General features: G+C 51.9%; 7 protein-coding genes across 12 annotated transcripts; 3 read left to right on the forward strand and 4 right to left on the reverse strand.

Moving 5' to 3' along the window:
• Positions 1-30,546: 30,546 nt before the first annotated feature.
• Positions 30,547-32,640, reverse strand: LOC122890960 (methyltransferase-like protein 7A). The gene is made up of 2 exons (XM_044226384.1): positions 32,583-32,640; positions 30,547-31,100 (listed from the first exon to the last, which is right to left on the reverse strand). The coding sequence occupies exons 1-2, from the start codon at positions 32,638-32,640 to the stop codon at positions 30,547-30,549; spliced, it is 612 nt and encodes a 203-aa protein (XP_044082319.1).
• Positions 32,641-36,581: 3,941 nt separating this feature from the next.
• KRT7 (keratin 7) lies at positions 36,582-52,275 on the forward strand. 5 transcript variants are annotated; one of them, XM_044228627.1, is made up of 11 exons: positions 36,582-36,663; positions 37,291-37,460; positions 38,550-38,618; positions 40,108-40,319; positions 42,418-42,478; positions 43,667-43,762; positions 44,483-44,647; positions 45,601-45,726; positions 48,713-48,933; positions 51,543-51,577; positions 51,952-52,275. In XM_044228627.1, the coding sequence occupies exons 2-11, from the start codon at positions 37,440-37,442 to the stop codon at positions 52,104-52,106; spliced, it is 1,161 nt and encodes a 386-aa protein (XP_044084562.1). In that variant the 5' UTR covers positions 36,582-36,663; positions 37,291-37,439; the 3' UTR covers positions 52,107-52,275. The 5 variants fall into 5 exon arrangements, with proteins under 5 accessions (XP_044084562.1, XP_044084563.1, XP_044084560.1 ...); XM_044228628.1 differs by having other exon boundaries at positions 38,553-38,618; XM_044228625.1 differs by having other exon boundaries at positions 37,291-37,449.
• Positions 52,276-54,118: 1,843 nt separating this feature from the next.
• LOC122892320 (keratin, type II cuticular Hb1-like) lies at positions 54,119-60,927 on the reverse strand. The gene is made up of 9 exons (XM_044228623.1): positions 60,544-60,927; positions 58,148-58,356; positions 57,460-57,520; positions 56,429-56,524; positions 56,039-56,203; positions 55,733-55,858; positions 55,292-55,512; positions 55,076-55,107; positions 54,119-54,548 (listed from the first exon to the last, which is right to left on the reverse strand). The coding sequence occupies exons 1-9, from the start codon at positions 60,925-60,927 to the stop codon at positions 54,373-54,375; spliced, it is 1,470 nt and encodes a 489-aa protein (XP_044084558.1). The 3' UTR covers positions 54,119-54,372.
• On the forward strand, positions 60,926-79,065 carry LOC122890961 (putative keratin-87 protein). Its single transcript, XM_044226385.1, is given in 9 exon segments — positions 60,926-61,049; positions 64,348-64,424; positions 64,802-64,900; positions 65,109-65,273; positions 65,550-65,675; positions 65,920-66,081; positions 77,326-77,384; positions 78,363-78,394; positions 78,875-79,065. Coding segments are annotated over 9 exon segments (1,035 nt in total).
• Positions 79,066-84,565: 5,500 nt separating this feature from the next.
• Positions 84,566-89,687, reverse strand: LOC122891500 (keratin, type II cuticular Hb1). Of its 2 annotated transcripts, XM_044227208.1 has the most exons (10): positions 89,319-89,687; positions 88,389-88,597; positions 87,701-87,761; positions 86,667-86,762; positions 86,292-86,456; positions 85,905-86,030; positions 85,434-85,654; positions 85,136-85,167; positions 84,711-84,846; positions 84,566-84,605 (listed from the first exon to the last, which is right to left on the reverse strand). In XM_044227208.1, exons 1-10 carry the CDS (start codon positions 89,685-89,687, stop codon positions 84,566-84,568), a joined length of 1,455 nt encoding a protein of 484 aa, XP_044083143.1. The 2 variants fall into 2 exon arrangements, with proteins under 2 accessions (XP_044083143.1, XP_044083142.1); XM_044227207.1 differs by having other exon boundaries at positions 84,566-84,846.
• Positions 89,688-99,764: 10,077 nt separating this feature from the next.
• LOC122891502 (keratin, type II cuticular Hb6) lies at positions 99,765-106,150 on the forward strand. Its single transcript, XM_044227210.1, has 9 exons — positions 99,765-100,133; positions 100,855-101,063; positions 101,852-101,912; positions 102,674-102,769; positions 102,973-103,137; positions 103,377-103,502; positions 103,741-103,961; positions 105,808-105,839; positions 105,972-106,150. Exons 1-9 carry the CDS (start codon positions 99,765-99,767, stop codon positions 106,148-106,150), a joined length of 1,458 nt encoding a protein of 485 aa, XP_044083145.1.
• A 9,388-nt stretch (positions 106,151-115,538) lies between these two features.
• On the reverse strand, positions 115,539-122,015 carry LOC122891501 (keratin, type II microfibrillar, component 7C). Its single transcript, XM_044227209.1, has 9 exons — positions 121,632-122,015; positions 119,801-120,009; positions 118,689-118,749; positions 118,463-118,558; positions 117,716-117,880; positions 117,388-117,513; positions 116,926-117,146; positions 116,200-116,231; positions 115,539-115,726 (listed from the first exon to the last, which is right to left on the reverse strand). The coding sequence occupies exons 1-9, from the start codon at positions 122,013-122,015 to the stop codon at positions 115,539-115,541; spliced, it is 1,482 nt and encodes a 493-aa protein (XP_044083144.1).
• Positions 122,016-135,220: the final 13,205 nt, after the last annotated feature.

Below are 135,220 nucleotides of genomic sequence, written 5' to 3' on the forward strand. Positions count from 1 at the left end.
GGGCTGGGTGGGGGTGCGGTGGTGGCCGAGGAAGGGCAGACGGGAGGAGGAAGGAGAGAGAGGCGCAGAGAGCACCTCTCACCACAGACCTCACTGCATACCTGAGGGCTGACGTAGCTGGGCTTACATACTTCTGGAAAAGATGAGGCAAGCGCGGGGCCGTGCTCTCCCGGAGTGCAGGGCAGCCATCCCGGGCAGCATGCCATCCTGGCACTAGGAAACAACACCTTTTTATTTATCTTCTAGCTGCCTGAGAGTCTCCCAGGCTTATCTTCTCTTCCTTCCTCTCTCCCTCTCTCCCTCCTTCCTTCCTTTGACCTAGGGTTTATTCAGCACATACTAGCACATCCCACTGTCTTAGAAGCTGGAGAGGAAAATGATGGCTAAGTCCAAGAGCCCTTGGCTTTGGACAGGTGAGACTTGAGCTCCAGACTCAGCCTGGCCGTTCGCTGCCGGTGTGACCTCAGGCAGGTTAGCTGATTTCTGTGTCAAGGACGGCAATGCCCACCGCCCTTGCCAGGGGAGCCAGTGTAGCACAGAACTTAGTGGAGGGCAGGGCACGAAGCCCTCAGTAAATGGTGGCTAAGACCTGGGGCCTGCCTGTGGGGAGATGGTGGGCTCAAGGGCAGCTCTTCCTCAAGGGCTATGGGAATGTGTCCCTGGCCCCCACCTTTCCCCTCCTCGCCTTTCCTCTCTCCTCTGTTTCATCTTAAGAATGAAGTATCACAGAAAAGATGCCACGTGGTTCCCACAGAGCCTCAGGTGGGGCGGCAGAAGGTTCTATGAGCGCATAGGCCCTCTCCATCACCGCTTCCCGCTCCCTTCTCTCACTTCTGCTGTCGCGGACTCTCTGGGCCTGCTCTTCCTTCCTCCTGACCTGTTGTCCCTGGATACTCCCTGGCTGGCTGGCTTTATGTGCCCTACCTGGGTCTGATGTGCCACTCTGGAGTGGTGGGGCCACAGTGGGGAGAGGGCTTGTCTGGGAGAGCCTCAGGTGGTTAGGGTTGGAAGGGACAGGCTGGAGACGGGAGCCACTGTCCTGATCACATGGCCCATTCCAGGCCTCCCGCGTCCCGCCTCCCAGGCTGGCCTTCTTTCCCACATAGTGGGCCCTTCTGGCTCCCTAGGGTACAGCAAGCTGTCCCAAGGCCACCACTGTGTCCTGAGGCTGAGTACCCGGGATTAGGTACTTTTGATGTGTGACCTGATCACTGTGATGGTGTCTGCATCCCCACTTCTCACACACGGTGCCCCATTCCCCACTCAGCACCCATTGCCTGGCCCACCCCAGCCTCCCTGACCTGGTATCTGGATGGCATGTGGTTCACCTCAGCGGCTTTACCTCCCCCACCGTGGTCACCCCTGCGTGCTCTGTGGGGACAGGGGAGGCGGGCAATGGCCTCCGGGCTCTGTTGGAGCCAAAACAACAGCTAACATGTCAGGTATGTCCCAGATGCTTTACCTGGATTAGCTCCCTTAGTCCTCATGGCACTTGAGGTAGACAAGTTTGTTCTCACTAGCCCCAGTTTACAGAGGAGGAAACTGAGGCTCAGAGAGGGTTAAGTGACTGCCTCAGGTCACAGAGATCTGAAGGCACACTGTCGGATTATGAGCCCCCCTTATCTTAGCCTTTAAGCCTGGGGACCTCCGGAAAGGGCAGGGGGGATACAAGAACTGTCTTCTCACTGTCCGGGGCTCGGTTCCACCGCCTTATTTTCTGTGAGCAGAATGCCCCAATTCTCGAATGTGCCTCCGCGTCGCTGAAGCCTGCCACTTCTTGCTGACTTGTGCTGACGTCTGTCAGCCTCTGAGTTGTAACAAGTCACAGTTAATGGCCAAGTCCCTGGCTTGGCGGCTGGCATGGCAGGACTGGCCTTCCTTGGGGTGGCTGGGCCTCTCGGAGGCATGGAGGGCATGCTGGCCTGGGGCTCTGGCTGGGGTGGGGCATAGGTCCTGCTGTCTTCCCTTTGGCCCCGCAGTGTCTCTTGGGTGCTGTCCTAGAGGTGTCTTTAGCTGTCACAGCTCTGGCTGCCAAACAGGAAGGGCAGCGACAAAGCTGCAAACAAACAAAACTGCTTGAAGCACCCATTCCCTCCTCTTTCCCTGCCCCTCCCCCTTCCTTGCTAAGCTCCACCCACACCAGACTCTAGCCCCACATGGCGGTGAGGGGCAGCGGAGGGTCAAGTGTACAGGCCCCCGCCTCTCCAGCCTCACTGAGGACCGGACATGACTCTCTCCTGGCCTTGGTTCAGAGCTGAACCACCTAGGGTTTCTGGCCTCCTGGGGATCAGGAAGCCCTGCAGGGAGGGATGGGGAGAGAGGAAATGGAAGGTGGGCAGCATTTTCAGTCTCTGTGGGGATGTTTAAGTACCTGGGCAGTCTCCACACCCCTCCTAGATGTACTCACAAACAAACCTGTTTTGGGTTTCAGGTGGGGCAAAAGCTTGGGTGACCCCAGCTGGAGACGGCATCTGGACATCCTGGGCCCCTCTGGGGTTCTGGAAGCCTGTCCCGGTTGGTCCTTACATGGTCCAGTAACAGAAATCTCAGTCCCCCTCCCTCTGCCTTGAGCCTTCCTCCTGTTCCCCTGGTCTCCCGGAACTGGGGACAGGATGTAATTCTGATCCTCCATGAGGCAAAGGGCTGGCGGGAGTTAGGGCATGGGGGTGGCTAGGGCCAGGCTGTCCCACAGGCCCCTGCAATGGGTCCTCAAAGAAGCAAAGGTTTTTTTTGGTTTTGTTTTTGTTTTCCCTCATGTCCTCTGCTTCTTCCTTTCTTCCATTTCTCCATGGCACTTCCTCCCAACTTTGGAGCTGTCCCTGTCTTTGTCATCCGCCTCTTCTCTCTTGCCTCCCTGCCCACTCAGAGTCCAGGGGCAGGGATTCCCCTCCTCTCAGCCCTGGGGAGGAGAGGTGTCCGACTTGGCCCACACAGTCTGGCTAGGTGGCCTTATGGGAATGGCATCCTTGTGTCACAGTTTCAGTTTCTGCTCTGTGCTCTGCTCCCTATTTGGCCCGAGGCCTGGCCCTTGGAGCCAGCAGGCCTTGGATAACTCAGAGCAGCAACACATGGTTGCTGGATGAATGTTCCAGTGAACACATCTCAGCTCAGCTGGGGCTCTGGGGCGGGACGTGGCTCTTGGGGTGACAGGGACTCTGTGCAGGGAAGACTCTTCCTCTCATTCCAGGGCCTGATGGAAAGGTGAGGCTACTCCTCCAGGAAGACTTCCCAGATGAGCCTGCTCAGTTTCCTGTAGGCGTTTCTTCCTCTCTCCCAAAGGCATATCCACATTTGGGCTCACTGAGTCAGGGCCCTCTTGCCTGGCGAGGCTAAAAACTTCGACCTCCTTTCTCTGGACTGTCCTTTTGAGCAGGTCTGTTCTGAGGCTGCTGGAGGGAGGCCCGGCCCAGGGGCCAAGTTTTGGGAATGGGATGACCTTGTCTATGCACAAAGAATTTCTGAGGGCTCCAGAGCTGGGAGATGGGGAGCTGCGAGTAGATTTGGGAGGGCCAAGGGCCAAGAAGGGGGAAGTAATAGCAAAGATGGGGAGATTCAAACAATGCCTGTTATGCCTTCTCCACATGCCAGGCAGTCCATGTGGAGACCTGGGAGAGGTCCTGACCCGTGTGAGGGTATCTGGGATACCTTGTTGGGGTGGGGGGCAGTGAAAGCTTGAAGGGAGGGGGAAGAGCTGTCCAGGAGAGGAGAAGGCTGTTCCAGGTTGAGACAGCAGCAAGGGCTGTGGGGGTGAGGGGTGGCGGCCATGAAAAATAGCCACTATTCAGAATTCCAGAGGTGCCACGAAGCTCAGAGGAGCAGTGTTCCCCTTGGGGGCCCAGGGAGGCTGCCTTTATGGCATTTCATTACTTTGCATGAAGTCTATCAGTGGATGATGGGATTAAAGTCTAGAAGATTCTTTGGGACGTCAGACAGGATCCTTTACCCCTATTGCCCTTCTTTGTGTCTCATCTTGCTACCTTCCTTCTCCCCACGGCCCCTGCCAAGCTCCACCCCCACCGCACTGGCCCCATATCCCCGAAACCTTTGGAGTGATGTCATGAGTCTGCTGGAGAGCGCAGGTGTGGAATGTTTGCATTCTCACACAGGACTCCACTGGACGGCGCTGCCCTGCGGAGCAGGCACCCGAACGGGCCAGGAATCTAGAGATGCCTTCAGGCTGTGAAGGGGTTCAAGGGACGCTGGCAGGGCTGCATGGTGGTGGCAGAGCCATGGACCTGGCCATGGGAGACCTGGTTTCTGGCCTGGGCTCCACCACCCACCAGCTGTGTGGTTTGGAGTCACATGTTTGGGCCTCTGTGGCTCTCAAATTCGGTTGTATAAGCTACGGGAATGATTGCTGTTTTTTTTAATTATTTTTCCCTCCTGTTTGGTTCAACATGTTCCTCAGACTGTTGAGGACTCCTTTGCTATGCCCAGTGAACTGAGGTTCTTGGCCTGGAAGTATGTTGGGGAGGGCAGGCGGAGTTGTGGGTATCCTATAATGAGGGCAGGCCTCGGGGGCCAGAGAGAGGTGAGCAAAGGCTAATTACACTTTCCTGTCTTCACAGCACTTAACCCAATTTGTAATTATTTGTTGTTGGTTGTTTATTTGTGCCTGCCTCCCCTGCCAAGTTCTGTGAGCACAGGAAGTGTGTGGTGGTTTTGTCCCCACGGTGCCCGGTACAGAGTGGGTGCTGAGTGACCATTTCCAGAATGAGTAAAAGGCCACCCTTCTGTACAGGGCACTTGTTATCCTGTGTGGCCACACAGGAGACGGCAGAAAGAGCTTTAGCTGGTGTACAGTGACAAACGCCAGATGGGTTGTGGAGGACAGTCAAGATGGGGAGAGAGTCCCATTTCTGGAAGCTGGCTCTGGAGCCCCTGCCTTTCAGGACCTGGGTGCCTCCTTGCCAGGCTGAGCTGGGTTGACTGGGATGGGCCCACGGATTCATGGGTTCATGTTGGATTCTCTGCCTGGGGTGTCCCACATCTCACTGTAGGTTGACTCCCAGAGGCCTGGCTTCCACTCAGCATGGGGTAGGAATTCTGATGCCCTCCTGCTCTGGCCAAATGCCTTAGGGAGGCAAGAAGATCGACGGGTCTCTCTGCAAAAGAAAGAGGCAGAAAGAAGGCTGCCGAAACTGGCAGAAGCCCTGTTATGTCTCGGGTTGGGTCAGGCATGGGCTTGGGGCAGAGTAGGGACCAAACCATAAGCTCCCCAGTCCTTCCCTCGCTGTCGGACCCGAGGGTGGGTCACTTGGTGGGAGGTTCCCCCATTCCTGAGGTAGGGGAGGCCCGGCCTGCCTGGGGAACCCCAGCCCATGTCTGCCTGTGTGGGTGCTGGGTTCATGCCAGTGGCATTTCTGCATGGTTGCCAGGCCTGCTTCTGGGTGGAGAGGAGCAGGAAGGAGAATTGCACAAAGGGAAGCTGGTGGGAGGGCCCTGCTGCTTCCGTGGCTCCCTGCCTTCCAGGGAGGGCCAAGGGGCCCCTCGGTTCCCTGGGAGGAACCACACCCTGTTACCTGCCGTCTGCTGTCCGCTGTCCCCAGCAACAGGGGTCGTGGTGGCCTCCCCTCACTCCTCATGCCACCCGGTGTGCCTGGGCCCTTCCACCCCTGAGGACAGTTCCTTCCAACAGCCCTCTGTCTGCTCCCTCCCCATGGGAAGTCTTCCCAAATAGCCCCCTCACTTGCACTCTGAGCCGGAGACCTCTCAAAAGCAGGCTTTGTTCTGTTTGCTGCTCTGGCATCAGTGGCACGTAGAGGTGTGCAGGAAATAGCTCTTAAACGCAGAGGGTACCCTCTATTATTTCCTTGTTTTGCTGGCTCACTTCAGCAAAGGTTTCTTCCCTCCCCCACTAGACAAGGTCTGGGGCCCTAGTTCCTCTCCTTTGAGTGCCCCCCACCCCCACTGCCACCCCAGTCCTGGTCACCCCATCTGCCCCTGCCACTCACTGGCCTTCACTTTCTCATCCTGTGTCTCTCCTGCCTGTCACCTGTCCCTGTGCTGAGCCGTGGGGCCAATACAAAGACAAATGAAGCAAGGTGGTGACTTGGCTGTTCTCCCCTGATCAGGGCTGCTGCTCACCCCCCCCCCACCCCTGGCCAGTGCTTGGTGAACTCTGGAATCTTCCCGTTTAGCCCCTGCCTCCAGGCCTGCCGCCCAGCTGGTTCCAGCCTCCTCGGCCTGCCATTCCTGGCACCCCGCACACAGCTATTTAAGGGATGTCCCCCTCCCTGGGGCTGCTTTCAGAGAGGAGCAAAGAGGGATGGGAAGGCTTGGGTGGCTGACAAAGGCAGGATGGGGGAGTGGTAGGACATCTGTAGATGCTCCTTTGTAAGCCCAGACTGCTCCCCAAGCGTCAGCGGCTGCCTTTATCTGCTCTGATAATAGACCGAAACCATATTCTGCTCTCTGTCGAGCTATCAGTGCCTGGCCTCTGTGAGCCTGCCAGGACAGTTGTGGCCTGCTGTGGCGCTGGGCACTGCGCCAGCTGCCTGAGGCCTGCCAGCCTCGGGCAGCTGTGGCTGGGTGGCTAGCCACCTGCCTGCACACCGCCCCGCAACAGGGATGTCCTGTCATCCAGGGGTCCTCAGGGCCGCGGGGCTCTCGGGATGGTTCTTGAGAACTGAGGCTTGAGCTGCTTCAGTGGTTCTGCCATCCATTCTTGTATTGTCTGCACCGAGCACGGTGCCTGGCATCCAGTGGGAGCTTCACGGGTGCCCTTTATGCACTCAGCACCCATTTATCAGGACCTACCATGAGCCCGCAGCTGTGTGCTCTCCCTCCCCATCCTTCTGCATCTGTCTCTGGCACTACTTGGGGATCGTCTGATGCAGGTAGATGTGGGGAGTCTCCAAAGCAACCGTCCGTGGAAAGCTGATCTGGGGCCAGCCCTGGCTGCTGTGTCTCGGGAGAAAAGGAGGACAAAATCCTTTGAGACGTCCCCGTAACTCCAACAGTATGCTGGCTTACGGAACGCACTCACACAGGTGACCCGATTTTGTCCCCCTGATGCTACTCAGCGGGCTGGCGGTCCCTGAACTGCCGGTGTGCCGGGCTGTGGGATTTGCCTGCAGATCTTCTGCCTCTGAATGCAGCCCCCAGCCCAGGCTTCCTCCCACCGATGGGAGTCTTTGGGTGAAACCCAGAGGTTGTGGCGGGGAGCTGGGAGGGGCCGGAGGCTGGGAGGGTAGGAGAAGAGCTGGGGTCCTGTGTGGTTTGAGAGGGGAGGGGAGGGTGGGTGGATGAGCCAAGGGAGCAGTGTGCAGGGCTGAGCCGGCGAGGTGCCCGTGGTGCTGGGGGAGTGGGGTTGGGGCAGTTGGAGGTGGGGTAATCCTGGACAGGACCCCCAGCCTGGGCCTCTGGTTGGAGAGTGGCGGCCAGTGGGAATCCGAGGACCTTAGCTCCTCTCTGAGATGCCATTGTTGCCTCCCTCCCAAGCGGGCCAACAGCACTGGGCAAATCTGGGGACTAATGAGTGTTTTCCAGTGGGCAATTCCTCTATGTGGGGTGTATCTTCCTGGGTCATCGTTCTGTTGTCTGCACTTAACAGGGTAATAGCAGCCTGGGCTGGGGCTCCTGCCCACCCGCTGGCCTGGGGGCCCTGCAAACAGATGGCAGCAGATGAGGGACAGGAAGGCAGCAACAAGCAGGTGCAGCAGGCCCAGCCCCGCCCTGTTTCCCTAGTTGAGGTCACTGCTGGAGCGTGTGCCCCCAGCCTCATGGGGTAGCTCCCCTCATGGTGGGGCCCCACGGCCTCCCAGATCCGGGGACCCTCACAGACCCCTGCAGCCCCTGTTCCAGTTTTCAGCCCCTGCCTAAGCCCACAGACACCCCCACTCACTGGCCTCTGCGGCCCCTTGACCACCTTTCTCCTTTGTCCTCAGGAAGCCAAAAAGCAAAAAAGGGAGAAGGTGGTATTGTCAATCTTGCCCTCTCTGTCCCCTCCTTCCACAGTGAGGCACAGTGTTTCCTGGTTGTGTGCCCTTCTAAGTCCCCACAACCACCCATGTGGTAGGAGTGATTTCCAGATTGCTGTTGAAGATGCTGGGGCTCTGGGAGGTTAAATGGCTTGTCCAAGACCCACCAGTGTAGTAGGCAGCATAGTGCACACTCCCAAAGGTCATTGTCCTAATCCCTAAGCTTGTAAGGACTTGGCTGATGTGATTAAGTTAAGGATCTTGAGGTGGGGAGATGATCCAGAATTATCTCGGTGGGCCACGTGTCCTCACAAGAGTCCTTTAAATGTGAAGGAGGGAGCAGAAAAGCGACACTATGAGACAGCCTTGTCTGGCTACTGCTTTTGAAATAGAGGGCCAAGGAAGCGGGTGGCCTGGAAAGACTGGGAAAAAATGAGGAAATGACTCTTTGTTTAATACCTTCCAAAGGGGCACCACCCTTGATTTTAGGCCCATTGAGACCCATTTTGGAATTCTGATCTTTGAACTGTAAATTGAAATTCTGTTGGTTGGAACCATTAAGTTCATGGCTGTCAGTTACGGTGGTGATGGGAAACCCACAAGCCCAGCTAGGGGGCAGAGCTAGGATTTGAACCCAGGATTCAGCCTCCCCTTGGCCCCCTTCCACCGTCCACATCTGATGAGTAAGCTCTGCCCTATTCTAGGCTGTCTTTCTTTCCCTCCCATCGTGCCCTCAGGTTCTGAGCGGGAAGCTGGGCCCATGGCTTGCACACGAAAATCTACTGATGAGGAGGGTGGGAGGGAAGAGTCGAAATGGGGACAGAGGTCTCTTCTGGAGGTTCTCCTAGGGGCACTCGGCTCTTCCTCGGATCCCAGGCTCCCATTCCTGCGTCTCCCCCACCACGGGGTGCGGGAGCTCTTAGAAACATGCCTAAGGTAGCCCCTTTCCTGGAGGGTTCAAGTAAGGCAGGGCATTGCCAGCCATTAGGGCTGAGGTGTGGGGGGCTACAGTGTTAAAACAATCCCGGCCCCTCCCTTAGGGCACACGTAGCCTCTCTGCTTGTGTGCTTTGCGCGGTTTCTCCATCCTGGGTGCTGGTCTTTTGAAGTGGGGGGTGGGGGGATTGGAGGGGTGTCTGAGAGTCTCTTCTGGGGTCCCTGATGGTCTGTGTGTCTCTCTCAAGGCAGTGGGGAGATATCTGGGGGTCTGAGTACCTGACGGTGGTAGGATCTAGGGCTGTGGGGGGGGGCATCGGGTGTGTGGGGGAACATCTCTGATCCTGTGGGCCCCTCTGGGCTGTGTGCCTGTTCAGCCTGTGTGTGTGTGAACATTTGAGGGTGCAAATGTGTGAATGTGTGTCCACGCATACCCCTGTGTGTGTGAGTGTGCCTGCTCATGTCCCTATGGGTGTGCTCATCTCACACCTCATGTGTATGAATGATTGTGTGGCTCTGTAGGTGTGTGAACATGTGTTCCTTGTGCCCCCATCCCATGTGAGTGTAAAAACGTGTGAGTGTATCACATCTATGTGAGTGTGTGAACATGTGTAAGTAAGTGCCTACTCACACCTTGGTGTGAGTATGTGAGTGTGCAAGTGTGTCTGCTCATGTTCCCACGTGTGAGTGTGAACATGTGAGAGTGTGTGTCTGTTTGCACCCCCACATAAACAAGGGAGAATGTAAGTGTGCAGTTGTACCAATTGTCCCCATGTGAACACATAGGTGTGCAAGCACATGGCAGTGTGTGATCATGCCAATGTACCTATGTGTGCCCCTCCGTGGGTGTGTAAATGTTTGAGTGTGTGACTATGCAGGTGTGTGCATGTGTGTCCACTCACATCTCCTCATTCTTCTGTTTGTGAGTGTATGTCTCCCCTCTCCTCTGTGTGTGAACATGTGCGTGTGCAAGCGCGTGCTCCCCCAGCCCAGCTCCCTGTGCCCTGCCAATGTTGCCTTAGCCCTGTGACACAGCCGCTAATGACTGTTTGCCATTGTCTGTGTGGCGGTGGCATCACCCGTGCTAATGACAGTCTCCGCCGTCTAATGACCTGGCTTCTGCCCCATCATTTAGGAGTCACGGGAGCCCTCAGCCTGTGGCCAGAGAGATGTTGACGAGCTCAACACATTTCCCACTGGGTGTTGATGGGGGTGGGGAGGAGCCCAGATCCCACCCTCCCCCGCAGCCCTAGGGGTGCCCGGTGTGGGCCGGGAATGGTGGCTGGTGGATGGCATTCTTGGGCGGGCAGCTCCAGCTCTGGGCCCTGCCCTCTGTCTCCGTCTCCGGCGGGGCAGGGCGCCGCCCTGCTGCCCCTCCCCGCAAAGTGTCCTGGAACCCAGAAGCCTGACCTGCGCCAGCTCCCATAGACAAGCGCCTGCTCTTCCCCTGCAGACCCCCTGCCCCTCCTCTCTTCTGAGGGTGGCCCCTCCGAGCAGCCTCGCTGTGCCCAGGAGGCTCTGGTCTGGGGTCTCCCCTGGAGATTGAGGGCATCTGGGTGACCCAGGAGTTCACAGGGTACAGGGCAAACCACGCCGTGTGGTGTCCCACCCCTGAAGCCTCATTTGCTGACCCTACTGATCCTTCTCTTAGGATGGAAACGAAGCTCAGTAGCCTTCCTGACTGGATGGGGGAGCTGGGGAGGGGCCGCTGGGGGCTTTCTGTGAGCCTGCAGCCTTTCTTCACCCTCTCACTCAGCTCTGAGCCTGCTCCATTCTCTCCGTGGTTCCCACCAGGTCTGTCTCCTCCTGCTGTCAGTTTATCGAGATCAGCAGATGAGCTTCGCACCCTGCTGGGCTCAGTGGGGACTCACTGAAGGTTTTCCCGGTTAATGAATACACCCCCTCCACTGGGTATGTGACCTTGAGGTGACTCACACTGTCCTCTGCAAAATGGGCATCTGACAGTGCCTGCTTCAGGCAGCTTTACGAATATCAGCTCTGGTCTCTACTACCCTTTTCAAGTGTTCTTACTGGGGCGCGTGTGTGGCTCAGTCAGTTAAGCGTCTGCCTTCGGCTCAGGCCATGATCCCAGAGTCCTGGGATGGAGCCCCACATCGGGGTCCCTACTCAGTGGGCAGCCTGCTTCTTCCTCTGCCTGCTGCTGACCCCCTGCTTCTCTCTCTCTGTCAAATAAATAATCTTAAGTGTTCTTACTACTGTGCCCATTTAATAGCTAGGGGAACCACTTAAATGATGCCTGGCTCCAGAAGTCAGGAAGAGGGAGCTCTGAAGGGTTTGCAGCACTCCAGAGGGACAAGCTTCCCTTGAGGAAAAGCTGACCTCTGCCAGGTACTCCCCAGAGATTCCCACCCCATTCCACCTTATCTGGGGCCTCTCTGGCAATCAAGGCAAGAACTGGGACGAGGGGAGAAGCTGCTTATTTTGGGAAATTTCGTTGAAGAGAATGCTTGATTATCGAGAGAAAAAAAAATTGTAGGAAGAAGGATGGGACTTAGATTCCAGAGTCTTCCTTGGTAGTTTTAAGGGCTGAGACTCATGTCCCAGCAAAATGGGAATTAATTAACAGAGAGAAGGACTCGCAGCTAGCGATGACCACGGAATATGAAGCTTTATGAGAACATTTGCAAAGCAACACGTAAACCAAAGGCAACTGAATACAGGGAAAATTGTGGACCTAAGTGGCAAGGGGACGCGGAATAAGCGGTGGTAAGAGCTGGGTGGGGTTGGCTGGGGAAAGCTTCCCAGAGTGGGGTGGGGGTGTGTGTGGACCAGGCTGGGGAGGGACAAGGCTTTCCTTGGGCTGCAGGCAGGCACAGGGAGTAGCATGCACCTTGCACCCCAGCATCATCGTCATTCCAGAACTGGCCAGTCCCTGGGAGCCATGCCCCAGAGCCCTGGCTCATGACCTGCCCGCCTGGGAATCTGCCCTGACTCCTGGGTGGGGATTGCCCAGCCACACACCTGCCCGGCCCACTTGGTGCCACTTGGAAATGACATGGGAAGACGGGGTGGCCTCGAGCCAGGTCCTCTCTCCAGGAGTTTGGCCCAGTTTGACCTGCAGTCTGTCCAGATGTCTTCTCTTGGGGATGTCTGGGGAGAGAGATGAGGGAGGAGTGTGGAGCCTCTGGGGAGGCTGAGGGGGATTCTGAGAAGTACAGGAACTGCGAATCAGGCCTGTTGCCTCTTTCTCAAGGGGACAGGGGGGCTAATGGGAAGACCGCAGACCCATGGTCAGTCTGACTCCGTACTTGGCTGCTTCAGAGCTGGGCATGGGCTGGGAGCAGTGGAGAGAAGCCCCAGGTTCACAGAGCTCCTGAGTGGGAAGGGCCTCAGTCTCCTCACTTCCTTTATAGAGAAGGACCTGGAGGACAGGGGTGGGGAGGGGAGGATGGGCTATGTGTGGGTGTGGGGGATAGGGACAGAACCAGCATTGGAGGAAGAGCACTGCTGTGGTTTCAGGGGTTCCCTGGAGGGTGACAGGCACATCCCAGGCCTTGGTCCAGGGCAGGAGCAGCAGATACACCTTGGCACTGGTGCTGGGGCAGTGGGTGGGGGAGATGCAGATCCTGGGTGTCTCCCTGTAACGGGGCTGGGCAGGGAAGAAGGGCTGAGCTGCTTGAAGGTGGAGGGGCTGGGGAGGAGCTCCCTGGTGGGGAGAGGGAGGATTTGTAGGGACCCGGGCTGAGACCAAAGTGAGGTAGGGAGCGGAAACAGCACCATGAGGGACAGAGCTCTGCGCCCAGGCTGAGGGCTTCACTTTTGAATCGAGAGTCAAAGGGAGCGCCTGAAGGTCCAGGCCCCTGAGGGTCACCCCTGGGAGCAGGGAGGCCGAGGCCTGGGCTCAACACCAGGTCTCCCCTTGCTACATTCTTCGAGCTGCAGCCTAGTCCACCAGGGCTGGGTGGAGGGGTCTCTTGACCCCAGCTGTGGACTTTGTGGCTCTCGTGCCGGGTGGAGGGGTGCTCTGGGGAGACACATTCGGGGTAGGCTCAGAAAAGAGTGGTGGAGGATAAGACGCGAGAGAACATGGGGACTGAAGTTGACTCTTGCTCTGTCCTCACCCCCAGGGATGCCCCGAAACTGGGACAGAGGCATCTCTTTGGGGCTGCGTGGTCACTTTATAAAGTGGCATTTAGATGCGTGCCTGCAGCAGCCTCAGGAATGACAGGATTCGGCCATCTGTCTCCCGCCCAACAAACTCCACGCTTTAAAACAGTGGCATCCTGCCTGAGGGCGGCAGTTTGGAGCAGAGAGGATCTGGAAGAGATGCCAAGAAGAGACTGACCCTTGGGGAGAAAGAGGGAGCCTCTCCTCTTATCCATTGTCCCTGGGGATCGGGCAGTGGGAGGGGCCCTGGGAAGAGGAGCCTGGAAGGTCACTGGCCAAACGCAGCACAGGGAGGCCAGAGGGACCTTGTATCCGAGCCCTTTGGGGACAAGCTCTGTTGTTGGCCCAAGCAGACTTCCCGCCTTCTTGTCCTTGGGCTCCGTGCCCGGGCCCTGCCATCAGCACCTGCTTTCTGAGCCAGCCCCTGGCAAGCACAGCCATGAGATCATGGGGTGGGGTAAGTTGGCAGGTTTCTCATCTTCACTGGAGCCGTGGCAGGTGCATGGCGGAGCCCGGCGCCCCTGTAATCTCCCTCCTGGCCCCATCTCCTTTCAGGGAGGTGGCTTCTCCAAGTGGCTAGTGTTGTCTGGTCTGCCTCAGTCTTCAGGTTCTAACAACAGTGGAACCCTGGCTCGAGATTAGACTTCAAGAGATCGGCCAGTGAGACAAAGGGAGGAAGAGATCCAGTGGAGGACATATATCAGTAACAAGCGCAGCACTCCTCCTCGAAGGCTTATTCTGGGTGTACTTGGGGCTCTGTGCTCAGCACTGTGCAGGCGGCTACGTAGTCTTCACCTTGACGCTGGAGAACACAGAAACTCAGACGAAGCTTTCGAAGCCGGTCCATGGCGGAGCTGGTACTTGCTCCCGAGTCTCCAGTTTTTGATCCATCATGAGGATCCGGTGACTTGGTCTCCCAAATGTTCACTCATTCCTTCACTGAGTCTTCAGTGGTGAATAAGACCGGGTTCTTGAGGGCAAGAGTTGGAGGTCAAAGAGGCAGGAAAGATAAGAGGCGAGTTCACATTCCAGACAGCCGGAGTCAGAAATGCAGAGGCGGGTGGGCCTGTTTCTGTTGGGTACCTCCTGAGTCAGAAAGGAAGCCGCTGCATCAGACCTGCAACAAGGGGGAGCAAGGTAGGGGGCAAGACCTTCCGACTTCAAGGGCCATGTCGCTTGTACACGGAGGGCATGTCCTCCGAAGAGCAAGAGAGGTCCGACGCGCTCAGTTCGGAGGTGGGGGTCTAAGTGCTGTGCTTTGTGCCCCGGCTGGCTCTGAGCCCTCTAGCGGCATCTGTGTTGTACTGCAGGCTCTCAAGGGAGAGTGGTCTGGAATGTAGTCTCTATTTGGGTGCTGTGCTGTCTTCATTGGGGACCATTCTTGTTCCCCAAACATCCTCCAACTTGACAGCCACTTATTCAGGTCCTGACATCCCCACCCTGACTCCCAGAAAGTTTTCTCTGGTCCTTCTCCAAGTACCCCCACTTACTTCCCCTTCCCCAGGGATGAATTGGGGCTAGGCTTGGAGCTCCAGAGGGCATAGCCCATTCCTTCCCCATGAGCCCACGATTCCGCCTTGACTCATTCACCACTCTGTTTCAGGACTGGACCCACTGTGGTGAACCCAAACATGCTTCTAGCATGGATGTGTGGAGAAGAGGGATACCAACCCTCAGCTGTTCCTATCAGGGGCCATGTTGGTGGCTTATGCCTGCCTGCTCTTGGAATCCAAGTCTGTGCCCCACGTTAGTGAGCCTGGGGTTAGACCTTGGGTTTTAAGGTCCAGTAGCAACATGCACAGTCAGAATTCTAGGATGCTAGGGCCTGGTAGGACTCTAGAGAACACCAGGGCTCATCGGTCCTTCATTTATAAAGAGGGCATGCCCCAGAGAGGGAAGGGTCTCATCCGACATCACATAGTAATCTGCAGGACACACTGGGTCTCCAGGCCTCCATGTCACAGTGTCTTCCCCCATGCCACACTGCCTCCCTAATTTTTTAAAAGATTTTATTGATTTATTTGTCAGAGAGAGCGCAAGCGAGCTGTAGGGAGAAAGGGAGAAGCAGGCTTCCCGCTGAGCAGGGAGCCCAATGAGGGACTAGATCCCAGGACCCTGGGATCATGACTTGAACCGAGGGTAGATGCTTAACTGACCCAGCCACCCAGGCAACTGCCTCCTTAATTTTGACACTCCTTCCTCTCCCTCTCTTTTTCCTCTCATGTCTGTACTTTTCTTACACTTTTCTCTCTCAAGTGAGCCCATCTGAACCCTGCCATTCTTCAAGGTTTAGCCAGGTGCCCTCCACTCTGGAATTTGCCCTTCACTCTGGAATCCACTGAATCTTTCTCCTCTATTTCTTTGGCACCATGAGCAGCATATTCTGCTACTTCCAATTCCCTGATTGTCTGTGACACAAATTAATCCTTTATTACTTGATGCCCTAATGGCCTGGGTTCTAACCACTTGTGTGACCTTGGGCTAGGTACTTCACCTTCTTAATCCTCTGTTTTCTAATCTGTAAAATGGGGCAGGCATTTGAGGCTGAGTGAATAGCAGAAGCAAGCTCAGAGGGCCTGATCTGGAGAATGTCAAGATTGAAATCTGAGCTGTGGTGGGTGTGGGCGGGGGTGATGGTGGGAAGGCAAGCAGGGGCCGGGTTGGGTGGCACCTCAGCTGGGACACGTTCTGTTATTGACAGTGAGGAGTCCTTGAGGCTTTTTTGGAAACCTCCCACCTACGGGTTTGGGGTGGCCATGAAATGGGGCAAGAAGGGCACCTATTTTGAGTTGGCAGATGTGGATTTGAACTTCGGCTCTCCCACTCTGTGATGCCTCACAGATTCCTAGATCTCTCCGAGCTTCCTTTTCCAGTCTACAAAATAAGGATTATGCCTACACCATAGACTTGTGGGAAGGCTTGAATGTGAAAACATCTATAAATTGCTCAGCTTGGAGTCTTGTACTTAGTAAGTACTTAACGAGGAGTAGCCATTAGAACTGTGGGCTGTTGTCATCCAACAGCACATGTCTGCCTGCCTCTTGGCCTAGTGCTGTCCCTGGGTCTGTCTGGGGTTGACAGGCTCATTCCTCACTTAGCAGTTTGGAAACTTCCCAAGGGCAGGACCCACATACATGCCTCATCTCTGGGCTCCAACTGCTCCAGGAAGTAAACGAGGGGAGAGCTCTTAAGAAGAAGGAGATGTTATCCTTTGGGGCCCCTAGGGGGCTCTGCAGAGGCCCAGAGACCTGCTGGCAGGTGGTGGGAGCGGAGTCTCAGGCCCCCTTGGCCACCCATTGTAGTGTCCCAGGGGATCAAAGTGCACAGGGAGCTTGGTGTTGACAAGGCACGCTATGGGCTGTCGGTCCAGGTCTCCTGGGTGTGGTGCTTGGGAGGTCAGGAGCTGTAGTGGACCTGTGCCATTTGCGAAGCCTGTGAGGAGGGGCAGACTCAGTGCCCAGAGAGCGAGCACGGGGTGGGGTGCTGAAGGGAGACTGGCTGCCAGCTACCCTACCCTACCACCCCACAACAGCATCTTCTTGGCCTACCCTGGTGGAGGGGGGTGGGCAGACACAGCATCACTGGAATAAGAGTCTAACCCTTATTACACAGTTTTTATAAAACACCTATTAGGTGCTGAGCGGTGTGCCACATGCTGAGGATAGTCATTTGGCAAAGATTGAGTAGTTCCACCTGCGTAAAGGGGTATTCAAACAAGCATTTGGAGAGGGAAGCACCATGGGCTCTAGGATCTCTGAGGGCTGCTCTCGAACTGCCCAGAATGGTGGTGAGGAGTGAGGCCTAGTCGAGCCCTGTAGACTGAGCCAGGGACCCGAGAGCAGCTGTGTGGCTGGAGGGCACTGGGGGTGTTGGGCAGGGAGTGGGTACAGATAAGCCCAGAAAATCATGCAGGTTATTATGTAAAATACACATGCTGGGGAGTATGCGCTATGTCTCAAGGGGAGGTGGGAGCCACTGAAGGCTTCCTAGGGAGGGAGGATATGTGGTCAGACACAGGGACTGCTGTGCTCTGGGAATGGGTAGTCTGGGATGGTCTGACTTCATGGTCTGGTTTCATGGAGGAAGGAGTGATGAGGGGGCCGGGTGCTCCGAGGGAGGGGTAGAGGATGGGATGATTGTGGAGTGAGTAAGAATCTGGTGTGGGGAGCTGAAGTGGGTCTGCACAGGTGGGGACATGGGTAGGGTAGGACTCCCCTGGAAGGGGGTTGGAGCCCAGGGGGATTTGTGGGTGGGAGAGGGGCAGGGGCTGAGGCAGGCTTTGCTGGAGGGGGAGGGCTGAGGTAGGGGGCCAGAACTGGAGGAAGAGCTGGCCAGCATCCTGACTATGGCCTTGTCTATACCACCTCTTCCCTGTAGGCCTCAAAGGCTAGTCTGCTCCACTAGGACTTAGATAAGACATGCTCCTCCTCAGAATGTCACTGTTCTCATCTGAGAGATGGAGAATGCAACACCTTTCTCCCTGCCACTTGGAATATCCAAGTAAGAACACTGTTTCTGTACCTGGGCCTTGTTCCATGGTACAGGAACAGGGAGGGGCAGAGCTCATGGCCATACAGGTCCTCATTAGCCACAAAATGGCTCGAGGTGGGCTCTGAGCATGATGACCGAGTTCTTGGAGGGCTTTGGGAGTGGTTGCAGGACAGGGGTCTAGGGGTGTGTCTAGGGTTAAGAGCAGTGAACATGGTCCTGGCTAAGACCTCTTTCTCTCCTCTGTGACCTGAGCTGCTTTCTTACTACCCAGGCCCCTAGGGCTTGGAGGGGAAGCCTCCAAGGGGAGGTGGGATGATGGTTTAGGTATAAAAGGGTGAGGAGCTTGGACAAGCCTAGCTCTGAAAGTCTCCAAATCTTTGCATTTTACCGCTTGTCTTCTGACTCTACAAAGCCAGGAATGGGAGAAGAAATGCTCACTTATAGTGGGACGGGGGCCGGGGGTTGTTCAGGCAATAAGAAGAACTTCCAGCTCCATCTCAGGGGTCCCAGCTTTCTCTGTACCCCAGAGGAACCACTGAGTGAGTGGAGTCAAGTGATGCTCTGGCTGAGGAAAGGGAGGCCCCCATGAGGAGTTCCTGGCTCGAGTCATCCCTGTGAATCCTTGTTCTACCTTTTTTCTTCATCCTCCTCTTCTCTCCCACTCTCCTCCCCTACTTCTCTCTCTATGGTTTCCTTCCTTCCTTCCTCCCTTTTAAAGATTTTATTTTTTTATCTGACAGGGAGATAGAGAGAGAGCACAAGCAGGCAGAGCAGCAGGCAGAGGGAGAAGGAGAAGCAGACTCTCCGAGGAGCAGGGAGCCTGATGTGGGGCTTGATCCCAGGACCCTGGGATCATGACCTGAGACGAAGGTGGGCGATTAACCAACTGAGCCACCCAGGTGCGCCTTTGGTTTCCTTTCTAGCTCTCTTCTCCTCCTTGTTCCCTCAGGTTCTCATCCACTCACTTGCCCCGACTCTGAATTCTCCCCTTCCGGAGTTCAAGCTGCCTATTATCACCTCTTGGAGCCCATCTTGGCAGGATGTCAGCCAACGTAAGACAGGGAATCTGGCTGTCTCCTCTCCAGAATGTCCCTGTCCTCCTGAAGCCCAGCCAGCCACCTGCAGCCCCACTGTGCCAACTGCTGCCTGAGGCCAGCTGTCACTCTTTGGAGCCCAGGGCTAGGGCTGCTGCCATACGCTCCACAGCCCCTGGGGCCAGGCTGGGGATGGTGGCTTGCTGCCAGCTTTGGCTCCCTCCCCACTCCTGTTCTCACCCCAGGCATCCCCAAGGCCACATGTGTGTGGATGCATGTGTGTGTGCGTGCGATTGGTGTGCAGTCACTTACGTATGCATGTGTGGGTCCGGTGGGGTAGTGGGATCGAATGTGTACATCCTGCCTGCTGTCTGTGTGTGCGCGAGTAGAGAGTGCACACAGGAATGTGGGAGTGGAATGTGGGCTCTGTTGAGTTTTGCCTGTAAGCCCCTTGTGTACTTACGAGCGTGTACACGAGAGGTCATGTTAAGTAGTGGAAGGGCACATGTGTCTGGGGTACTTGGAGAAGCTTGAGGGCAATGTCAGGTGGGAGCTCATTGATGCCTGGGGGGCACTAGTGAGCAAAGGAGCAGCGTGAAGACACATGACTGTATGCATGAGGGAGGGAGAACACAGTTCATCGCAAGCACCTCTGTGTCACACGGGCCTGCCTGTAGAGTTTAGGCTGATGTGGGTCTGTTTTCACCATGGGGTGGGGGCCAGGAGGCCCTCCAGGAGGGTGTCCGTTTGGTTCTGTGAGCCCACATGTGAGCATCCTGGAGGGCCTGGAGGAAGCTGTCTTTGTGTACGTGAAGATGAGTCTTCCCAGGCCAGGGATAGGCTGGGCTAAAAGGGGAAGTAGTGATTTATAGGCTTTTAAAGAAATGCCTCAGCCTCCAACTGGTCCCCAGATTCAGTGAGTCCCACGCCTGACATCACTCATGAACCTGAAACCACAGGAACAAGAGGAGGCCGCCTCCCCCACCTGCCCACCCCCTGCAAGCTGAGGCCAAGGCCAGGGGAAAGCTAGCACATCTTCAGCCCTGGAGCTCCTGCTGGGTGTAGCCCTGCCCAGCTGAGGCTCCAGTCCCAACCAGAGACCCCCTCCCCCAGCGCTGGAGCAGCGGCCCAGCAAGGAGTGCAACACTGGTCTCTGTCTTGGTGCCCCCTTCACCAGCCAAGCCTGGCTCCTCTAGAGCTAGGTGGGCCTTCTCCAGGCTGCCTTCAGGGACTCAGAGGGAGGAAGCCCTAGATAGATGCTGGCTATGGAAGGAAGAGCAAATGGCAGTGCCCAGGGGTGTCATCCCAGGGAGTCCCATCCCCTGAGACTAAGTGGGTGGCTGTGCTTAGTGCTGGGAGATTGTCCTTTGAATTCACTTCTGCATGATCTTTTCTGAAACTCACTTTCTTCTTGTCAAAAAAAGTGCAGAAATCCCCCCTGATCAGTATGCCCATGAAATGAGGCAGTGTGGCACATGGCATGTGCTCAGGGAATGACAGGTGTCTTCTCCCTGAGCCCCTTCCACAGTTACCCCTGGACCAGCTATGAGTCATCTCCTGCTGGGCAGCAGGAATCCCCGGGTTCCCATTCTGGAAGCATGAGTCAGGACCAGATTGGGGAGGAGAAGGGTCACACTGGGGTCAGATTCTGGACCCAGGCAGGAAGAGACACGTGCCTGGCTGCCACCTTATCACGATCGGATGTGATGTCCGCTGCCAGTAACTGGTTCTCAAGGGCTGGAAAGGCAAGGCCCTGGGGCTGAACGGAGCACCCCTCAGCTCTGTGGGCTGAAGGTGTTGTTGATTCGGGCTCTGTGATATGAAGATGCATTGCAGATAGAACAGTCTGAATAGGGCCTGGGCAAGCCCTAGAAGGCATTGTGTTCATGGCTGATGCTTTTGCAGCTGCTGCTATAGGACCTCTAGCCCTGGGGCTGAGCCCAGCCTGAGGACTCCCTCACCTACCTTAGAGCTTCCAAATCCATCTTGCTAGATCTGGAGCCCTATCCTGGTTCCCTGACAACCTCTCTTCTTTATCTAGATTCTAGCAGTTTCCAATCAGGGCCCAGATGAGCTTTCTCCAGGCTTTGGCAAGTATCTAAGATGGGGAAACCATACTGTCAGCTCTCACTCCTATACTCCTGACTCTGAGGAGGGGATCGCTCCTTCTTTGTTGCTGCAAACTTACCATTCAGCACAACGGACAGCGCCCCATGTGGGTGGGCCACAGTGGGGAGGAGGGTCTCCATGCCTTGCAGTAATCAATATTTTAGCCACACTATTTGTATACCCCGCCACACTATTTGTATCCCACAATGCTTGGCTTCTTATCTCTGACAGCCAGAACTTAGGGCTCTTAGGTTTCTTAGGGCAGCTAACTATGGCTTATCCATGTTTCAGTAACTAAACACACCATGCTAGGCATTCACATAGGTGATGGGATTTAAGATGAGGTACCTCAGACAACCTTTACAGGTGGAAGAAAGGAGGGAAGTGGTATAGTGACGTGCCACCCTGACATGAAGAAAGTCAACTGAAACATAGGCAGAAAAAGAATCATTCACCAAGCACCTGCTGTGGACCAGTCCTTGCTGGGGACTGGGAGGGAGTGGAAAAAGTGCAGAGAGGTTGTCTTTCCATTAGCTCTGGGCTTAAAGCGGCTCACATGTGCACTGAGGAGGCATTGACAAAGGTTTATTTCTTTCCTGTTTATGAAATTTGCAGAACTATTTTGGGGAAGATACCAAACCTGTTAAAATATGCAAAAAAAAATGAAGCAGCAATTTTGCTGGGTGGACATAAACAAACCTCGTAAACCCTCAGTGACTAGCAGCTAGACTACCTGCTTTCATCAGCCCTCTCCTGGCTCCTCGGGCTACTGCCCCAGCAGGGCCCCTGCCTGCTCCTGCTGGGGACACAGTCCAGGAAACTGGCGTGGAAGTCCAAGGAAAACAGAATTTGATGACTTTATGGATTAAATACATACCGATGTGTCACGGTGTGACAATACCAGAAGTCAAAGGTTATATTCTCTCCTCTCTCTCCCTCACCCTCTCTCCTTCTCTTCCCTGGGCCTTTGGGGCCCATTAGGATGAGCTTGGTCCTAGTGGGGTGTGGGAAGGAATCTGGCTTGCTTCTCCTCCTATCCCAAGCCCTAGAGACCATAGCTTCTAATATCCTCCCGAATGCTTGGTGCTGAGGCTCCTTGTGCAAACCATGGCTCAAGCTGCCATTCCAGCCCTCCCCCACCCAGCCTCCAGTCTGATCCTCTGGACAGAGAACTGTTTGCCCAGCCCACGCCTGGCAGCCTGTTCCAGACCATCAGGATGAACGGGTTTGGCCGACCAAACTGGCTACAGTCTTTGTTTTTAGTGAGATAAAGAAAGAGTCATAGCTTTTAGCCACAGCTGAAATAAACTTTTTGGATTTACTTTCTTTTGAATCATCTCTAATGTATGGAAAAGTGATAAGAACAGTACCAAGAATTTATCTTTTCTGACCATTTGAGAGTTAGTTGCTGACCTGATGATTCCTTACCCCCAAATACGTTCATGTGTATCTTCTACAAACAAGGGCAGTCCCTCTCTCTTTTAGCCATAAGATATCCATCAAAATCAGGAGATTACAATGGATACATTATTGCCATCTAACTCTGAGACCCCATCCAAGTTTTACCAGTTGCCCAATAATGTCCTTTATAGCAAAAGGACCCCATTCAGAATCATGAGCTAGTTGTCAATCTTCCCCTTCAGCCTGGAACAGCTCCTCAGTTTTGATTTTCATGACCTTGGCACTTCTGAGGATGATAAGCCAGTGATTTTGTAGAATGTCCCTCAGTTCTGGCTTGTCTGCTGTCTTGTCGTGTTTAGACTTGGGTTCTGCATTTTTGGCAGGAATATCACAGAAATGACCGCATCCCATCACGTGCTGTGAGATCGCAACTTATCCCATTTCTGGTGCCGTTCACTTGATGACTGGGTTCAGATGGTATCTTCCAGCTTCCTCCACTATAAATTATTTTTCCCCCTTTGTAATTAAAATGGCATTGTGGAGAGATACTTTGAGACTGTGTACATGTCCCGAGCCTCATCAGATCTCCTGCTCGTTCTAGCATCGTTGATGTTTCTGGCTTAGTTATGACTATGATGTCTGCCAAATCCATGATTGCTTCTACATCTGTCGCTTAGGATCTCCTGTATGGAAAAAAAATTGTTTCTCTTCTTCACATTTATTTATTCATTTATTTATATTTATTAGTATAGATTCAGGGATTTCTATTTTGTTCATTTATTTTGATGCTCGGATAATCCTGATTTTGTCAGTGGTTGCTTCTTCAAGCCGGCTTTGTGTTCTTTTGATATATCTCCTCTGTTCTTGAGGGGAACTTTCTGGAACAAATGATCTGGACTCATCTTGTGATATCCTTGCCAGACAGCATTGGAATTAGCCATTTCTCCAAGGAACTTTAGTTCCTTTTGGGAGGAATGGTATTTGGAAACCATATCTGGGCTAATAGCTTTTGAAATCTTGCCAGTGATTTTTAAACCCTTAAGATAGGAAAGAGGGTTGCCTTCAAGCTCCAACACTCTAGACCAACATTCCAGACCAGTGATTTTAAAGCCTGTTCAGGTAGTGGACAATGTCGAAGAAAGAGACTTTTAATGGAAATATATATCAAGTAAATGTAATATTTTAAAGAATCTCAAACATCATCAGTGGAGAGAGTTAGGGAATATATGTACATATATGTATGTGTATATGTATATACACAGACATGGTTTAAATCTGTGTATTTTCGGGGCACCTGGGTGGCTCAGTGGGTTAAAGCCTCTGCCTTTGGCTCAGGTCATGATCCCAGGGTCCCAGGATTGAGCTCTGCATTGGACTCTCTGCTTAGCAGGGAGCCTGCTTCCCTTCCTCTCTCTCTGCCTGCCTCTCTGCCTACTTGTGATCTCTGTCTGTCAAATAAATAAAATCTTTAAAAAATTAAATCTGTGTATTTTCATCTATTTATCTTGAAGGCCACAGGTCCACACTTGCGCTTTTAATCTCAATATCAGTACTGCATTGTTCATTCTAGTTTCCTCTGTGTGTACAACTGATCTCGCTTTGTGGCCACTGTTACCAGATGCCATCTTCTGTTCTGGGACAGGAAAACCCCCCAACATACCCTGGTCTGCTTTCCCTATCTAATAGCACCGGGACTGAACTGTACAGGAAGAAAGGCAGGTAGGTAGGCAGGCAGCATGTTGAACTTTTTTTACTGGCCAGTAAATTATGGCTTTTTTCTGATCTTTGGAAGGTTTTGTTCAAAAGCTGTTTTTATTTTTATTTTTTTAAGATTTATTTATTTATTTGACACAGAGAGATCACAAGTAGGCAGAGAGGCAGGTAGAGAGAGAGAGGCAGGGAGCCTGCCGTGGGGCTGGATCCCAGGACCCTGAGATCATGACCTGAGACGAAGGCAGAGCCTTTAACTCACTGAACCACCCAGGCGCCCTCAAAACCTGTCTTTAAAAAATGATAAATATTTTGCCATTTTTTAAAGTGCCAAACTGTGTGATTGATACTTAGGAAACAGAAAGAGAAACTTCCTCTATAATTTTACCACTTGGATAGAACCATTGTTTAGGACTTTAGCACATTTCTTTTCAGTTTTTCTCCAGTGCATCAGTTTTCTTTTAAATATAATTAGAACTGAAATTCTACACCTTCCCTTCCTGCATGTTTACTGAAGGCAAGAAGAAAAACATTGGCTACTTATGAAATACCAGTGTGTGCCAGGCTCTGCACACATTGTTTTCTCTGTCTCATTTAATCCTTAATGTGATCTTGCAAAGTAGCTCTTCTTCTGATATTAGAGATAAAGAAATCAAGGCTCAGGGAAACAGCGCAAAAATGATTCTTCTAGGACTGGAACCCATGTGTCTCTCTTTCCACTCTCTCTGAAAGTCAAATATTTTTGTCTGTATTACAACACTCTTTGCATAACTCTTATTTTAAATGAAGGCATTTTATACTCAGGAGGGACTGTTGCATAACTTATTCAACTACTCCCCTATTGTAGAATCTGTGGGCTGCTTCCTTCCCTCTTTCCCTCTCTCAGGCTATATAAACAATATATAAACAGCAATGAACATCTTCGTAGATACGGTTTTTCACTAATTGTTTTCTTTTTTTTTTTTAAGATTTATTTATTTTAGAGAGAGAGAGCACATGAGCAGTGGGAGGGGCAGAGGGAGGGAGAGAAGCAGACCCCACACTGAACGTGGAGTCAGATGCCTGGCTCAGGTCCATCCTAGAAACCCAAGATCATGATCTGAGCTGAAACCAAGGCAGACGTTTAACTGACTGAGCCACCCAGGCATCCCCGCTAATTCTTTTCTAAGGGGTTGACTTCATCTGAATTCCATACTCAAACAACATTGGCATATTATTATTTCAAAAGATAGCCGATACTTTAATAGGCAGAAAAGCATCTTGATTTGATTAGCCTACATGTGAATACATTTGGTTTTAGTCAAGAAACATTTCAGGGGTACCTGCTGTATATCAGGGATGATGGCAGGAACGGAAGATACCGAGACATTTTTATTGTACAACTCAGCCAGAAATCCAACACCAAGGTATCTCAGTTAAGTCAGCCCATGACTACAGCTGATGGTTTCAGGGGCTGTGTCAGTGAGGCTCTCACTGAAAGGCTGAGGGGTGATGTGGGAGGAAAATAACAAAATAATGGGCTGGTTTCTTCAGCTCAGGAGAAATGATGTGGGGTGGATGGGATTCCCAGCTGACCGCTGTGAAAGACTTCCTTACTGGGTCTTAGCGCCCAACCATCACACCTAATACTCGCCTTTGTGCTTTGGGGTTGGGACCGGCTTTGCTGGCCGGCTCTGTTAGCTTCTGCCAATAGGGGGCGCCAGAGGGAGCCCAGAAGGGGCTTGCTTTCTGTGCTTTTCGCTTTCCGTGGGAGCTTGGCCTCACAACAGCCTTCACCCGGCCTGCCACAGGGCCTTCCCGTATCAGCAGCTGAATCCAGCTGGCAGTCTTCCCAACACCTGGAGACTCGGCTTCATCGTGGCTTCATCACTCCCCGTGTGACTGTTGTCTCCTTATCGGAGTCTGACTGACAGAGAGCAGGCCTTGAGCCCCAGCACACAGAGGCTGGTGGGGTGTCTCCAGGCTCTTGCCCTACGTCAGCGTATACGCAGATACGGGGAAGATCCCCGGCCAGTGCGCCTGTGGGAGCTGCCATGTTGGCTGAGAGAAGGCGGCCTCTTCCAGAACATTCTGGGGCTCTCTTGTCAGGTTTCAAATAGAATGTGTCTCGCTGGGCTGAGGCACTTCGGACAGGAGAAATTGCAGCTGGAACAGCTGGCTCCTGTCCGTTCCTTGAAGTCACCGGGGTCTCCTAGATGGGAATCTATTTAAAATAGTCTGTCTTTGGGGGGGTGGGGTGGGAGGTTGGGGTACCAGGTGGTGGGTATTATAGAGGGCACGGCTTGCATGGAGCACTGGGTGTGGTGAAAAAATAATGAATACTGTTTTTCTGAAAATAAATAAATTGGAAAAAAAAAGAATAAGATTTTAAAAATAAATAAAATTTATTCCAATGGCTAACATTAAAAAAAAATAGTCTGTCTTCATAAATGTTCACAAATATTTTGTGTTTGAAGCCTGACCTGGTTCCACAATAGCTTTCATTTCAGCTCCATTTCATGAACCTAAGTGAGCACCAAATGAAGATCAGATGCTGTGCAGACCAGAGGGGAGTTGCAGATAGAATCACCAGTCCTTGGTCCTGAAGTCCCACTGGGTACTTGTGGGCAAAACTCAGGTGAAAAAAAAAAAAAAAGACAGCTTCCAGTTAAATCTGGTAGATGGAACACACATATTTAACTCTGCTTCCTTCTGGAAACTTGTAAGACTGCAGTGAGGTTTGTTTATTAAAAAAGATTTATTTAGATATAAATATAGCTGGTTGTTTGGAAAATGAGAGCTGGTTTCCACATGATTGGTATATTATGGGTCAATCTGCATAGTGTGAATTTTGCATTTCCTTACACACAATTTTGTGTGTGAGGAACGTGGGTGAATGCTGAAAACAGCACCCAGTCTAAATGAGTTACGGAGGATTACACAAAATGCAAACAACTCTGACATGTACCCACTGCCCGCCTCCTTGCCAGGCGGTACCACCCTTCCCTGGACCTCAGATCACCCTCCTCCTGTCGGTAACTCACAGTAACTTCACGGTGACTGGCAAGCTCTGACCCATCTGATGCCCATGTCCACAAGCAAACTTAGTCTCTTGCCGGATAAAATGCCTAATTTATGGTAGTCATTATGAACTTCTTAATGGTTAAATAGGTGTAAAACTGTGTTACTCTTTTCATTAGGTTTCTATCTTTTTTTAATGTGTCACGGATGATGTTTCTTAGTATGGTGTCCCTAACCTGGCTATTTTGCCCATAAGCCTTGTGGTTGTGTTGCATGCTTTTGCATAGTGTGGTGATTTTTAGGAATGCGTATGTTATGGCACAACAGAACTGGCTATCCATAAGACAAAGAAAACAGCAATGGAGATGATCATAGAACACTTCTGGAAGCTAGAAAGAAAAACAAGTTGTAACTAACTGTGAGGTAATACCAAAAAAAGTGTATATTGGTCTCTGCCCCCTGTTTCCAGGACAGAACTCCTAAAACCCTTGTAAATTCCTAAGTGACAAGAACATTAGGAGTGTCTCTTGTTTAATATTGGTCTTTGACCCTGTCCCTAACACAGGGCTCCTAAAACCCTTGTAAATTCCTAAGGGACAAGAACATTAGGAGCATCTCTTGTTCTAATATTTGGTCTTGGACCTGTCCCTGACACAGGACTCCTAAAACCCTTGTAAATTCCTAAGTGATAAGAGCACTAGGAGCACCTTTTAGTCTATTGAGGCAACTTTGGATGGGCTCCTCGATGGCTCCCGGATGGGGGCCAGTCACCAGACCAAACCATGATTAGAAATTTGGAATTTTCAGCATCCCCACATCCTCCAGAGAGGGGAGAGGGGCTGGAAATGGAGTTAATAATTGATTGTGCCTACATGAGAAGCCTCCATAAAATCCCAATAGTAGGGGTTTTGGGGAACTCCAAGGTTAATGAACATATCCACGTACTGAGAGGGTGACATACCCCAACTCTATGGGGACAGAAGCTCCTGGACTCAGGACCTTTCCAGACTTTGCTCTTTGTCCTGTCTTGCTGTTCGTATGTATCTTTATCATATCCTTTAATAAACTGGTAAACTAAGTGTTTCCCTTAGTTCTGTGAGCCACTCTAGCAAAATAACAAAATCAAAGGATTTTGACCTGAGCTGAGGGCAGACCCTCAACCCACTGAGCCACCGACTTGCCCTTGTTCTACTTTTCATTTCCCCTATTGAATTTTAAACTCAGGATTCTTATTTAGTTGCCCAAACCTCTTATTCCCAGATCATTCTTAGCAATGTCATTGAATCCTCATAGAAGTCTCTCTGTTGGGGCACATTCAGTTCTACCCGACTTGTTCCCATACATTTTTCCCAGTAGGAGGCACTGGTTCTGATTTTCACCATGGTATCCTCCCTTCAGGCTGCAAGTGGTGGGTAGATAGGACTCCCTTGCCTGAAATATGGAGAGAGATTCTAGGCTCTTTGGGGTCCCCAGGTATGAACAATTCTGTCCCAGCTCAGTTAAACAGAGTGGATCCTCTCTGGGGCGACCATCATCAGTAGGTTTAGGGGGCTTCTCTCCAGAATTTTTGCGGATTGGCCAGGGCTGAGTCCTTTCCTTGCACTGAGGAAGTGGATCCCAGGATCATGAGCCTACCAAGATTAATAAAAACAAGCTATATACCTCATCATATCCTGGTGAATTTCAGAACTTAAAAAGAAAGAAAGAAAAAGAAAAACAAAGTGAAAATCCTAAAAAAAATCCAGGTGTAAAAACAAGAAACCACAAAAACAGGTGACCTGAAAAGGACAGAGAAAGAGAATTAGACTTTCACAACTTGAAAAGCCCTAGGAATGTGGAACAGTGCCTACCACTTCTGGGGAAAAGACTCAGATCTATGAATCTTGGCCAAAATATTCTGAAGTATGAGGGAGGAGACAGACATTTTCAGATCTGCTAGGATGTCTCCATCCATGAACAATTTCTTTTTTTTTTTTTAAGATTTTATTTATTTATTTGACAGAGAGAGATCACAAGTAGGCAGAGAGAGAGGAGGAAGCAGGCTTCCCGCTGAGCAGAGAGCCCGACGTGGGACTTGATCCCAGGACCCTGAGATCATGACCCGAGCCGAAGGCAGTGGCCTAACCCACTGAGCCACCCAGGCGCCCCAATGAACAATTTCTTAAGAAACGATTCAAGAAGGTGGTTAGTACAGGGGTGCCTGGGTGGCTCAAGTCGTTAAGTGTCTGCCTTAGGCTCAGGTCATGATCCCAGGGTCCTGGTATCGAGCCCAGCATTGGGCTCCCTGCTCAGCGGGGAGCCTGCTTCTCCGTCTCCCACTCCCCCTGTTTGTGGGTCTCTTCTCACTGTGTCTCTCTGTCAAATAAATAAATAAATAAAATTAAAAAAAAAAGAAGGTGGTTAAGACAAATGAAAATCAAATTTGAAAAAACACAAAAATACCTCACGATAGGGGTAGACAATGAGAATGTGAAGCAGTGGAGAGCAAGAAATCTAGTAAAATCTGTAGCAAATTGATGGGTGATGATAAATGGATTCTAAGCTGTGTTATAAATTAGAAAAGATCTTTGAAACAGAACCCGAGGGGGAAAGTCCTCAGTAACAGGTTGAAGCTCAAGTTACCCATTGACCAAGCCTGGGCTATGAGATGGACATACTGTTGGGGTGGAGAGGAAAGAGGGGATAAGTCTAGGGAAGAAAAGCCGTAGAGGTCTGCTCAAAGTTGAGGGAGGTCATTGAACTATATAATTTTGGCGTGTTGATAGTGAAGTACAGGTTGAACTATAACTTGAAACATAACAGTAACTGTTAGTAAGCTTTAGATAGGTAGACAAATTCTGAAATACTAGGAAGGTATTTAAAAAAGAAAAATCTTAAAAAAAAGTTTGGAATGATACCTATTAATAGTAACGACCTATAGGATATGTGTGGGGATTTAGGGACGTAAGGGAGAACTTGCATTTTCCCTTTCCATGTTCTTTGATTTTCCATTCTTTTGAACAGTTGGGATGCACTGATCAATTGCCTTTAAAATTAAAGACAACAGAGCAAGAAACACTGAAAAATTAACAGTGTTCACAGGGGCAAGGTCTTGCCATGTCTCTAGAGAAACTTTCCCCAATTCCTCCTTTTTCCCCCCCAGGGTGATTTTTCATTCTTCCACAAATGAATAATGACTAACTAGAGAAGAAGCCCAGAGAATGGCATGCAGAGAATTCCTGAGCCCCACAGGAGAAACTGAGCATGTGCCATAAATAGGGATAGTTATCTACATACTTATGGGTCCACATTTGCTGGAGAAGGGCGATGTTCTGGCATGCCCTGTGGTGGGTTCACTGTTGTCATCTTTAGGAGACAGAACTCTATGATGGGAGTTAGAAGACACTGGGTTTGAAGTCACCAGAGATGATGAAATCTCTGGCCTGGTTCTTGACCTCAAGGTTAAGGTGCCTAAAGTTCAGTTGTGTCTGACATTTCTGTGAACGGTGCGCCTTTGCGCAAGTCATCTGACCTCTCTGAGATGAAGTGATCTCCCTAGATATACTGGGTTGTGGCACACAGTCAACATTTCCCAAATCTTTTTTTTTTTTAAGATTTTATTTATTTATTAGAGAGAGAGAGAGCGCATGCTGAAGAGTGGGAGAGGGAGAAGCAGACTCTGCTGAGCAGGGAGCCTGATGTGGCATCCCAGGACTCCGGGATCATGACCTGAGCAGAAGGCAGACACTTAACTGACTGAGCTACCCAGGCACTCCATCCAAATGTTTACTGAATATATACGTGGTTAAAGGAACAAGTGAAGGGACTTACTTAAGGTCACCCCTCGTGGGATCTGTACCTGAAGCCCAGAGGTGTCCCACTGAGCACGCAATGAAGATGGGTCTCTCCCGTTGGCCTCAGCACTCGGCGCACCTCCTGGAGGAGGCGCTCCTGGCTCTCCATGGAGCACAGGACCAGGATGCAGACCACCATGTCCACAGAGCCATCGGCCACCTGTGGCATGTTCTCCCCTGAGGCCACCACGAAGCGCTCTAACTGCAGGTGTTTGTTCTCCGCAACGCTCTTGATCAAGAACTTCTCAAAGTTGGGGTTGGGGTCAACACAAGTCACCCGGCATCCGGGCGGGTAGGACTTGAAGTTGGCCCCGGTGCCACAGCCCACCTCCAGCAGGGAGAGCTTCCCAGAGGGGCCCATAAAGTCCTGCAGGTTGCCGAAGAGCTCCCGCTTCTTGCTTGCCATCTGCTCGTTGAAGATCACGGTGAACCTCTGCATGAAGTGAGGGAACCATTTTTTGCATATCCAGTTCCACAAGCTCCGAAAGTTCAGCAGGAAAGTGGGAGATGGATGTACCAGAAGGTGGGCGAGGATTGCTGGTGTGCAGGAAGGAGAGCGCAGAAACTCGGGGGTGGAGGATGGGAGCAGGGTGCAGGTGGTGGCAACCCCGTGGGTAATGTTAGACCCCACAGATATCCCCACTATCACAGACTCGTCAAATGAGGGACAAATCAGAGAGGCAGTGTCTCAAGTCCTAAACTCCTTGGAGTCTTACAGAAGAGAGAGGATAGGAGTCACCCAGAGGCCGGCAGATGTTCCAATGGCCATCGGTCACAGTAACTTCGGCATCAGCAACAACTCCTGTTTACTGAGTCTTTAAGTACATTTTATACTATTATCATCTTTGCTACTTAAAAGAACCCATGAGACAGACACTATTAATTTCCCACTTTATAGAAGAAGAAGCCGAGTCCCATAGAGGTTAGTGACAAGGTCGTGTGGCTAGTAAGTGACAGTCCAAGAGAAACCAGATCATCGCCCTGGCGATTCCTGGTTTCCCCGAGACTGCCAGTCTCTTTTAGAGGGGGGTGATTGTCATTCAGATGGAGACCAGAGAAAGTACATGCACAGGGTGACCAGGTGTAGACAGTGTAGACAGAACAACACTATAAAATGTCTAGCACTGGGGCGCCTGGATGGCTCAGTGGGTTGGACCTCTGCCTTCAGCTCAGGTCATGATCTCGGAGTCCTGGGATCGAGCCCCACGTTGGGCTCTCTGCTCGGGAGGGAGCCTGCTTCCTCTCTCTCTGCCTGCCTCTCTGCCTACTTGTGATCTCTCTTTCAAATAAATAAATCTTTAAAAAAATGTCTAGCACAAATAGCTATTCTCATAATCTGTATAAACTTCTCTGAACAAGCCTCTTCTGGCCACCTTTGAATATCTATAACTTTTTTTTTTAAAAGATTTTATTTATTTGGGGCACCTGGGTGGCTCAGTGGGTTAAGCCTCTGCCTTCCGCTCAGGTCATGATCTCAGGGTCCTGGGATCGAACCCCGCATCGGGCTCTCTGCTCTGCAGGGAGCCTGCTTCCTCATCTCTCTCTGCCTGCTTGTGATCTCTCTCTCTCTCTGTCAAATAAATAAATAAAATAAAAAAAAATTTTATTTATTTGACAGAGAGAGGGAGGAAGAAGCAGGCTTCCTGCCGAGCAGGGAGCCCGATGCAGGATCAATCCCACGACCCCGGGATCATGACCCAAGCCAAAGGCAGGTGCTTAATGACTGAGCCACCCAGGTGCCCCTGAATATCAATATCCTTGTCCATCTTTCGTTCCTTCCTGCCACACAGAGGTGTTTCTCCTCTGCGCCAAGGCCGGTCCCACCTGGACTCTTAAAGCCACACGCCCCTTAAGGAGTTCCTCCCACCCCCTCATATTTAACCTCTCTCCTTATGGTCTATCTCCTTTTCCTCCACCAACTTGCAGGCTTGAGCCTCTCCAACCTATAAAAATCCGTTCCTTTAGCTTGCTTTCCATGCAAGCTAACTTCCCACGTTGCTTTCTCTTACCGCCAATTACCGCCAAACTTCGTGAGAAATTGTAGCTGACACTCGCGGTTTCCACATTCTTGTCCCATTCGAGCCTCTGCCCGCTGACATGGGGCTGGTGTCCCCACAACCCAGTGAAGTACATGCAAACGGGAAGGCAGGCAGAGGGAGAGGGGAAAGAGAAGGTGATGGTCTTCAGAAGTAGTGACCAGTGAAAAGAATGTTCTCTCTGAGGTGTTGAGGGAGGCCAGTGTCCTGGTGGAGAGAGAGTCTGTCCTTAGAACCTGGAGGAAGGAAGAGAAAGATGGGTGCAGAGCTAAGTTTGGGTGGAGGTGGGAAGGGAAGGAGTTTGTACCAGAAAGCCTGATTTTCTCAGTGAGGAAGATTGCTGTGTTACGTTGTTGAAGGCAAGGGCGGAGGGGGTAGGATGGAGCACAGGGGGAGAGTGGAGAAACTTTGCCGTAGCAACTAGGGGGACTGCAAAACTTGTTGACCAAAGGCAGAGAGAGGTGCCCAGGAGCAGGGAGGATGCAGCTGAGCCTGGGGACTGGGAACTAGTGGTGATACCGCATCTTGAGGGTACGGTATTTGCCGAGGCTGTGCGGTTGGGAACTCAAGCGGAGTTCAGCACTGAGCCTGACCCCGGCTGGGGGTTTGTCCAGCTGGAGGACACTGAAGGGTAAGAGCTCAGAGACTGAGAGGAGTGAGGGGCCCAGGCTGGAAAGGAAGTTGGAGGCTGGGGTAACAGGCGGGGAGAAAACAGAAAAATGGGGTTCATGCCTGGGGATGCTGGCACAGCAGAAGAACCCGTCTGCTGAGTGGGACGGTTATGACTGGCTCCATAGGATGAGGCCAGTGTTTGACATTCCTGAGATGTGGCAGGTGAGATTCTAGAGCATGGCCCCGTGCAGAGATAAGAGGAAAAGGATGGATGTGAAGGTCCCTGGAATTGAGGAGTTAAGGAACGGTCAGGTTAAGATGCTGGGTGGAGAGTGGGGGTGCCAGGCTGGAAAGGAGCCCCTGGAACCAGGTTTCAGAGTGAGAGGGAGGGAGTGGCCAGGAGGTCAGGAGGTGACTGTGGGGCTGGTGGGGGACCAGCCCCAGGGGAGAGGGGAAGGTGGTATAGTTGGATGGCACTAGCCTTTTGGGTTTTAAAAAATAGCAGTGATCTGTGCAATCAGTATGTAAAGGCAAAAACTCACTCAGCTAGAAAGGATTTCATTTTAGCTTTTTTTCAATAAATAGCACCCCTTGAATGTATGTAACTTTTTTTTTTTAAAAAAAGATCTTATTTATTTATTTGACAAGGAGAGAACACAAGCAGAGGGAGGGGCAGGTAGAAGGAGAGGAAGAAGCAGCCTCTCTGGTGAGTAGGGAGCCCGATGTGGGACTGAATCCCAGCACCGGGGATCATGACCTGAACTGAAGGTAGATGCTTAACCAACCGAGCCACCCAGATGTCCTGAATGTATGTAACTTAATCCATTTAATCTCCTTCCTCTAATGGGCATTTTTGTCACTGCCTGGTGTTCACCTATGGAAAAGGATGGCAGCAGAGAACACATGTGTGCTCTTTGGGTGAGAGCATCTATGGGATAAGTTCCTGGCAGTGAAGTACTTAGTCAAGAACAAGTGTATTCATTTTGTTTGTCTTGTTTATTGAAGGAAGGGCAAATGACATTAATTTTGAGAGTGAAGCCTACCAGCCCTCCAAAGAGGATGTGCCAGTGGACGATCCCATGAACAAGGGACAAGACCCGCATGCTCGCCATCAGTTAGCAAGCTCTGTAGCTACCAGTGTGACAGGTGACGAGGGACAAGGGCCTTTCATTGTTTCTTGTTTTTTTTGTTTTTTTTTTTAAGATTTACTTATTTATTTGAGAGAGAAAGTGAGAGAGAGTGACAACATGCAATCAAGGGAGGAGGAGAGGGAGAGAGAGAATCCTCAAGTCAACTCTCTGCTGAGCACTGAGCCCCATGTGATGTGGTTGGGGGGTGGGGTGCTCGATCCCACAACCCTGAGATTATGACCTGAGTTGAAAGCAAGAGTCAGATGCTTAACTGACTGGGCGACCCAGGCGCCGCTTGTTGTATTCCTTTGAGTGACGTTGAGAATTTTTTTTTTCCATGTTTGCTATTTGATTTTCTTTCCTTCTCTTTTTTTGTAAGCAAACTAGTGGCTCAAACTGCCAGAATTCAAATCCTGGATTTTCGACATCTTCTCTGTGTGACCTTGGGCATTTACTCAACTTTGTTGTGCCCCTGTCTCCTTTCTTAGGATGGGGGTGATCACGCTGTGCCGAGGAGTTGTGGTGGGAGCCGCCCAGGTTCACAGAGGTGGTGTCCCTGCAGACAGGCCTGGCACCGGTGGAGGAAGCACTCTGGAAGGAGCGCTAGCTCTTGCTATCTCTGTTCCCCACTTTGCTGCAACCTTTGTCTTTTGCTTATGGATTCGTGTGTTCAGGAGAGCAGCCTGCTGGCTGTCCTTTATGTCGCTTTCTTGTCTTTCATTATTTGACATAAAAAAAAGTACTACATTCTATGCGGAAATGTGAAATGCTTTTTGTTATGATTACAAACATCTAAGGTACCGAAAACAGATCTTCTTGAGGAATGAGAGGCTGTGTTTTCAGGGGATGGAGATGAGTCATGGCTCTAAAGTGTAGCAGAGAGGCAAAGACTACCCCCCCTTGACCCCGGCACCCCCAACTGGCTCTCTGGAGTGGAGGGGAGCAGCCTGTTCCCCCTGCAGGGGCTGTAAGACCACCGTGTCTTCGTGAGGCCCAGCTGCTTGCTGGTTCCTTGCTGGGGTCCAGAGGGCGAGGTTGGAAGCCAGGCTGGGAGCCAGAGGGCCAGGGAATGTGGGGTGTGTGTGTGTGTATGTGTGCCATAACACTGCAGAGATAGGGGTGAGCCTCTGGGCAGGAAGAAGATGACTAGGAAAAGCGTTGAGGATTATTTTGTTAGAAGATTCTATCCAGGGATGCCTGTGTGGCTCCATCATTAAGTGTCTACAGCTTAGGACATGATCCCAGGGTCCTGGGATCGAGCCCTATATCGGGCTCCCTGCTCAGTGGAAAGCCTGCTTCTCCCTCTCCCACTCCCCCTGCTTGTGTTCCCTCTCTCATTGTCTCTCTGTGTCAAATAAATAAATAAAATCTTAAAAAAAAAAGATTCTGCCCAGAATGCCTTAAGGGGTCTCCTTGAGGCTGGGGCAGCAGAGGGAGTTGAGATGACCCCCTGTGCCGTGCACCCTGCAGACAGAAATGTGAGCTCCCAGGAAGCCCTACCAAGGGTGTTTGTGTGAGGCCTGGCACAGAGTGGGCCCATGGTGTTGGCCGGTAGATGCAGAGACCGGAGGAGACGGGCGGGCAGGGCTGGAACTGCCAGGAATGTTTCAGGGAGGGAGGGAATGGGGAGGCTGAGGGCTGGATACTGGGCGGGCCCTGGAACAGGGAGATGCCTCTCAACGTGGGGGGGGGGAAGTTGCCGAAGCCTGGTAAGCCGGAAGACCTTTTCTTCTTTTCTTCTTCTTTTCCTCCCAGTTCCCTCCCCACTGGTGGAACCCAGGGATTTCTTCTCTGGTGAAGAAAGAATGTCCAGGGAGCAGCAGTGACTTGTCGAGGGTCACAAGGCAGGTCACCAGCAGTGTTGTGCCCAAGATCTCTCAGGCCAGGCTCTAGGGGAGAAGTGGAAGTGTTGGGGGGACAGATCCTGTGGGGGCTGTGGGTGGGAGAGGGCAGGAGTGGCCAGCCGCAGAGCACGGATGGGGTTGTGGGGGTCAAGTGATATGGGGCTGGCATGGCAGGTGGTAGGAGAGGGCTGAGGATGAGCCCCGAGGGGTTAGGGAGTTACAGTGTGTGTGTGTGTGTGTGTGTGTGTGTGTGTTTGAGCCATGTGTTATGTATGCACGTATGAGTATACGTGAGTGATATGTACACGCCTGTGTAGACAGGCATGTGAGTGTGCATGTATATATGTGTGGAAATTAAACAGCTGGTCTCTTTAGGCTGCTTGGAGTGGGGCCTGGGGAGGAGTGGGTTCCCCGCACCTGCAAATATCACACAGCCATGAACTCTGCATGCTCTTTAAACTACAACTGAGAATTCCAGGTAAAATCTCAATCTCTGTCTACTTCCCCCATCTCTCATACACACATTCACACACATACCCCCTACAGCAGAGACCACTGAAGGTCTCCTCGGGCACCCCTCTGCCTCTGGCCCTAGCTGTCCCAACGCCAATATGGAGAAGAGGGAAGGCAGGGGGCATAGACCCACCCTGAGGTCACTGAGCTGGAGCTGCTGCTTGGCTCGGTTAGTCTCCCTGGAAGGCCTTCTTATCTAACTGAAATGAAAACACGGAAGGACATTCCTTCCCCACCCTCCACCACCCAGGATGTCCCTGAAGGCTTGGTCTGAGGTGACAAGCCAGCCAGCTCATTGTGGGACTGGTGGTCAGCTAAAGGTGGTTGGGCCCATCATCTGTCTTTTCCAAAGGCTCCCTCGGCGGCTCCTCTCACCAAACAGGGTCTGGGGAGAATGCGGGCAGAGCCTTGCACAGGCCAAGGTCAGAGGCAAGTGTGGCTGGAGGCTCCTGGGAAGTGTAAGTGGGTGGTGAGCCAGCTCTGTCCAGGGCTTCCTGTTCCAGCACGATGTGTCCCCCCATCTTGGGCTGGGTTTAAGACTGCTGGGACTCGTTGGTGGACGACACCCTGAGAGCTGGGGGCCTTTACACAGGGAAATAGCAGCAGTGGAAGATGAAGAGGAGTGCTGGAGTGCAAAAATAAGTGGGCTCACAGACCTGCATCCGAAAGTATGCAACAGTGTATCCATGGACATCCCGACCAGTACTGAATGCAGACCCCCATCTGTTTGAGAACACAGACATGCACACAGGTATGTCTCCGGTGAGTACGCAGCGAAATCCAGTGGCCTGCAAGTGTGTCCAGACGAAAGTGTGCAGACATCCACAAAATGTCCCAGCGACACGCACACAGGCGTCCCCTGCCTCTACAGGGACAAATAAAGTAAGTGGATAGGAATGTGTGGGAGGAGGGGAAGGGAGAGCCCAAAGCAACCATTCCCACGTGGCTTCTGGGCCTCAGATGCCTACTGGAGTGAAAAGGAGAGGGGCCACAAGAGGGGTCATGCCCCACTTGGCCAAATTTCTGTATGGGTATGAGGCATAGTGGTCAGGGAAACCAGCGAGGCCAGGCCACGTGGGGTCAGATTACTCAAGAACTGAGCTGAGCTCTCAAGGAGGAACTGGACATGGGGTAAGGAGGCTGTCTGGGAATGCCTTTCTGGAATGCTTTGCAAAGGGGGCTGGGTGCTGACTCCTGGACTAGAACTCCTCCCCACCTCCCCCATCTTTCACGGCTTGATCTCTCTGCTCTGGCCTCAGGAATCTTTCGCAAGTCTCCTCTCAGATCTGCTCAAATGGTCGTCTCCCACTGCTCGCTGTCAGCCCCTATCCCGGGCGCTGGGGACCCATGGCCCTCCTCCTCACTCTGGGCTTTCTGGCTTGGGCCCCAAAGCCTGGCCTGGGAGCGGAGAGCGGAAGTTTGGCCCGGGGAGGGGCCGGGCGGGCAGAGAAGGGTGGCCGGCGGCCAGCCCCGCCCCTACCTGTGTGAGCCGCTCCGCCCGCGCACCAGCGCCTAGCGGATAAAAGCGGCGGGCCCGGAGGTCAGCGAGTTCGGCACTCTCGCGCCTGCCCCTAGGTGTAGCGCGGTCTAGCCAGCATGTCCATCCACTTAAGCTCCCAGGTCTTCAGCTCGCGCTCAGCCGCCTTCCCGGGGCGCGGGACGCAGGTGCGCCTGAGCTCCGTGCGCCCCGGTGGCTTCAGCAGCAGCACCGTGTATGGCCTGGGCGCCTCTCGGCCGCGCGTGGCCGTGCGCTCCGCCTACGGGGGCCCCGTGGGCGCCGGCATCCGCGAGGTCACCATCAATCAGAGCCTGCTAGCCCCTCTGCGGGTGGACATCGACCCCTCCATCCAGCAGGTGCGCCAGGAGGAGCGCGAGCAGATCAAGACCCTCAACAACAAGTTCGCCTCCTTCATTGACAAGGTGAGCCACCGCGACCTGCCCCACGCCATGCTCCCGGCCACAACAGCCACCTGCGCGGAATGCACGCGGGCAAGGCGCTGGGAGGCCTGGTGCGCTCTCCTTCCGCTAGGATCGGGAACCTTCCTCCTCATGAACCCTGTGACTGCTATCCTCTTTGGGGCTCCAAGCCTCCAAGCGTCCACTTCCAGCGAGCTGCCCAGATCGCCCTGCTTTTTCCTCCCAGGGTGTGTGATTGAGTCTGCCCCGCGGAGCCCGCAGGCTGTGTCTGGGAGTGGGCTGCTGCCCTTGGGCACCTTCAGGTTGGGAGCTCCAGAGGTCAGGGCCAGGAGTCTCTCTGAGAGGGGGCTGTGTGGGGTGAGAGACAGGTAGGGGTGATACACTCTTCCCAGCTGAGGATCTCCTACCTCTCCCCTCCCACTGCTTGTGCTGAAAATAGAGGGCTGGAAGGAGGGAGAAGGGAAAGAAGGAGGGAGGCTCACCGCCACACCTGCCCACCGACCTGGTCCTCCAGCCTCCCTGTGGTGGTGGGAGGTGAGGTTATATCTGCCCTTGGAGATAGCCCATTTGTGTCCAAGGAAGGCACACTGAGGGGCCCTGGGAAAAGGCCATTTAGAAAGGGTTTTTTTTCCTGGCCGTTTGGGTCCCATGGGGCAGGGAGGGAGTGGGTGAGTGAAAGTAGGAGTTGGGAAGGAGAGGGGCCAAATTGACCCGTGGGTCTAGGAGGGCAGCAAAGTAGGGCTGGACCAGGAATTAGGGGCTAGCCCAGCTGGGCCCCTCTGTCCAGGACCTCCTCCCCAGGGGTGTTAGACTGTTAGACCAGACCTTCCCTCTCCTTCCTCGGTGTAGTTCTCTGCTTCCCCAGCCCCCCATGTCCTCTCCTTCATCATTCAGACCTTGCAAATCCTTAAGTCTGCCAAAGCCTCCCCAGTCTCAGGGTCTGCCCCGGTACTGAGCAGCTCTGCCTTGCTGTCTACAGCCCCCAGGCCTTGCTGCTCTGAGTTGCGGGTTTGGGGAGTGTTACTTCCCACTCATATGGGATGCATCCAAGGAGCCTTGTGGGCCCCAGACTGAGCATATAATAGTTGCTTATTTTAGTACCCTGTCCTGGGACCTTGGAGGAAAGGGGCAGGGGAGAGAGGACACAGAGAGAGGAGGCCAAGGACAGACAGGGAAGGGTCAGCTCTGTGGAGAGGGAGGTGGAGAAGATATTCTGTAATGTGATGGGGAATGCAGGAGATAGGAATCACATTGGCGACTGGGCTGATCTGACCCCTGCATCACAATCTAAGCTACTCAGGACAGAGGGTCTTGGAGGAGAGGTTGGTTCAGCGTGGGCTTCCTGGAGGAGGGGAATAAGGGCCAGGGTCCCGGGTTGGGGGAATAGCCAGTGGGAGCACAGGCTGTGCTGGGGGTCTGGAGATGCTCCCAAGCCCAGGGTGGGGGGCCACGGACTGTCCTTCGGGAATGTCTTCCTCTCTTTCCCTCTTAGGTGCGCTTCCTGGAGCAGCAGAACAAGCTGCTGGAGACCAAGTGGGCCCTGCTGCAGGAGCAGAAGTCAGCCAAGAGCAGCCGCCTCCCTGGCATCTTTGAGGCCCACATTGCTGGCCTGCAGAGGCAGCTCGAAGGGCTGCAGCTGGATGGAGGCCGCCTGGAGGTGGAGCTGCGGAACATGCAGGATGTGGTGGAAGACTTTAAGAACAAGTACTGACCCTTGTGCCACCTGGGGGAGGGGGGTGCTCCTGGATGCATGCACTCCTCGCTCCTCATCAGCTGATCCTCGACAGGCCCCCTCTGGGGCTAGGGGTCAGAGGGTGCAGCTGCTCTGCACAGTAACCCCCCGGGATAGAAGGCTTTGACCCACACATGCCCTGTCTCTTGTCTCCCTTCTTTGTCCCTGGGAACAGTTTCCAAGTCTTGTCCCTGGACTTACTCCCAGGGCAATAGCCCCACTTAGCTCTCACCTGCACTGTTCCTTTTGGAGGCTCGGCCGAGGCCCCAGGAGAGGGTAAGGCAGAAGGTGTCCTATGACAAATGCACTTCGGGATTTGCACGACCCTCACAGATTATTCTAGAACAGCCCCTCTGCTCTGGTGGGGAGGTAGAGAAGACCAGAGAGATTCGGGATCCTGAGGGAGATCACATGGCAGGTCACTGGGAGAGCTGGGACTGGAATGTTAGGCCCCTGACTTCCAGGAGGAGATCCAGAGCAACCTGGGACAGAAAGAAGGAGAGAGAGATTGTGCATGGGGAGCCACGTCTGGTCGCCGAGTCTGAGGGCCAGCTCTGGCCAGTGCAGGAACGAGAAAGGAGGCTGTGTGTGTGTATTGTGTGTAGGGGGGAGTGTAGAGTGTAGGGGCCTGGAAGACTAGGGTTGTAAGGACAGGCCTTTGAGGGGCCCAATGAGCTCTCTTTTCCCATGGAAGAGAAACCAAAGCCTGAGGCTTGCTCTGGGCCCCACCCCAGCATACTTGCCCAGTAGTCCGGTGAGTGGTGAGTAGTGAGTAGTGAGTGAGTTCTGTCCTCTGCCCTGGAGGTGAATGAGTAAGCTGGCAAGGACACTGACTGCAGGCAGAACAAACAAAAAAGGCTCTGTGGAGAGTACCCACTTCCCTCCCTCCAGCGAGCCACAGTCAACAGGATAATCCCCCAGCAGGTGGGAGCAGACAGGTGCAGGACTTAGAAGGCTCTGGGCAACCAGCAGGCCTTTGTTGTTAACGTGCACCCGTATGTGCTCACACATTACTCATCCTGGCCTATAGGTAGGGCTTTCCTGCAGAGCCAAGCCAGACTCTGAAGTGGGGCTGAGGGAGGCTGGAAGGGGCACCTGAAGGGGCCATTGGCATGCTGCGAGGACAGTGGTGGACAGATGGCCTCCAGGATGTTTCCATAACTATTCTGTAGGACCTGCAGGAGTGGGTCCTTGTGAATCTGGCTCCTTGGGGGGTTCTGCCTGCAGGAGTTTCATGCTCCCCCCCACAGTTGTCCTGCTGCCCTCCTGCAGCCCATGGACACTACTGAGCTCCTGTTTCTGGCACTTGCTAAAAACTGTTCCCAAGTAAATACCGGGTCAGGTCCAAGGGCTCTCTTGCTCTGTGCCCTGTATCACCAGTGTCCTCCTATGGGCGGGATGGGCTCCTTGGGAGAAAAAGGAACTTGGGGTTGGGGTGGGGGGGTGTCTGTGATAGTGGAGATGGGGCCAGACCACCCAGCTGGAGCCGGGTTCTTCCAGGACTTGCTGCGCCATCTCCCTGAGTCCACAGTGTTCCTCCGCTGTGGGCTCCTTCTTCACTCTCAGAGGGTGGGGTTGGGTAGTGATTAAGGCGTGGACCTGGGGTAAGACTGCCTGGCTTGAAGTCCGGGCTTTGCCACTTAGCAGCATAGTGACTGGATGGATTATCTGCTTCTCTGTGGCTCCATTCCTTTCCTGCAAAGCATGGTACCATTGTCATAGGATCGTTGTGAGGATTAGATGAGCTAATTCGCGCAAAGCACATAACGGTGCAGGCCCCATTTGAAGTGGTCCTTAAGCTTGGCTATTTTTCCTTGCTTTCCCCCTCCCAGTAGATGCGACTTTTGCCCTTTAATTCATGTACGTTCCCTGCTCTCCCACCTTTCATCCCATGCCAAGACTCCCAGCCTTAGACATAGCCGCAAGGGAAAGTTTGGTTTCCTAGCTGATACCCGCTTTTCCAGGTGTGTCAGTAAGAAGGGGTGAAACCCATGCGGGGCAGAGTCTCCTGGGTGCAGGGGGCATGGAGGCAGAGCCGCACCCACACCACACCCCCTCCCTCTATTGCAGGTACGAAGATGAAATTAACCGCCGCACGGCGGCTGAGAATGAGTTTGTGGTGCTGAAAAAGGTGAGGGGGGGCATACAGGCCAGGTGTGGGGAGCATCGTCTGAAAATGCGTGGGACAGGGGGCCATGTGGCCCTTGCACCTGAGCAGTCGGTGAGGGACGTGTGGCCAAAGTCTGGTCTGGGGACTATAAGGAAGGAACGAGTGGCTTGGAAAAGGGGAGATCTGGAAGCCTTATAGCACAGCCTGTCCTGTGTGCGTGTGTTTGTACGCGCGTCTGGTGAGTCACTGGACTTGCTCTTGGCCTGGAGGCATTAGAATTCGGATGGAGAGATAGAGGCTAGAAAGGGAGATTTCAAGCCCAAATACGGGAGTGCTCTATTGCAGTCAGAATGTTTCGTGGCGGACAAAGTCTGGCACCCGGCAAGGCCGAAGTATGTGTTGAATGAATGGGGTGGGCCCGAGGCAGAGCCATCTCCCTGTCCCTGGAGAGGAGCAAGCTGAGGTTGGAAGGCCTTAAGAGTATCTTAGCGGGGCTTGATTTGAGATTCTGATGCAGTACGATCACTGAGCAGCTCGGGGTTCAAGTCGGACAGCAACCTGCCTCAGAGTGCTGGGTCCTTAGAGATTGAGGTGCTTCGGGGATATATAAAAGCAGGCTGTGTCCACATGAGTTTGAGCACAGGCGTGTATTGCTAGAAGGGCCCCAAAGCCCCCCAGGCCTGCGCTGTTCTTCGTGGGTCAGCTGTCTCGCCATCACTAAGCTGCATGTTAAACGTGCAGGCTGGAGGTCTTGCACTCTGAGAGGCCTGTCCTGCCACCTGGATGATTTTCAGCTCTCCTCTTTCCTCAGAAGTTGAGGCGCAGGGAGTTGAAGTGACTTGTTCAAGGCCACATAGCTCAGAAGTTGTCCAGCCAGGGCTGGGTCCAAAGCACTGAAGTCTTTAGGAACCGGTAAAGTGCTAGGTTTGGGGTCCAGGCTGCTTTGGCTACCAGTGCTGGGAAGGCCCCTGTGTTCACTGGGATGCTTGGGAATGAGGTTCATCACACAACCTTAGAGGGTCCAGTAGAGGAGACTTCCTACTGTGGCCAGGTCAGGCAGCCGGGAGAAACGGCGTGTCTATTGTTAGGGCCCTTGTGTTTGACCCTGTGGTTTGGACAGTGCTGGGTGGCCTCAATCCTTGCTAAATATTCTGTGTACTGAGGCTCCGGTGTCTACCCCTTCTCGCCGTGCCCCTCCCCCTCCCCCAGGACGTGGACGCCGCCTACATGGGCAAGGTGGAGCTAGAGGCGAAGGTGGATTCCCTGAATGATGAGATCAACTTCTTCAAGAGCCTCTATGAGACGGTGAGGACCTTGGGTGTGGGAGACATGGCACGTCTTCCATGTCTTAACAAAGGGGCCATCTGGTTTACACCTGCTTTTGGGTCAGCCTGAGTGTGTGTTGAGTGTGTGTGCAGACACTTACCCTGTCCTTTATCCTTTCTGGACTCAGGAATCCAAGTTTAGGAGGAGCTGAGGGCGGCAGAGCCAGGATTGGCCAGTCATGGGTCAACCAGGATTGGCCTTCCAGAGACACGGGATGACCATTTGTTAGGAAGGGTGTTGGGAAGGAGCCGTCACAATCCCCCACACTCTGTCACTTTTTTTTTTTTTAAGATTTTATTTATTTATTTGACAGACAGAGATCACAAGTAGGCAGAGAGGCAGGCAGAGAGAGAGGAGGAAGCAGGCTCCCTGCCGAGCAGAGAGCCTGATTTGGGGCTTGATCCCAGGACCCCAGGATCATGACCCTAGCCGAAGGCAGCAGCTTAACCCACTGAGCCACCCAGGTGCCCCTCTGTCAGTTTTTATCTGCTGTAATCCCACCAGACTCTTTTCTTGAGAAGTTGCTAACCTCCTGGGCTGACAAGGGCTGGGCCTGTGCCCCCTCACCGCTTTGTGACTCATGCCCACTCTGACCTTTTCTCTCTTTTTCTTCCTTTAGTGTGAAGAGGGTCCCAGGTTGGGTGTGGGAACAGGGATGGGTCATGCTCTAAGTCCTGATGTTCTGTCCTGTCCCTGTAGGAGTTGGCAGAGCTGCAGTCCCAGATCTCAGACATATCTGTGGTCTTGTCCATGGACAACAACCGCTCCCTGGACCTGGATGGCATCATCGCTGAGGTCAAGGCCCAGTACGAGGAGATGGCCAACCGCAGCCGGGCTGAGGCTGAGACCATGTACCAAATCAAGGTGTGAGGCTGCAGAGGGCTCTTTTTTTCTGCCTGGCAGGGTCCCCGAGGGCAGTTTCCCTTACTCCTCACCCTGTCTCAGGCCTTGAGGACTTGGGTCCCACTGTTCCAGCAGGCACCAGCGGTTAAGTCTGTGGTGCTCCCCAGGGCCCTGGGAAGAAGAGGAAAAGGCCAGGGCCCTCCCAGGGAGAGACCCCAGCCCGATGGGTGGACAGGGTTGAGGCACCCAAAGAACGGAGAGGTTAAGCAATGTGCCTAACTCTACACAGCTAGCAGCTGGAAGAGTAGTGACTAGATCCTGGGTCCTAGGCCTCCAGACCAGGGAGGTTTAATCACTGCACCTGCCATGTGGAGGCAGGGCAGCTGACTGTGCAGGGGCTGAGGGTATGGGCTGGGGTGACCTAGTGTTCTGGGGGAGGGAGCCTGAGGCAGGGTTTAAAAGCAGCAGAGGGAGGTCTCTGCAGAGGTTGGAGTCATCTGTGGTACATGGGGTGGGAACACAGAGATGCCAGCAAGGAGACCTGGGTTCAGACTTACCATGTGATCCTTGGGCAGTGGCTTCCATTCTCCAGAGTTCATTCTTCCCATCTGTGAAATGGATACTGCTGAGGTTTTTAACAAGTGTGTTTTTCCTAGGGGTTAACAGGCGAGGATTTCAGACCTCTAGTGATTCTCCAGCCCTTGGGACATGATGGGGATGGGGAGAGCCCCAGGGTCAATGGGGATGGGACCCAGGGAGCCATCCTGTCCCTCCCTGTCCTGACTGGGAGAAAAGCAAACCTCAGCTCTACCCCACTGCCCAATAGTCTGGCTTGCCAGCAGTGGGCGAAGACTGCTGGGGTCAGACAGTCACTTCCTGGGAAGATACTTTGGGCCTTCCTTGGAGGAGCAAAGGATGAGTCCCCTGTAATCAATGACCTCTCCTTGTCATACTTTTCTGTGTGGTCCCTCCAGTTTGAGACCCTCCAGGCACAGGCTGGGAAGCACGGGGACGACCTCCGTAATACCCGGAATGAGATCGCAGAGATGAACCGTGCCATCCAGAGGCTGCAGGCTGAGATTGACAACATCAAGAACCAGGTGGGAACAAGTCCCTGCTTCCCTGCTCCTCCCTGTTTTTTGGGGCCCATAAAGGGCCACCATCTGAGAATGAGGAGCCGAAGGCTCTCCCAGGCCAAGGCTGGTGCAGCTCAAGGCCCACATGTGAGATCTCCAGGACCTAATGTTCTTGGGCAGGTCCTGGCTCAATGAGGGGAAGGAGAGGGGTTGTGGCTGGCCATGCAGCCTGGGGAGGGCGCCTCCTACTGGCCAGCCCTGAGAAGAACGACCAGTCATTCCCAAACTCAGAGCACTGTCCTTGCGCATTGCTCTGGGGCAGTAGGCTGTACCTGGGAGCTCCCAGTCTGTGGGGAGTAGGGGCACAGAGGCCAGCAGAAACCCTTGCGGTGGCTCACAAGGCCCTGTCCCTCACCTCCCGCCACTGTGTCTGACTGTGCTCCAGCCATGCTAGCCTGCTTCCTGTGTCTTGGATCTGCTAGGCATGTTCATGCTTCAGAGCTTTGGACCTGGTGTTCCCTCCACCTGGAATGGGGTTCTTCCTGCTCAGCCCATGGCTGCCTCTTTGTTGTCCCTGGGACTTTTGGACGTGAGTCCCCTTTTCAGAGACGGCTTCTCTAGCCACTCTGTAAGCAGGGTGTCTGAACTTTCCCAAAGCATCCATCACTATTTGAAATCTTCTGGCTTATTAAGTGGTTGGCTGTCCTCCACCTCTGCTGAAATATAAATCATGCCTTGGGAGCCAGACCCCATCTGTCTGACTCACTGCTGCTTCTCAGCTCTGGGTACATGGTGGGGCACAGGCCTCCGAGGACAGACTGTTGGGACGGTGTGCCATGTCGGTGGCAGGGGGACAGGCCCTGGCCAAAGTGTGGGGATGGACAGGACAGCCAAGCCTAAGCAGTGGGGAGGGAGGGAGGGCCAGTAACCAAGGCTGCAGCTTCAGAGAGCTAATCTCCAGTTGAGCTGGGGGGATGGGATGTGGGGGTGATGTACCCAGAAAAGCCCTCCCCTTAGAGCCCCACAGGCCACTTTACATGAGGGTGGAGGCTGCCTCCTTGCAGAGCTATGAGTCACTGGCCCAGCGAAGAACCTTCCAGGCCAGAGGGGAGACACAGAACAATGAATGGTGGTTTCCCAGACCCTGCAGCTTCTGCTATAGCTGCTTTTCTTCTTGTACAATGGGGCAGAGCCAGGTCCCAGAGTTGGGGTGTCCTAACCACCATGGAGGGGCCCTGAGGCAGTGGGATGAGGCAGGGCCAAGAGGGCACCAGTGTGATGGAGAAGGGGACTGGCAGGGGGACAAGGGGCAGAGGGCACGGGAGGGCCTCCTGGGGGGATTGGGAGGCCTGGCGGAGAGGCAGAGCATGTGGGGGACAGGGGAGGAGCTGAGGAGGGAGAGCGGCTGGTGAGAAGGAAGGGGTGTGCTGGGTAGGGGTAGGGGTGGGAGATCCCAGAGCCCAACAGCATGAGGCCCAGTGATAGATAGGTTCTGGTGTGGGGATGAGCCACAGACAGAAGGAATGCTCATTCTGGGCAGGAAGTGGCAGCTGCCACTCAGGTCCATTGCAAATCCGACCAGCCTGGCCCAAACCAGAGGGGCTGTTGATCATATATTTTGAGTCTGGGGGTTCCATGCAGTGTCTCCTTGATCCAAGTGCCCTGTTCTGGGCATGTTTTGAAGATGGTGTTTGTTCTTGTCAACTGCCCCAAATCTGAGGACTCAACTAAGATCCCGTGGCTTCAGATCTCTTCCAGATGGGGACTGGGGCGAGGGGCATTTGAAAATCATAATCGCATTTATTAATTATAGTGATTGTAACAGGCACTAACAAGCGTTGGTGAGGATGTGGAGCAAAGGGAGCCCGGTAGGCTTTCAGTGGGGATGCAAAATGGTGCAGTTGCTGTGGAACACAGTATGGAGGGGGCCTCAAAACATTAAAAATAGAACCACCGTAGAATCCAACAATTTAATTTCTGGGTATATATCTGAAGGAAATAAAATTATTATCTCAAAGAGATCTCTGCATCTCCATGTTCGCTGCAGCATCCTTTACGATAGCCAAGATGTGGAACAACTTAAAGTATCCGTCGGTGGGTGAATTAGTAAAGAAAATGTGATTACATATATATATATATATATATATATATATATATATACACACACACACACACACACACATAAAATATTATATCATTCAGCCATAAAATAGAATATTACTCAGGCACCAGAAAGAAGAAATCCTGCCATTTGCAACAACATAAAACGAGGGCACTTCCGCTGAGTGAAATACATCAGACAGAGAAAGGCAAATGCTGTATGCTCTCAATTATAGGTGGAACTTATTTTTTTCAGATTTTATTTATTCATTTGAGACAGAGATATGAGAGAGTGAGCATGAGCAGGGGAAGGAGAGGCAGAGGGAGAGGGAGAAGCAGACTCCCTGCTGAGCCAGGAGCTCGATGCCGGGCTCGATGCAGAGCTCGATCCTAGGACCCTGAGATTATAACTTGAGCTGAAGGCAGACGCTTAACCATCTGAGCCATCCAGGAGCCCCTTACAGGTGGAATCTAAAAGAAGCAGAACTCCTAGCAACAGAAAACAGATTTGTGGTTGACAAAAGAGTAATGGTTATAATAGCATTTATTAAGCACTTACTGTGTGCTGGACACTATGCCAGGGACTTGCCGATTGCCTCCTCTAATCCCTACAGTATCCCTATGAGGTAGACACTGTGATTATTGCTGTTTTAGAAGAGAGGCGACTTTGGTCTGGAAGGGGTGATGTGTCTGAGATCACGCATGTGGCCAGTAAGTGGTGGAGCCGGAATTGGAGCCTAAGCATTGGGTATCAGAGCCCATGTTTTGGGCTTCCCTGATGCCAGTGGAGTAGACTGGTGCCAATGAAGCCAGTGAGTCACCCAGGCGCTCACTGCAGGATGGGGAGGCAGGAAGGCGGTGACTGGTAAGACCCGCCACCCCAGCTCACAGCTATCACTGCTGCCCACAGCGTGCCAAGTTGGAGGCTGCCATTGCCGAGGCTGAAGAACGTGGTGAGCTGGCCCTCAAGGATGGACATGCCAAGCAGGAGGAGCTGGAGGCCGCCCTACAGAGAGCCAAGCAGGACATGGCCCGGCAGCTGCGTGAGTACCAGGAGCTCATGAACGTCAAGTTGGCCCTAGACATCGAGATTGCCACCTACCGCAAGCTGCTGGAGGGCGAGGAGAGCCGGTGAGAACACAAAAGCCAGGAAGGGGATCCTTCTGGGGCTTGGTGGGGCCTGGGGCTTGACATTCATCCATCTACAGACATTTCCCGCGCCTCTCTTCTGCAAGGCCCTGGGGATGGGAAGTGTAGGGAGGGTAAATGATGCTTGCTCCTTTGCTCTTGATGGGATGACCTTCTAGTAGGAAAGACCACGTGGTGTAAAGCTCAACGGCCAGGGTCATCTTATTTGGTCCTCACAGTATACTCAGATGAGTATGTCAGGTATTGTTGCTTAGTTTACAGAGGGGAAACTGTGGTTTACTTTTTTGAATTGAGGGGAGAGTATGTAGTTAAGCTTTGCTGATTCCTTTCTTTCATGATTGCCAAGCTGCTTCTGCTGCATCACTGAGTGTTAAGTTACATGATATTGACTGAACGTTGGGAGGTCCCATAGATATTTGCATGCCTGCTGCCAGAGAGCAGGCTGGGCTGGGTTAGTGTTATAGGAATTTTTCATGAAACACACGGAACCTATGTCCATGAAGTTCGGCCTTCATTCTCACCTGGATGGACTGGTTGATTCATTCAGTCAATTTGCCAGGCTTTAGAGTCATGCCCTAGGCGAAGGTTAGGGTGTGGAGAGGGCGAGAGGGAGCAGTGTGGGCCAAGACTTGGTGGTGGGACTTACCAGGGCTTGGCTTGTTGGCCCAGCACGGAGATAGAGAGTATATAAGACAGGTTTCTGGCCTTGGGGAGCTCGCGCACGGGCTGAGGACAGCAAACATTTGTAAAGGGAGCACCTAGAGACCATGCACATGCATTTGTAAAATGCTGAATGTCCACAGAACTTTTCTCTTTGGGGAGAATTTTTCCCGAGGGTTGGGGAGACAGGCTGGAAGATGAATGATGTGAATAGGAAGGAACCGGGGAACGAGGAAGTGCTAGGGCAGAGTGCCTTGCAGGGAGGAGGGAGAGAAGAAACATGGCCACAGGGTATGAGTCGGGGAAGGAGAGGAAAGAGAGGAGGAAGGGTCTCGGCCACTGCAGTTAATCTATCCCTGCCTGGGTTGGCATCTGGTCTTTTTGGGAAAAGAAGGTGAACACCAAAGGCCCCTGGGAAGAGAGAGCGGGTGATCTGGGGCATAGGGCAGCCCTGGGCTGCCCAGTCCCGGCCATGATGCCTCTCTTTGCACCCTTGGCCACCATGGGTGTGGGAGCCACACTCTATTGGGAATACACAACCTGGGCTTCTTTTCCTCATAGAACCAGAGCTGGGGGCGCTTAGGATGGGGCCAGACCCACTTCCTCCCGTGGGCTGCTGAGCAGGCTGAAGCTCTGGGACGGGGAGTGGCATGCCCAAGTTCTCACAGAGTGCAAACATTCCGTCTTAAAGCCTAATCTCAGGGTAGATTGTTATCATCAGGGCTTGGATCCCTGTTCTCTGAGAGGCAACTCTTCTCCCTATACTTCTTAGAGGACATAGAGATGGACTCCCTGCTTTTAATCCCGTTAAACCCTCCACCCTTCCCAGGGGCAGGTGTAGTATTTGTGGATTTAGAAACTCATGTGATTTGGGGCACCTTCTTTTAGGGATACAGAGTTACGAATATAAAATTCGGCACAAAAACAAATATTTACTTAGGGTGAGAAGAGACAAATCACACTCATCCCCAGAGCTTTAGACATTCAGGTCTCTTCCTCCCGAGTTCTTAGGCACGGCACCAGAAGCTGTTCCTGGAATCTCTACCTGACTGCCACCTGGCTTCCTTCCCTACCCACAGATGACAGCAACTCCCAGCACTCACTGGGGCCCATTGAACAAGGGGCCTGGCATTTTCCTAGCGTATCTATCTCTTGCCCTTGTCCTTTGCTCTGCCCTCTTCCTGAACTTGGGGCTGATGAGGCCAGCTGGGCTCCCCTCACTCCTTCTACCAAGGCAAGGGCTCCCCTCCCCACTGCAGAGCAAACTCAACCCCAAGGCCAAGGGCTTGGTGACAATGGAGCTGTGAGTCACAAAACAAACACACCCAACTGTCTCCCATGGCTTTTTAATTTCCTGTAGGGCTGCTTAAAGCCAGCCCAACTACCTTCTGCTCCCTCCTCAGTCCCAGCTTTAGCTGCATTCAGGAAAGCAACAATTAGCTAATTATTTCGGTACATACAGAATAATTGCTATAAGCCAGACCCCATGCCAGGGGCCAGAGATCAAGAATCGGTAAGCTACAGCCCACTTTGAGGGTTTTATGAGTTGGCTAGGGGAGGCAGCTGTCTTCATAAATAATCACGACTACCCTTCATCACACCCTGTGTGCCCAGGGCTCTGGGTAAATTATATTATGCAGCCCCCACAAACAACTCTGTGAGGCTGGGGCTAAGTTAGGTCTGATTTATAGGTGGGGAAATGGAGGCTTTGAGACCTTGCCCCAGGTCACAGGGCCTGTATGTAGGAGGGCCTACATGAACTCCCCTCACACCGCCCCCCTTATTTTGCAACAAGGCTGAAGGAAGACTGAGGTGTGGGACAGAGGAAAGCATACTGGTTCTGCTTGTCTCCTGGGGGGAGGGGGTCCCGGTGCTGCTTCCTCCAGCTTGGAGGAAAGAGCTGCTCTCACAAGTCTCTCCTCTGCCCCCAGGTTGGCCGGAGATGGAGGGGGAGCTGTGAACATCTGTAAGTCCTTGGCTATGGCCCATGTCCTGCGCTGTCCAGATTAGGCTGGGTCTGTAGGATGGCACATTGGCTTGAGGGCCTGGCCTTGTGTAGACCAGGAGCTTCTTTCCCTCACCAGCTTTTAGCGGGTGCCCCGGAGCTCCCTAGCCAGTCAGGCTCAGGGGCTCAGGGAAGCCATGCAAGAGGGCAGAGTGGGACAGGGGGTACCTGGGCAGGCCACCGCTGCCCCAGGCTCCTTCTGGGCTGGCCTGAGGAGGGTGGGGGTGGGGGAGGAGAGGCTGTGGGGAGGGAGAGGGGCAGGCACAGCAGGAGAGTGGGTGTAGTGAGGTCTGGGGTGCCAGGTGCTGATGGAGCCCTCTTCCCTTTCCTTCTAGCTGTGGTGAACTCCACTGGTGGACGGGGCAGCGGGGTGGCCTTTGGGGGAACCATGGGCAGCAATGCCCTGAGCTTCTCAAGCAGCGGGCCTGGGACCTTCAAGTCCTATTCCATCAGGACCTCAGCAGCCACACATAGAAGCATACGAAAATGAGCCCCAGTGTGCGGAGACCTGCACCACTGGCCCCCCGCGGTCCCAGGAGGACTCTCGTCCCTGCTACCAAGACTGCCCTGCAGGCTGTAAAATGATGTCTGGGGGCACCTGGGTGGCTCAGTCATTAAGCGTCGGCCTTCGGCTCAGGTCATGATCCCTGCGTCCTGGGATTGAGCCCTGTATTGGGCTCCCTACTCGGTGGTGGGAAGCCTGCTTTCCCTCTCCTAGTCCCCCTGCTTGTGTTCCTTTTCTCTCTGTGTGTCTCTCTCTGTCAAATAAATAAATGAAATGAAAAAAAAAATCATGTCCAAATAGCTTCTAGTAAAGCAGCCTTTCTGAAGCCTGGGTGAGGCCCATTGTGGTACGTGGTATCCTGGCTTCATCAGCTGGATGGAGAGGGCTGGGGAAGAAGGGGCCTTAGAGAGCATAGGGTCTGCTCTGAGTACTGAGGAGTTACCCATGCAGGAGACTGGGAAAGGACATTGGGGTCGTGCTGCTGCTGGTGATTTAAGGGGGCACGGCTCATAGTCTGTGTGAGGCCTTGGCCTCCTCCCAGGGCTGGGGCTGAGTCCAATTCCTCTCCTGAAAGCCAGAAATAATACCCAGGGAAGTCTGGCTCTGCTACAGAGGGGGCACTGAAGTCCTCTCCTGCTAAGGGAGTGGGAGTGCTGTTGGGACACTACCGCAACCCGGCCTGTGCCACCAGAGTACATTCCTGGCCGTGAGCAGGCCCCAGACATTCAGCTGTCACAGTTCTGGGTTTCAGGTACACCAGCCAACTCCCAGGCCAGCCAGCCTTTGCTGGTGCTGGGTCTGTCTGGCCCTGGGGCCCTGACTGGTGTTTCTGGGTCTGGGATTCTGGGGGAGGGGTGATGATGGCATGGGAGGAGGTCTGTGTGTTTTGGAGAGGGAGTGGGGTGAGGAGGTCCCAGAGTCTAGATCTCTGGCAGGAGGCTTTGTGCCAGGTCCATGGGCTGGGGATCTGGATCCCTGGTGGGGGGAGGGGCGTCTGTGTGTTGTCTGCTTGGTAAGAACATCTGTGTGTCAGGGTGTCTGAAGGGGGGATATCTGTGTGTCTATGTAAGTGTGGGGGTGTTTTTGTGGTCTATGTTGGGGACATCTGTTCTGGATCAGCAACAGCACATAGGATGGATAGTGGGGAAGAAGAAGTGGGGAAGTCTCTGTCTGGGACACCCGCAGAGGTGATGGTGCTGTGCTGGTGGTGGGTGGGGGTAGGAGGCTATCAAGAGAGTGTTGGTTCCTGGGGGGAGGGGAAGTCTACATTTGATCCCATGGCCAGGAATTGTCTTATATTCAGGTAGAGGTGGAACTGGGGGGTGGAGGAAGTGGTGTCCCACCAGCCATGAGTGATAAGGTTTCCCACCAAAGGTGGCAAGAAAGCCAGCCCCCACCCCCTACCCCCCACTAAGTATCCCAGTTGTTGGCCTTCTCCCTTCCTTTCCAGCTCCCTCTCATGCTGGGTAGCTGGGCATTTGGGGCTGCCCACCCATCCCCCTGCAGTCTTCTGGGTGTATGAATGAGGCATTAGGGGTGGGGTGCCTTGGAGACAACCCTCTTCTCACCCTCCTCCCCCAACTAACCATGGCTATGAACACCTTCTCTGTAGCCTCCGAAAAACTGGGCTGGAAGCCTACTTGTGTAGGCACAAATGGAAGATTTTCTGAGCACATTACATATGACCCATGAGCTTTATTGGAGCCGCGGAGACTAAGCACTAAGAGCAGGGGAGAGGGAGCCAGAGCAGCCACCAAAAGGTGTCCCCGTGGAGCTGCAGCCTCGGTCACTGTGAGGGTTAGAGGGTTCGGAAGGCAGGAGAGGTCTGCAGGATAGCAGTACAGACGCAGCACCCACGGATGTGCACAGCCTAGGGGATCGGGACCAGTCTGTCCCTTTGAAGCCACAGGTTTCTGCCAGGCCAGACCCCCCAGAAAAGCCTGAGCCAGGATGGGATCTCTGCCCAGGGCTGCGAGAAACCCAGGTATTTAGACTTCTGAGATTGGCGGTAAGGACGAGGGCAGCTGCCAGCTGGGCAGGGAGCCCAGCCCTCCCCGGAAGAAACTGCGAGTGAAGACTGCGAGAAGGCGGAGGAGATGCAGGAAGATAAGGCTGCAGTTTGGGCAGGTCAGGCCGGCTGGGTCTGGAAACCCTTCTGCTTCAAGCCCAGGGACTTGGGTTGCTGCGGGCTTCACCGCTGGAGGCAGGGACTGTTGACTCGGAGAGCAGTGTGTTGACCAAGCCCAGGGCACTACGGGAACCGCACCAAGGAGCTGGGGCTGCACCTCTGTCCGCAGGGCGCGCACATGCCCGTGCTTACCGCCAGGTTCCCACTGCAGGGGGCGCTGCACGCACTGCCGGTCACAGGCCGGGAGCCGGACACGCAGAGATCCCCACACACGACCCCGCCGCGGGAACTGCTGACACCTGCAGGAGAACAGGGCTTAGTCCCCTCCCCCCCCCTTCCTCCGCAAGGTCGTCCCCAGGGGCCCCTGCCTACTGGAGAGCACACCCTTCTCTTGCTCAGATCTCCTTCCCTCCATTTCTATTCCTGCCTTCCCCCCAGACATCCTCATGCCTCCTCCCTCCTTCCCCTTCCTGCACTCAGGCCTCAAGAATCCTTGATAAACTCTTCTCCAGGGTCCTCCCTATAGGCAAAAACAGCTATTTAAATTATCATAAATAGTAATTTAACTTATAATCATTCACTGCCACCCACCCCCTGCCTTTCAGGGTTTCAAAGATGGCTTGTGGTGGCCTCCTGTATTTGCAAATAAAATTGTATTGGAACTAAGCCATATGTACTCATTAGGTATTGCTTATGGCCAAGGCTTTCACATTACAGCGACGAAGTCGAGTAGTTGAGACAGAGGCTAGAAATATTTGCGATCTGGCCCTCCTCCCCACCAGGAACCCAAGCCCTTATTTCAGAACCCATAGTACGGATGACTTACAGACATTCACAGCACCAATGCCCTCACACAACCTTGGAGGGAGAGCAAAGAGACAAAAATTAGCTGGGGAGAGCAATCCTTGCAAATCCCCTCCTCCACATAAGCTTGATGCAAATAACATGCAAATGACATGCAAATGACACAAATATGCGCCTTGCTCAAAGCACAGTTTCTGGGAGACTGAAGAGATGCTCTTCCCACAGATGTGGGCCCCACCTCTGCTCCTCGCCCTCCAGCAGCCGCCTGTAGGTGGCGATCTCGATGTCCAGGCCCAGCTTGGAGTTCATCACCTCCTGGTACTCCTTGACCAGGCAGGCCATGTCCTGCTTGGCCTTCTGCAGGGCGGCCTCCAGCTCCGCCAGCTTGCAGCGGGCATCGCTCAGAGCCGTCTCGCCTTGTTGCTCAGCCTGGGTCACTGCGGCCTCCAGCTTGGTGTTCTGGGGACCCAGAGGAAAACAAGGTAGGTTATGGTCCCACGTCCCTCTGTCCATTTCCTGGAACACCCCAAGAGCAGGCCTCTCCCTTTCATCAGCTGAGTCTCCCCCAGGGACTATAACCAGGGACGCTGGTCATGCAGATGGCCTGGAGCATGAATGGTGAGATCCATTGGGGACATACATGCCTGTGTGACCTGGGGAGGCCCCAGGCGACCCTTACCTGGCACTTGGCATTCTCAACCTCGGCCGTCAGCCTCTGGATCATGCGGTTGAGCTCATTGATCTCCTCCTTGGTGCGGCGCAGGGTCTCCCCGTGCCGGATCACCGTGGCCTTCATCTCCTCACACTGGGGGGAAGCAGAGATGCTCAGGACACGTTATCCCACAGAGCCCCACAACTTGCACATCTGCTACCCCATCCTGACAGCTGCCTGTCCTTCTCTTGTCCATTCCACCTAGACAAAGACCAGAGCCCTTTTAGTCTCCCTCCTGCTGAGATCCTGGGAAGAGGGAGCTGGGCCACTCACCTTGCTGCGGTACCAGGACTCGGCTTCAGCCCGGCTGCGGCTGGCGATGTCGTCATACTGAGCCTTGATCTCGGCCACAATGCAGTCCATGTTCAGGTCCCGGCTGTTGTCCATCTTAACGATGACTGAGGTGTCTGAGATGTGGGCGTGGAGAACGCGGATCTCCTGCAGACCGTGGGAGGTAAGACAGAAAGATCTTACTTACATCCCAGCCTCACACACGAGTGTGGATCCAATCTTCTCAGCCCTTCCTTGGTTTCCAGCCCCTGCTCCCACCATAGCCTCATGGACTGTAGCCCCAGCCCAAATCCCTGACCAACTCCAGTCCTAGGCCAAGGCCCCCTCTTCCACGCTGGCTGCCAGGTTTCTGCCTGGACCACAGCCCCTCACCTCCTCATACAGGCGTCGCAGGAAGTCAATCTCCTCGGTCAGGGCCTCCGCGTTGGCCTCCAGGTCTGACTTGCGGAGATAGGCGCAGTCCACATCCTAAAGGGGAGAGGGGGCCATTGATGTATCTTTGGGAAGGCCACACAGAGCTCTTGCCACCCAGAGAGCACTCACTGGGCTGGGAAAACTCCCTGGAAACCCTCCTTATGCCTGATATCCTGGAACTGGTGGGGTTCTTTATACAGTGAGAAAGGTCAGGAGCAGGTTTGGGTAAGGGAGGGGGACTGTGAGGTTTCCAGGCACTTCCTCTGGTACCTACGCGATGATCCCTCCAGAACCCACACCTTGCCCTATCACTGAAACTTAGGCTCTGGTGTAAAATGGGTCAGTTCTAATGGTACCCCAGCCCTCTCTGCCCTGACACCTCAGGGAAAGAAAACTAGGTCTGTGGTCAGAAGAGGTCTCAGGGATCAATTCTGCCCCTTCCAAACCAGGGCAATTCTGGACAAGAGCCTTGACCTCAGTGCCTCAGTTTCCTCACAGTAATCCTTGCCTTCCTCCTCTGGAGGTGGTGGGAAGGACCTGGGGGGTCCACATGATGGCACTTGTGGCAGATCAAGTGTAAGGGGTGAGGAACAACAGCAGTGCTCAGGCCAGCATCTCCCCACTGCTGGGGGGGGGGGCTGAGGATGTGGCTGTCCCCTAGCATTCATGGGCTCTTTCACTCACCATAGTTAGGAACGTGCGCTCTCTGGCAGGCCCAGGGCAGAATGAGTGGGAAGCCATAGGCCAGATGGGAGTTATCTTGGATGGGATGGATGAGGAGAGTGCCCTGCTTGAAGCAGGCAGTGTACTGTGCTGTTGGGGGCCTCCCTGGGAGGACTGGGGCCTTTGGGGGTGGGGGGAGAAAATAAGGCTGGGGCTGCTCTATGTGCTTCTGGGGAAGTTGCTCAGCCTCTCTGAATTGAAGATCATTCCCTCCTGCCTCTGCCCTGCTTTCCGAGTTGGGGGACGAGTATTCTGGGGACACTCACCTTCTTCAGGGCCACAAATTCATTCTCAGCGGTGGCCCTTAGTGCCACCTCTTCTTCGTATCTGGAGATAAAGGGCACAGGGTTCAGTGGCTAGACTTTTAATACGCTGGGATTTGAAGAGACAAAAAGAGAATGGAGGCCCAGACAAACACAGTCCAGGAACTGGATCTTTGGGAGGAAGTCACAGAATCAAAAATTGCTGGACCAGAAGGGAACCTGTCCATCCCTTTCTTGTGGGAGCTCCATGCAACCTGTCACCCAGGGGACTTCCGGTTTCAGGGACTCTCTTTCCTGATGTGGGTGGTGGAGGGGTGGTGACACCGTGCACATTTTTGTAGATCTTCTGTTTCTGGACTGTAACTCCCTGGGGTGGGGGCAGGAACCCCATAGGAGTTCTGGTGCCCCTCGTCCCTCCCCCATCCCACCTCAGGTCCTAGCACAGCATCTGAGACTTAGAGTAGATGTCAATAAACATTCGATGAATTAATGAAGCAGATACACAAGGACGAGGTAGCTGGAGCAGCTCCCGCTCTCACCAGGGTGTAAACGCCCAGAGCATTCGTCCCCACAGGCTTCCTGTCCATGTCTTCTCCTGTTGGGAAGTTCCTCTTGTGGTCTAACCCGAATCTATCTTGCTTGGGCTTAATCCCCTTTTGTTTCTTGAGACTACCCTGGGGGCCGCACTCACTTCTTCTTGTAGCCCTCCATCACCTCCTGCACGTGGTTGAGCTCCGAAGCCAGCCTCCCGCTGTCGGCCTCCACGCACTCGGCCTCCCGCCTCAGCGTCTCGATGTAGCCCTCGAACAGGGGCTCCAGGTTGCTCTCGCAGCACTTGCGGTTCTGGTAGAACTGCCACTTGGTCTCCAGCAGCTTGTTCTGCTGCTCCAGGAAGCGCACCTGGAGTGCAAATGGGAGAAAAGTCTGTGGGAGAAGCCAGTATCCCCAGACCCTCCTCAGGGAGCAGGGGGAGTCAAGCTGGAATTAGCAGTGAGGTGTGCAGAGGAAAGGGGTGGACAGCAGGGTTCTGTTGTGCTCCCTTGGCCTGACAAGGCACCGGAAGAATTCTTGTTTAGGCCCGAGTGAGGGTCAATTCAGGTGGGCCTGGATGGGCTGAGTGAGAAACTGAGGGGCATATGGGCCATGCTGGGTTACTTTTGGGCTGGGGAGGTAGTGACAACCACGGAAGGCTTCCTGGGAAAAAGGAATATAGAGCAGGGTTGGGAAGGACAGAGGATGAAAGTCTTTCACTATGAGCTCTCCGGGGGCAGGGCCTATATGGTTCATTTATCTCTGTTCCCCATACTCAGGCTGAGGTTGCTGAGCACTTGTTTGTGTGGAAATTCAAGGTGGGAAGGGCTACCTAACTGCAGTGGTTAGAGAGGGCAGGTTCTCAGCAAGGAAGATGGCTGGGGCCCGAGGAAGTCTGGGGGAGGGGGAGGTACGGTCTTAGGTGGCCTAAACTCCTGTGTGGGGTGCTCATTCTTTTCTGTAGGCCAGGAAGCTGATGTGAATGGGGAAAATGGGGAGGGTGAAGACTGTGGGGGAAGTGAAGCTTGCAGGCCTTTACTGGAAGTCATTCACACTGAAGACGGGCAATGGTGAACAAACACTGTGCAGGCCAGAGAAGATGCCAGCAAACAGGAGGAGCCCCATCCCTCCTCCCCACCCCCACCTCCAGTGTTTCATTGCTCTGACGTTTTAGTTGGAGTTGAGACATTACCTTGCTTTTTAGCCCTGGTGTCCTTCTGTCCACCTGATTAGTATGGCTGGGAATTCCCTACTTGGAACTTCCAGAAATGGGGACCAGGGGACTGCTGATAATATATGGGTTCACTTCAGGGCGAGTCTTAGCTAATAGGGTTCATGCTGTGGTAGAGACTCTCGTGGCTGCCTTAGCCCCCCATCTTGCCTTTCAAAGTCGTGGCCAGCTCACACACTGTGTGGCACCTAGTCCTGCTGGTGTAGAGAACTCTGGGACCAAGAGGGGGAGTCACTGCCCAGTGGCACACAGCAGATCAGGGAAGAGACAGCATGTGGAGCCCAGGCGGCCTGTTCCTGGGCCAGGACATTGTTCACGCTCCACTCCCTGGCTGCCTTTTCCGTTGTGAATGTCAGCACACTCGGGATGCAGAACCCGCTGAGATGGACCAGCTCCTCTGGAGGGGAGCACAGAGTTGTCCCCAAGCTTTGGACCCTCTAGCCCTGGACCACCTTGGGAGCTGGAGAGAACCTGGGCTTAGAGTCCACCCTCGGGCAAGCCCCCTGCCCTGTACCCCTATCTCCCTTATCTTCTGTGTACTCAAAGGGCGAGTCTGCTGGCAGCGATTCTCAAATATGAAACACTTGCAGGCTGACTCCAGGATTTGCCATCCCCTTCTACGATTTTACTCATGATTTATCTGTAAGTGGATTTGCTTAGCATTTACACTTACATGAGGTTCAAGGGCTAACTTTATATTACCACCATAGTTGTAAAACCAGTATCACCAAGCATACATAAAAGCAAGTCATAAAACATTAAATTCTAGCTGAAACTGTTGTCCTAGGCAGCTCTGAACCTGAGGCTTGCTCTCTTTATTACAAGTGGAAGAACAGCCAGTATTAGTGAGATACTGAAGACTATTAGCCTCTAATGAGATTTAATCTTAAAGAAACAAGCATGAGAAGAGATGGATTTTCCCATCTGGTGTTTCAGTGTTATTTAATGCTTTAATGTACCACCTATTGATCACGTACAATATCAGCAGCTCCCATTCCCCATTTCTAGAGACTGGCCTGGGAATTCCAAGGTTCCCCCAGGACTTCCACGTTCACCAAGAATGTGAGCAAAGACATCCCCCTTGTCTGTGGAGACCCTGCCTGTCTGGACAAAGGCTGTATATAATACTCGTTTGATCAAATCAGGAGCTGCTGCCCTATACTCATCTCTCTGTCTGTCTGTACCCTGGATGTGTGCCCATGTCCTCCATCAGACTAGGAGTTCACCTGGGCCACAACCCTCCTGCCTCTGACTCTACCCTCAGTGCCCCGGCTTGAGTCTGAGCATAGGTGGGGTTCAGGAAGGGTGTGATCAAGGACACCCACCTTGTCAATGAAGGCAGCGAACCTGCTGTTGAGGCACTTGATCTGCTCCTTCTCCTCGTGCTTCACGCACTGTGCATTGGGGTCGATCTCCAGGTTGAGGGGCGTGAGGAGGCTCTCGTTGACAGACACGCTGGTGATGCAAGGCGGGCTGGGCCCGCACACGCCTCCGGAGCGGTAGCCGAAACTGCGGCCACAGGAGCCAGCGCGGAAGCCCCCGCAGACACTGCGGCTGCCGAAGCCCCCAGTGAGGCCGCGGTAGCAGGAGACTCCGCGGTAGGGGGCGGCCGTGATGCAGCAGCGGCCTGGCCGGGGCCCGCAGGCCGAGGCGCAGCTGAAGGCGCGGACCCCGCAGGGGGCGCCAACGCGGGAGGACAGGCAGGACATGATTGCGGCGGCGGCGCTGGCAGCGGCGGCGGATGGCTGGAGCCCAGGGCCCGCGCGGCGCCTTATATCGCGGCCCACCGGCCCGGCAGGAGCGCGCGGCCACCGCGTTTACGAGCTTGGAGGTCGGCCCTCGCCCTCGTCGAGGCGGGAATCAAAGCGGGCCGGGCCGCCTCCATAAAACGGCTTCACATCCCGCCCGCGCTTTATGGGGCCCAGAAACGCCCGGTCACGTTTGCGGGCCGTGCGCCCCGGAATCCAGGCACCCATCTGCGCCCCTCACTGGGGGCACTCGGCCTGGGCGGCGCTGGATCAGCGGCTCTGTCCTCGGGCCGGCCCCGGGGCACAGCCGGTGCCGCTTGGTTCTCAGCCTGGCGCCGCCGCCCTGCAGGCCCAGCAGCCTTGGTTTCTTGAGCACTCCTGCATGGTTTGGTTTGCGCGCGCGCGCGTGTCCAACGGGAGGGGTCTGGGAAGTCGGATCTGCAGATTCTTAGTCTTGACCTTGGACGAGTGAATAACCTGAGCCTCAGTTTCCTCATGTGCAAAGTAGGAATAATAAATAGTAACCATCTGCGAGCTGTTCGCAGGACCTAATGACATAATGGACAGGAAAGCATTTAGGGCCCTGCCTAGCACTTAGTAAGAACTCCATAAATGTTTATTTATTTGTTTGTTCTATTTATTCTACTACTGTTAATTTGCCATGCATCCTGTTTCCCTTTGGGCAGGAACTTTCTCTTCTCTCTTTCTCAGAGCTCATAGCTTCTCTCCTTGTAAGTGTCTTACCCCCATCCCCTAGTCCCTTAAATTGCTTCTTGTACCCCTCTCCTGCATCAATCCAGTGCCTATAGTGTGTGAGGGTTCTATAATGCAGTATCTTATCTTTACCCCCAGGGCGTCCTTTGCTGGTCAGAGTTATTGTGCCCATTTACCTGACTGGGAAGGTGAGCTCAGAGTGGTTCAATGACATGTTTAAGGTCAGACACAGAAAGCTCTATAGAGGAGGGGATTCAGAATCTGAAAGGAGGCTCTCAGCCCTCTCTCACACTGGCTTCTGAGTCTTTGGGGGCTTGATGGGGGTGGGGTGTAGGGGTGGGGGTGTAGGGGTGAGGGGATTGAGTTCTCCCGGGCAGGATTCCAGACTGTTGGGCTCCTTTGGGCTCTTAGAACAATAGACCCAATCCAAAGCCTTCCCCTCCACTGGTGCTTGGTCCTGGCCACCAACTCTAGAAGGCCATGATCCATTATAATGGAAGTTAATTATATGTCCAATTATGGACAGAGGAAACTAGAATGTGAACTCAGCAGGCAGCATTAAAGAAAAACATGCAAATCATCCTTAGCTTCCTTTGCTTTTAAATATAAGTTGTTATTATGCAAAGGGTAATTAAATCCTGGAACTCCAGAAGTCATCATGGCCACCTCTGCTGGGCACCCTGTTTCCGGTGAATTCCCCTAGGTCCCCTCTGCTGTCTTTCCCAACACTCTGGTGGACTTGAATGCCTTTGGTCTAGCCTTGACTTTGCAGGGGCTTCATCCCAACCTCAGTGCTGTCCTCTGTGGAAGGTGAAGTCCAAGGCCGAGGTGTCTTGTGCTCCTACGCCCAGCTTTAGTTAGGGTGGCCTGTGGTGGGACTGATGGCTTCAGTAGCAGGCATTCCTACTCCAGTGTTTTGCAGGGAGCAGTAGTAGGTATTGGAGACGTCTTCCTGTGGTGTCTCCCTCCCTAGAGGAAATGGAGTTACCTTGAAGCATGGACGACTTAAATTAGACTTTTGGAGGCCCTTATGTAATGCTTGTTGGGACCTCTTTCTGGGTTTTGGTGGGTGGATGGAGCTGACTCTTCTGAGAGTGTCTCCAGAGGGAGCCCTTTGAAGGAGACTGTCTAGAGAGTGTGGCCCTGAACTTGTGGTTTAGCTCGGGGAGACACTGTATTGGGTGGGGAGTGAGAAATCTTAAAGGGACCCCGGGAAGGGGTGGAGGTGAATGGGCAGGCTGTGGGTTTTGGATATCTGGGTATTTGGAACCCTCCCACCCCCACATCCACAAACTTCATGGGTCCTGTGGCATGAAGTAGCTGAGCAAATACCTTTTTGGTTGTGTGGTTGACTTTGCCCTGTCTTGGTAGGAGTATACACAGTCTCCTTCTCACCCGGCCAAGGGTCAACTATCATGGGTTGCCTTGGAAACCTGTCCTCTGAAGCCTTGCCCGCGGATCCCCTGGAATGTTTTTCCCCCTGAAAGCTGCCAGGGTTCCCTGAAAGAAACCATCCCAGCCCAGATTCCCTTCCCCTTTTGAATTATCTCACCAAGTGTGGAGTCCACAGGCTTTGGCTGACTTTGATTCTTTTGGGCAACTTCAGGCCCTCAACTGTGGAAGAAATGCTGCCAAGGCTTCAGAGTTGCCTGAGTGTAGGATTTTCTAAAGCCCCATCTTCATGATATTACCCCAGAAAAGAGGAAAATGGCTGTGATATCCGTCAAGCCCATAAAGGTGACAACATGGTCATTCTACTGGGTGAGGCAGGTGGATCCAGATGTGTGGGTTTCTAAAAAGGAGGTGCAGTGAAGGAGGGGTCAGAATCTCTTCTTCCTCTGGCTTTATCTCTTCTAGCCTGGCTCACCATAGCCTGTGGATCAGCTTGGATTAGTGCCCCTAATGAAGTCCTCAAATCCAGCTCCTGTAGGACTGCTCAAAGGTACTGTTCAGGCTGCACACTCCACGGTCGCTGGGCCAGTCGCCTTGCTGTGTCACACGGTCCCCTGCCCCTAACCAAGTGCAGAAGGGGCTGGAGGGCTACAGGAAGGGAGTTGGTGGGGGAAGGTCTGTTTTCTTGGAAGGGGTTATGTGATATGACAACTGGAAGCCACCGAACCGAGTGACCTTAGAAACTTCTTCCTTCGTTAAGCCACTTTGTGTTTTTATCAGCATTAGAGGCAGTGACAGGCAGACCCAGGAAAGGAAGAGAAACTGAAATACCAGCTAAGAGCCTTTCTATGGCATTATGACCTCAGGACAGGGGCCATCTCCTGACTTATCCATCCATCCTCTAGACCTGTTCTGAGCACTCACTCTATTCCAGAAGTATGCCGGGTACTAGGGCTGCAAAGGCATGACCACCTCTGGTCCGCTGTTGACACTCAACGGCTCATGTTGTTAATTCCACCCACCGTCCCGGACCTAAGCTCAGGCGATCAGCTTATTATATTAGAGTAAAAAAAAACAAAAACAAAAACAAAAAACCCAGGACCTTTAAAATGAATAATGCTTATTTAAGGTAGAGAAATGTACTATTAGGGATGTGGGTGAGAGGGATCTTTCAGGCATCCTGAAAGGGGGAGGGGCAGAATAGGTCATGTTGGGGGTGGTCTTTCCTCCCTTGCATTACTAGCCAAATCTCTGAAAAATTCTCCTGTACTAAAGCTCTTTCCCTGTGGAAGTACAAAGAAGAGGTCACTTTGGGGACCATGGCAGAGAATGAGGTTGTCAGAATCAAGGAAGTGAGTGGCTTGCCTGTGGCCGCCCTCAGGGGCACCCAGTACTCTCTCCTTCGGTTAATACACTCATATTTTATCTCCGCCCATGGAAGGGCATTTTCCTTCTCACACCCCAGGAGATCCACAGGGCAGGAATTCTCTGCATCTTCCTCTACAGAGAGGTCCAGAGAGATAAAAGAACTCCCCAAAGTCTCACACTATATTTTGCTAGAGCAGAAGGGAGAGCTTAGTTCTCCATCCCTTGGCTTCTGGATCTATGCCTCCGACTTGCTTTGCAGGGCTGGGGATGGGATAAGAAAATTTCCAGGGTTGGACTGGGGAGGTCGGGTCCCCTGGGAAGTCTCTGCAACCACAAGGAACCACCTGAACACTGTTTCCAGGAGGGTAACTGCACCTATGTGCTCGAGGGAGAGCTGGAGGCCAATGCCCGTGTGCTGGTGGAGGAGACAGAGTTCCTTCCCGAGCTCCATGTGTGACAGGTGAGCACTGGCTAGGGCCCATCAGCCATCCTTGTTCACTCTGTCCCAGGTCAGCCTTTGTACAGAGGAAACAGACAGAGGGGTCTCAGACATGAGGGTTTTGGATATGGTGGCTCTGTGGTATGTGTGTGTCTGAAGGGGGAACATGAGCTTCGTTCTACCTGGCTCTGGATGGTATAGGTGATGTGGATGGCTGTTGGCCCCACAGGACATGAGGGTCCTCCGTGTCCACATCTCGGACACCTCGGTCATCATCCAGAGGAGTAACAGCCGGGACCCGAACATGGGCCGTACTGTGACTGAGATCTAGGCCAACCATGATGGCATTGCCAGATGCAGTCAGGCTGAGACCGAGTCCTGGTACTGCAGCAGGGTGAGGGACACAGGACACTTGTCTCCTAGACATGGCAGTGGGCAGAAAGCCAGGTGTATAATAACGAGGCCTCTTTTGTCAGGTATTATGATCCCTTGGATGGCAACAGGAGGGCAGACAGCTCTCAGGTTAGAGTGGCTGGGCAGGGCTGTCACATATGGTCTCACAGGCTGAGCACTGTACAACCTGCCAATGGTCTGTGGTGTCTGAGTGGGTGAGAAACTGCATCCTGAGCCTCAGGAACGTCTCTGCTTCCCCTATCCCCCACGCCACCAGTGTGAGGAGATGAAGGCCACGGTGATCCGGCATGAGGAGACCCTGCGCCGCACCAAGGAGGAGATCAACGAGCTCAACTGCATGATCCAGAGGCTGACTGCTGAAGTTGAGAATGCCAAGTGCCAGGTAAGGGTCATCTGGGTCCTTCCCAGGTCACACAGGACATGTGTGTGTCCCCATTGGATCTCACCATTCATGTTCCAGGCCATCTGCACGACCAGCGTCCCTGGTGGTGGTCCCTGGGGGAGACTCAGCTGATGAAAGGGAGAGGCCTGCTCTTGGGGTGTTCCCGGGGGGGGGGAGGGCTGAGAAAGGACATGGACAGAGAGACCAGGGCCATAACCCACCTTGTTCTCCTCTGGGTCCCCAGAACACCAAGCTGGAGGCCGCAGTGACACAGTCGGAACAGCAGGACGAGACGGCTCTGAGCGATGCCCGCTGCAAGCTGGCGGAGCTGGAGGCCGCCCTGCAGAAGGCCAAGCAGGACATGGCCTGCCTGGTCAAGGAGTACCAGGAGGTGATGAACTCCAAGGCGGCTGCTGGAGGGCGAGGAGCACAGGTGGGCATAGCTCTCACCGCGGTGGCAGATTCACTGGGCCTGACGCACTGTTTTGCTCCAGGACTTCTCCATTGTCCATTTCTTTTGCTGCCATCTTGGAAACTTTTCAAGGCCCCTGAGGCCTTAGCCTCTCCTTAGCCTCTCCTCAAGCCCTCAGGAGAGGCTAAGGAGAAGCGTTTTAGCTGAGGTCCACTACTTGATTTATTTATTTATTCCGTACTTTTCTTTCTTTCTTTCACTCTCTCTCTCTCTTTCTTTCTTTCAGATATTATTTATTTATTTGTCAGAGAGAGAACGAACACAAGCAGGGGGAGCAGCAGACAGAGGGAGAAGCAGGCTCCCTGCTGAGCAGGGAGGCTGATGCGGGACTTGATCCCAAGGACCCTGGGACTTACTAACCTGAACTGAAGGCAGGAGCTTAACGACTAAACCACCCAGGTGTCCCACACCACCTGATTTCTAACACGCCTCTTGTATGATTTCATTAGGGACAGCGGCTTGCTGGTAAACGTTTAAGAACCAGCTCTTGGGGGGAAGAAAATGCTCTTTTACAGTGCTTGCCAATTTCAGTGTGTAATTTCTTCCGTCCTGGCTGACAGCAGCTTCATGAAGGGTGGGCTAGAAATGTGCAAAACATTAGACAGTGGGAAGAACATTCTAGCTCTAAGGGTGGAGAGACCCAGGGAGAAGGGGTTTCCTTCTTTTCCTGTCCCACAGTGTTGAAGAGGAAGCTGGATGGCAGGTCGTGAGTGGACCAGTTCCTCACCCCACGCCTGTTGATGTGCAAGTCTTACTTTCCCGTTGTTAGGAAGCTCACATTTTCTCCCTGTCTAAGCACACTTGTCCACATTCAAGATGTCTCTAAACTGACTTTAGATGGACTAAAGCAGGTGTTTCATCAGCTTGGCTGTCACCAGGCAGATCTTCTTGAAGTCAGTGGCAGAAGAATAGATTAAGAAGGGATTGAGATTAAACCACAAGGTGGACTCCCAGTAAAGCATAGGAGTCTGGGGAACAGGTCACAGGGAAGCTTCTGTTGGCTTTCTTTATCGTTGGTGGATAAGCTTGAGACATCCCATCCACCTGGGTGCTCTTGGCTGGTAGGGAGGGGTTCTAGGTGGTAGTGGCTGGCTGGGACCAGCTCCACACCCCTGCCAATGGTTTGGACTTCTTACTATCCCTGTGCTGGTGTGGTGTGAGCAGCTCTCGGCCGGATCTGTACGTGGGGACCTCTCAGTCATCCTTTCCTGTGGCATCAGGTGCTGTGGGATAGGAGCTTGTGACTGCAGCTCTAAAAAGTATCAAGCTGGCTGGGCTTGATGGAACACCAGGCCCCCAGCCCTCACACCCTCCCTGAGGACCCCAGTTGGCCCTCTACCCAACCCACCATGGAGGTGGGGTATAGCCTCTTGATCTCACCGTGGGCCATCTCCCATGCTGTCCACTTCTCATTTCTTCTTGTGTGGGTCTCCCTCCTTGTCTCCTGTCTCCCTCAGGCCAAGGAAGGATATTGGGAGGAGAGGCACATGGTATGTTCTGTTGGAGGAATCTGGGCTGCCTGACTCCTGAAAAGGACTGTCCCTCAGCTCCCATCCCTCACCCTGACCCACCTCTGAACTCTTGCTAATCCCTTCCTTTCCTAGGTCTTTCTTCCCTCCATGCTGTCAGTGCTTAAAGTCACATGGTTCCTGTCATGCTTTTGATCTTTCTGTACATTCTTTCTGTCCTGGAAAGGGTGGGTGGGATTTCTAGGAGGACATTCAATGTGCTAAGGTCATTTCACCTACTTATTCAAGTGAGTGTCAAGGCTGGAGACACTGAGGAGGGGTGTTATAATGGCTCAGGGCTCCAGAGGGAATGCTCCACTGTCAGAATATGTCTGGCCCAGTATTGGCTTGTAGTGGGCCCGGAGAAATGTTAAGAGAATAAATGAATTCATCTCTAAGGTTTCCAGTTTCCCACAGGGCATCTCCACTTAAATGTTGCACTGATTTTTGGAATTCAAAATGCCTTGAAATCACCTCGTTGTTTCCCCCTGTACTGATGCCCACTTGTCAGCTTAGCCTCTTCCTACCAGTTCTTTCCAACACTCCAGCTTCAAACCCTTTGATACCATTTTCCCCACCCAAAGAGTCACAGAAATCTACCCGTTTTTTCCTTTGAAAAATGCCACCAGGAACTTCTTTCTTTGCAAAATGTCAGACTAGGACCTCTGGAAAACTCTTTTGTCATTAGTCACTTACAGTTCTGAAAAATATACTTAAAAAATATATTTTAATGCACCATGGAGTTAGCAAGAAGGTATGGCAAGTTAGAAAGAGGAACAAAATGGAAATTCCAGAATTGCAAAGTATAATCATTGAAATGAAAAGTTCAATGAATGGGCTTAATGAAAGATTGAAGATGTCAGGGGGTAGGGTCAGTATACTGAAGACAGATGAGTAGAAATTTTCCAATCTGAACAACAGAAAGAAAAGATCAAAGAAAAAGTAACAGAGCCTTGGAGACCTATGGGACAGTATCGAATAATCTATCATATGCATACTTGGGGTTCTAGAAGGAAAAGGGTGAGAATGATGTGGGAAAATATTTGAAGGAATACTCTTCATATTTGATCCAAGAACTCTTGTAGTGGCCAAGAAGACAACCGGCTGTTTAAAGCAAAAATAATGGTATTGTTTATAACATTTGTAGAAGGAAAAGATCTGGCAACGATGACACAGATGATGGGGAGGTGGGCCAATGAATTACACTGTCATGAAGTATGGAGTAGCACAGTATTAATTCCAAATAGACTCTGATAATTAAGGATGTATAGTTTTAGTTCTAGAATAATCACTAAAAACAAATATTTATTATCATAAATAAAAACAAAACATTTAAAAAATTTTTGTTTTTTAAAAAAGATTTTATTTATTTATTTGAGAGAGAGAAAGAGTGAGGAGAAAGAGAGAGAGCTCAAGTAGGGGGGAGGCAGAGGAGCAGAGGGAGAAGCAGGCTCCTTGCCCAGCAGGGAGCCTGATGCAGGGTTTATCCCAGGATTCTGGGATCATGAGTTGAAGGCAGACAGTTAACCAACTGAGCCATCTGGGTGCCCCCAAAATAAGATATTTTAATAGAATAAATAATGTTAAGCATTTAAAAGTATTTGATTAACTCAAAAGCAAGCAGAAAGGAACAAAAGAAGAGGAGGACAATTGTCTCACCTGAGACAAATAAGAAACAAAAAACAAGATGGCTGACTCAAATCCAATCACATAATAATTACATGAGGTGTTTATGTTAAAAACTAACCCCTCAAAACAGGAAGACAAACAATTCAGTGAAAACAGGCAAAAGATTTCAATCAACTCTCTACAAAAGAAGATGTATTAAAGGCCAATGACCCATGGGAGCTTGCACATCATTATTAGTCATCAGGGAAATCTGCTATGAGGAAAACCCAGCAGCCACGAGAAGGCGAACATTTAAGAGACTGAGGATACTAAGTGTGGAGCAGCTGGAGCCTTCACAGAGAATGAAATGATATAGTCACCTTGGCAAATGGTTTGGGAATTTCTTATCAAGTTAAGCATATACTGCCAAAAGACAAAGCAATTCCACTCTTGGATATTTGTTCAAAAGAAATGAAAAGTAGGTTTACATAGAGATTGGTACATGAATCTCATAGGGGCTTCATTTAGAATAGCCCCCAATCAGAAAAAACAGGTAGATGGACAAACAAAACTGAGATATTTTTATACAACAGAACATGACTCAGACACACAAAAGAATGACCTACTAATTCAATAAATGACATGGATGAGCCTTAAAAACACTGTGCTGAGTGAAAAAGTCAGACACAAAAGAGCACATACTGAATGTTTGCTTCTATTCAAACAAAGTTCTAGAAATGGCAATACAAACCTATGGTGATGGAAATTGGGTGAGTGGTTGTCTGGGGTGGGGTGGGGAGATGGGCTGCAAAGGGAGAACAGGGAACTTTCTGAGATGGTGGAAATGTTCTGTACATTCATTCAGTTGTGGTTAAATGGGGCATACATTTTGTCAAAACATGTCAGACTGTATGATATTGTGTGCCTTTTATTGTGTGTATTTTTTATCTCAATAAATTAATAATAGAATAAGAAATAATTATTTTTATTGATTATTTTATTATTAATAATATTAATAATTTTCCTCAATAATAAAGATTAATAAAATGACTTAAAAACCCAGTCTAACAAATATGTGAAAGATGTATATCATTAAAAATTTTTTTTATAATTTATTTTTATTTTCCAAGAGTACAGGTCTGTGAATCATCAGGCTTACACACGTCACAGCACTCACCATAGCACATACCCTGCCCAATGTCCATAACCCAACCACCCTTTCCCTACCCCCTACCCCCGGCAACCCTCAGTTTGTTTTGTGAGATTAAGAGTCTCTTATGGTTTGTCTCCCTCCCGATCCCATCTTGTTTCATTTATTCTTTTCCTACCCCTCAACGCCCCCCCCACCGTTGCATCTCCACTTCCTCATATCAGGGTTGGAAAGACGTATATCTAAAGAAATATAAACATTATCCTAAATGAAAGATAACAAAGAAGCTCTAACTAAATGAGGAGTTAGATCGCATTCATATTCAAAATTCAATTGACATATATTATACATAAAACATAGCATATATTATATACATATCAGGTATGTTTTATACACAATATTTTAATTATAATATATAATATTGCATACACACATAGGCACACATGTATAATATATAATATGTATAGCATATAAATACAGATATGGTACAACATATATTATATATAAAACACATGTATTATAAACATGTATTTTATGTATAAAAAATACATAATATATGTCAATTTGGGGGCTATCTAGTTTGTTCCATTGATCATTTGTCTATTCTTTTGTGTATATATTATATAAATATATTAAATATGTTAAGTATATATAAATATAATATATGATGGGACACCTGGGTGGCTCAGTTGGTTGAGTGTCTGATTCTTTTTTTTTTTAAATTTTTTTTAAAGATTTTATTTATTTATTTGACAGAGAGAGGGATCACAAACAGGCAGTAGGCAGAGAGGCAGGCAGAGAGAGAGAGGAGGAAGCAGGCTTCCCGCTGAGCAGAGAGCCTGACGTGGGGCTCGATCCCAGGACCCTGGGATCATGACCTGAGCTGAAGGCAGAGGCTTAACTAACCCACTGAGCCACCCAGGCGCCCTGATTCTTTTTTTATAAGATTTTATTTATTTGAGAGAGAGACAGAGTGACAGAGAGAGCATGAGCAGGGGGAGGGGCAGAGGCAGAGGGAGAAGCAGCCTCCCCGCTGAGCAGAGAGCCTATGTGAGGCTCCATTCCCAAAATCCAACATCATGACCTGAGTTAAAGGCAGATGCTTAACCGACTGAGCCACTCAGGCACCCTGAGTGTCTGACTCTTGACCTCAGCTCAGGTCTCGATCTCAGGGTCATGAGCCTGAGATTCATACATCATCATGTATGAATGTACAACTAACGTTATATGTAATATATAGTTATATACTTCATATATCTATGTCTGTATCTTTGATATGCAACAGCAGTGACAGTGCAGATCAGTAGTAAAGGACGGACTATGCACTGGTTATATGCATGGGAAAAAAATGGAACTGGAATCCTGCCTTCTATTATACACAAAATCAATTCCAAGTCAATTCAAATTATAAATGTCAAATGCAAGACTTTTAAAGTTTTAGAAGAAAAAACTGGTGAATGTCTTTTTGACCTTGGTATAAGGGAGGATTTTTTTAAAGTTTAAGTTCTTATTTCTTCATTTGAGAGGAAGAGAGAGAACACGAAGAGCACAAGCAGGAGGGAGGAGGGAGAAGAAGACTCCCCACTGAGTAGGGTGCTGTCGTGGGGCTCGATCCCAGGACCCAGACCCAGGACCCTAGGATCATGACCTGAGCGAAAGGCAGATGCTCAATGGACTGAGCCACCCAGGCGCCCCTATAAGAAAGATTTTTATGCAAGGCACACCGAATGCTTAATATGAAGGAAAAGGTGGGTAAAGTGGCCATTAAAATTAAGAACTTTTATTCATCAAGTAGGGACAAGGTGAAAAGACAAGCCATAAACTTGAAGGTGATATTCATGATACATGTAAGTGACAAAGTATAATATATAGAAATAGAGATTTATATAGAAATATAAAAGTACTTGGAATCTAATAAAAATAAGGCAAACAACCCAAAAGAAAAATGGCAAAAGAAAAGGATATCCATAGAGATAATAGACATTTAAAGAGATATTCAGCCTCGATAGGACTCTGAAAATGCAAAGCAAAACCAAAAATAAAACTGATTATATCCTTTCATTATTAAAAATTAAAGACGTGTCAGAAAAGATATGAATCTGAAATCTGATCAAAGTCTAAATTGTTATTACAACAGCTTTGGAAAATAATTTTTGTCTTGTATTATTGAACATTTGACCCAGAAATTGCAGTCCTAGACATGTATCACAGAGAAATCCTCACATATGCCCAACAGAGGACATTCAGAAAAGTATTCATAGGACCATCTTTGTAAGAGAAAATAAAACAAAACAAAACAATAACAGAGTTACATAAAATATTGTGTATTCACTTAATAAGATGCTATGAATCCTAGCAGAGGACTCCTCTTTAATTAAAAAAAAAAAAACAAAAAAACTTCCTTTGTAAGTAATATCTTTAAAAAACACCCAAAAGCCAAACCTCAACCAAACAAGGAAAACTGATAACGCATGTGTGTGATCAAACTGGAAGAAAAGAAAGCAAGGGTATAATTGTCCCCAAATTCAAGGAAGGGTTCACCCCTAGGGAGAGAAGGAGCAGGGGACAGTCTGGGGACAGAGTGTGCAGGCACATGTAAATTACTAGTAACGTTTGGCTTTTGTGCTTCTAAGTGGGCTCCTGGGTATTTCATTTTCACTATAGTATTAGATAATAAAATCAATATACTATTTATAAGACATGAAACCTCAACAGAAGGCCTAATTGAAAACCTAAAGATAAAATAGAAAAACCTAAACAGAAAGTCTTCCCTAAAACCTAAGGCCATAAATTCAGAGTGGAAGAGTGTGTTAAGGTGAGTGGTTAGGGGTTCAAGGGCATTGTACACAGGAGGAGTGAGAAGTTCTTCACGAAACTTATTTCCTCATTTGGGCGTGAATATGTATGTGGGTACTGATCCACGATATCAAATGTATTTCTTATTTTGAGTTATGGTTAAAAAATGGTTTCACAGGGGTGCTTGGGTGGCTCAGTGGGTTAAGCCTTTGCCTTCCGCTCAGGTCATGATCTCAGGGTCCTGGGATCGAGCCCCACATCGGGATCTCTGCTCAGCAGGGAGCCTGCTTCCTCCTCTCTCTCTGCCTGCCTCTCTGCCTACTTGTGATCTCTATCAAATAAATAAATAAAATCTTAAAAAAAAAATGGTTTGACAGCCAGTACCCTAAACAACCTCTTGTCGAAGCACAGCAACAGATAACATACCTAAAAGTTCCTACCAGCGGTATTAGCACAAAAACCAAAGTACCCATATGTGTATACCTGTAGGAGAATGGAGAAAGAACTACGGCAGTGAAAACTAACTAACTAACTAACTAACTAACTAACTAACGTTACATGCTTCAAAATCTCACAAACAGAATGTTGGGGAGGGAAAAGCAAGTCATAGAATGTGTAACTCTACTGTTATAAAGTTTAAAGTTAGGCAGAACTAACCAATTGCTTAGGGTTTCCTATGCACATGGCAATAAGGAACGGCCAAGGAATGCTTAATACAAAAGCGCAGGATGCTGGCTACTTTGGAGATCGGATGGGGTCAGAGACAGAGGATATTGTGATCAGGAAGGGTCCCATGTGGAGCTCTGAAGCTACGGGTGGGTACACAACGATTATTTTTATTACTGCTCCCCATTTCTCACTCCATACGCCCAAACTACTTGGCTCCACACATTTCCCCCTTCCTTCCCTCTCCTCCTCCTTCCTTCAAGACGGGACCTCCACTCTTCCACCCGGGCTGACAGACAGCCCCTTCCAGCCCCTGTCAGAATTCTGCAATTATAACAAAGTGAGGTCACAAAGCCCCCAGGAAGGAGAGACTACTTCCTCAGAGGCAAGGATTCTGGGAGCTGCTTGGGCTGGAGCTGGGCTTTGGTGCTCACTGGAGGCTTGGAGGAGACGACAGCTCTCTTCATCATGGTGAGACTTGTCCACATGGCACACTGGGTCACACAGGGTGAAGGGTCTTAGACTCTGCCCAGATCTGTTGGACCCAGCCATGTTCAAGCTTGTCTGTTGTGTCTGCAGTTTTTGGGAATGGGAGCAGGAAAACGTGGGCTATGGGACCAGGGCAGACATAGAGGGGAGATGATGTTACTTGCTGTCTGTTTCATATCCATTTCCCACTCCCCATCTGCCCTGGAAAGCAGCTGGCGCCGGGCTGGTGTGAACAGTGCCTGTTCTCTGGTTAAAGAGTGTGTGGCTTCGTGTTCTTCTGGGTGTAGAGCAAAGAGCGTGGGTTCCAAATGCAGTCTAGCTCAGCTGCTGACTGTCAGGGTCACTCACAGCCCGCTGGGTCCCTACTTTCTCACTCGGCAGATGTAGTGAGACTCAGCTCGCCCAGGGCAAGATAATGGAGACAGTGACATCCACCCGGCCTTCTTCATAGGTCGTCATGAGCCTCAGTGAGATGGCGGAGATGAAGGACCTTGAATGGTATAAGGCACCATGTATGGCTCTGAGCCCAGGCTAGTTATAGAAGAGTGTGCGGGGACAAGGCACAGGAAGGGGAAAGGCCCACTGGTCTTGTCCCTTGCAGACAGTACTCCACATAGTGGCCCTAGTTTTGGGGAAAGAGCTAGAATCGGGATCCCTGTCACTACTAATAGCATTCATTGAGTTAAGGAAGTTTCTCCCCATTCCTAGATTTTTAGAAGTATTTTTAAAATTAGGTTTTTAAAAACGGCTTTTCTATTAGTTGAGGTGATCACGTGTGGTGAAGGACCATAACCGAGTTCCTGAAGTTTAATTACCTCAACGCTCGGAATAAGCCCTATGTGATCCCAGTCCACAGACTCAACAGAATGTCACCACACGTGGGGATCATTTGTGCCCTCTGCCCCTGTTACCTTAGGCATCTCCAGACCTGATAGTGCACCTTCCAGGGCACCTGCCAAGCGCATTTCATTCTCTATACAACCCTTGGAGATAGAAAAGATTACCGTCCTCACTTTACAGATGCAGAAACAGAGGCCTGGAGAAGTTAGAGGATCTGTCCATGATGGATGGTGGAGGGGTTGGTATGGGGACTGTCTTGCCGGCTTCAGCTGATGGCCTTGTCAGCTCTCATTTCCCTGAGCCTCCCTGTGCTGCTTCTACCCCACCCCGCAGTGCGAGGAGGTACAGGAGACCGTGGGGAAACCCACGCAGAGCCTGAGGCATAGCAAGGAGGAGCTGAACAGGCTCAACCAGGCCATCCAGCGGCTGACTGCGGAGGTGGACAGTGCTAAGAGTCAGGTGAGGGGTGGCGGTGTGGGGGTAGCAGCGGCATGAGGAATGGTGGGAGGGTGTCCATTATCTGTGACAACTAGTCGGTCATCCCCTACCCTCTGGAATAGGTGGATAGAGTTTCTCCTTGTGAGTGTCTGAGCAAATGGAAGTGTGGCTGCATTTGCCTAGGACTCTCTGTCTTTCATGAGGGCAAGTAATTAACATGTAGATAAATATGTATCCTATGCATGTTTGTTTGCATATCACTTTCTATGTGTTGTACATTTTTGTGTCTGTGTGTTATGTTTGTCCTACGTAACATTAAACTTGAGCCCATTTTCAGAAATAGCAAGATTTTTCCTAGAAATCCAACTTTCTGGGTCCTCTTCAAAAATGTGCAGATTTAGCGACATTTGGCTAGAGAAGAGAGGCCTCTGTCTTCTCTGTTGCCTTCACTTGCATGCCCCTGACCCCACCGCCCCAAGTTGATTCCTTTAACACAGAGCCAGAAGACTCTTTGCCATTGACCGTCATCTGGGCCGGCACTGTTATTATCCTTGTGGAAGACAGAAGGCACATGACTCCGTGTGTCTAAATTCGAGAAACAAGAGACTGAAATGTGCAAGAGATCCTGGTGATTGCAGGAGAATGAGACTGTGCCTACTTCTTCATGGCATGGGATACTCTTGCTATAGAGTTAACATTTGGTCTTTACCTTTTGATGCCTCTAACCGGGCTTCCATTAGGCACTAGGTGGGTGGCTCAGGCTCGAGACCTGAGAAAGGAGAAGTTCCCACATGAATGCTTTCTTTCTCCCTACTTCTCTGTCTCTCATCCTTCTCTTTCCCTCAGCTGCCCCGTTGAGGCCCTGGCTCTTGCTCTACCTGCAGAGGGAAGGGCTTTCTGCAGGTACAAGTATCTCAGGCTTTGAGGGGTTCGCCTTTCTTCAGAAATGGATGGCTGTTCAGGTTCCAGGGGGTGACCCTGTCACGGTTCAGTCTCCCGCTTGCCTCAGCCATTCTGATTCCCACCCCTCCCACCCCAGTTTCCTGAGCAGCAAACACACCTCAAAAGGCAAGCGTTTATCATCATCGTCGTCGTCACCATCATCATCATCATCATCATCATTGCTGTATTTCCCCAGACACTACAGATGCTAGTTTCCTATGAGGAAAGGATATTCTTCTGGTTAATTTTCCTGATGGAACGCTAATGAGGTCTTCGGGAGCATTGGATGCTTCCTGGATCCGAGCTCCTATTAGAAAAGTCACACGCTAGGTGTGAAAGGTTCTCTCTCAGCCAGCCCAGATGGCTGGCCCCAAGTCTCCATCCTGGGAGCCAAGCAGACACACACACACACACACACACACACACACACACACATTTTTCAGAACAGGAGAACCCATTCCTTACAATGATCTCTAATCCCTCGCTCACTCTCCAACCTTTGAGAAAGGTCTGGATCCTCGATGTGGGGGAGGGTGGGGACCAAGGATGTCCTGTCTGTGGTCTTCCCTTTGCCCCCAGCCCTGTGAACTAGACAGAGGCACGGAGCCACGGGCTCTGCCAGAGGAGGGTGCCTCAGACAGCGCCCAGGGCAAGCTGGCCTGGCTGGAGGCCGCCCTGCAGAGAGCCAAGCACGACATGGTCCGCCAGCTGCGCGAGTACCAGGATCTCATGATCGTCAAGCTGGGCCTGGACTTTGAGATCGCCACCTACCGCAAGCTGCTGGAGGGCGAGGAGAGCAGGTGAGGGCTGGCCGGTGCCTTGGATGTGGCCACGGTGAGGAGGGCAGGGACGCAGGGAGGTCACTATCTGGGTCCTTGCCAGCTGGAGAGGGGTGGGAAGAGACGACCTGGGACTTGTTCTCCTGGAGCCAGTTTCTCCCCCACCAACTTGAGGGCCTTAAGACAAAATGTTCCAGCTGATGAGCACTTTTGGCACCTGGGATGGGACAACTTGTGAAGTCATTCACCTGTAGGAGCAGAGAGCCGGGGTCAGTCTGTCCATCTAGATAGCTGCAAGGACCAGGCGGGGGGGGAATAAGGGTCTCCCCGCCTTCTCCTCGGTTCTGTCCTTCTTCCCCCAGTCCTGGGGAAGGCATGGTTTATGAGGAAGGCATGGTTTATGGCTTTTAATCTTAGACAGCAGAGATCCAAGGGCTGCTGGCTGCAGCTGGGTTCTCCAGGCCGAGGGGAGGGAAAGGGAACCCACCATGCGTCAGGCAGCCTGCACTTATTCTCTCCTTTCAACCCCACAAAACCCGTGGGAGGGAAGTGCTGTCATTCCCATTTTACAGATGGGGAAACTGAGTCTCAGGATAAAAGACCATCTCAAGGACTCACAGGTAGAAAGTGACTGGATGAGGTCGACCAGTGCTTTTCAGGTGGTGGAGCTATTTTCTCTGTAGTGTCCTTTAAAATATCCCCCTTCATGGTTTCTTCTTTTAGGCTACGTTTAGGCTGAAGAAAGATCTCTAGCCTTCTCCCTCCTCCAGGAAGTCATTAGTAAAACCTAGCTATCTGAATTTAAGGAGGAAGGATTAAGTTTAAGGTCCTGAGGAATGTGAAGCAAAAGGGTTGTGGTGATCTGAAAAAACAGGGAGCATGTGGGATGGACGGATCTCTGCCTGTTGGGGAAAGCCAGGAGAGTTTTGTTTTAAAGGATGGGGATTATTATACCCAGGAGGTATATTCACTCACTCACTTCCTCCTTCTCCCCTGCAGGCTTCGTCTGGGATTTGGGGCAGGGAGCTTCTGTAAGTAAATCTTAGACCCGGATTGGGTTAGGGAAGTCAAATCTTAGCCTCTCTTCTTTGGGTGTATTCTTTTGGGAAGGGAGAGGGGTCTGCTTCCACTGTGTCTCTCTTTTGGGGAGTCTGTTCCTTCTTCTGGGAGTAATTCTTTTTGTGTGCTAGGTGGGGAAGGTCTTGTGGTCTGTCCTTTGGGGGGTGGTTTTGTTGGTTTGTCCTGGGCAGTGGGAGGAGCTTCTGTGGGTCTGTCCTTGTGGAGGAGACTGTTTCATTCTGGCGTGGGAGAATCTGTGTGTCCGACTCCAGGGAGGGGGCATTCTGGAGTCTATTTCTTGGGGGAAGGGGTCTTGTATTATTACTTTGGGGAGTTTGCACCTGTCTCCTGTGGGGGTGGAGAAGGGTCTTTGCATCTTCCCTCTTGGAGAGGAGTCTGTCTGTCTGCCTTCGGGGGCGGAGCGGGAGAAGAGGGCTTCCTGTCCCCGACAGCCACTGTCTTCTCAGCCCTGGGCAACGCTTCCACCTTCGGACTGGGCTCAGCCTCGGGCCCCGCCCGCCTGCTGCCTCCCGGAGCGGATTCCGGCGCCCTCCAGACGGGCGCCCCTGGCGGCGGCTGCGCGCTCTGCGGCTCCCTCGCCTGCCTGGGTGGCTTAGGCTGCGGCGGCACCCGCGGGTACTGAATGTTCCTGCCCAGCTGTGGAGAAGTCAAAGACCCCTAGCTCCTGACCCCAAGGACTTGACCCTGTGCCTCAGACGCCCCCTCCCACGGAACTGGACCTCACTTCATCTTTCCATCATGGTCACCCCGCCCCCGCCCCCACCCCAGAGCGGAAAGTCTTGGAATCTAGCTTACGGAATGGTCACTGCCCTGTCCCCTGGGTGAAGACAGCCGAGACCCTGTGCCACTGGAGAAGCTTGGTGGTTTACCTGGACCCAGTACCCTGCTCCTCTGACCTACCCCCAGACTCCTCTTTCCCTGGGACTCCTCCTTTGCAATAAAAAGTTCTTCAGTGGATTGAGCCTCCCAGGGGCTGTTTGTGCCTGGATTCCTCAAGCTGTGTACAGAGCATGGTGTACAGATCGGGTTTAACAGGGACGGGAGAAAAGGAGGGGACACTACCAGGAAGTTACTTCCCCTTGTGGTGTGTGGGTCCACATGACTTCAGTTGGCGGTGATATGAACCAGGCTCCTAAGGGCTGGGTGGCTGCTGTGTGCTCCTGGGGGAAGTGAAAGAAGGGGTTAATTCCTCCTCAGATCTGTTTGTTCCCCAGCCTCATGGCCCCTCTGCTGAGTGGCTGAGCTCTGCCTTCATTCATCCACTCACTGGCTCTGTGTACGCTTACAGAATGGCCTCCGAGGGTCGAGTGTAGTGCTGAGTGAGCAAGGAACCTGGTTCTGGAAGGGAAGCAGGCCAGAAACCAGGAAACCAGGCCCGAAGAGAATGGGGTGAATGGGGATGAGGATGAATTGTCCTCCCACTGCCCTGGCAGGGGCACTTGAAGACTCACCCTGGGGAAAATGGCCCTCGCACACTGGGGCTGGGGGATATGAACAGCACTGGGTGGCCGGGGGCCCCGGGCCCTAGTGACCTGTGACAAGTGACCTGATGGTAGGTTGGGAACGGCATACCCTGGTGGAGGAGTGTCTTGGGCGAGTCTTTGGAATCAGATGGAGAGTTCCAGCTTTACCTCTACTTCTAGGTCTAAGGTGTAGTTTGCTCTGAGTTTTCACAAGGCAACTGGACTTTGGGGGGCAGAAGATAGGCCAGTTTGGGGTGGTGGGTGGCCAGAGAAGGGCTGGGTTTCTGGGCTCTTTCTTTGTCCCTTAGGCCCAAGAGAAGCTTCCATTTGGTGAGCTCACATTCTTTTCTCTTGCACAAAGGGTTACATCATTAACACATCTGGGAACAATGGTTTCTACTTTCTGTGTCCCTGGGTGGGGTGAAGGTGCGTCATTGGCAGGAGGCCCTGGCTTTACCTTTTAAGGAAAGCTAGTGCCAGGGTGTCTGCTGTGTGCTCCTGGGTCCTTGCCCAGAAAACAGGTATCCAAAGGGCCCCCTTCCCGGGTAAACAGAGCAGTCTCATGCAAGAGGAATGAGATGGAAACTTGGCTGCAAGAGTGCCTCCCACCTGAGGGGTGGGGGATGGGACCCACTGGAGTCCCATTTGGTCAGACTGACACCAATGGTGTCAACGTTCTTGCCACACTCCCGAAGGGAAGTCACTGCCTGAAAGCAGAGCCGCCCCTCTGCGAGATTTCTCAGTTGGGCTCCATGTTCCCTGCATTTTGCCAAGAGGTAATGACATTCTGTGATTTTCAAGGTCAGGTTTTTCCAGCTCCTGCTGTGCTGATCACGTCAAGGGAAGTGCTAAAGGAAACCTCACCTAGGAGCTGTTGTCAGGACTTACAGTGAGCGTTCTACAGCCTACATCCCTGACTGGCTTGCTCCCATGTTCCTACTTCAAATCCCAAGCCTAATATCACTTCAGATCCCAAAGGCTGCCGGGTCAGGCTTGCGTGTCTTGCCTGGGCCACCAGCCATGCCTGCGGTTTGGGGACCGATTCTCTGAGTGGTTCCCCTGGCTACAGGCCACATTCCATGTTGGGGTGGGAGAGAACTGTCTGGTACATTTATAGAGAGTCATTTGCCAGCCTATTTAGAAGCATTGTTAGTAGAGGTGACTTCTGAAGGGAGGCAGGTTGTCACCGGAGTCGTCACGTCTCAGCAGAAGGAGGGGACCACTAGGGGTCAGCCTTCTGTTGGATCCTCATGTCTGCCTCACACTTAATAGTCCAGAAGCATGACAGATGTAACTTAGCTGAGTTGGCATCTCTACATGAGCCTCTCAAGGCTGGTGACTGTCCCGGTCACACAAATGCAGGGCTTGCCACGCAGTTGATATGAACAGGTTGAGAGAGGCTCTATGTTTTGTCCCCTCTGTCCTTGGATGCATTGGGTCCTTCTTCCACCATTAACACGTCTCACCCTACAGAAACCCCTTAGGAGTCTTTCGAGTCGAAATGCAATCCTTCCTGATATCATTCCAACCGTAGTGTCTCAGCTAGGCCAGGCAGGAGGATGGAAGGATGTGGATTCTGTTTCCAATCTTGCTGTTATCCTGGCCCAACGCTGCCGTTTCTGAAACCCAGTCCTGCCCTCCCCAGAGCTAACTGGTGTAGCTTCATTTATCCCTTTTAGTTGTCCTCTCTACCTGGCCTCTCTGCACCATGGTTTACCCATAAAATACGAATATGCCTGTCACAGGGTTGTGTGAAAAATATATAGTGCTGAAAACATAGTAAGAATAACAAACATAATTAATATCTCATGGACTGGGCTTTGGACGCCTTTAAAGAAGGCTCTACAAGTCTAGAGCTGGCTGGTCTCTTGCTGCTCCAGCTGGAGCTCGGGTGTTTACAGGGCAGGAGGGGAGCTAGGGGAACATACTGGTTAGAGCTGGGGCTCCCTGGCCAGAGGGCACCTCCCCATTATGACAGCTGACAGCACCTCCTCACCACTCCCATCTTAGTCCAGTTTTCCATCTGGGATCCCACGGCCCCCCGCCACCAGCATGAGTCTCCCTGTGTGCTCACACTGAGGTCCTATCCACAGGTACCCACAAAATATAACTCCCCTCTTCGGCACACACACAATCACACACCGGAAAGGTTCACAGTCACACACACGGGTGAGCCGTGCATTGATCTGGATGCAATCACATTTTTGTACTCACAGACAGCTGTCCACAGACAGTGAGCTATGCAGAACAAAGCTACAAGCAGCGTGAACCCAACACGGCTGCGAGGTCTCCCCACTTTCCTGAAGCTCCCATTCCCGTCCCAGCTCTTCTGAAGACTAACAGAGCTTTAAACCGGTAAGGGACCTTAGCAGGCATCTTACCTAAATATTTTATTTAACCAGTGAACACATGGAGGCCCAGAGAGAGGAGATGATTTTTTAAAGGTCACACAGCAAGGTGTTCCTTTTTTTTTTTTTCACCATTTTCCCCCCCTACCATTTGGCATCATGAGTATTAGGTGCTTGATTCCTTCACTCTTGCTTCTCTCCCTGAGCCTGTGAAGGAGTGGGAATTAGAGGGAGTGAGGATTGTGCTCCTGGAGTAGTATAGGACTGAAAGTCATATCTGGAGGGAGGCGGAGTGAGAGTAAGTGCGGCCAGTCATTAGGGCCCTGCGGAGCTGATAAGACCTGTGGGATATGAAGGGAAGAGTCAGCTGGCAGAGATGAGAAGTTCATTGGGACTGGAGTCACGGGTGGTTTCTAAACTGAGGGGTAGAGAGACGGAGCTGGGGTTTGGAACTCAGGTCGAGACTCCCGGAAGCCTGCTTCTGAGCCGTGTGGGATCACAGCACAGAGGGCTGGTTAGAGCAACTGCACACTCTGGAACTCTCCCAGGGTTCTGCCCTGCTCAGAATTCCATCAGGTGGGGGGGGGGTGGAGAGGCGGTATTGGTGGGTGGGAGGCCCTGGATCCATCCTCTCCCTTCAAAGAGTGTTGTCTTTTCAGACCACTCACTTCTGGTCTCTCATTATTCTTCCTTATTTCTACTGCTCTGAGGGGTGGGGATGGGGACTTAGATTTCTGCTATCGTTTTGGGGGGCCTGGGCCTGGAAGGTTAGAAACTGACCCTGCTGTACAAATGCGTATTCAGAGACTTGCCTTTGCCCATAGGGAAGTCGAAAGGCCGTCTTCCTGCTTTCTTTGCTCCTTGTCAGAGCTTTATCAGTGTCAAGAGGGAAAACAGTTCTCTGCATAAAGGAGCTCAATGGCCCCAGAAGACATGGAGATTTCTCTATTTGCTGTCTCTGATCACAGATATAAATTTAATATGATGTCAATGTGTACATGTATTCAGTTTACGGATGTTGATGGGAGGCTGGCCACTGCTCCCTGGAGGGATCTCCACTTTATATTCTGCAAATATATGCTGCTAAAGGCAAGCCCATATCGTGATTGTTTTGTGGCAGGAATTGCCTAGACTTGTTACATGTATGAAATTCCTAGTCCTCCCATCTGCCCTATGAGGTGCTCTTTTTTCATTCTCACTTTAGAGACGTGGAAATTGAGGCACAGAGCAGATAAATAAATTGCCCAAGGTCACTGAGCCAGGCAGGAAGAGAGCCCAGTTTTAGACCCAAGTCATCTGGCTCCAGGGTCCATGTGCTCCCTCTGTGCCAGCTCATCTTCTCGCTATGTGCGGTTTCCTATCTCAGAGGTAATTTATCAGCTATGACAAGTCTCCAAAGCCCAAAAGGACTCCATTAAAAGAAAAAAAGAAGTAGCCACATCAAAGGCTTTTGAAAGTTTAAACTATGTTCATGTATTCACCCTTCAAGGAATCCTCATAAATGGCTCAGGCATGAGTCTTCCCCAGCAAAGCAATGAGTGCTATTTCCTTAAGCTTTGAGTGGTTGGTGACTCGAATTTTCATTATCCATCAGTTTACAGAAATGCACAGGAAGTTTTCTGGGAGGCAAGTGTGGGTTGGTGAAATGACCATGAGTGGTGCACACAGGGTTCAAGCCCCAGCCAGACGCTGAAACTTGTAGGGTGCTGCCCCAATTCCTGAGCATCTCTGGATGCTTCTTCTGCAAGGTGCATCATTGCGGATAAGATCATTACAGTCGTGTGTGTAAAATGACATCATGTAGAACCCTAGCACAACCCTTGGGTCAATTTGAGACCACTGTGAGTCCAGGGACAGAGGATTGTGATGGAGACCTCAGACTAGACCCTTTTCTGCTCCACGGGACTTTGGGGACCCTTCCATACCTGGACCCTTGTGGATAACAGAGATGCAGACAAGGCTCAGAGTTGGCTACATTGATTTATTGGAAACACAGATCAAGACAGAGATGAACACGGCAGAGATGGAAGGGGAATATTGGGGGGATGGGGTGCGGTCATTACCCAGGGCAGTGTATTGTGGGGCCCTTGTCCCGGCCTTCTGGCCCCTGAGCCCCCTTCCCATGGGTATCAAGGGGACGGGCGGCCTTTCCCAGCGCAGGCAGCACAGCTGAGGAAGAAGGGATCACGCACAGATACGAGAGGCTGGGAGTGGGACAGACCGTTCAAAGTGCCAGAGAAGTAGTCGAGAGCTTGCTCCACTGGGCGGCTGGGTGGGAGAGACCCCAGGCCAGAGGCTTGAGTTGGGGTGTCTAACATCTGCGGCAGCTGCTGGCGCAGGAGCCCACGCCGCAGGAGCTGATGCCACAGGAGCCCACGCCACCAGTGCCCAGGCCACAAGACGTGACTGAGTTGCAGGGGCCACAGGGGGCACAGGGGGCACAGGGGGCACAGGGGGCGCAGGGCGCGCACATGCCTGTGCTCACCGCCAGGTTCCCGCTACAGGGGGCGCTGCACGCACTGCCGGTCACAGGCCGGGAGCCGGACACGCAGAGGTCCCCACAGACGACCCCGCCGCGGGAGCTGCTGACACCTGTGAACCCAAAAGGCTCAGTTAAAATTCTGGGGGTGGGTCATCAGCTTCCCAGATGACGTTCCTCTCCATGCCCTGAGCACTGCATATTCAAAATCAGGAGAATTTTGACTTACAACAGTAGGTGCATCTAGTTTCAAAGCTGCTCTCTGACTCCCAGACCCTCCTGCTGGGATGCCAGCCCACCCACCCTATCATATTTAGCTTTCAGTGGAAGCCCTCACTCCAAACTCTGCCATCCCTTCTAGGAATGAAATAAATCCATGCACACGGGGGCTGTGTTACTCACAGACATTCACTGCGCCAACGCCTTCACATAGTCTGAGGGGGAAGAAGAAAAAGGCAACGTGAGTGATTCTACCAAAGTTGCAAATAGAGCTCCCCAAATCCTTGGGGTGGGGTCCATCCCTAGTGGTCAGGGTAGGAGGAGAGAGTCTGAGAGTAGCCATCCCAAGCCACGACCTCCGCCAAAATGATGGATGAGAGGCTGTCCTAGATCCCTGGTCCTTCCCAGCCCAGGAGAAAGGGTGCTGTTTATTCAAAGAGCAGGAATGAGCAGCTCAGAGCCTGTTTGGGCTGGGCCCCACCTCTGTTCTTCGCCTTCCAGCAGCCGCCTGTAGGTGGCGATCTCGATGTCCAGGCCCAGCTTGGAGTTCATCACCTCCTGGTACTCCTTGACCAGGCAGGCCATGTCCTGCTTGGCCTTCTGCAGGGCGGCCTCCAGCTCTGCCAGCTTGCAGCGGGCATCGCTCAGAGCCGTCTCGCCTTGTTGCTCAGCCTGGGTCACTGCGGCCTCCAGCTTGGTGTTCTGGGGACCCAGAGGAGAACAAGGTGGGTTATGGCCCAGGTTTCTCTGTCCATTTTCTGGATGTATCCAGTCTCTCCCCTCCCCCAGCTGGGAACACTCCAAGAGCAGACCTCTCCCTATCATCAGCTGAGTCTCCCCCAGGGACCACAACCAGGGACGCTGATCATACTGATGGCCTGGAGCATGAATGGTGAGATCCACTGGGGACACACATGCCTCTGTGACCTGGGATGCCCCAAGTGACACTTACCTGGCACTTGGCATTCTCAACCTCAGCCGTCAGCCTCTGGATCATGCGGTTGAGCTCGTTGATCTCCTCCTTGGTGCGGCGCAGGGTCTCCCCATGCCGGATCACCGTGGCCTTCATCTCCTCACACTGGGGTGGGGGGGACAGAGATGCTCCTGAGGCTCAGGATGCAGTCTCCCACCCACTCAAACACCACAGACTATTAGCAGGTTGTACAGTGCTCAGCCTGTGTGACCATACATGGCAGCCCTGCCCAGACTGTATAACCTGAGAGCTGTCTGCTCTTCTGTTACCATCCAAGGGATCGGAATCCATGGACAAAAGAGGCCTTATTATTATACACCTGGCTTCCCTCCTACTGCCATGTCTAGGAGGCAGGTGCCTCCTCACCTTGCTGCGGTACCAGGACTCGGCCTCAGCCCGGCTGCGGCTGGCGATGTCGTCGTACTGAGCCTTGATCTCGGCCACAATGCAGTCCATGTTCAGGTCCCGGCTGTTGTCCATCTTGACGATGACCGAGGTGTCTGAGATGTGGGCGTGGAGAACGCGGATCTCCTGCAGACCGTGGGGGGTGGGATGATGGAAGGATCTTATTTACATCCCAGCCTCACTCACCAGTGTGGACTCAATCTTCTCACCCCTTCTTTGGTCTCTAACCCCTGCTCCCACTATAGCCTCATGGACTGCAGCCCCAGCACAAATCCCTGGCCAACTCCAGTCCTAGGCCAAGGCCCCCTCTTCCAGGCTGGCTGCCAGGTTTCTCACCTCTTCATACAAACGCCGCAGGAAGTCAATCTCCTCTGTCAGGGCCTCCGCGTTGGCCTCCAGGTCTGACTTGCGGAGATAGGCGCAGTCCACATCCTAAAGGGGAGAGGGGACCATTGATGTATCTTTGGGAAGGCCACACAGAGCTCTTGCCACCCAGAGAGCACCCACTGGGCTGGGAAAACTCCCTGGTAACCCTCCTTAACTGCTCATGCTTATGCCTGATATCCTGGAACTGATGGAATTCTTTACACAGGGGTCAGGTGCAGGGGTAAGGGAGGGGGACTGTGAGGTTTCCAGGCACTTCCTCTGGTACCTACGCGTTGATCCCTCCAGAACCCACACCTTGCCCTATCACTGAAACTTAGGGTCTTGTATAAAATGGGTCTGTTCTAATGGTACCCCAGCCCTCTCTGCCCTGACACCCCAGGGAAAGAAAACTAGGTCTGTGGTTAGAAGAGGTCTCAGGGATCAATTCTGCCCCTTCCAAACCAGGGCAACTCTGGACAAGAGCCTTGACCTCAGTGCCTCAGTTTCCTCATAGTAATCCCTGCCTTCCTCCTCTGGAGGTGGTGGGAAGGACCTGGGGGGTCCACATGATGGCACTTGTGGCAGATCAAGTATAAGGGGTGAGGAACAACAGCAGTGCTCAGGCCAGCGTCTCCCCGCTGTTGGGGGTGGGGGCTGAGGATGTGACTGTCCACTAGCATTCATGGGCTCTTTCACTCACCATAGTTAGGAACGTGCGCTCTCTGGCAGGCCTGGGGCAGAATGGGTGGGAAGCCATAGGCCAGATAGGAGTTATCTCGGATGGGATGGACGAGGAGAGTGCCCTGCTTGAAGCAGGCAGTGTACTGTGCTGTTGGGGGCCTCCCTGGGAGGACTGGGGCCTTTGGGGGTGGGGGGAGGAAATAAGGCTGGGGTTGCTCTATGTGCTTCTGGGAAGTCGCTCAGCCTCTCTGAATTGAAGATCATTCCCTCCTGCCTCTGCCCTGCTTTCCGAGTTGGGGGACAAGTATTCCGGGGTCACTCACCTTCTTCAGGGCCACAAATTCATTCTCAGCGGTGGCCCTTAGTGCCACCTCTTCTTCGTATCTGGAGATAAAGGGCACAGGGTTCAGTGGCTAGACTTTTAATACGCTGGGATTTGAAGAGACAAAAAGAGAATGGAGGCCCAGACAAACACAGTCCAGGAACTGGATCTTTGGGAGGAAGTCACAGAATCAAAAATTGCTGGACCAGAAGGGAACCTGTCCATCCCTTTCTTGTGGGAGCTCCATGCAACCTGTCACCCAGGGGACTTCCGGTTTCAGGGACTCTCTTTCCTGATGTGGGTGGTGGAGGGGTGGTGACACCGTGCACATTTTTGTAGATCTTCTGTTTCTGGACTGTAACTCCCTGGGGTGGGGGCAGGAACCCCATAGGAGTTCTGGTGCCCCTCGTCCCTCCCCCATCCCACCTCAGGTCCTAGCACAGCACCTGAGACTTAGAGTAGATGTCAATAAACATTCGATGAATTAATGAAGCAGATACACAAGGACGAGGTAGCTGGAGCAGCTCCCGCTCTCACCAGGGTGTAAACGCCCAGAGCATTCGTCCCCACAGGCTTCCTGTCCATGTCTTCTCCTGTTGGGAAGTTCCTCTTGTGGTCTAACCCGAATCTATCCTGCTTGGGCTTAATCCCCTTTTGTTTCTTGAGACTACCCTGGGGGCCGCACTCACTTCTTCTTGTAGCCCTCCAGCACCTCTTGCACGTGGTTGAGCTCCGAAGCCAGCCTCCCGCTGTCGGCCTCCACGCACTCGGCCTCCCGCCTCAGCGTCTCGATGTAGCCCTCGAACAGGGGCTCCAGGTTGCTCTCGCAGCACTTGCGGTTCTGGTAGAACTGCCACTTGGTCTCCAGCAGCTTGTTCTGCTGCTCCAGGAAGCGCACCTGTGTTCAGGGTAGAAGGAGGGTGTCAGGTGGCTCCTGGTGTCCCAAGGCCAGTTTGGGGGTGGGCCCGACTACTTTAGGGTAGAGTCCCAAGCCTGCAGCTCAGCAGAGATTTGGCAGAGAAGGGCAGTGGGAGACAAGGTGACTTCCAGCCTTCCTGATTGTCATGCGTGTCTGCAGTGTCCAATGTAGGGATAAGAGCCAGGGTTGGGGAGGGTCAGTCCCTGCTCTCATGGAAACGGACAGATCCAGACCTGGTGAGTCTGGGTGGCATGTGGTCTGGACCCAGCCAGAGGTGTCTATTTTGCCTCTGAGCCTGTGCTCAGCCTGGGTCCTGAGCATGTGTGTAGTACAGGAAGGATGTAGCTCAGGACCCCCACCTAGAGGATGCCCCTGTGGTCCTCTTCCTAGTTCTTCTGTTCATTCTTGTGTCTGTGTGTGCAGACTGCCCTCTTGCTCTGGCCTGCCAGTTCCAAGCCTGTCTCTGTCTCTCTGTGGGGATCTGTCTGCCTGAGTGGAGGTCGCCTGTACTAGCAACACTGTCAAATCAGGAACCTCCGCTCTACGTACTGTTGTCTGGTCCATGTGGACCCTGGGTGTGCATCCCTCTCCTCCATCAGACTGGGAGCTCCTCTGAACCATATGTCTCCTGTCCCTGACTCTCCTGAGTGCCTAGCCCAGGACCCAGAGGTTCAGGAAGGGTGTGATCAAGGGCACCCACCTTGTCAATGAAGGCAGCAAACCTGCTGTTGAGGCACTTGATCTGCTCCTTCTCCTCATGCTTCACACACTGAGCATTGGGGTCGATCTCCAGGTTGAGGGGCGTGAGGAGGCTCTCGTTGACAGACACGCTGGTGATGCAGGGTGGGCTGGGTCCACACACGCCTCCGGAGCGGTAGCCGAAGCTGCGGCCACAGGAACCAGCACGGAAGCCCCCACAGACGCTGTGGCTGCCAAAGCCCCCAGTGAGGCCGCGGTAGCAGGAGACTCCGCGGTAGGGGGCAGCCGTGATGCAGCAGCGGCCTGGCCGGGGCCCGCAGGCTGAGATGCAGCTGAAGGCGCGGCCACAGAATCCTGATCCGCAGGTCATGGTGCTTCTGGACGTTGGGGCTTCGGAGTACAGGGATGAGATCTGGAGTCTTGTGGAAACTCCAATGTGCTCTGCAAGGTGCCCAGGTCCTATTTATGCTCAGATCTGAAGGGCTTGGCTGTGCAGTTGGGTCAATTTGTGCTTTATAGGCTTGGGCGGTTAGTTGAGTCCAGCACCTCTTTAGAATGTGCTTTAATAATGGTGGAGTGGCCCGCACCCTCCTCTGTGTATGGGATGCCAGCCTCTGGGCTGCAGGGGGACTCAGCAATGTTTCATCTTCAAAGTGTCCTGTCAGCAGGCATGTACTCCCAGAGACGGGGGAGAGAAGGGCAGGGCAGGGGAGGCGGGAAGGGGTCCAGGGGAGGAGAGGAGAAGGAAGACCAGACTCTGGGAGAAGCAGGGGACCTGTGTGATTGTCAGGGGTAGGTGGGAGGGGACCCAGGAAACACTGAGGTGTTAACAAATAACATCTAGAAGTTTCTATCTCAGTAGTAGTGGCCGAAGTGCGTTTGGAACACATATCTGCATTTCCCCCATCTCCATCTGTCCGGTAGGCTACTAAAATACAACCCCTTTCTCCTACCAAGCCAGCAGCTAGCAGCCGGCAGATTATTAAATATCTGCTTCAACATTCTTCTTCAACATTCACTATGAGAGTTTCCGAACATATAGAAAAGTTGAAAGCAGAGCATAACAAACACCCTGAAATGTTCCCCCTTAGTTATCTGGATTCAGCTGTGGTTAACACAGTGCCATCCTTGCCTGCCTTTGACAGTTACAGGAAGTATGACATGTATAGAAATCGGGACCATACCCATTGCACATTCAAGAAAATTAATATTTCCAAAGAATCATTGACTAGCCATTCCATTTTTAATTTTCCTAGTAGTCTCAAGAGGTTTTTTTTTTTTTTTTTTTTTTTTTTTTTAATCGGTTTTATGTGACTTAACTTGTGGCTCTGTCCCCCGTGTTTTAAACTGGAAGTTAACACTAGAGTTGGGCTGTTGATTAGGTAGCCTGTAGGTGTATGTGGTTAAAATTAAATAAGCCCAGAATGGAGTTCCCTCATTGCATGAGCCACATGGCCACACAGTCACCGATTAACTTTTTGACAGAGCCGATAAAGAACATTTCCCCCATTACAACAGCACTGCTGGATATTGCTGGTCTGGAGGCTTGATTGGGTTCGGCTTAAACATTTTTGGGCAGACTACTTCAGAACTAAGGCTATACTCTTATTATACCACCCCATGAAGAACAAATTATCAGCTTGTTCCATCATCCGTGATGCTAAATCGGATCACTTGCACACATTTCCCATTTATAATTAGAACACCCTAGGAAAACATAGGTCCTATTCAGATAAGAGGATATTTTCTTTTCTTTCTCCTTTTTTTTTTGGTCACTTTCTATATGATATCATACACTCCATAAACCATCTCCAATTCTTCCATCAACCCTAGGAAGTACGTATCATCACCCCCATTTTACAAGAAAGGAAACTGAGGCTCAGCGAGCTTAAGTAACTTGCCCAGTGTCTCCTAGCTAGTTACCTTTGAATTTTCTGGAACCCAGGAGATGCCATGCCTTCTCACCTATAAGCTATGACAATACCTGGATTTCCTAATCTCTGGAAAATTTCAAGAGGGTAGAGAAAGTTGTTTAGGAGGGATATCTGTGGATTTATGATTGGGGAGAATCAATCTAAGGAACTGGACAGAGTCACAGAGGGTTGGGATGGTTAGAATCGGGAGGGGTTCGGGGGGGTGGGAATGTAGCACAGGGACAATGTGAGGCTGGTGCTGGAGGACTGTAGGCTGCGTGGCTGAGAACTGAAGGAAAGGACAGAAAAAGGAAGCTTAAAAACTTTTTTTTTAGATTTTATTTATTTATTTATTTGTCAGAAAGAGAGAGAGAGAAAGTACATAAGCAGGCAGAGAGGCAGGCAGAGGCGGAGAGAGAGGCAGGCTCCCCGCCGAGCAAAGAGCCCAATGCAGGACTAGATCCCAGGACCCTGGGATCATGACCTGAGACGAAGGCAGCTGCTTAACCCACTGAGCCACCCAGGCGTCCCTAAAACTTTTTTAGAAAGATTTATTTATTTATTTATTTGAGAGAGAGAGAGAGGGAAGGAGAGGGAGAAACAGTCTGACTCTGCAATGAGCCTGAGACCAAGACTTGAGCTGAAAGCAAATGCTTAATCGACTGAGTCACCTGGGCGTCCCCAGAAAAGAGCAGGTGTAGTTATTTGTACACATCTGGTGTACTGTTGGTGTCTGGACAGAGAGCACTGTGTTCTCCTTACCTATGGAGTACCCTACTCCAATAGAACAGGTCTTAAAAAATGAGCTCACGAAGTACAGAGATCTGCATTAAGTCAAAGAGAAGAAAAGAGAAGCGTGAAACGATGGGGCTGGAAGCCCCCTGAAGCTGCTGTGTCTTAGGGGTAAAGGCAGGCTGGGTGGCTTAGGGAACGAGGAAGGGGCGGGGTGTATGGGAAAAGGGAAGGTGGGAGAGCAGACCAGGGCTTGGGGGAGGGGTGCCTGTGTGAAACATTCAGGGGTGAGGCTTTGTGACAGGACAAACATGGGCTCAGGGACTGTGTCAGCCATCCGGACATCCAGAGGAGGGTGTGTCACCTGGTGTCACTTTATGTGTTTGGTGAGCTGGGCCAACACTTCTGAGACCCTTTATACCCTCATCACAGTTCTGGGCACTGCCCACAATTGAGCCCCAGTGCTCCCTGCAAGTCAGCTGGTGACCTGAGGAGAAGCGCCATGAGTCAAGGTGCATCTCACACATGTATTCCCTTCTGCCCCAGTGTAGCTCCTTATAAAAAAATGACATGCATAAACATGAGCTAATTACTAATGGCTGGCCCTTCCTCAACAATTTTAAAGAAACAAGATACAAAAAAATTCAAAGGGGACAAAATTTTACTAAACTGCAGGCTGATATATTTTGGAGACCTAAAAGGACAGTCAATCTGTATGTTTAATTGGAGTAAAAAGACTTGTGGAGGGGGAGGGGGAAGAGAGAAGGGAGGAAGGTTGGCCAAATCCTCACTTTAGTCTTTGCTCTGGCTATAAGAGCTTTATAGGAGGTAAAATTGTGCTATAGGTCACCCACACGAAAGAATGTATAGGGGATGAACCTACCACCTATAGGAAGAAAGAACACAAATGTGTAACTTAAGAGCTTCCTAGGAGCCTCATTCTGACTGTTCTTCCTTTCTTTCTGGCCTCGGGACAACTCCTCTCTGGGATTTTTGTTGATTCATTCCCTTGCTTTCCTCTGCAGTTTTAGAACCAATGTATGCCTCTCTAAAACATAAATTATTTAGCTTTCCAGTTTTTTAAAAAAATATTTTATTTATTTATTTGACAGATCACAAGTAGGCAGAGAGGCAGGCAGAGAGAGAGGAAGGGAAGCAGGCTCCCTGCTGAGTAGAGAGCCCGATGCGGGGCTCAATCCCAGGACCTTGAGACCATGACTTGAGCTGAAGGCAGAGGCCTAACCCACTGAGCTACCCATGCGCCCCAGTTTTCCAGTTTTTTAAAAAAAAGATTTTATTTATTTATTGGACAGAGAGAAGGAGAAAGAGAGCATAAGCAGGGGGAGTAGCAGAAGGAGAGAGAGAAGCAGGCTCCCTGTTGAGCAGGGAGCCCAGTGAGGGGTCCATTGCAGAATCATGATCTGAGTTGAAGGCAGACACTGAGCCGTGTGAGCCACCCAGGTGCCCCTCATGTTCCAGTTTTTGGAGTTCATATAAATGGGATTATATTGTGTGTATTCTTTTGTGTCTAGTTAAGTTTGTTCAGTGTGGCTTCCTGTAGCTGCATTAATGTTCATTTTCACAGTGAATTGTACTCATTGTACAATGCCACAATTTATCTCTCCACACTGATGGCCTCAGGGTTGTTTCTAGAGTTTGTATTATAAACAGAGTTGTCATGAACATTCTTTTCCAGGTCTTAAGGTATATTTACACAAGAGTTTTTCTAGGGTGTGTGGTTATTTAAAAAAAAAAATTATGCAAGTAGTATATGCTTAGTATAGAAAACCATTTTATGAGAATTCTTCTAAATTTAAAAAACATAATCTTTCTTCATACTAGATACTATGTTAATTGCCCAACATGCATTAATTTTAATTTTTATAATTAGCCTCTGAGGCAGGTGTCAGGCGAGGACACTGAGGCCTAGAAGGTTAAAAGTTTTGTAGGTTGTGTAGCTAGTGGCAAAGCTGGTGCTCAGAGTCTGCTGGTGTGTTTGATCCCAGTGGAAGGGATGAGTTTATCTCATTGCACTCCTATCTATCCACCGTCTACCATCATTAGAAGTATCACACAGTAGATAGTGTTTGTATATAGCATGTTAACACTCACTCTTACTAACAGCCCCCCCTCCCCCCGATCCTCTTCATGGCCCTTTACAGTGCTTTCAGGGTTCAGGACCAGAGTATGGAGGGGAGCTCACACTTGTTTGTGGTAAGCATCCAGTTATAAGAGAAAAGCTGGACACACACACCTAGATTGTGAACAAAAAATACAAACCTCACAACATACCAATGAACACAAATGTTTAGTTCATGGATATATTCCAAGGGCTTGGCACATAGTAGGTGCTCAATAAATATTTGTTGAATGAATGAAATGAATACCAGCTGTATATTAAATGCTGAGTAATGGAGCCATCAAAGCTTGGTGGTTAATTGTGCAAAGCTTTCTGGTAGGTTGGGGTGATGATCGGATGAAGCAGACCAGAGGGCAGCCATTCCTGGGAGTGGGGGTTGGGTAGAGAGACATTCCTGGCTGAGGCCTGAAGGAGGGATGAAGTGAGTAGATGTGTCCTTGACCAAAGTGAAGTCCTTGACCTGAATAATGACAGAAGTGGTAGGGAAAGCCAGCCAACAAGACCAAGAATCCTGAAGGCCATGGGAAAAGTAGAAACTGAGGGCAGGATTGAGGAAGGAAAAAGAGAAGTGGATGGGAGGTAGATTTCTAGGGAAAAGAAGGGAGAAGATGCTTGGTCTTAGATTAGTACTCTCTAGAGCTATTTGGAAGGACAAAGACCATCTGGGGGAGGGACAAAGAGAATGGAAGGGGGAGATGGCGGGAAGGGGAGGGACATGGAGGAGAACGGAGGAAAAACTAGAAGACCCATGGGAGAATGGTGGGGGGACACTCCAGGGGTGGAAGAACAGGAAAAAGGAGGTTGATGGGGGAGGGAGAGCAGCACTGAGGGAAAAGTATGGACATATCTGAAGAGGTGGGCAATCTTGGCTTCAGCTTTTTGGCAATGAACCCTCATAGCCTGGAGGAGGTGCAGAGTTTGAACCTGATTAGTGGGATGGACTTTGCCAAAGGCAGAGCTTCTGAGTCAGTCTTCATCCACTTCCCCTCTTCCCCCAGGCTACCCACAAAGGCCTTTGGCCCCTCCTTCCTCTGGTGAATTCTTATGCTTAATTGGCCACTGTCCCAGGCTGTTTTGGCTGAGGAGGCCGGGCTCTCTGACTTGGATCTCTCAACTCATGAATCTAGTTGTCCTGCCTGTTAGCTGGCCTAGGGTCAACTCCCTCAACAGCCTGAGTGTTATATGAATAGCCTCTCCTTCTCCCATCAACTCCCCTCACTGAAACCTGCTCTGCATCTGCTTTCTGTGAATAGAAAGCATGAGCTGCAAGGTTAGAAAGGGCACAGTCCTTTGGATACTTGCAAGCCTAGTGTGCAGATGTTTTGGTACCCTCAAATATAGAGTCCACAGGCTTCCTCGCACCCTGTAGCTTTGAAGCAGAATCCCAGAGACAGTACTCCCTGCCTCTGAGGTCTCTGCCTCAACTGGTTCTCCACTATCACAACGTCTCACAGTCCCAGCCTCTCCTGCAAGGGTGCTCAGGTTTCCCTACTGTCCACTCTCTGAAATACCTCCATGCACACCTTTTCACCAATACTGCCCCACCTACTTCGTTACAGATGTCTGTTCTCACCCTTTCCAGGGAGCCTTTCTTACCTTTCCCATCAGATTAGTTGCATGCTACATCACCCCAGAATGGGCACTATCAGAAGGCACTGCATTCCTGAGCAACTGATGATATAGCTGAAAAGCAGCCCTCTTCAGACCTCTGGACTTTCTCATGAATGTGGGTCTGTCTTCCCTGTCAGATTGGGAGTTCCAGAATCTGTGTCTCCTTCCTCCTTTTAGCGCCTTCCTCCCTTTTTCCAAAATTAAGACAGGCTTCAGCTTATGGCAGTGATATAGCCATCACATAATCACTGAATTCCCCAACAACATGTTATCTCATCTAACCCACCACCCATTTGGGGGAATCTGCCTTATAACATTCTTCACAGGAGAAGGATGGACTGAAGGGAGGTGTGAACAAGAGCTTCCTAATGTTAAAACCACCAGATTTGCCCCTTCTTTTCAGGTGTCCCTTGAACCAAGATCCACTTAGGCTAAAAAAGGAGGTTGTAACCCCAGATCAGCAAGGTTTTTTGTTTTTTGTTTTTTGTTTTTTTTGTTCTGAGTCAGTCTAAGTCAGTCTGAGTCAGTGGGTGAAGTCCATCCCACTAATTAGGTTCAAACTCTGCACCTCCTCCAGGCTGTGAGGGTTCATTGTTGAAGGTTTTTTGTTTACCCTGTTTCCAAAAACATGGTGGCTGCTCCAGAATAAATAATTTTTCTCTGTTACATAAAGCTTCCCTAAATGGGAGGCATAATGCAAGTTCCTTTAGGAAACAATGACTACCTGCTCTCCTTCTGGGAAATTCTCCTCAATTTCAACTTCCACCTGTCCAGCTGTAGTGAAAATCTGACTTCTCTTATTCTCTTTGGAGTTCCATTGTACCTGGATGGATGGCATATCCCACACCTTCAACTTTGTGATATCCCTGGGCTACTGACAAATCAAGAGGTTTTAGGATCAGGCAAAAAAGCAAGAAAAATGAGTATGTTATTGATTAATGTTTGAGGATTTCTGGTGGTCTGTTAAGGCCAAAGAAGAAATAAATATTTACAAATTATTAATAGATAACAGACTTTTTGGACTGCCCAAGTTTCTCTTTTTATCCAGTAGTGCAGTTGTCCAAGGACTGGTGACATTTTCCCTTTGCCTAAGAGGAGAGATTATCATTGGGCCTTCCCTGGGGACTGTTGGGCTAGAGTGGGGATTGAAGGAGGGACATTTGGTTTTGGGTTCTTTTCCAGGATACAAGAAATGACCATGGCCAAAGGTCTCAGGTCCTTTCTGTTCCTTAGACTGACCCCATGGTAGAATAAAAGTACATAGCATTTCCTGAACACTTGCTACATGCCGGGTGCTGTGTTAAGCGTTATCCATGTATTTAATCTAATCCTTTTACTAGTCTTTTTAGATAGACACCATTAATGGGAGTTTTACATAGGTGGTTTAGGAATGTGGGTAGGTATATTCCATCAAACCTACTGGTATATCTACAGCAGCAGCATTAGCAGCAATAACAACTACTAATATGATTACATAATTAGAGTGTGTCAGGCTCTGTTCTAAGTGCTTTACGCGGATTAAGTCTTTTAATCCTTACAACAACTTTATGAGGTGGATACTATTATCCTCATTTTATAAATCATGACATGAGGTACAGAGAGGTTAAATAATTATCTGAGATTACATAGCTAGAAAGTGGCAGGGCTGGACTTTGAAACTAGGCACTTTGGAATCTGGGTCTGTGTTCTTAACTGATATGCTGTGTATTTAAACTTTTTTATTCTCAATCATATTAAGAAATAATTTTGTGTAGTGACAAAGTACTCACATACACACATACCACATACAATTGAAACAAAAAGGAAATGATATCTTATTTTTACTACATATAATGCATGCTATTCTATTTTCTATTCTACTCTACTTGATTTTATTTTAATCTATTTCATTAAAATTCTGTTTTTTTCTGTGTGCCTTCGTGGCTCAGTCAGTTGGGCTGTCAGCTCAGGTCATGATCCCAGGATCCTGAGATCAAATCCCACGTGGGGGTTCCTGCTCAGTCAGGAGTCTGCTTCTCCCTCTACCCCTACCCCTTGCTTGTGAAAGCACTCTGTCTCTCATGTGCTCTCTCTTTCTTTCAAAGAAGTAAATAAAGTCTTTAAAATTTTAAAAAAATATTTAAAAATATTAAAAATTAAAAAATTTAAAAAATTAAATGTAAGGGGCACCTGGGTGGCTCAGTGGGTTAAAAAGCTTCTGCCTTTGGCCAAGGTCATGATCCCGGGGTCCTGGGACTGAGCCTCCCATCGGGCTCTCTGCTCAGTGGGGAGCCTGCTTCCCCATCTCTCTCTGCCTGCCTCTCTGTCTACTTGTGGTCTCTGTCTGTCAAATAAAAAGAAAGAATCAATGTGAACTCTGAAAAAGAAATTTTTTTTTAAAAAGCACCACAGCTTCTTAATTATTTGAACAAAGAACATCTGCACTCTGCTCTGGAGTTTACTGAGCATGTGGACATCTCCGTAATTTTCCCAAAGGAAAGACTTAACATACTTCCCAAAGGAATGAAGTGCCTTGCCCTCATATCACACAGAACTATTCATGGCAGACTCCCATCCAACCTTTTGAGTTCAAGGCCCACACTATACACACTACGGGAGGCACACACCAATATGGGTCTGTGATATCTTTTGACATCTGCCAAGGTTACTGACAGGTTGCTGTAAAGGGAAGGGGGTTATAGGATTGGTATAGCACAGAAAATGGCACAAATCTGAGGTAGGGGGAGGTGGTGGCAGTGGGCTGGATACCCTCCTCATGGCTCTATCTAGCTTTATTCTGAGCTAAATGTATTCTGTATCTATCTCTGTTCTCTGTCTAGATTGTATTCTGAGCTAAATGCTATCCAGACTTATAACAGTAGTGTCTACTCCAAGCTTCTTGGACCCAGGAAGAAAGTGGATGTTTGAGGAGAAATCCAGACATGCTATCTTTTCTTGGGGCCTTGTTGGAAATAACTGGGCATTCCTCTTTTTTTTTTTTAAATTTTACTTATTTATTTGAGAGAGAGAATGAGAGAGAGCTTGAGAGTGAAGAGGGTCAGAGGGAAAAGCAGACTCTCCACTAAGCAGGGAGCCCAAAGCAGGACTCAATCCCGGGACTCTAGGATCATGAGCTGAAGGCAGTAGCTCAACCAACTGAGCCACCTAGGCACCCAAGCTAGGCATTCCTGAAGCCAGTGAAACCACTATGTGCCCCCTTAGGCCCCATGGAAGAGTCTTAGGAAGGGAATGCCTCTTCTCAGCATAGGCTGTCCAGGACTGTCTAATAAGTTCGCCTAGGGACTGGTCTGTGTGCAAATCAAGGTAGATGAGAATGCACACGAGAAGGTGAGTATGTGTGTGTGAGATTGTGGGTGGGAGGGCCAGTATGTGAATACATGGCGTGTGTGTGTGTGTGTGTGTGTGTGAGACAAAGAGAGAGAGAGGGAGAGTCATAAAGAGTATGTTGATAGGTGTGGGTGGGGGTTTGGGGCAGGTGTGGGGGTGTTGGAGCTTTGGCGGTGGAGAAATGCGCTAACGGTGTGTGGGAAACCACCAGGCACACCCCTTTTCAAATCATCTTCTGTTAATCTCATAGTCTCCCAGGGTCCCAAGGCCGGTTTGATCAGCACCATGGACAGCAGCACAAACATCTTAAATTGGGCCGGTACTGGAGCCCTAGCCCCGCCTTTCTCCTCCCTCCATTCTAATGAGTCATTGCTTCCCCCCATCCTGGAATCCTTGAGTTTCACCACATGTGTATGGGAGAGCCTGTGGGGAGCGTGTGGGGGAGGTGAGCTGGGCTTTTGAAGATAAACATTGTGGATTTTAGGGTAAAAGGCCATAAATATTTGGCCACATCTGGCCCCCAATTAAGCACATTAAGGGAGGAGCCAAGGCAGCTAAACAACCCAAGCCAATAAAGACATCTAATTGTCCCTAATCCATGGACGCATTAGGCTCTCCGTATATATAAAAGGCCCAAAGATGTCCGACACACAGACACTTCAGGCACTGTGCCTTCCATTAGTACGACTCCCTCCTCAGAGCTTCCCTTGCCCCAAGAAACACCATGACTTGTGGATCTTACTGTGCGGGCCCCGCCTTCAGCTGCATGTCAGCCTGCGGGCCCCGGCCAGGCCGCTGCTGCATCACAGCCGCCCCCTACCGCGGAGTCTCCTGCTACCGCGGCCTCACTGGGGGCTTTGGCAGCCACAGCGTCTGTGGGGGCTTCCGTGCTGGCTCCTGTGGCCGCAGCTTCGGCTACCGCTCTGGAGGCGTGTGTGGACCCAGCCCACCCTGCATCACCAGCGTGTCTGTCAACGAGAGCCTCCTCACGCCCCTCAACCTGGAGATCGACCCCAATGCTCAGTGTGTGAAGCATGAGGAGAAGGAGCAGATCAAGTGCCTCAACAGCAGGTTCGCTGCCTTCATTGACAAGGTGGGTGCCCTTGATCACACCCTTCCTGAACCTCTGGGTCCTGGGCTAGGCACTCAGGAGGGTCAGGGACAGGAGACACGTGGTCCAGGGGAGCTCCCAGTCTGATGGAGGAGAGGGATGCACACCCAGGGTCCACATGGACCAAAGACAACAGTACGTAGAGCGGAGGTTCCTGATTTGACAGTGTTGCTAGTATAGGCGACCTCCACTCAGGCAGACAGATCCCCACAGAGAGACAGAGACAGGCTTGGAACTGGCGGGCCAGAGCAAGAGGGCAGTCTGCACACACAGACACAAGAATGAACAGAAGAACTAGGAAGAGGACCACAGGGGCATCCTCTAGGTGGGGGTCCTGGGCCACACCCTTCCTGTACTCTACCCATGCTCAGGACCCAGGCTGAACACGGGCTCAGAGGCAAAATAGACACCTCTGGCTGGCTCTAGACCACATGCCACCCAGACTCACCAGGTCTGGATCTGTCTGTTTCCGTGAGAGCAGGGACTGACCCTCCCCAACCCTGGCTCTTATCCCTACATTGGACACTGCAGACACGCATGACAATCAGGAAGGCTGGAAGTCACCTTGTCTCCCACTACCCTTCTCTGCCAAATCTCTGCTGAGCTGCAGGCTTGGGACTTTACCCTAAAGCAGTCGGGCCCACCCCCAAACTGGCCTTGGGACACCAGGAGCCACCTGACCCTCCTACCACCCTGAACGCAGGTGCGCTTCCTGGAGCAGCAGAACAAGCTGCTGGAGACCAAGTGGCAGTTCTACCAGAACCGCAAGTGCTGTGAGAGCAACCTGGAGCCCCTGTTCGAGGGCTACATCGAGACGCTGAGGCGGGAGGCTGAGTGCGTGGAGGCGGACAGCGGGAGGCTGGCTTCGGAGCTCAACCACGTACAGGAGGTGCTGGAGGGCTACAAGAAGAAGTGAGTGTGGCTGGGAGCAATGCTGGGCACAGGAAATGGACTTGACTTGGAGTCCATTGGATAGGCTTAAGAAGAATTTTCCAGAAGGGCCAGTGCCCATGCCGGCCGGGGAGGGGATGGTAGTGTGCAGCAGGATCTTATCATCTGTGCCACTGGTGCCCAGAGGCCTGCCTGAATGCCAACCCAGGACTCCCCCAGCACACATGTCTCTCCAACTTTGGTCTTTCCTTCTCAGAGCCTGTCCCCTGGGCCCAGTGGGCAGGGCTCAGGGGGCTTCTGCAGGCTTCAGGCCTTTTTCTGCTGACCTTTCAGTTCCCGCCTATAGCACCTGAGTATCTGGTCCTTCGAGGCTGATGGGCCCTGGGGCTCTGGGTGTCCCACTGCCTAGGGTACTGAGTGCTGGTGAGTAACGGGTGGTATAGGCCCCCAGCCTGTGCTAGGATGGACACCTAGGGGAGGGATACTGGTGCCACAGTGTCCCAGTGGAGCTGCTGTGCAATCCTAGCCTGGGCCTGCATGCTGAGTCATTATTTGGGTCCTCAGGGGGACCTCATGGCAGCTTTGGGAATGGACTATGAGGTCCCAGACATAGGCTCTCTAGACCTCTCAGTTCAAAGTGGGGAGAGAATCCCAGACATCTTCCAGATCCAATCAGAAAGAAAGGATCCAGCAGAGCTGCATGGGTCCCAGCTGCTGGAAAGTTCCTGATATCACTGATATGAAGTGGTGATGGCCTCTGGGGAGACCTGCCCTTCCCTGACCTCCTTCTCTGTCCTCTTCTGCCTCAGGTATGAGGAGGAAGTTTCTCTGAGAGCAACCGCTGAGAATGAATTTGTGGCCCTGAAGAAGGTGAGTAACATGGGATCTGGAAGCAAAGCCACCAGGGATCTTGGAATGATAGAGTCTTCCTGGGGAGACCCAGAGGGTCTCAACCTCAGTGTGGGGTACATGACTTGACAACATTTTGATGGGAAATCCCAGAGATCAGATCATGAAAGGCTCATTCTGATCACTGATGAAGGGCAATAACCTTGGGATGTCCAGTAACACCCTGCCCTGGGGCAGGGGGATGGCTGGGCTGACCTCTGGATGTCTTGTTCTGCTTCAGAGGTCGTGTGGTCTCTGTTGGGGGTTCCAGGGAGGCAGAATAGCCACAGTCTCTTTATTGAGGAACAGTGACCTGTCTAGCATTGTGGGAAGTCTGACCAAAAGGAAGGGTACAGCCCCAGGGTGTGGGGGAGGATGGACCAGAGGCAGGAGTGGCCAGGTGGAGTGTGGGAGGACTACGGGAAGACCTGGGAGGGGTTGAGGTGGCCAGCCAGGGAGTCCATTTGACGGGCTTCTTGGAATAGGAAGGGTAAAATAGAGAGCTGGGATCGCAAGAGGAGGAGAGGCTGGTGGCCCATCTCCAAGCACAAAGGGGTTTATTCTCAGAAGGGCAAAAGTTGTGAAGCCCATCCTGGGTAGGCCAGAAGGGTATGGAGATGAGATGGGAATAGGAACACTGGGAATCCTTTCCCCTGGCCTCCATGGATGGGGGAGAAGAGAGGAGTTTGGAGTGATGACTACCATGGGTCCTCTTCACTCAAAGACACACCCCATCTTTCCAGGATGTGGACTGCGCCTACCTCCGCAAGTCAGACCTGGAGGCCAATGCAGAGGCCCTGACCGAGGAGATCGACTTCCTGCGGCGTCTGTATGAGGAGGTGAGGGGGCTGTGGTCCAGAAAGAAGCAGCTGGCCTGGAAGTGGGGCTCTAGCCTAGATGAAGAGTTGGCCAGGGATTTGGGCTGGGCACTGTAGTCCATGAGCCTGTCATGTGAGCGGGGTCTGGAGACCGGGGATGATTGGTGAGTGAGGCTGGGATGTAAATAAGATCCTTCCATCTTCTCACCCCCGACCATCTTCAGGAGATCCGTGTTCTCAACGCCCACATCTCAGACACCTCAGTCATCGTCAAGATGGACAACAGCCGGGACCTGAACATGGACTGCATTGTGGCCGAGATCAAGGCTCAGTACGATGACATCGCCAGCCGCAGCCGGGCTGAGGCCGAGTCCTGGTACCGCAGCAAGGTGAGGAGGCACCTGCCTCCTAGACATGGCAGTAGGAGGGAAGCCAGGTGTATAATAACAAGGACTCTTTTGTCCATGGATTCTGATCCCTTGGATGGTAACAGAAGAGCAGACAGCTCTCACGTTATACAGTCTGGGCAGGGCTGAGCACTGTACAACCTGCTAATGGTCTGTGGTGTCTGAGTGGGTGGGAGACTGCATCCTGAGCCTCAGGAGCATCTCTGTCCCCGCCCCCCCAGTGTGAGGAGATGAAGGCCACGGTGATCCGGCATGGGGAGACCCTGCGCCGCACCAAGGAGGAGATCAACGAGCTCAACCGCATGATCCAGAGGCTGACGGCTGAGGTTGAGAATGCCAAGTGCCAGGTAAGTGTCACTTGGGGCATCCCAGGTCACAGAGGCAAGTGTGTCCCCAGTGGATCTCACCATTCATGCTCCAGGCCATCAGTATGATCAGCGTCCCTGGTTGTGGTCCCTGGGGGAGACTCAGCTGATGATAGGGAAAGGCCTGCTCTTGGGGCATTCCCAGCTGGAAGAGGGTTGAAATAGGAAATGGACAGAGAGACCTGGGCCATAACCCACCTGTTCTCCTCTGGGTCCCCAGAACACCAAGCTGGAGGCCGCAGTGACCCAGGCTGAGCAACAAGGCGAGACGGCTCTGAGCGATGCCCGCTGCAAGCTGGCAGAGCTGGAGGCCGCCCTGCAGAAGGCCAAGCAGGACATGGCCTGCCTGGTCAAGGAGTACCAGGAGGTGATGAACTCCAAGCTGGGCCTGGACATCGAGATCGCCACCTACAGGCGGCTGCTGGAAGGCGAGGAGCAGAGGTGGGTACTGTAGCTTATTTTCTCTCCCAGCCTTGCCTGGGTTCCCAGCGTGCCATGTGCCTGCTGGCATCACTGGACTCCCATTCCAAATCTCCCCATCCTGCATTTACAGGTAATGAGTAAGTCCTTTCGGTATGTTTCTAGCCCTCTTTGAGTTAGTCATGCCCACCTATGTGCTAAAATGGGATTGGAACCTTTTGCAAACCTGCCCCTGGGAGCCAGGAGTCGGGCCATAGAAATTGTTTCTGAGAACCCTAGCCTGGGCTTGTAAACACCTTCCCCCGGAAGTGCTTTTCCCCTTCCTGGCCCCTGTAGCACATAACCCAGACTCTAGCTCTCTTCTCAAGGCTGACCCTGGGCCCAGCCCTGGCAGTTCGTATTTATCCCACAATGACTGCCTCCACAGGGAATTTTATCAACTCATTCTTATATATTCAAACTACAGTGGGTCCCCCTAAGTGGTCTGCCATCGCAGTAAGTAGGACTAAGAGTAGACAGACAACAGAGATGTGTCCCTTGAGGCCCCTGTGTCCAGTTCTAGCCTTTTTGCTAATTGCTAGTTTTGGACATGGTGGGGAAGACCCAGTCCCATGCATTGCTGGAGGGCAGCTGATGGTCTCCTATGAGGACAACCCCTCCAGAATGTTGCCCCTGGCTTGGTCAGATGCTCACTCCTTGAGCCTCCCTTGTCTTGTGCAAAGCCAAGCCCCTCCTCTCAAGCAGAAGAGAGTGCAGGGTGAGGAGGCAGAGGGAGCCACAGGGAGCACAAGGGGAGTGGGGCGATGGGGACACAGGTTTGATAGTTAGAATCAAAATGGTCCCATGGTGAGACTTGCCACAGCCTCAAGTAATTGCTTTGGAGAGTTCGGAGGCCCTGTGGCTCACTGAGCCTGGGGAGTTTCATTAGTGGAGACCTCCAGAATGAAGAATTTTTCAAGACTGTGTTTGTAAGTTCAAGAGATGCCAGGAGATAGCACTGGAAACTGAGTGGCCCACCCCTGTGCCACATAGGGCCCCTGGGGGGAACTCAGGAGCTTTGGTGAGGGTTCCCTGTGAACCCCGGGTGTGGGATGAGTACACGATGGGCTGTGGATTGTCCGTCTGAAGCTGGTGCTGTCAATCCTTCGCCTCAGTGCTATCAAAGGGACTCACGTCCCTGGGAGATGTGTTGTGTGGGAAGGGGTGTGAGGGCTGCTGCGTGGAGTTAGGGCTCTAAATTACAGCTCTGCCTCTGTCACTGGGTATTTCCTCTCTCTGGGCCTCAGTTTCTCCATCTGTCAAATGAAGGAACTCGTGGAGACAGTTTCTGAGCCTGTTCTAAATGGGTTCTAAGTTATTTGTGGAGACAAACATTGTTTTAGGCAGTGTCCACTCCGCGCCGGGGAAAAGACAAGATGGAAACGTTTCCCCTTCTGAAGCCCAGGTTTTAGTGACCCTGATTAGGCCAGATTTAGGAAGTCAAATCTGTGCCCCTGAAATGTATGTTTACAGGTCTATCAGAACCAGCAGAAATAGCAGCAGCCGATAGGTGTGAAGTGCACTTGCCTTGTGGCAGGCACTAAGCCCCTACATGGGTCATCGATTCCATGCCCACCGAGGCTCTAGTCTAGATACTCTGGAGAACAGGGAGGTTGAGCCAGGCAGGGCAAATCTGAGGTTGCTGGGCTAAGGAGGCCGGCAGGGCACACGGGACTTTGTGTCTCCAGCTTCCAGAAGGGGCCGTTTTCCACCCCTTCCCCTCAGCAAGAGCTCCAGAGGAGGGCACGGTCCTCCCCTTCACCTTGGCTCCGTGGGCCCCGCGGCAGGCCCGTGGCACCGACCTCTCTCTCTTTTCATTTCTTAACAGGCTGTGTGAGGGCGTTGGCGCAGTGAATGTGTGTAAGTAGTCGGAGCCTTCCCCTTCTCCAGCTGCGGGCCCCTGTCTTGGGGGAGGGCGGGTTTGGCTGACACCTCCCCACCCCCAGAGCCGCCTGCTGTGGCCGCGCCTGATGTGTTCTGTCCCCCATTCAGGCGTCAGCAGCTCCCGCGGTGGCGTCGTCTGTGGCGATCTCTGCGCCTCCGGTGCTGCCCCTGCTGTCACCAGCAGAGTCTGCAGTGCCCCCTGCAGCGGCAACATGGTGGTGGGCACTAGCTGCTGCGCCCCGTGCTCAGGGGCCAGCACCTGCGGTGGAAGCTGTAAAAAGTGCTAGGGAAACGCCGCCGCCATCAGCGCGCAGCCGCGTCATCCTCCGGCCAGGACCTCCTGCACCCCGAACGCCCCGCTGTCGCCGTCACTGCCCCACGACCGCCAGCTGCCGGCACCCCCTCCCGCCCCCAGCCGGTGGCTAGGTGTGAGCACTCTGCGCATCCTCCCTACCTGCTCCCTCCCCCGTATGCCGTCCCCCAGGCGCCCTGAGCCCCGAGGAGGTTGGGGCGGCCCCTCCGCCTCTCTCAGTAGCCTTTCCTAGTAGTGGCTTTGTTGTCTTCAGGATTCATCCTTTCTTCTGCCTTCCATTTTTTCCACTGGATTCGTGCGTCCTGACTGACCCCTTCACCCTAGCTTGCAGGGACAGGGCGAGCCCCAGAATCCCCACTGTCCTGCACTTCCTGGGAATGCTCCAGTGCGCTCCTACCTGTGGAACGTAGGTGGGGGACACTGATGGTGGCTTTCCTGAAACTCTGTAAGGGACATGAGCGGTGGAAGGGAAGAGCACCTCCTTCCAGGGCTGCCTGCAGAGGCTTCGACAAAGCCCAAGGCTCAATTGTCAGTCTGTTTCTTTGCCTTTGTTTCACTCTGTGTTTCCAATAAACTAATTGTAGCTTATCAAGCTTGGTGCCTCAGAGTCTTGAAAATGCTGGGGCCATCCTGTGATAAGGGGTCCCTGCCAGAGATTTCCTCAGGAACACCCCCCCTCCACCACCCCAGTTAGGACCACTGTGGTAGGTGTCCTGCTGGCCTTGAGCAACCTCAGCCTTGGGAAAGCAAAAGAGGACCCACGGATGCAGGAGATCTTGTGTGGTCATAGATTTCTCTAGACCAAGGTGTCTTAGTTTCAACAGCATTGATATTTTGGGCTGTGTTTGTAAGTTCAAGAGATGCCAGGAGATAGCACTGGAAACTGAGTGGCCCACCCCTGTGCCACATAAGGCGCCTTCTTTGTTGGGGGCTGTCCCATGCATCACAGGACACTAACTGCATCACGGGACCCTGCCCATCAGATGCCCCAAATTGTGACAACCAAAGATGTCTCTAGAAAAGACCAAATATGCTGTGGCAGTCTGGACCAGGGTGATTTTTGCCCCACAGGGTCAAACCTGGAGGGGAAGAAGCATGAGGAAAGGTGCGAAGATGAGAATGGAAGGAAAGAGTGTGAGAAAAGCAATGTTGGGGAGAGGAAGGGCCTTGGGCTTAGAGTCAGGAGTCCGCTCCTTCTAATTCAGAGTCCGGACCCTCCCATTTCTCAGATGTGCGACTTAGGGCCAACTCCTTCCTTGGTCTGAGCTTCAGTTTCTTCGGGTATGGAGTGAAGGAGGTTGGATAATAAACCTAAGGTCCCTTCTGGCTTCCTAAGTGAGATTATGTATTTAAAATGGTGCTGTTACTGCAAACCTATGTTTGAATGCTGGGTCAGCCATTCACTTCCCCTGTAATGGGGCAAGGAGCTAATCCTCACTCGGCTTTAGCTTTTTCATCTGTAAATGGAATAACAGCGCCTACTAGGTTGTAGCCAGATATTTATTGCTTGTACCAAACTACTCCAAAATTTAGAGGCTTAAAACAATACAGGTATCTTCTGCTTTTTGAAAGTGTGCGTTACACCACTTTGGTTTTTACAAAAGACATAGACTGTAGTACCAGTTTTCATTGATGGAAAGAAATCGAAAGAGGGTTTTCCCTTTTACTAAAAGAGGTGAAAAGCCAACAGAGCAGTCAGCATCTGTTTGGCAGCCCGCTGTTACAGAGACACCCCACAGCCCAGCAGTGAGAATGGCACCTCCAAGCGCCTTCCCTGGGAACTACACTCCACATCTCAACATGGAGCTGCCAGAGCTTTGAAGGGCCTCTGGGAGCATCTGTGTGTGGGTCCTATTTATTTTCTGTACTCTTAGGAAGATGTGTCCTAAGGTAGCAGAAAAGCCTAAGAGGGGCTATTTTTTTTTTCCCAATTTATTTATTTTCAGAAAAACAGTATTCATTATTTTTTCACCACACCCAGTGCTCCATGCAAGCTGTGCCCTCTATAATACCCACCACCTGGTACCCCAACCTCCCACCCCCCCGCCACTTCAAACCCGAGGGGCTATTTTTTGAGCCTGGGATGCTCACAAAATTTTTCCTTATAAATTAATGGTAAACACTTCTTCACTTAATGGCATATCAGCTTATGAAATATTTCATGGGAATGCTCTATGTTCGGATAGCAGGGAAACCTGTTTTTCTCCATTGGTTATGATTCTGTGGGCTTAGGAGAAGTTTTTCTACTTTCTGTGATGTTGTATGGGCGCTAGGGTGTCTGTGAGGTCCAAAACAGGCTTGTTTCACGTGGGAGACCAGCTAGAGCTGCTGATCAGGGCATACCAGTCAGGGTTTAATCAGGAGATAATAAAGTGAACAGGTAAAGTTTAATATAAAGAATTATTAATTATAACAGGGGACTAGAGTGACGAGAGATTGACTAGTGAAAAGCAAGAAATCTAAAGCATCCAGGAGCTGCAGATAGAAGGGACAGTCCCTACCCTCAGTCCTGAGAAAGCACATCCATGGAAGGGGACACCCTGTGGCGGAGGTCCAGATTTTGTTGAAGACTCATAGTACATAACAGTGCTATACTGGTAGGACTTGCTGGAAATCTACCCTTTTGAACTTTGCTGGAATTCTGCCTTCTATGCTGGTAGGGAGAGATGTTCATGAATACATGTCACCACCTCAAAGCCACCCAAGAAGGATACCAGAGGCTGCTGGCCACAGGATGGTGCTGATCACTATGCAAGAACTGAGCTCTGGAAAACCGTGGTGCTACAGGAATCTGCCAAGAGGACAGGGGAACCAGGAGGGAAAGCCCCTTTCTCCTGCAATCTCTCTCCAGTGCCCTCTACTGACAAAACTCAGTATTGCATTAGCAGACAAACTTTTAAAGGGCCCCTCTAAATTTTCACACAGCGGCGATGAGGGATATAAAGCAGAAGGTCAGAGATAATAAATTGATAAGTGGCATACAGAGACTTGGTTATCTTCCATATGAGCCTCTCTCACGTGGCTGCTTGGACTTCCTCAACAACCTGGTGGCAGGTTTTTCAGGACATTCCAAGAAGAATGAAGGAAGGAGGCAGAACCTGCCAGTCCTCTTTAGGCCTGACCTCAGAAGGTCACTTTTGCCATATTCTACTGACCAAACCTGTCACATGGCCAACTCTGATTCCAGAGAAGGAGAATCGGGCTCCTTCTCTTGATGGCTTCATGTACAGAGAGGAAAGAATTGTTGGTCCAATGGTGCCCTTGCTGGCCACAACAATTCATGTGTCCCCTGCCAAAGAACATGTGCTATTGCTCCCCAAACCCCTCAGAGTTTCATCGCTTCATGATATCAGCTTGAAGTTCAGGATCTCACTATTTGGATCAGATCCAAGTATGCACAAGGCTTGGGACCTGGTTCCTTTTCTGCAGCTCCCCCATGGGTAAACCCATTATGGTTTACCTCACCCAGAAGACCTGTGTTTTTATGTCCACCACACACCTGTCATGCAATGACAAGTTAGGGACAGGATAGCCACAACAGGCACTCCCACAGGGGGAGGAAAAATTGGGAGCATTTAGAAGTCACTGAGTCAAAGCAATTCCAAGTACAGTCAGGCAGGCACAGCTAACTCTTCTCATGGTTGAGGCAGGGTTGTGTTTCTTTGGGGCCCACTTTTACTCCCTAGAAGTGGTTCTCCTCTGTTCTTGGCTCTATCTTTTGGGATCTTGGTTCCGTTTTCCAGGTTGTTATTTCTTTTTTGTGATAAATAACCCATGTTTTCTTAGCCTGCTTCCTGTTTGTGGGTGGTCAGGGGCCCAGAGGCCATTTTCATTTTGAACCATTCCTTTTAGTGAGAACTGCTATAATTCTTTTTAAAATGTTTTTGGTGTATCAGATGATAATGGACTTTGTTAGACAAAAGCTATCCCTATAAATATCTTTGGGACAGGCTCCTCCCACCCTTGGGCCATGAGTCATTATGCTCTGGGACAACACTGAGGATTCTTGGAAGCTCTGCTTAAAGGCAGCTATGAAGTTGCCTTTAAGATTCTTAGAATACCAGGACGCCTGGGTGGCTCAGTTGGTTGGACGACTGCCTTCGGCTCAGGGCGTGATCCTGGAGTCCGGGGATCGAGTCCCACATTGGGCTCCCAGCTCCATGGGGAGTCTGCTTTGCTCTCTGACCTTCTCCTTGCTCATTCTCTCTCTCACTGTCTCTCTCTCTCAAATAAATAAATAAAATCTTTAAAAAGAAAAAAGATTCTTAGAATACCTTTGGTCAGCTGAGTGAGTCTAAGAGACTCTGAGTTAAGTCTGAGATCTCAGCAAAGGGTCTAACAGCCGTGGTCTTCATATGACTTTTACTTGAGGGCATGGTTTACTAGCAGTGCTTTGCGTTTGATCTTTGCTCTGAGGCCATTTCTTAATTGGAGAACCTTTTGCTGACTGGAAAGACAGTCCCTGTCTCTTCTGGATTGTGCTAAAAACCCGAACAGTTCCTTCCTTAGTCCATTTCTCTCCTCTTGTATTTTATCATAAGCGGCTAGGAGAAGCCAGTGGCATTTTCATCCTTCTAACTGGAAACCTCAGCCAGGTCCACAAATCCATTAGATGTCCTTTTTGTCTTCCTTGTCCCCACAGGCTATAGTCCTGCCAAACTTGTCACCACTACATAATATAGGTCACCTCTTACAGCATCTACTAATAACTTCCTCATTGTCCTTCCTGCCTTCACTAATGGCCTCCTTGAGGACATTTAGACTCTGCTTGATGCCTGGTCCCCAAATCAGTTGTAACCAAATCCAAGTTGTTTGCCCGACGTGCAGCCAAGCTGATCATTTGAGACATCGAGTACGTAGCAAGGAAAAGGTTTATTCGAGAGGCAGCCAAATGAGGAGACAGGATGGTAAGTCTCCAATCCCCCTTTTCTAAGGGGAGAGAACAAGTTTGTTTACAATCACAGGAGTTGATATTATAAATATCTTAATGGAAAGGGCGGGGAAACTTAGGAGCATTCAGGAAAACAGGTGGCGCATGTGCACTGAGCAAACATTCGTAACAAACATACTATGTTCACTTTGGGGTGGACACTTAATATCCAAAGAAGGCAAAATTCTTACCCCCCCATTAAGCGTTAAGCAGTTATCTTGGGACAAGGAGGAGGGTCTATGGGCTTGCCTTGCCAGCCGGTTCATACTGGGTGGGCTCCTTGTCTCCTGCAAGGAAGGCAGGCCCCTGCTTTGTTTCTGGGCTGGAACCATATCTCTTGACCAGGTTTCTGAAAGGACAGCTAGTGGATTTGTCAGTAAGGTCTGTAAAGACACCGTAGCTGATTAGGGAGAAACTGTTCTCTGAAAAGCAGGCTTTACATTTCTGGTGTGTTTCAGTCTCGTGAACTCTGGGGGGCATGTTTTCACGATGTCACAGGTTTTAGGTTTGCTTACAGTAGCGGCTATTTCTAGGTACTGATTTCTACACTAGTTTGTTGCCATACAAACATTAGCCCAAAACTTAGCGGCTTCAAACAACACTATTTTTCTCGATTGTGTAGTTTGGAGGGATGGTTCTTCTGCTTCATGTTATTGGCTGCGACTCCCGTAGGTCCACAATGGCTTCGCTCTCCTTGGGGGCATTTGGTGTTGGCCACCGGCTGAGAGCTCATTTGGGGCTGAAGGCCAGGAGACTCTGTTCTCTCCATGTGCTGCCAGTCCTCCTAGGGCCGGGTGCAGAATCCCTGCAATGTCACTTCTACCACATCCTATTGGTCAAAGCAGACGCAGGGCAGCCCAGACCCCAGGGGAAATGGGCTTCATCTTGGAGGTGAAGAGTGGCACGTACAGACAGGGATGGCTGGGGACTGCATCTGAAGACGGCTACCACAGGAGCATCAAATGAGACCCCACAGATAAAAGTTTATAGTGTGGCACGTAACTCATACTCCAAAGCTGCTATTCTGATTGTTATTACTATGACTGTGGTATCATAACCGCACAGCATTCCAAGGGTCGAAATAGCTGGGAGGGGGTAGGGGGTGGTTAGAAGAAGGCTGGGTATTGAAAGTTCTGGACTTTTGGGTTCTTGTCCTGGTTTGGTCACTAAAAGTGCGTGGTCAAGGCCCTGCAGCTCTGGGCAGCCCAGTTTCTCCATGTTTTGCGATGATAACTGAAACTGCTTCCAGGCAAGAGCTGGGCAGAAGGTGAGGGACTGTTACTCTGGGGATGGTCATGACCCATACCTGCCTTGCCTCAGGCTTGTTGGCCCACGGGGATCTGACATCCAGATCACTCATGTTCCTCACAATCAATGGGAACCTTCTAGAGAGGAGGCATGTGGCTCTCCCTGGAGCCTGAAATTGGGCCAGACCGTCTACCTCTGCAAGATGCTGGGGAAAGTGCCTGGAAGGAAGCAGGAATGAGGACTGCCTGACCACGGGTGCAGAAAGCTTCTCTGGAGGTGGAGTTGGGGTTGGGGGTAGGAGAGTATAGTCAGGAAGGGCTCATCTTAAGCTTCTCGAGGGCACTGGAGAGCAGTCCCCCACCTCCCCGCCAGCCTTAGGACTTAAAAGAGTTCCTGGAGGTTTCCATGCTCCTGCTCCAGCCCACCTCTTCATATGCTCTTCCCCTTGTCCAGAGCACATCTCTTCCTCCTTGTTAGCTCCTTAGTTATGCTATTTTTTTTGCCATAAAATATAAATGTCCTGTAGGACAGGCATCTGTGATTATTTCCTTCACTTATATGAACCCAGGCTTATATACCAGTACTTGATACAGGTCAGAGGCTCAATAATTATTTGTTGATTGAATAAATCAACTCCTGATCTTACTTTAGGCCTCAGCTTCAGTATTACTTCCTTTGGAAGGTAACCAGCTAGCCCTGGTTAAGAATCCTAATCCTCCAACCATGCTTCTCCTTTACTCCTAGTACCAAGGCCCAGACCTCTTGGTGGCTGCACCTCTTGTTGGTGGAGAGGCGGCTGTGGAAGCTGAGCAGGTGGGGCTCAGGGACTCAGAAACGAGGATCTAATAGTTGGAGAGTATGTAGTCTCAGTCCTGCCTGGGGCCTCAAGCTGGTAGAGTGGAAGGAAGGTACACCACGTACAGAGGCATGGAATCTCCCTGGGGTCCCCTGGTGGCACCTGGATGACCTCCCAAGGCTGGCAGGGACTGTGGCGATTCCGGAGCCAAGCTCAGAGTCACTGCCCAAGAGGGTCAGGATGGACAGGTGTGGAGCCCCTGGGCCAGCCCTCCTTGGACATGCATTCAGGGAGCCTTGAGACAGAGGTGGGGAGGATGGTGGAGGGATTGGGGAGTGGGGAGAGACAGAGACCAGCCAGAGCCAGATACATGGGACTGGAACACTACATTCAAGAGTCTGGGCTTCATCCTGAGGGCAGTGGGGACCTGTTGAAAGGTCAGACCTTTTAAAGACTTTTAAAGTCTTTTAAAGACTTCCGGCTGCCATTTTGTGTGGGTTGGAAGGGGAGAAGAACAGCTCTCCAGGCAAGATAGTGGTGGCCGGGATGTGGGTGGTGACTGCAGAGAAAGAGGAAAGAGTTGGATTAGAGGGGTACTAAGGAGGTAGAAAAGGAAAGCATTAGTGTTGAGGGTCAGGGTGCTGGCCTGGGGAGACCATGGAACTGGGTGATGATCTTGCCAGGGGACGAAGAGGAGGCTCAGGTGGACAGAACGTGGGATGGTGAGTTCAACAGGGAAGTCTGTTGGATTAGAGGAGTCTCCAGGATGGCCAAGTGGGGAAGCTGTGTAAGAACTGGGGCAAGTGGTTCTGAAGCTGGGGGGTGAGGTCAAGCATCCCTACAGTCATCAGAACTCGAAACTGTGGTTGGAGGGTTTTAACCAGGAAGGTCATTAACTGTGGTGGAAACCGAAGGCCAGAGACTGATGTCATTGCCTGGGCGGTGTGTGCAGAGAGGTGAGAGAAGGGCCTCAAGGGCAAGGTTGCCTGGGTGAGGGAAATAAGCCAGGGAGCAGGATGGCCTGGGAGCAGCTAAGAACCCAGAACAAGGCCAAACAAAGCAGAACAAGGCTGTGGAAGGCCCAAGACTCAGGGCTCAGGAATGGGGAGGGACAGAGGGTCACAGGGAGGCGAGGGGGCTTGGGTGAGGGCAAGGAGCTGAGAACTCCCTAGAGATTCTAGGAAGAAGTGAGGGAAGGTAGCAGATCCTCCTACGACGGCTTGGGGAGATAGGTGGGAAGCAGCAGGGCCTGGAGGATGGGGGGTCAGCATGGGGGTTGAGTAGGGCTGGGGCAGAGGGAGAGAAGAAGAGGGTCAGTGAGAAGGGAGTTAACTGCGCGGGAGAGCTCAGGCCATACAGGGGGCCAGGGAAGCCTTTTCAGCCCTGGGATTGAAGCTCTGCGGTGTCTGAGAATGAGGGCAGTGCAGTGGGGGACCTGAGAAAGCGAGGAGAGGGTAGGTATCCTTTTACCTGCTACAGGGCTTTCGAGTAGGCTGTCCCAGGTGTGCCTATGGGGGGCGGAAGGATGGGCGGAAGGGATCTGATCTCCCCTTGTTTGATGGGTAGCAGTGGGCAGGGGATGGGGTGGGGTCCAGACTGACACAGGGTGCCCCCCTGAGGGGGCTGTGGGTGCTTTTGGCAGTTGCTATTGTGGTCCATGCGTGGTGGTGGGGAGGGGACAAAGGGAAGGTGTGCCGAGAAAATGGGGTCTACGTGTGAGGGAGGGAGGCTAAAACCACACACACATGCACACCATGCACATACTGCCTTCCAGAAGACCCCGCGACCTCCTTTGGGTCCCTTCAGAACCAGTCAGAGGAATAAGTCCCAGACGACCTCAGACTGGCAGGCATGACTCAGGTGCCAGGCACCATGAGCGTGGTCAGCATTGCTGGGCCAGGAGATGATGGCACTATGTGGGGATGGGCCCCGCAGGTGTCCGGGCTGAGACGGCCAGAACCCTCCCAGTCCTTGGTTCATCTCGCTGGGCTGCTGGTGCTCAGCGGTCGGGGGACATGGGCTCATTCCGAGAAAGCAAGCATTACGGCACAGAAAGCAGGTCCCCCAGTTTATTGGGAAAACAGGAGACAAAAGACCAGAGAGGCGGGGGAGGCATCCAGCAGCGCCCCTTCGGGGGAAGGAGGGCCCTTCTCCGTGGGAGGAGCCAGAGGCCAACACAGAGGAAGGGGAGGGTCCAGTCCCAGGCAGCAGCCGCTTCCAGTAGGACAAGAGGAGCCGAGGAGGGGCTGATGGGAATGAGCCGCTTATGGTGTATTCTCAGAACACGAGGGCAAGAGCTACCGAGGCACCGCTGTTCTCAGCTGGAGGTGGGGACGGTGGCGCGTCTGGCAGACAGAAGGGGCTTCTCTGGCTCTCTCTCGGGGCTGTCTAACACCTCCCCAGGCCGCAGGAACCCCCTCCACAGGTGGTGTTGAGCGGGCCGCAAGGGGCGCACATGCCCGTGCTCACCGCCAGGTTCCCACTGCAGGGGGCGCTGCACGCACTGCCGGTCACCGGCCGGGAGCCGGACACGCAGAGGTCCCCGCAGACGACCCCGCCGCGGGAGCTGCTGACACCTGTAGAAACAAGGGCAGAGTCAGGAGGGCTGGCTGCTGGCCGCCCCATTCGGGCTCCTTCCTTGGGCCTCCCTGCTCCGCATAAGCCTCTGGGAAGGGACACAAAAGGCCTTCAGCTGTAGTTCTGAAGGCATGAAGGAACCATAGCCTGAGAGCCAGGAGCCCTGGGTTCTCAGGCTAGACCTTGGGCAAGCCCCTTCCTCTTTCGTGGCCTCAGCGTGACAGCCCAGGGTCCTTCTTGGAGAGATCTGTTATTCTTTCTCCTCTTCTAACCCCCTTTATGCTGTCCAGTTGTTCCTGAGAGCTAAACTCAGTCTCTCCTGCTGCATGACCAACCTATTTCCATTTACTGGAGGAATTATTGCCCCCCCGCCCCAATCCACACCACACACACAGTGTTTCTATACACTCATAGCCAGAAAATTCTTGTTGCCCAACATAAAATTTTGCTTTTTAGGGCTCAAGATACTTACAGACATTCACAGCTCCAACACCTTCACACAGCCTGAGTGGGGAAAAAGGTAAGAAAGGGGAAGAGATAAGAAGTCAGAATGAGATTCTCAGATTTCCTCTATGCTGGAATGGATCATCTCAGGTGTACTTCTGGCCTATATTTATGCCTTTGCATAACTTTAAAAAGTACCTTTCTGGCAATTGCAGCAATGCCAGGCCACCCTATTTGGCAAGCAGAGTATGGGCTGGATTTCACCTCTTATTTGCTCCTCAGGTGGCTGCCTTTATGCAGTGTCCAGCCTGAACAGCCATACGTGGCATACTTGGATAGGTTCAGCTTTAGGAAGGGGAAGTTTCTTTTGGGTAGTCACTCGAGGCCAGGTCACAGTTTGGTTAGCAACTCTATCTTTGGGCAAGGTGACCTCCTAGAAACCAGGCAGGGAGTGTATCTTGCAAGACTTGAGGATGGAATGACTTGAGGATGTTCTAAACTGAGAGAATGGGTGTCTAGGTTCTATCCTAGCAAGGACCTGGGTTCTCTGCAACTCTAGACCTCACAGTGACACTGACCTTCATTTTTTTCCTCTGTATACTAAGTCCAAGTTCCAGTCTTTTGAGATCTGGGATTCCAAGACCCCAGAGTCTAGTTTGGGGTCAGTTCTGAGGACTGACTAGGATATGGAAGAATCAAAAGTGGGCAAATCTATGCAAGTATAATTCCTAGGGCAGCAGGGTTGGGCCCCCACCTCTGTTCTTCGCCTTCCAGCAGCCGCCTGTAGGTGGCGATCTCGATGTCCAGGCCCAGCTTGGAGTTCATCACCTCCTGGTACTCCTTGACCAGGCAGGCCATGTCCTGCTTGGCTTTCTGCAGGGCGGCCTCCAGCTCTGCCAGCTTGCAGCGGGCATCGCTCAGAGCCGTCTCGCCCTGCTGTTCTGACTGGGTCACTGCGGCCTCCAGCTTGGTGTTCTGGGGACCCAGAGGAGAACAAGGTGGGTTATGGCCCAGGTCTCTCTGTCCGTTTCCTGTCTCAGCCCTCCCCCGGCTGGCAATACCCCAAGAGCAGGCCTCTCCCTTTCATCAGCTGAGTCTCTCCCAGGGACCACCACCAGGGAAGCTGGTCATGCAGACGGCCTGGAGCATGAATGGTGAGATCCACTGGGGACACACACTGCCTGTAAGACCTGGGGAGGCTCCAGGCGACCCTTACCTGGCACTTGGCATTCTCAACCTCGGCCGTCAGCCTCTGGATCATGCGGTTGAGCTCATTGATCTCCTCCTTGGTGCGGCGCAGGGTCTCCCCGTGCCGGATCACCGTGGCCTTCATCTCCTCACACTGGGGGAGTGGGGGTGGGGGAAGCAGAGATACTCCTGAGACTCAGGACGTGTTATCCCACTGCTTCCCACAACTTGCACATCTGCTATCCTGTCCTGACAGCTGCCTGTCCTTCCCCTGTCCATCCCATCTAGACAAAGATCAGAGCCCTTTTAGCCTCCCTCCTGCTGGGATCCTGGGAAGAGGGAGCTGGGCTCCTCACCTTGCTGCGGTACCAGGACTCGGCCTCAGCCCGGCTGCGGCTGGCGATGTCATCGTACTGAGCCTTGATCTCGGCCACAATGCAGTCCATGTTCAGGTCCCGACTGTTGTCCATCTTGACGATGACTGAGGTGTCTGAGATGTGGGCATGGAGAACGCGGATCTCCTGTGAGAGTAGGGGAAGAAGAAACAGCACATTATCTGGGCTTTTCCTCACATTGCCATGCTGATGCCTATCATCTCTTTAGCCCATTTGGAGCTGAAGTCTCAGGTGTGGAGCAGATAATTCTCTGACGAAATTGTGTGACTTTATGTACAGATAAGAAATTCCTTCTAGAGGAAGACACAAGCACTTTTCAAATGCTTGCTTCTGGGATATTTAGGCCCAGGTGAGCCTAGGCTGCGTACCCTGACCAGCTCGCTGTGGGTGCTTCCTGGGGGCCCAGAACCTGCATCAGGTCCATTTCACATTCTCCTGACCAGACACCAGGAAGGAAGTCTGCTGGCTGCCAGAGAAAGCGGTTTGAGGCTATGTGATGCTTTGTGTGGGCTTCGCTCCCAAGCTACAGCTGTCCGGGGGATTGCATTCTCTTGGCTTTTTTCGGTTCCCCATTCCTCTGCCTCCCTTCTTCCCTCTCCTTGCTCTCCTGCAATCCTCCATCCTCGAGCCTGGGTCCCCATGTCAGCAGGCCTCTGGGGGCCTGGGCAGGGGGTTGGGGATGCCCACCAGGGTTGCGAGCCCCCTTACCTCCTCATATAGGCGCCGCAGGAAGTCAATCTCCTCAGTCAGGGCCTCCGCATTGGCCTCCAGGTCTGACTTGCGGAGGTAGGCGCAGTCCACCTCCTGTGTGGGGTTCAAGGGGCTGTGAGGCCTGCTGTCCTCAGGACATTGTGAGAGCTTGGCTGGAGTGTGGTGGGGCAGTGAGGACGGGGTGGCCAGGGACTCAGGGTGGGGCTGGGCCTTGGGCACTCACCTTCTTTAGAGCCACAAACTCGTTCTCTGCTGTGGCCCGAAGTGCGACCTCTTCTTCATACCTGAAGTAGGTGGGAAGGACAAGACCGTGCCTGAGCCTCTCTCAACTTGGCTGTGAAGTTGTGCATGCAAATGAGCTTGACCCTCTCCCTGCTCATCCCCTTGCTTCCAAAAGAAATGGAGCAGGACCAAATCAGGCTGCCTGTCCAGGCCTACTGAGATACCCCGGAATGCTGAAGTACCCACTCTCACATCACCCCTGAGCTTCTCAGTGCCGATGGGAAGGCAGGATCTGGAAATTCAGCGTGTGCTTGTGTGTGTGTTTGTGCGTGTGTGTGTGTGTGCAGAGGGCAGGGGAGTGGGAGGTGCTTGTATTTTGCACTCCGGTCTGCATTTTCCTTTCTTCTGCCTCTTGCTCCTTGCCCTTGGCTTTGCTATGGGTGGTGGGGTTCCCTCTCTGTCATTCCCTTTCTAGACTCAGCCAACAGGAGTTAAGTCTGCTACTTCCTCCTGCTTCATGGGCAGGCCAGCTCAGAGCCAGAGTCGGGAGTATGGCGTCCTGGGAAGTTCATGGCTGAGTGTTATTGAAGGAGGCTGGCTACCCCTTGACATCAGCTTCCTATAGGGCCCTGGGGGCACCCTCCACAATGTGGGTCACACTTTAAAACTGATGGCCTGTGTCTGTGACTGGGCCATGCTTGCTTCCCAGTGGACTGGGAGCCCTCCAGGGACAGGCATGACATCTACACTTTGGCACTGGATCACTAGCCCTTCTTGGTCCCTGGCTAGTGCCCCATAGGGCACTTAGAAACTGTGAGTTGAGTGAAGAAGTAAACTTGAGAAGAATGTCCAGGACTTTGAAGGCTAGAGTCAAAGGGACCAGGAGTGGTAATTTTTCTGGGAGCCTAAGAGAAGGGTGTGGTGAATGGAGAGAACATCATTCCCTTCACTTGCTGATGGGAAGGCAAGGGGGACTCTATCCCCCAGGGGCCAGGACCCACGCACAGGTCCTTCCCCATCCCCAGGCAGAGTCCCAGCCACAGACCCAGACACGCCCCTGTCCTGGGAGCTTCCTTCAAGCACTTTCCTGAGCCAGCACCTTCTGGCACTCACTTCTTCTTGTAGCCTTCCATCACCTCCTGCACGTGGTTGAGCTCCGAGGCCAGCCTCCCGCTGTCGGCCTCCACGCACTCGGCCTCCCGCCTCAGCGTCTCGATGTAGCCCTCGAACAGGGGCTCCAGGTTGCTCTCGCAGCACTTGCGGTTCTGGTAGAACTGCCACTTGGTCTCCAGCAGCTTGTTCTGCTGCTCCAGGAAGCGCACCTACCGCACAGAGGCAGAGCCTTAGAATCTCTTCCTACAGGATCAGAGGCAAGAGGTGGGGGCCGGGGGCAGGTGATGGTGGTGGTCCCAGCACCAGGACCTGCAGGTCTTCAACTCTTGGACCCAGAGTCCTCCCTGGCGGGTGTTATGTCAAAACTATACCAGGGCTTAATCGGGTCCCCTGGAGGTCCTTCCTGAGAGCTCGCTATAGTCTTTTCTAGGCAATTACTTGGTGCCGCAGAAATGGCTAAACTATGCTGAGTCCAGATTCTGCTGCTGCTTGTTAATAACATGTCCTTGGGCACAGCGTGTCACTCCCTCGTGAAGTGGGAGGTTAATGCTCGCCTCACGAAGAGGGCTTGAGCCGTGGCACGAAAGGGCGCCCCCGTGCTGGATAGCTCCTGTACCAAGTCAGGTGTGATTGTCAGTGTGCAAATGAGCAAGCCAACCATTTTAGAAAGGCAGAGTGCAAAAGGTGAAAAATGAAGTCTGTGCCAATTATTAAAACCTTACAACAACAATGCAATTAGAATAATAGTCACCTGGGATATTAGCAGGCATGCTCTGTGCTCTAGCCCTTTCATTTTATAGATGTGGAATTGAAGGTCTAGGGATGGTACCTGACTGCCTGAGAGCTCACAGTAGTAGAGCAAAGACTCAAACTCTGAGCCTCTGCACCACGGGGGGCTCGTCTCTCACTGTAATGTTGAGAGACTATTGGGCCCCAGGAGAATTGCTCGTCCCTCTCCCTGCCACAAGGCTGGCCTGGCTGACCTGTGTCCTCATTCAGATCCCCTTGTCTAGAAACTTCACCACAACCCTGGTAAGTCCTTTCCTATGCTAGCCTTGGTGTTTCATGTTGTTAGGAGTTGCAGACTTTTTTGGTCCTTCCTGGTGAGGTATCTGTCTAGTGTGACTTCTTTCAAGGCTGGCTCTGGAGAGAGAGAGAGCCCTTGCCAGACCCAGAGCCACTTCCTAGTTGAAGTCTTCTCACTTGTCCCCTCGTGCTCTTGCCACTGAATCCAATGGGGAAGAGGGCTGAAGACATGGGCCAGAAACTGCCAAATGCAGAGGGCTTATGCTGTGTCCAGACCTTGTCTCCTCACAAGGCCCAGAGAGTGGGGACTGTAGCTATTGTTCATCCCTGGATCCTGAGGCCCAGACTTGGACCAAGCACTCTGGCCGCTGCTCAGCAACCAAGGAACCATCTGGCAGAGAAACAGCTCTGTGTGATCTGTGGCATTGTTCCAGTGTTACACTCATGGGCCTGCCCTTGACATAGGGAGCACCAGCTTCCATGTCAGTATCTATTTGACTTCAAAGGCATTGAATACCCGCATGGCAGCCCTGTGTTCATGAAGAGATGTTAGCTCTCCACACTAAGGTTTCTGCCTCTACTTCCTGCTTCTGGGTATTCCTTTTTGTCTTCCCTATCAGATTGGCAGCTCCTTGTCCTATTCTTGTTTCTGTCTGTGTCCTAGAGGTATGGCTGCTTCTCCTTTTGAAATGGACTAGGGGCTTCTGTGGGCAAATAAATGCCGGCCTCCGACTCCCTCCTCAGTACCCAGCTTGAGTCCTGAACATGGAAGGAATTCAGGAAGGGTGTGATCAAGGGCACTCACCTTGTCAATGAAGGCAGCGAACCTGCTGTTGAGGCACTTGATCTGCTCCTTCTCCTCATGCTTCACACACTGAGCATTGGGGTCGATCTCCAGGTTGAGGGGCGTGAGGAGGCTCTCGTTGACAGACACCGTGGTGATGCAGGGTGGGCTGGGTCCACACACACCTCCGGAGCGGTAGCCAAAGCTGCGGCCGCAGGAGCCAGCGCGGAAACCTCCACAGACACTGCGGCTGCCAAAGCCCCCAGTGAGGCCGCGGTAGCAGGAGACTCCGCGGTAGGGGGCGGCCGTGATGCAGCAGCGGCCAGGCCGGGGTCCGCAGGCTGAGGCGCAGCTGAAGTTCCTGGGGCCGAATCCACAGCCCACGGTGCTGAAGCCACAGGTCATTTTGGAGATAGGAAGGTGTCTGGACAGTGGAGAAGCTGGCCGAGGATGGAGTCGGAAGCGTGTGCTCCCTGGGCTGTGGCAGGCCCTTTTATGCAGCAGGGGCAGCTGGCATTAAAAGGCACAGCAGAGTGACAATAGCTGCATTTTATTGGCTTGGCATCATCCCGGCCTCTTAAGAGCCAACCCAGCTTGCCTATTCAGGGTAGCTGTGTCAACAATCTGCAGCCACAGGCCTGTTTCATCTTCAAAGCTATTAACAAGCTTCCTCATTGCCTCTCCCCTTCCCATTGCTGCTGGAAGCGGAGAAAGGGAAGGGGTCCTGGAAGCATCAGTTGGGCTCCACACACTCACTACTGGGAATGGGTGCAGCCTACTCTCGGAATCCTTTTCTGGAAGGGGCAACCCCGGGTTATGGATCCCAGACCCATGTCCTGGCCTCAGGGTGGATGGCTTGCTGGTCCCAACCAGTGAGCTGTGTCCCAAACAATCTGTTATTCTAGGAGGCTTCTCTGCCTTCCCCTGCCTCTCTAAAGCATGTCCCTTTCTCATTGTCAATGTCAGCCTTTCCTGGCCTGTTCCTACCCAGAGGCTAGTCAGGGATGGTAGTGGGGGTAAGGAATTGGGAGGGAGCATCGTCTCTGCACTTTGGGTATTCCTAGGAAGACAAGCTATGGGACACTAGATGGGACATGGGAGAAACGAAGTCAGAGAGTTCATGAGAGAACCGGGGCTGTTCTCCAGAGTTCTGGGCCTCGTTGCTGGAGACTTCGGGGGGAGGATCAGGAGTGTGGAATAACCCAGAGCTACAGAGATGAATCAGGGAAGACTGCTTGGAGGTGGGTTGAAGCTGGACTGGGGTAGGCTGCGGATAGGGTTGGGAGGAGATGAGAAAGGAGTCTGGCTCTGATTTGGAGGCTAGTTTATGTAATCATGCGTTTTCTCATTCATTCAGAAAATTCTTACCACATCCCAACTGTGCATTGCTGGGTTCTGCAAATCCAGCGGAGACCTGAGGTGTTTGGAGGTTAGGAGAGGGTAGTGTGCACAAAGGGGTGCCAAAATTTGGTCAGTGGGCAAGAGGGAGAAGCCACAGGTGGAGAAAAGGTCCCGAGATGCCTAGGCTGAGTTGGGATCTGATATGGGGATGTGCCATCCTTTAGTGTCCCAGCGGGGAAACTGAATGATGAATACTGGTGTGTACGCACCCACCAGGAAGGATGAGAGGTGCTGGCCATGAGGGGAGGGAGGTCACCGGTTTTTGAAATGACATTGCTTCCTCCACTCTGAGGATCCACACTGTGAGAGGAGGTGGGGAGCTCATATGGTCGTTCCCACAGCCAAGCTGTTGTGATTTTCCCCCTCCTCCTTTTGGGCTAGGACCAGGGATGGCTGTGGGAGGTAGACAGTGGGACCTAGTTAGGAGGTGCCTCGAACCTGCGGAGCTGAGCCTGTAAACCCTTCCTTCCAAGAACAAATCTCTTGACTGCCTTTGTACATAAGGATGACTCCTTTGATGGCCCTGTTTACTAACCAGCCACAAGCAGATGCTGACCCAATCTGGGCTAAAAATAGCCCTCCATGCACCCTCCCTAGGCCTCACCTTTTGCCCTCTTTACTCCTCTCAGGGTGAGTGAGCCACTTACACCCCAGGGTGAGAGAGGGCCCGTCCTTTCTGGGAGGGCAAGGGACATTTCCGGCCCCTCCATGTGGACCCTATGAATAAATTTTCACAGACTCTTATGTGTGGAGTGGGAACTCTGTGGGTATGGGCTGTGGGATAGGGACCTCTGGGATGAGCGACACCCAAGAACACAAGTTCGGCAGGCAAGGGAGGGGCTGATTCCTGCTGAGCAGCTGGTGGGATTTTGGAGTGTTTCTGTGGGAGGCATGGCTGAGTGTTTCCTGGATCACATACCTGCTAGCCAGCCAAGAAAGAACCAACTCTTTCTCTCCTCTTGTCTCAACTGGGACTGGTGAGCACCTGGAAGGTTCTCAATGGGTTGTCCAAAGATCACATGGGATTTATTTCTTGGTAAAATGCCGAGGGTTGAAAGGTGGTGAATCTTCAGGAAGCATTTCACTGTTACCCTGCTGGTCATTGCCCTCTGCCCTCTGTTCTTGCTCACCTGTCACAACCCAATGGGCGCAGTATCAAATTGTATGCTTCACTGAGGGTCTCTGTGTAGATATGGCCACTTCCTTGGGTCAGGGATGCTGTGAGCATACCCAGGGCCCTGTCCTGATGGGAGATGATGCTAGTGGAGACTCTAGAGATAAAAAGGTGTGGTTTGAAGCCCGGCTTTGCCACTGACCAGCTTTGTGACCTTGGGCAAGTCTTGTTTCCTCAGTTTCCCTACCTGTACTCTATGCATGGCAAACCATGCCTTGCTGAGCTGTTGGGAGGATTCAGTGGGTGGGTGCCTGGAGGGGGAGATGCCCCCCGCTTCACCCCATACTAACCAGGTGACTGGTCTTGGATCCTCAGAGCCTTGCAGAGGGACGGTGTGCACGGGCTGGGCAGTACCATTCTTAGTAAGCAGAAAACAGCCCAACAGCTTTATAAGGCAATCGCAGCCACATCAGAAAGCCTTAATTAGAGCACCTATTTGTAAGTGGCTGAGAACAAAGAGAATGGCAAACTGGGTGAGCCCTTGAAAACACACTTAGACAGGAAGCTGACAAAGGGTTCAGCAGCCCAATAGGCTGCTTCCTTCCACCTGGGCTCCAGGCTGGATTGGGTCCCACCCCAACCGTGGGCTATAAAGGCTCTGGTTGAGCCCCAGGTTGGGTCCGTTGCCAAGGCCTGTGCCCTGAGCCTGCCCTTCATGCGGCTGGCCTGGGTCAGCCTGGGTACTGCCTTATCCTTGCTGCCTGGAGGGACTGATTGCCCTGTTGTTCTGGTCCTTAGTTTCCTGCCTGCCTTGCTGGGACTGCGAGAGTCCCTTGACCTTATTCATCATGGTGGTTTCCTGGTGGGCGCTGGCCGTCTGCTTGGATGCTGACCTGCTGATGCTCTTGTCCTGTCTTTTTGCCTTCATATGGAAGGGCCTTTTAATTTTGGTCCCTTCTTAATGGATTTTTTCTATTTATTTATTTAACAGACAGAGATCAGTCACAGTAGGCAGAGAGGCAGGCAGAGAGAGAGGAAGAGAAGCAGGTTTCCCGCTGAGTAGAGAGCCTCGTGCGGGGCTCGATCCCAGGGCTCTGGGATCATGACCCGAGCCGAAGACAGAGGCTTTAACCCACTGAGCCACCCAGGCGCCACTTTTTACTGGATTTTTATTAAAAATATCTACGTATTTATTTATTTAATAGAGAGAGAGAGAGAGAGAGGGAAAGAGCTCGTACAAGCACAAGTGGAAGGAGAGGGAGAGAGAGAAACCTCAGGCAGATTTCCTGCTGAGGATGGAGTCTGACATGGGATTCGATCCTGGGACCCTGAGATCCTGAACTGAGCCAAAACTGAGAGTCAAGAGTCGGATGTTCAATGGACTGCTCAATGGACTGAGCCATTTGGGTAACCCTGTCCTTTCTTAATGGAGTTTGGATATATGACTCCGTGGTGAACATTTATAAGATACATCTCAACGCCCATCTCCACTAATTTCTTTAACATAAATTCCTGGAGGTGAGATTCGTGGATCCAGGGAGACTGTCCTGGCCTGGGTTGTGCCTGGTTTGTTGCTTGTTTGGCTGTGGACTTAGTATTTCTGTGGGGAGGCCGCTTCTGGAAGTAATAGGACTTGGGAGCCGGGAAGTGTGGGTGCCAATGACATTCACTAGCTCTGTGACAAAGTTAGTTCATCTCTGCATCCTGTGTCTCATCATCGGCAAAGCAAGTTTGGAATATCGGCTTCCTGGGCCCCATGAAGACGAAGTAAGGGGGCGCACCTGAAGGCACATGGGAGTCGGAGGCTGAGAGCGTACCCGCCTCCTAGCCGGGGTGGGGCATCTCCGTGCCTTTGCTTGCCCTTGTCCTCCAACCTTCCTACCTCCAGCTATGCCTTCTGGCCTTGAACTCACAGCACACAGGTCTGTGAGCAGGAGCCGATGAAACGTGGCTGCTTCATGGGCTCCAGAACCGTTTATTAGACAAGTGCTCTGTGCTTCCGGGTATAAAGAAGAATTTAATATACACCCCTGTCCTCGAGGAGCTGACTGCTTAGTCAGATAGATCTGTAAATAAGCACAAGTTCAATGGGTAGTAGATACAGGCGTTTTCCAGCGCAGTTCATGAAGGACTGTCAACGGACAGAGTGGGTCTTATCTTGGGGGCCCAGGGAGGAGCTCTCTGTGAGCTGGTGCAACTGGGGAGACCATGGGAAAGGTCAACCGGGAGCCGGACTTTGAAAGAGGGAAGGGCTTAGGAAAGTCAGGAAGGTGGAGGCGGTGCCAGGCCGAGGATGGCAGAAGAGTCCAGGAATATTCAAGGGCCAGTGGGTGAGCACCGGGGGAGTTTGTGGGCAGGGGGTGGTGTCGCACCCAAAGGACGAGTGTTGGACACACGCTCAGAAAGCCGGGAACGGACAAGGATGCTTGCTGTCCCTGCCATGCTTCACATTCTGGAATTCCCGGCTCAGGACATAAATATGCATAAGCATGAGACGAGAATTGGGATTGTTTGCACAGCTACATAGGAGACCAAACAAAATCAACTGATAAACCATCCCAATAATAAGATGGGATGAGCAGCCAATTAATTTCAAGGTCAACTTACAGTCATTCCAAGTGTTTTTCTAGATCGGTGCTAATCAGTTAGAAAAAAACCAGAAAAAGTGGAGATATGCCATTTCCAAGAGTGCTTAAAACAGTGAAGGATTTATGATAGAACAACAAAATATTCACAAGATCATCATGGAGAGCAGTGTAAGACTCTATTATGAGAAAAACATACGAAAACATCTGATTAAGTGGAATAATATTATACTCAGGAGTAATTGGACCTGATTCCAAAGGTACAAATTCCCTCTAAGTTTATTTATAAGTACAAGGCAAACCCGATAAAAACTCAAGCTGGATTTCGTTTGAGGGGCTTGATAAAACCGATCTCAAATTTATACGAAGGAATAAAATCCACTGATCATAAAGTCTGTTGTGAGAGAGGAAAGCAAAGATGTCTGAGGATCAGAGAGCCACAGTAATAAAAACATGTAATCCTTACGCAGGAATGGGTAAAGGGGCCCCTGGAACAGAACAGAGAGCTCAAAATAGCCCCTTTAATAAAAGGTAAACTTGGTATTTGTTTTTTATTTTTGTTTTTATTTTTTTAAAAAGATTGATTATTCATTTATTTATTTATTTATTTATTTATTTATTTGATAGACAGAGATCACAGGCAGAGAGGCAGGCGGGTTGGTGGGGGGAGCAGGCTTCCTGCTGAGCAGAGAGCCCCATGTGGGGCTCGATTTCAGGACCCCGGGATCATGACCTGAGCTGAAGGCAGAGGCTAACCTACTGAGCCACCCAGGTGCCCCTAAACTTGGTATTTGCATGGCAACAAGCAAAGGGCCATTTCTTCAGTTGGTGAGACTCACTGCATGGAAAGTGGACAGCTGGAGTGGGAGACCCTCAGCAGTCGGAAGGCCTGGATAGGAACCAAACAGAAGAACGTGTGAGAGAACTTCCTTGTAACTCAGAGCCGGGGAAAGAATTCTCAAGCAAATGCTAAAAGCTGAAACCACAAGGTTAAAAAAAAAAATGGATTGACATGAACACATCAAAATGAAGAATTCCAGTTCACTGCAGGAGGAAACAGGAACAGATGGCCGACAGCCTGGGAAAAGCACAGCATCTACCCTATGGGACAGCAGGGGACTTGCAGGAGACCCAGCAGGGAGCCAGCCGGAGCCTGAGCAACCTGCCAAGGGAAAGACCAAGCGGTCAATGAGCACAGGAGCTGGGGATGAGCCCTGCCAGTTCTTAGATGCTTGCAGACGAAAACAAATTACGTGAGCCGTGAGGTGCCTCTCTATCATCGGGATGGTGAAGATCAGACCGTGGGTGTTACTGACTGTGGGTGGGCAGCTGGGGGGACAGGGACCTCTTCCACAGGGAGGTGGGAGAGTGGGGTCCCATGCACGTGGGGGTGGGAGGGTGGGCTCCCATGCATAGGGGATGGGAAAGTGGAGTCCCATGCACTGGGGTTGAAGGGAGGGGGTGGGGTGGGAGGGTGGTGTCCCATGCACAGGGAATGGAAAGATGTTCTGGAATGTAGCAAAGCATTCCGCAGTGAATTTAGGTGCGTGGAAACCCTGTGAGCCCCCAGTCCCCTTCTTGAAAGCCATTCTCCTGCAGGGACAAGACAGTTCATGGTGGCCTTGTGTGCCGCAGGAGGAAGCTGGGGCAAGCCAGGTGACAGACTGGACAGAGACAGGAAGAAGGGGATGAAAGCAGACTAAGGCACTTGGAAGCCATACAGTCGGTGTCATAGATGACACAGTGTTGAGTTAGAACCTGTCAAAACCATACCGTGTTGGTAGATAAAACAGACACACTCCCCGAACACTGCTGCTTCCAGGCATGAGCGCCCGTGTGAGGATTTTCACATGCGTTGGTTGAGCTGAGGAGAGGGACGGGAGGGGTACAAAATGAAGGGAACAGAGGAGCAAAACAGAGAGGGTCTTCTCTGGGCTCATGGGGACACTGTGCCAAGAACTGGAGCATGTGACAGACTCACCTCTCTTCCCAAGAGGTTGGAAAGAAAGAAGATACACTAAAGAGAGTAGGGAGGGCCTAGGAGATGGGCTAGATGGGCTTCGCGGGGCCTGCTGGAGGCTGGGCCGAGGAGCCTTCTGATGCCTTCCTCTCAGCCTTTGGTGACCTGGCAGATGTGTCTTGGAAGCAGATTTTTAGGGAGCAAAGACCATCAAGGCATACAATAAATTGCAGGAGGGAAGCCTGGTACATAGATCCGTGAGGAAGTGAACACACAGGGGGTGGTAGCTGCCGGCCACCCAGGGAGGGTACAGCGTGGTGTTCCAAGCGCTCGCAGGGAAGCTGCTGGGAGAGTGAAAAATCCAGGCAGGGAAGAGCCAAGGAAGCCACACTTTTGTGTTGATCAACCTAGGAAGGCTTCCTGGAGGAAAGGGGTTTTCCACGTGCCAGGCTTAGGTGCTTTCTGTGGCCAGGCTAGGGTGCCCTCCAGTGGAACATCATGGCAGTTCAAGCAGTCCGGGAGCATCTTTTCTGAGGCACTTCTGAGGCAGAGGGGTGACTCACACAGCCCGACAGGCAGCCCGACAGGCTCCTCTGAGCCTCGGTGCTCAGGGCTTTGTTTTGTGAAATGGGTTGCATGTCGTCCAGGTGTGATGCCGTTGGATGAGCTCCTGGAAGAACACAGGAAAGGGGTAATTATAGGTGTCTGTGGGCCAAGTTTTCTTCCTGTTTGTCTCCTGAAAGTCCTTCTCTGGCAAGGCTTCTGAGCTGTTGGAGTTCGTGGACTCTGGAGGGCACTGTGTCCCGCCATGCCCTCCAGGCAGGTAGCTACCTCCCTGTTCCGTGGATGGTATTAGGAAGCTCTGGGAATGGCCCTTAAATAGAGCCCAAAGCTGAGTCTCCATCACGGCAGTTTTCTGATGGTCCTCTCTGAGCATCCCGTAACATTAGCCCTGCCCCCTGGCAGCCTTACTCGGTGTCTGTGGGTATAGCTGCCTCACACGTGCCCACCACTCTTCCCGCCAACCCAAGACAGACAACTTCCTCTTCTTCAAGACTCTCATAGGGCTGGGTCTCTGGACCCTTGGCGCCTAAACACCCCCGGGTGTGTCTTGGTCAGCACTTCAAGGGGGCTCGGACTGCTTACTCTCCCATTTACATGGTCTGCGCCACAGAGGGCAGGAGCGCTTCCTGCCCTGGGCTCCATGTGTCTATAGATGATGCCCGATAGGGCAGGAGCTCCTTGGGACAGAAGAATGAGCTGTCCCTATGGAGCACCGCCCAGATTGCAGATTCTTGAGTAAAATGAATGTTTCTTTTTTCTTTTTTTTAAAAATCTATTTGACAGACAGAGATCATAAGCAGGCAGAGAGGCAGGCAGAGAGAGGGGAAAGCAGGCTCCCCACTGAGCAGAGAGCCCGATGCGGGGCTCGATCCCAGGACCCCGAGACCACGACCCGCGCCGAAGGCAGAGGCTCAACCCACTGAGCCACCCAGGCGCCCCTGAATGTTGCTTTTTAAAGTTGCTAAGTTGCAGGGTGGTTTATGACACAGTTGCAGTTACGGGGACAGACATCTTGGCTAGATGTCATAGTTTGTGACCACTTGCTCATTAGAATCATCTTATTCCAGAATTGAAGATGTCCTGAATTCCTGATACAAGTTCAGCTTTTTTTTAACCTTTTAAAAAAAATCTTATTTATTTATTTGTCGAAGAGAGGGATTGCACAAGCAGGGAGAGCGGCAGGCAGAGGGAGAAGCAGGCTTCCCCCTAAGCAGGGGGCCCAATGTGGGGCTTGATCCCAGGACCCCAGGATCATGACCTGAGCCAAAGGTAGACACTTAACCAATAGAACCACCCGGGAGCCCTGATACAATTTTAGTCTTAAAGTCTGCTCAAGACTCTTCTCTCTCTCTGCCCCTAAACCTGCATTTAGCCCTGGGTTTAGCTCGTGTGTTTATGGCTTGGTTCAACTTTTCATTACCTCTTTCTTTTTGAAGATTTCCAACATGTGTCAGAGAGATCACCATCAAGCAGGGCTCTGACTAGGTGACAGCTGATGGAGGCGGGGGGCACTCCATGGCCACCATGGGGGTGGTGGCTTCACGTGCCCTTTTGTTCAAGGGTTGGTTCCAGTGAGGTCCCCACACATGGTGCTGCCTTGTGATGCTTGGCCACATGTTGACTTGCCCGCTACCGGACGCTGGCAAGGCCGACCCTTCCATCTCAGCTCTCCTCCCACCGAAGCTGGTGACCATGACAGGTGGTGGCCATTTCCGGTGTATAGCTTCTTAGAACTTGGGGGACTGATGCCCTTTTGTGCTCAGTTTTGGGACTTGGTTGTCATTCTGGGACCACAGGAAAAATCTGCTGGATTTCCATTCACCACAGCGAATATCTTAGTTTATTGTACATTGGTCTCATGGTTTTTTAGTGGCTACTTCACCCCAGAAATCACAAGAGACTGAGTTTCCCTCCCCTGTCAGATGCAGGAGACCCAAAGCTATTCTCTCCAAATTCCCCTATATCTCCCTTGATGATGCATATGCTCTCCTGATGACCCCACGCCCCAGAAATCCTGCTTCTGCCTCCCCTGTGCCTAGCTACAACCACATCCCTGCCCTTCTTGTCCTCTTGTCCTGTTCCAGGTTCTTATTCTGCGCTGGGCTGTCTGTCTTCTTCCCTTACTTAGCCTGAGAGCATCTTAGAAGCAGGGATCTAATCCAGGGACTGGAACCTTCTACTACTCTGGAATCACAAGGGAAAGAGGTGTCACTCTCAGTAAAATTTTTAATACTTGAAGTTTGACCCCAGACTTCCACATGTACAGAAATATTTCTAGAGTCTGTCCTTGACATTCCTGCTGCAGTAAAGTGCATCAGACGTGATGTGAAGCTGACTTAGGGGCTCAGTGTTATAGGAACATCCCCTCCTGTCCTCATGCCCCACAGCCAGCTCAAGGCTGAGATGGAAGGGGAAGCCCCCCTCCTGGCCGTGAGACTGGCCCTCTGCCCTTGGCATGTCCCTGCCTCATGCTCGCAGCCGAATAGCAACTGTGCTCCTTGAGGCAGGGCTCCATGGGGCACGTTGTGGATTTACCCTGTATTTAATGTGACCTGCACAACAAACCCAAGTTTGACACATGGACACCGTGTGACGTGCACGGCCGTCTGTCCCTGCACTGACGGACCCCATGGGCTGTGCTATTTTCTAGTACACACTGGCTCGGGATCCCAAGGTGGGATGAAAAGCCAGAGCGACCATGGCTGAGTGTCGAGAGTGAGCCACTGGCTGTGCTAAGTGCTCTTGGAGACTGTCTCTGTTAATTTTCTTCACACACCCAGTCAGGTCTGGGCTCGTGTACGTCTTGATGCCTGGCTGAGGGGGGCGGTAGGGCTCCTTGCTCTTGGCCATCCTGACTTTTGTTTTGCTTATACCACATCCAACCAGTTACCAAGACCTTCTGACTCTTCGCGGTCCTTCCGTTTCTTCTCCATCCCCTCCAACGCGGTCTGAGCTCAGGCTATGTTATTTCTCATTTTGTTTCACGCCATAGCTTGCCAGCTGGATTTGCTCTTTTATCATGTTCTCACAATCTGTTCTTTGCCCTGCTTCTTGATTGATCCCAATGTACATCCAGCCACCTTTCTCCCACCCACCCACTCACCCCATCCATCATCATGCAGCCCCACCCACCTGCCTCTCTAAGCCAGAGGAAACTCTGCTGCTGACAGGATGGGGGCAACTCTTGGGCCCTCCTTCCTTCTCCTCCTGCTTCCTCATCACCCCGCAAGGGAGGCCCTGCCCTCCGGCCACACTCAGCCAGCCAGGTCCCTCCATACCTTCATAGACTCTGTTCCCTGGCTTTGGGCATCTCCACACTTGGTTCAGGGACCATTTCCTTTAAAAGGAGTATGGCATCTTTGCACATGTCTGTTACCATTCTGTACTGTAGATGCCAGGTTTCCCCTGTGACTGGTAGGCTGTGAGCCACTGGAGGGCACGGCCGGGCTTTTGTCCAGCTTGGTGTCACCAGCACCTAGCACAATGCATGACCCTCAGGGGCTTGATAAGCAGTTGCTGAACAAGTGGATGAGTGGGTGTGCTGGGCCAGGGACCCACAGACTGGGGTGGGGAATGGGTGTTCAATGGCCACCCTGCTCCCCCACCCCCTGGTCCCCAGAGCATCAGCTAGCATGGTCACGATGCCTTCACCAGATACAGGCAGGTGCTCAGGAAAGTCCTGTGGCCAAAGACAGATGCAGGCAGGGCAGCCTGGGCTGGCTGTGAGCAGGGTTCCCTCCACAGCCCTATTCTCTGTTTTCAGGGGTCTTCCCCACACTCCTGACCCTGGTGGTTTTCCAGCTGAAGATTCTGGCCAGGAATTGCCAATTCTCCTTCAGGAGCTGGGCACAGCAGAAGACTCAAGCCGAGATTCTCCTTTCTGGACTTTTTTTGGACACCTTCATAATGTTGGTGGTATCGGTAAGAAAAGCAAACATCCTTGAGCCGGAAGCAAAAAAGAAAAACCATTTAGTACATCCCCTGCTCTCCAGGGCCCATAACAGGAGATCCCCAGTTTTCCTTTGGTGATTCATCTAGCATGCTAGAGGCTAGCACTGCGTATGCCAAGCAGGATGGGGGATCACAGCAGTTATCGGAACCTTGGTCCCTGGGTAACTGCGCAGAGGAAAGCTGTCCTACCCACTGATACCCCTTCCGCAGTGTTCCATGAGCAGGGAATAACCTTTGGCTGTATTTGAGCCATTCAGTGATATATGGGAAAGGGTTGGGGGGGGCAGTGGGACCCATCTGCCCTGGGTAGGGGCCCTAGGGGTGCATTTTTTGGTAGAAAATTTAAAAACAATAAATCAGACTAAAAATCAGTTTGTTTTAATGGTCACCTAGCAGGAGCAATTCTAAACAATGTCAGTGATGAAGTCCTCTTCCCCATCAACTCCCCCAGCCTGCTCGGTACCCCCACCTCACTAGAGCCATTACACTGTTTTCTTTTGAAAGCTTTAGCATTCTTTATGATACCAGAATACAAGAACACATTTAGTAAGCCTGGAAGTTCTCCCCACCCAGAATGTAGGCCGCTCTGGGAAAGGAGGTCCCCTGGAGCTTGCTTTTGTGCCCTGTACCCTGGCCTCAAGATTAGTGAAATTAGGCCAGACATTTGTATTTGGGCCAAAGGTACCCAAAGCCAGCCTGGATATTGGGGAGTGAGCCAGGCTTGTTGAGGGACTGCCCAATAGGGGTGCTCCAAATGGGGTGCTGATGAATGAGCCTACTCCAATTCTCTATCTTGGGGAATATCCGTGGGAGGTTCCCTCAGAGAAGGCAGCAGGAACCACTCCTGAGGTGATACCATGCCTTGGTCACCAGAGAGGCTGCCGGTCCTGGACAGTGGGAAGCCTTCTGCCGTGAGTTCCCGGACATTCTGGAATGACCCTGTGTGAAGGTGGGCTGCATAACTTCAATTCCAAAGGCACCAAAGTAGGTTTGCTTTTTATTTTCCCCATACAGTGCTTGGGACCAGAAGTATCTCAGGCACACCCAGATAAGCAATAGGACACAGTGAGGAATAGGCCCCATCCCACAGGGCCCAATGGCGCTCTCCCCTCCCTCTCTGTATCCCCCGAACTCACTGTACTTGGGACTCCCTCTCATTGTCTCTGCTCAAACCCCACAGGGCCTCCCTGTTCAGACTGGGCCTGTTCTCACCTCCGGCCTTTGCACTGGCTCATCCTCTTACCTCATCAAAACCTTTGCTCAACATCCCCTTCTCGGGGCAGTTGATGGGGACCATCCTGTTAAAATTGGATCCCATCTTGCTCCCACTTCTCCTGAGTCCCCCTTCCTTTTTCAATTTTTTCTTCTTCTGACATGTTTTACCATCAAATAGATAATCCACTCTCTCCCCAAGTTTATGGTCGATCTCTCCCACTGGAATGGGAGCTTAAGAAAACATCCACCTTTGTATGTTTTATTTCCTGATGTATGTCAGGTTCGTGGAATGGGTACTCAGTTAGTACTTGTTGAATGAAGAAAAAGAAACAAATAGAGCCCAGAGTGAGGCAGGCCCTTCCAGAGCATTGGTTTTGAGGTCTGGCTTCTGTTTTGCTTCTCTTGTTCTGCCTGCCCACCATGGAGGGGCCCTCTCAGCTTCCGGCACACCCAGCTCCCATTCCTGCCAGTTAGGGTTAGTGTGTGTGTCTGTGGCCACAAGAGTAAAAGGCTGGGGCAAGTTGGTTCTGCAGAAAATCGGTTGATGAGGTGTCTCCCCAGCCCACCCCAGGACTTGGTTCAGCCTTGCAGCTCTGTCCTCCGGGTGCAGGAACAAGGGCCTCTTCTCAGACTGGTGCTCCCGGGGCAGGTCCTGCTCCCTCTATCCATCCTTACGCTCCCCACGTAGAGTGCTATTCTGTCCTCCATGTCCTCCTGCTATGAGGTGTGTGTGTGTGCGTGGGTGCGTGAGAGAAAGAATGAGTGAGCCAGCAGAAGGACCCTCCCCATTCTCTCTCGTTCTGTGTGGCTCTTTTCTTAT

This window comes from Neovison vison, chromosome 12 (genome assembly GCF_020171115.1).
Source record: "Neovison vison isolate M4711 chromosome 12, ASM_NN_V1, whole genome shotgun sequence".
Classification (NCBI taxonomy): domain Eukaryota; kingdom Metazoa; phylum Chordata; class Mammalia; order Carnivora; family Mustelidae; genus Neogale; species Neogale vison.

Excerpts from the sequence above, each read along its gene's own strand:
- LOC122890960 (XM_044226384.1), bottom strand. The coding sequence starts at position 32,640 with ATGGGACAAGAATGTGGAAACCGCGAGTGTCAGCTACAATTTCTCACG. Across the intron at positions 31,101-32,582 it reads ATTTCTCACGAAGTTTGGCG|CAATCCTCGCCCACCTTCTG; the intron begins GTAATTGGCGGT and ends CCTGCACACCAG.
- LOC122891501 (XM_044227209.1), bottom strand. The coding sequence starts at position 122,015 with ATGACCTGTGGCTTCAGCACCGTGGGCTGTGGATTCGGCCCCAGGAAC. Across the intron at positions 118,750-119,800 it reads ATGGAAGGCTACAAGAAGAA|GTATGAAGAAGAGGTCGCAC; the intron begins GTGAGTGCCAGA and ends CACCTACTTCAG. Across the intron at positions 118,559-118,688 it reads AGTTTGTGGCTCTAAAGAAG|GAGGTGGACTGCGCCTACCT; the intron begins GTGAGTGCCCAA and ends AACCCCACACAG.
- LOC122891500 (XM_044227207.1), bottom strand. The coding sequence starts at position 89,687 with ATGACCTGCGGATCAGGATTCTGTGGCCGCGCCTTCAGCTGCATCTCA. Across the intron at positions 86,031-86,291 it reads AGTCCTGGTACCGCAGCAAG|TGTGAGGAGATGAAGGCCAC; the intron begins GTGAGGAGGCAC and ends CCCCCACCCCAG. Across the intron at positions 84,847-85,135 it reads CGTTGGCGCAGTGAATGTCT|GTGTCAGCAGCTCCCGCGGC; the intron begins GTGAGTAACACA and ends TTGGGTTCACAG.
- LOC122892320 (XM_044228623.1), bottom strand. The coding sequence starts at position 60,927 with ATGTCCTGCCTGTCCTCCCGCGTTGGCGCCCCCTGCGGGGTCCGCGCC. Across the intron at positions 55,513-55,732 it reads TTGAGAATGCCAAGTGCCAG|AACACCAAGCTGGAGGCCGC; the intron begins GTAAGGGTCGCC and ends CTGGGTCCCCAG. Across the intron at positions 55,108-55,291 it reads CTGGAGGGCGAGGAGCAGAG|GTTGTGTGAGGGCATTGGTG; the intron begins GTGGGGCCCACA and ends TCTCCCTCCAAG.
- KRT7 (XM_044228624.1), top strand. The coding sequence starts at position 38,295 with ATGTCCATCCACTTAAGCTCCCAGGTCTTCAGCTCGCGCTCAGCCGCC. Across the intron at positions 40,320-42,417 it reads GTGGAAGACTTTAAGAACAA|GTACGAAGATGAAATTAACC; the intron begins GTACTGACCCTT and ends CCTCTATTGCAG. Across the intron at positions 45,727-48,712 it reads TTGACAACATCAAGAACCAG|CGTGCCAAGTTGGAGGCTGC; the intron begins GTGGGAACAAGT and ends TGCTGCCCACAG.
- LOC122891502 (XM_044227210.1), top strand. The coding sequence starts at position 99,765 with ATGACTTGTGGATCTTACTGTGCGGGCCCCGCCTTCAGCTGCATGTCA. Across the intron at positions 100,134-100,854 it reads TCGCTGCCTTCATTGACAAG|GTGCGCTTCCTGGAGCAGCA; the intron begins GTGGGTGCCCTT and ends CCCTGAACGCAG. Across the intron at positions 102,770-102,972 it reads TGCGGCGTCTGTATGAGGAG|GAGATCCGTGTTCTCAACGC; the intron begins GTGAGGGGGCTG and ends GACCATCTTCAG.